Genomic DNA, 140,146 nt, shown 5'->3' with positions numbered 1-140,146 from the left:
TGCTGTGTCTTGAGGTCACGTGACCCCCTTTTGCGACTGTCTCAGAAGCAAAGACAATGGGGGACGGGGAGGAGAAGCCAGATTCACTTAATGACTGGGTTTCTAACTGATCCATGCCCAGGCATGAAAATGTGCTGCTCAGACATTATACTTTTATTTATTTATTTTTTATTTTTATTTTTTATTTTATTTATTTATTTATTTATTTTTTTGTTTGTTTGTTTGTTTGTTTGTTTGTTTGTTTGTTCAATTTTTATGCCGCCCTTCTCCTTAGACTCAGGGTGGCTTACAACATGTTAGCAATAGCACTTCTTAACAGAGCCAAGCTATTGCCCCCACAATCCGGGTCCTCATTTTACCCACCTCGGAAGGATGGAAGGCTGAGTCAACCTTGAGCCAGTGATGAGATTTGAACCGCTGACCTTCAGATCTACAGTCAGTTTCAGTGGCCTGCAGTACAGCACTCTACCTGCTGTGCCACCCTGGCTCTTCCACCCACACCAAAAAAAAAATTAGAGGGAACATTGCACCTAGCCTATTTGAAAATTACAGACCAATCTCTTTATGATTCAAAATCATAAAAAAATTCACCTGCAAAGTCATGGAGTCAATTATTAACCAATCGATTACCCTCCACCTAAAACCAAACAACCTCTCCAACAAATAATTTGGTTTCAGATAAAAATTATTCTGTAATCTGCAACTACTACACTGCAAAAACATTTGGACTCGACATCTCGATCACGGCAAACCAATAGATGAAATTTACATAGACTTCTATATAGTCTTTGATTCAGTGGTGCACAACGAACTACCTCTAAAACTAAAATCTTATGGCATTTCTGGACTCTTACATAAATGGATAGCTGCCTTCCTGTCACACAGGTAGCAAGTGGTCAAAATAGGAAGCGCTCTATCAAATCCTTACCTGTTAACAGTGGTGTTCCGCAATGCAGCATCTTAGGACTAACACTCTTTATACTTTACATAAATGACCTTTGCAACTGCTTTCTCCTTGCTGATTATGTAAAACTATTTAATACCACCAACAATGCTACTATCCTCCCAAAAGACCTTGACTATTTGTCAGATTGGTCAAACAATTGGCAACTTCTTATACATTGTCAAAAAAAAAAAATCAGGACATTGAAGAAAGCTAGATGGACATGATCTTGTTGATGACCCACACTTTGTCTAGGACTTGGAGTACTCATTTCTAAAGATCTAAGTGCCAGAGCCCACTGTAACAACATTGCCAAAAAGACATTAAGAGTTGTTAACTTAATCTTGCATAGCTTTTTCTCTGGTAATATTGTACTACTAACCAGAGCATACAAAACATTTGCTAGGCCAATTCTCAAATACAGCTCATCTGTCTGGAACATGCCCTACATATCAGACATTAATACAATTGAGAGAGTACAGAGATATTTTACAAGAGCAGTTGTCCATTCATCTACCTGCAATAAAATACATTATGCCATCAGACTTGAAATTTGGGGTTCAGACAACTTAGAACTTTGCCATCTTCAATCCAAGCTAAGTGTAGTACATAAAATTATCTGCTACAATGTCCTACCTGTCAATGAATACTTTAACACCCTGCTGTTCTGTTCGGGTCGTATGCGACCCGAAGCCAAGTTTGAGTCCCTGTAAAAAATTTTCCCTGCATATCTGAAACTTGAAATTTCATGCTGGTTCATCATTTCAGGGGTTCTCTCTATGAGAATTTTTTTGGGGGGGTGGGGGGCTTAGTTTTTGCTGGGCAAAAAAAGTTACAAATCTTATGTTCCTGGGTCACCCTGACCCGGACCGAAAACTCTTCATTTGCAGTGCTTATGTTTGGTCTTTTTGAAAGCTTTTTTCACTTGGAAAGTAGTCTGAACATTTCTGCACACAATGATATGAAAATTGAAATGAAAAAAGTAAATCTTATTGGTTTATTTTGCGGATATAATGCACGCCCCCCCTGTTTTTGTGAAAAAATTTTCAATTTATGGATAGTTTTGCTTGCAAAATGCATTCTATTTTACTGAAGTTGGTGTGGGATTGGTAGCTTGAACATTTCTGAATATAAGAAAAATATAAAGGAACTGAACAAAATGATTCTTACTGGTTTTTTAACATCAGAAATAAGGCCTCCCCTCCCCCCTCAGCTGCTTGCAACCATTTTCACTTTTTATTTTTTTATGCTCCAAATCCGAAATATTCTTTAAAATCTTAGGCATTCATTTACTCAATTTAACAATGCTGACCATCAAAAAAATATTTGTGGGGGTGGGGGAAAATTTTTTTTTCTGGGCAAAAAAAAAGTCACACTTAGTCTGTTCGGGTCATATAGACCCGGACCAAAATGATTTTTTTTAGGCACTTGAATTTGGTCTTTTTGAAAACCTTTTCAACTGGAAAACTAGTTTGAACATTTATGAACATAATGATATGAAAATTGAACTGGAAAAATTGAGACTTATATTTTTATTTTGATCAAAAAGCCCCTCCCCCCATCCTTTTTAAATTTTGTGTCAATTTCTATTTTTTAAGGCTACAAATCCCTAAGGAATTTTCCCCAAAAAGGTTTGATATACTAAATTGAACATTTCTGAATATAAGAAAAATATAAATGAACTGAACAAAATGGTTCTTATTGGTTTATTTTTGCCACAAAAGGGCCACCCCCCCCTCGGCCTTGCTGTGTGCCATTATTGTCACTGTTTATACATATTTGTCTAGAAATATTTGGAATATCCTTTTGAAAATCAACCACATTGTAGCCAGAGAACTAATTTTATGAAACAAATCCATTTTACTAAAAAAAAGTATGTAAGTTTGAAATTAACAGCATAATTTTTATATAAATTGAAATAATTGAGGCATACTTTATGTGCAAAATAAACCAATATGCATCAATTTTTCCAGTTCAATTTTCATATCATTATGTTCAGAAATGTTCAAGCTACCAATCCCACACCAACTTTAGTAAAATAGAATGTATTTTGCTAGCAAAACTATCCATAAAGTGAAGACTATTTAAAAAAAACGGGGGGGCGTGCATTTCATCAACAAAATAAACCAATATGCATCAACTTTTCCAGTTCAATTTTCATATCATTATGTTCAGAAATGTTCAAGCTACCAATCCCATACCAACTTTAGTAAAATAGAATGCATTTTGCAAGCAAAACTATCCATAAATTGAAAAAAATTTCACAAAAACAGGGGGGGCGTGCATTATATCCGCAAAATAAACCAATAAGATTTACTTTTTTCATTTCAATTTTCATATCATTGTGTGCAGAAATGTTCAGACTACTTTCCAAGTGAAAAAAGCTTTCAAAAAGACCAAACATAAGCACTGCAAATGAAGAGTTTTCGGTCCGGGTCAGGGTGACCCGGGAACATAAGATTTGTTACTTTTCTTAAACAGAACAGCAGGGTTAACTTCAATCACAATAATTCATGAACAAAGAACAGATACAAACTTAAGGTAAACCCTGTAAACTTGTTTGCAGAAAATATGACTACCAAAACGAGTGGTCAATGTCTGGAATGCACTACTTGACTCTGTGGTTTCTTCTCCTAACCCCAAAAACATTAACCTTAGACTGTCTAATGTTGACTCACCCCAATCCTAAGAGGCATTGAAAGAGCATGCATAAGCACACCAATGTGCCTACCGTCACTGTCTTAATGTCCATTTTTATTCATATCCTTTTCATATATTCAAAATCATGTTTATACTTTTATTTCTTATCTTATATATGCTTGACAAATACATACATACATACATACATACATACATACATACATACATACATACCAGAATTTATGGCATGTATTTTGATCACATGAGCATGGGGATCACACTTAGTCATAAGTGTGAAAAATGTTTATAATTTTTTTGAGTTCTGCTGTAACTTTGAAGGTCCCTAAATAAATGGTTGTATGTTGAGAATGGCCTGTAGTACATCTCTCTTTCATTTTCTCAAAAATATTACAAGTCAATCTGATTGCATAATCCTATTACAGGAATGTGAAATCATAATTATTTCAACATACCGGGTACTACTAAATCAAAGATGGCAAGCAGCTGGACTTTGATGTTGAACGGCTGTTTGTGCATGTTGATGCCATGAGGGATGAAGTGGTATTTCATAAGGAAATGCAGAATAGATATACACGCCATGAACTATGGGACAAAGAGAAAGTACTCTACATTAGTGATCTACTGACATCTAAGTGTTCTGGGAAGGCATACTGGTTGCCAGCCTTTGGCTATGACTAAGAACAACCTTCTACTGGTCTATGATCTCAGAAGCTGGATTTGGCTGCCATTTTAATAACCTACAATCCCCAAATGCTCCCCTCCCACACCAGCCTCTCTTCTGTTTAGTTTGAGTCAATCTGTCATAGATTTCTGTACCATTCATTTCCTGACCTGCTCTAAGTTCCATCAACTCTGCTCTCTTTCAACCCCCTTTTTCCTTTTCCTTTCTTGTGTGAAACATTTGAAAATATGTACATCAATCCAAAGTTTTAAATTGCACTTTTGTTAGGAAAGTGAACTTTTTGCACGAAAGATGACTCAGGACAAATGTTATAACTCGTTCACTCAAGGCTAGAGAACTTTAAATAGCCGCATTTAGTCACCCAGCGCTTCTTAAACAATTATTGCTATTTACTACCTTGGCCAACTAAGACCCCTTAGGGCAGTGATGGCGAACCTATGACACAGGTGCCACAGGTAGCACACTGAGCCATATCTGCTGGCACGAGAGCAGTTGTCCTAGTCAGCTCCAACGTGCATGTGTGTGCCAGCCAGCTGATTTTTGGCTCACACAGAGGTTCTGGGAGGGCATTTTTGGCTTCCAGAAAGCCTCCGGGGGATGGGGAGGGTGCTTTTACCCTTCCCTGCCTTGAGGGAAGCCTTTGGAGCCTGGGGAGGGCAAGACATGAGCCTACTAGGCCCACCAGAAGTTGGGAAACAGGCCATTTCCAGCCTCCAGGGGGCCTTGGAGGGCGGGGGCAGAGGAAGCTGTTTTTGCATTACCCAGGCATTGAATTATGGGTGTGGGCACTCGAGCATGCATGATAGCATGCACCCATGCTCTTTTGGCACCCAAAGAAAAAAAGGTTCACCATCACTGCCTTAGGGTTTCCAGATCAGCTCAATCTCAAGGGAAAATTCAATAATCCCCAAGCACATTTCTAATCCATAGAAAGACCAGATAAAACCAATTAGGCAGTGGAAACTTAATGTGTTTTTCTCACCTCAACCAGTTTTTGGATGGCGTAACTCCAGCGGATGTATGGATCTCTATAAGGAAAGGACCAGGGATAGGGTTGAGAAGTGATAACAGAGTAGTTTCCTTTTCTTTGGTTGCACCATTGCTCTGGGGGCATGGGCCGTAGATCCAAAAGCCTGATTTGCCCACCCTTTTTCTGATATAGCTAAGAAATGGAGGGGCACAACACAGAAACACAAGGACAATATGCAAGAAGTTACCTTGGATAGCTCTGTCTGTAGATCAAAATAGGGCAGAAGAGAAAATATAAGTAGGTTGAGAATTCAGGAGGGCTTATATTCCCTGGAGTGGGGAGAAAGAAACAAAAGAAAAGTTGGAAGTATACAGGGACCAGTACAGAGACAGCAATTTGTATTATACACTGAAGAAATAGTTGTCCTGGAGAACTTGTGGTACTCAAGTGTAAGCATCTTCTATCTGCACACTGTTCCAGCAGGAAGAATGCAGAACTTTATGTATGCATGATAATAGCAGCAGCAATAGTAGTCTTATATACCACTTAACAGTTCTTTACAGCTCTCCCTAAGTGGTTCACACTCACCATATCACCCTCAACAATTTGGTCCTCATTTTATTGACCTTGGAAGGATGGAAGGCCAAGCTTGAGCTGGTAAGAATAGAACTTTTAGCATTCAGCAGAATTAGCCTGCAATACTGTGTTCTAACCACTGAGCTACCATGTCTCATCTCATTAACATACGTCTTATGCACAAGATATAATTGTACTAATTCTACTAAAGGTGCAATCCAGGATGCAGAAATACATCTTTATTGGCATACAAAAGCAACAAACAAGGAACTCTTCTATTTCACATGTTCACATGGGTATTTATAAGAAAAAATGTAATCAATAAAATATAGCACTACAGGTCAGATATTTTTTTTAAGAAAAATTGAGCTGCATTGTATCCTGATAAAAAAGACAAATATAGAAATAAATCAATCACCTATGTTCTGCACCTCTTCATGCAAAATAAAGTCAGCCAAATAGGAGAAATTGTGATTTGGTGACAGATATGGAGAAATAATTCTTGATCCAGGCAGGAGGTTTCCTTGGCTTTTCATCCATGTAACTTCTCTTATTTTGCTATAATTAAAATCTACTTACAACATCTACCATACCCAATCACTGACAAGCAAATGGAAAATCTAATCCAACAGTTCTGTAGGTTGAGAAAGTCTGTGGTAGCAATTAGTATGCAGAGGCCAGTGGTTGCATGAGTATCTTATGCTAGAACTAAGATGCTGCAATCAGTGGAAAATCAGTTTGGGGATGATGAAGGTGACTTGTAGCCTTTGTAATCATCACTAAGATCCTTCAAGTCAAACTCACCAACTTGGTACCTGGCACGGAGAAGAGGCGGCATCGATTCTCGCAGAAATGAGTAGCTTTTCATCAGGAGCCGGATCTATGCCAGAAACGGAGATGAACAAGAAAACAGTATGAAGTTGAGTCATGTTGTAGATATTCTTGCAGAGGCCTTTAGTATTCTGCTATGTCACCTACCTGGCCTTTGGTACCATCCTTGTGGATATTCAAAGAAAAGAATTGCACCCCTTAGTTAAACAGAATGGGGTGATCTAAGAGGTCTCAAATGCTCCCATGGTGGATCCCATGGTGCTCCAGACCTTGTGCTAGGGCAAACACAGTGAGACCTGGGCTGCCTTCTGCCTATAAATATTGGGTTACCTCACTGACTCACCAGGAAGTTTCAAAACAGCTTGCAGCTGCTGAGCCAGCACTCCACACCACCCACCAATATTTATAGAGCAAAGGCAGTCCAGGTCTCGCTGTGTTCGCTCAAGCACAAGGACAAAAAAACAGCCTGAAGATGACGAGTGGGACCTCGTCAAAACGTCACCAGAAATCTCTGAAACGTACATGGGAAGAAACCCGAATATGCCAAGACCTTCATACCTGTACCCATGAAAATCTATGAAACAAATATATATATATGTAGATTGTTCTGAGTTCGGGTTTTGCCCCTTGTAATATTTTGAATGTCTATGCGACGTTTCGGTGAAATCACATTCACCATCATCAGGCTGAAGTTGTAAGCTTCATGCTGCTGTAAATATAGTTTGTTTGCAACTGCCATTTGTTCCTTATAAATAGTGGTGGGGGTGGAGATTTGGTTTGAATGTAGCAAATAGATTGGGTGGCTGTGTTTTAATGATTTGATTGGTTGGTGGAATCACATTTAGTTGAAGGATTAACATGGTGATGATTGTGATATGTTTTTTTGTTTAGGGCTGGTTTCCAAATTTCTGGTAGGCGGGACGTGTCATCACGTTTATTCATACTGAGGGGGTGTTTTTCTGTATGTATGTATGTATGTATGTATGTATGTATGTATGTATGTATATATATATGTTTTCATAGATTTTCACGGGTACAGGTATGATGAGTGGGACCTCATCGAAACATCGCCAGAAATTCCCAAATCCTACACGGGAAGAAACCCGAGTGTATCAAATGTTTTTAGCTGGAATTTTAAAATTAAGGGAGACTAGGATGGTCCCATTTCAGCCTTGTTCTTTATATTTATATTTATAAATTTATATTTGAATTGTATGCCGCCCTTCTCCAAGGACTCGTGGAGGCTCACAACATATCAAAACAATAAACAATATACATATCTAAATTAAGTTTTACATATCTATATTAGCTAAGGTTTTAGCTAATTAATACAGGTAAAAACTTTAAAAACTCTAATAACATTTAAAATCATGCATTCCCATTCACACAGCGAGCCTGGTGGCATAGATAATTTAAACTTTTATGGAAGGCGAGAATGGTGGGGGCAGTGCGAATCTCTAGGGGGAGCTAATTCCAGAGGGCCTGGGCCCCCACAGAGAAGGTTCTTCCCCTAGCTCCTGCCAAACTACATCGTCTAGTTGACGGGACCCGGAAAAGACCGACTCATGATGATGGCTGCTAAGGACCATACGTTCTGCCACAAGATTTTTAAAAAGGCACTGTATATTTTGTTCAGTGAAATATATATCTTTCACCTGTCCTACCTTTAATGACTCTATTTGGGGTTTGCCCAGACCATTCAGAGGACCCCTGACAGGAGAAAGGTGCCTTAAACCTGGAATGAGGTTGGTAAGTCTTCAATGGCAAATATATGGCCTGTGTATGGAAGAAAACATTTATGCTACAGGAGGTCTTTCTAGCGCTTGCTGCTATCTATACTTTCCATACTGGTTGATATTCTGGGTCAACCAGAATTCCTTCAAAAGTCCAACCTCACTTCAGAGTTCAACCTTAGTTTCTCCCATTTCTCTTTAAGAACACCTTTCCCCTATGCCCACTTTCTTTGTGCTGTCCCAGTGTCATACCTGCTCCATGAGGACAATGATACGGGAGGCAATTCCCAAATTACAGTAGACAACAATACAGATGGGGAAGATGAACAGCACTGCAATGTGGCAGATGAGCATCAGCAACACCAAGGTGGACGTCAAGAGGTTGGGGAACCTGGTCATCTTCAAGCAGTCTGACCATATCTGCAGGGCCTGGTAGGGCACAAATAAGGTGTAGAGGAACATGCAGAGCCAGGCAAAGAGTGCTGTGGGCAGCTGTCGAAATCCAACGATAAAGAGATCGAAATCCAAAACAAGACTGTGGAAGACAAAGAAGAAAAAGAGCTCTTAGGATCCTCCCCAAAAGATCAGGCTGTTTCAAACAAAATAAGCACTTTCTCTGGGTTATCCCCAATATTCTGTGACATAACTACTGACAAGTGAAAGGGATTGGCCCTGCTATTTTGAGGAAGTAAATTCATGAAAGTTCCCATGAACTCTTCAAAATAGTCAGAACAGAGTTAGAATGAAGGAAAAACCCACCTCCAACTGAAAAGATTATGACCAAACCCCTCATTTTGTTTGGCAGATCGAATCTCAGTAGGTTGAAGGTTGACTCAGCCTTCCATCCTTCCAAAGTCTGTAAAATGAGGACCCAGATTGTTGGCGGCAATATGCTTACTCTCTATAAATCGCTTAGAGAGAGCTGTAAAGCAGTGTGAAGCGGTATATAAGTCTAAATGCTATTGTTCATAATCTTGGGGTTTTTTTCATAATGTTTGTTTCATAACATTCAAAATTTCAATTATTGCTCATCCTTAAATATTGGTCCCACATAAAGGTCTACAGTATAGCAAAATTTAAATTGGTCAAGAATAGAGGACTGTAAGCTTTTTGAAGAATCTGTCATATTAGGAACATTACTCAACATTGCTGTCAGGATAATGTCTAACTCTAATCTGTTTTTGGCACGTCCCCCTGAGCTTTCTACTCAGCTGGTCTACAGCTCACGTGGAGCTTAGGTTATAGTTTAGACATTTGTTTATTCCCTGTAAATCTTTACTTTTGAAAATTCAAGGTGAAACACCTGGAATTCCCTCCTAATCTTATCCCCAGTGAAAGCTGGGAGATTGATCTACTAACCCAAAGTTAATTCCTTGATCTGCTTCCTTGATCTGCTTCCTTGATCTGCTTCCAAAGTTAATTCCTTGATCTGCACTTTCTCTGGGTTATCCCCAATATTCAGTGACATAACTACTGACAAGTGAAAGGGATTGGCCCTGCTATTTTGAGGAAGTAAATTCATGAAAGTTCCCATGAACTCTTCAAAATAGTCAGAACAGAGTTAGAATGAAGGAAAAACCCACCTCCAACTGAAAAGATTATGACCAAACCCCTCATTTTGTTTGGCAGATCGAATCTCAGTAGGTTGAAGGTTGACTCAGCCTTCCATCCTTCCAAAGTCTGTAAAATGAGGACCCAGATTGTTGGCGGCAATATGCTTACTCATCCTTTTTGGAATACTGTACATATTAGAATGTATTATTTATTTAATTAGCCAGTAGATGGCAGTTTTTAGTTAGCATCTATGGTTATAATTAGTGTTGGGCGAACCGAACCCCCACAATTCGGGTTTGTACCGAATTTTTTGGTGTTCGGCATGCCGGACCCGAACCCAATTTTTTTAAAAAAATTGTTCTTTACTTCGGCATTCGTCCTGAACACCGCAAAAGCCACCGCCCGGCTGTCATCTGCTAAGAAGAGGAGGAGGAGCCAGGTGCCGGTGGCGGCGGAGGAAGGCAAACACCGGGGAGCTGTCAGCCAGTCGGGAGGCTGGGAGGGAGGCACAAAAGGAGCTAGGGAATCCCACGAAGAGATTCCGGGGGCGGAGCTTTGACGCCACGAGCACCAGCAGGTTGCTAAGGACGCCAAAGTGATCACTTCCGGGATTCCATGGAATCCAGGAAGTGATCATCTTGACATCCTTAGCAACCTGCTGGTATATGTGACATCAAAGCTCCACCCCTGGAATCTCTTCCCCAGTTCCTTCAAAGGGAGGTCTTTTCATATAAAAATATATATTTTTATTTTTACAAAAAAGGACGCCGCTGCCGCGCTGCAAGCAAAGGGAGGTCTTTTCATGTAAAAATAAAAGTTTTTATTTTCACGTGAAAGGACCTCACTTTGCTTCCGGCGCCGCTGCGGTGTCCTTTTTCATAAAAATAAAAATAAATAAAAAATCTGTAAAAATAAAAAATTATGGGATTCCGTGCTATGGCACCACGAACTGTTTGGGTTCGGCCGAATTTTGCGCAAAGTTCATCTGAAGTTGCCGAACCATTTCTATAGAATAAAACAGCATTTCTAACAACTCTTGATTTCAAGGAATTGCCTATCACTGACATTTCCTTCTTTTCCTTTGATGAATTATTTCATTTGTAAGGGTCCCCAATTAAAAAATAGCTCATGGTAGCATACAACATACAATACGCTCAAACCAAACAGATAAACATTACAATGAGTAGAATGGGCAAAAGGATGGAATAATGCCAGCTCCAGATTTTTCATAGGCAGGTGGAGACTGGCTCAAAGACTTAATATTTCCCCATGTATGAAGGCAAAATTATTTATCCCAGGATAATGTTGGGGGATTCAAGCAGGGTCAATGACTGGATCAGAGGTTTAATCTTCAAAGTTTTAGACTTGTGCTGGAGCCCATCCACAGGGAGCTTCTCTCTCACCAGAATGTTTCTTTGTTTTTCAGATCTTTCAAGATGTGTTGCTCCATTGGTCTGCGCGTATTGTTTGGTTTGTGTGTGATCAGCACTGCCCATATTTTTTGCCTCATGGTATGTTTTTCTGGTTCTTCCATCTCTGATCTGTTGAATATAGAGTCTAATGCTGCTATAAATCCTCTTAGGGCGGCATCTCTTTCATGTTCTGGTAAGAGAGAAGTTCCTTGAGAATGGACACAGCACAAATAAAAAAACCTAAATCTCTGGTCCCGTTGACTATCCCTGATTGGATCCTTATGTTTTTCTTTTCCTGTGTCTACTTAGATCTGGATTACAAAAATCCATTTGAGATATAGATGACACATAAAATATTTGTACATTTATCTGCCACCATCACATGATCCCATCCTCTCTGAAAGCATTAGATTTCTTCACGTAATATCTTTCAGTGTTCCTGTTTTCTATATTTTCCATTCCTGTATTAATAGTAAATAAGCAAATTTTTTTTAAAGTCAATCAATCAATTAATCTATTTATTTATTTATTTATTTGACCACTGGTGGAAATAGAATGGAATATAGTGCAAATACAAATCATGACGACAAATGGCAGATGCATACTATGTGACACAATACATATGCTCAGCCATGAAAACATGCACAGAAAGATCCAAAAGATAACACGATTCATTCAGAAAGAGGGTAGAAGAAGTGGATCTGTGTAACCAGGTGAGTAGCATAGAGAAGAGTGTTTGGATACCTAGCAAAGGTTGAACCAAAGGAGGCATTCCGCACTAAGGCTAAATCTCTAGGTGGGCATAGAAGGGTCCCAAGTGCTACTGTTGAACAGGAGCACAAGACAAGGAGAAGAACATATTGCATTTTCCTTTTAGCTAGTAGATGAACAGTGACAAGTGGGAGGAGATTCAGCATGTTTATGCTCCCTATAGGGGCCCAAAGTTGTTAAACTTTGGATGGAATCTAAGTTTAAAGATTAGGTAAATATGCTCTTAGGATTACTACTGTGGCCATTAGCACAAAACAAATAGCATCATATTACCAGGGTTAGAATACATCAGAAGATTGACCTTGTACCCTGCCCCTCTGCTGAATCATACCATCCTTCATTGATGGAATCGACAATGATTTGTCTTAGGACAAAGATACAGAGCATGGTCACAAATATGTGATGGATTGTGCGGAAACAGATTTCCACACTGTAATAACTTCTTTTAACCAGCAGATTTGGAAGTCTGTGTTTATCCCAGAATTCTATTTATTATCATGTAAAGTAACATTAAAATTTGAACATGTATTTGATGGTTGCAATGTACTGAGCTCCCTAGATCCCCTCTGACAAGCAAAGTTTATGGGGAAGACAGATTCACTTAACTACAGTGTTACAGTCTTGTGATGAAAATTTCCAAATGTTTTCTTTGCAACTAATTAATTAAGATGTTCCTTGTTCCCTTTAACTCAGTGTTACTCAAATAGTGGGCCGAGGCCCCCTAGGGGGGGCGGAGAGTGATGCCGGGGGGCATGTGACCCTGGCAACATCCTTTTTTGCCACAGGAAGTAGGGTTTTTTTGGCACAGAACAATAGCATACAGCACAGAGCAGGACATATGAAGTGCATATAACAAACCCTTAAGAGACACCATGGAGAAATATTTAACAGGGATGAAAAGAAAGGAGGAGAGAGATGGAGATGTTGAGACATACTAAGTCTCCTGAAAGCTAGAATGAGGAAATATGACAAAACATATATCACGCTTGGCTTCATTGTGACTACGGTTGGGAAAGGAGGAAAGACTGGTATGTTTACTGTGTTTTAAAATGTTGGCAGCAAATGGCATGAAACCAAATAAATTAAGGCATCACTTAAACACATTATACCCTGATCACACTGATAAGCTGCTTTAGTTTTTTCAGTGAAAATGTGCTGAATATTGAAAACAATTGTCCTGGCAGAGAGTTTCGGGTGGAGGAACAAAATGTTTACTTCTTCCTAGGGTGGCATAACAGAAAATAATTGAGAAACACTGCTTTAACCAATGCTTGCATTGTTTTGTCTTTGAAAGATGCATTTCTGGACAAATATTAAAGGCACACCTGCTCTTTACACATAACTCTTGACTTTTTTGTCATAATTTTCCATATTATTTCTTACTGATGTGTGAATCAATCATTTTCAGATGTTTGCCTCTCTGCCCCACTTCATAGGCTGCTGTCTACCAAGAGTGATGTGCTGTGATTCTTCCCAGCTGAGTTCTTCATTATTTCAGATCTATAGACAAAATCCTGCCAAACCCTGGACTCTGCTATTTGCATCTATAATACTATTATTAGGGAATAATATTAGGGAAGGGATATCTTCAGCCTCTTTCTCTCACACATAATGTAAAATATGATCAATGAAGAGGCTGGCAGGCATGGGAACAATTAACACTTGCTTTATTACAGTAGTAAGGGACAACTCTAGGAACAGTATAACAACAACAACAACAATGGCTGCGCCTGGCAGCTATTTATATTTTCGGCTGCCTGGCTGAGCCAGCCAATCCTGACTCTGTATTTTCCCACCTAGGATAAGGGGACAGCCCATATTATCTGACTGTCCTTGGGACATAACACACAATGTCTGGACTGAACTGTCTCCTTACCCCTTTGTGAATGAACCCTTTCCCTCCTGGAAATTCAGTTCCTTACTGCATTCCATAGCATCTGGAAATGATTAATGCTGGATTCACACTACTTGCAATAAAGAGATGTTAGTTACATTTCTTCCTCCTGCCTCTTCAGATGAGAACTTAAGAGAATCTATATTAGGTGAAGAAGCTCAAAAGAAACAAATGCAGCAATGTAACAATGCAGAATTACTTATTGTACAATTGCAGTACTGTTTTTAAAGAAAAGAATGGAAAATTAATAAACTCTATTTTTAAAAAAGAGAATCTATATTTAAAGATTAGGTAAATATGCTGTGAGGATTACTACTGTGTCACTTAGCACAAAACAAATGGCATCATATTCCCAGAATTATCATACTTCAGAAGACAGACCTTCTATCCCACCCACTCTTTCGAAACATACCGTCCTTCATCGATGGAATCCACACTGATTTGTTTGAGGACAAAGATACAGAGCATGGCCACAAATATGTGATGGATTGTGCGGAAATGTTCCACCTCCAGCAACGTGCTGTAAAAGAGAGACAAGTTGCCAGCAAGTAAGTGATAGATGTTGGGAGTGATGGGCAGCTGGAGATCATTGGACAAGACCTGAGACCCAAAGATTTTCATTTAGTCTTCTGTGCAAAACCTTGTAGCTTCACTTGTACAAAAGAAATAACATTCAAGTGGCTGGGAGAAATGTTTCATCTCTTATGATGTAGAAGCAGTGAAGGGCTACCAATATTTTTACTATCACACTGTGGGCATGGCTTATGCAGAATGCCCTGCATTTTCTTTCAACTTTCAGTGCAAATTGGGTGCTCTGGGGTGGAACTCCATTTTTGCTACCACATTGCATTCCACACCATCTGGGCAGCAGCCCACCCCTATATACAGGTAGTCCTCAACATAATAATACAAACAGCCTTATTCTAATCTGCTAGTAATAACTCTTTGTAATATTGTGCTAATCAACTAACCCTTTCAAAAATACTTCATTTTGTTTCCCATCTGCAGTATCTATTCTTTTTATACTCTCCTGGCACCCACCAAAGAATCTTAGCATTGTGTGGCTATGGAGCTCAGTTCTTATTTGGCTGTTTCCAACTCTTGTTCTTCATCAACAGTGGAATACCAGTCATGTGCCCAAGGCCATCTTTGGAAATTGAGGTCTTAGAGATCCCGGCTACTTGGCACATTGTCCCTCTGACTAAGTCTTGTTCATATCATGGCCAGGCATACTTACTCAACCAAGGACCGTTGAGGGACAAAGACTTTCTTCTTCAGTAGCTCTTCCTTCTCTCTGCAAGATAAGATTTCAAAGCAGATATTAATTTAATATCTCTCCCTAAACCCTTCTCACCTCTGGGGGGGTGGGTGGGATAAAGCTAAAGAAGTCCCTGAAGATTTTACTCCAGTCAGTTTTGATTACACTCATCTTTGTTTCAAGGCCATTGAGCCACTACTGTCTGATGACTCTATTTTCCCCATCCCTGTTCTACAATCAATTGCGAGGTACCTCTTCCACCTGCTTTGCTTCTTTTCTGGGACCATATTCAATTGCTGGGGTCTGGAATGTGCTGCTTCTTCCAAGGTCTTGTCTAAGAGATCACTCAGTTGATTGTTTATCTGTTCCAGTACCTTCACCTTCATTACCTACCAACAAAACAGAGGGAATTTAATGATGTCCGGGCCTTTCATAGATTCCTAGAATGCATTTAGGTGATGGACACTGTCAGGGAATTGCACAGATTATGTCCAAATGGAGTCAGGGATGCTGACACGAAATTGGAGTTTTATAGAAATGAATATATTTACAGTAGGAACACCATGAGATAAATTGCAGAGAGCCCACAGCAACTAATCACAACTAAGGTTGCCTTGTGCAGTGGCCAGTTCTCCTCAACCAATTAGCTATAACTGTGTGTTCTTACTCATTGTCCAGTTGTTTCCCTTCTTTGATCTGTTACAGAAGCTTCCTTGCCCAGAAAGCTTAATAATCGTACAGGGCCTAATTCTATGACAACGATAGAGATCATGTGACCTTGGAGACATAGAACTGACCATTTTCATCGTTCCTGGTAATTCATCGTTTAGGGTGAATATTTGTTTCTCTAGTGTTAACATCCTCCTGCTTTTATTATTACCTATTATAATATCTATTATTACCTCCAAGTGTCCCTTCCATTCGATGTGGGCAGTGATTTTCTCCAGGTGTTCAGCTTCTCCTAGAGAATTAGAAACAGCTTCACTTTAAAAACATGATTTGACATGATGAGGCGAATGGAGGAAATCAGTTCAGTTCATTGCTTGGATTAGACAGAAATCTTCCCATTATACAGAGTTTTTGGTTCTAAATTACTATTCCAAATTTCAAGCATTTGTTTCCTCATTCTTTGCATTCTCTTTCCTTTGGGATGGATAAAGCAGATCCAAAACTACCGTGTTTCCCCGATAGTAAGACACCCCCGATTGTAAGACGTATCGGAGGTTTCAGGGGGGTCGGCTAATATAAGCCGTACCGCGAAAGTAAGACATATGTCTTACTTTCGGGGAAACACGGGGGTAAGCTTAGGCTCGTTAGAGGGAGCTGTCGGCCGGAGACGGCAGGGCTTGCTGCAGCGAGCGACCTGCTCCTGCCTTCGCTTTCGCCTCCTCGAGAGCCAGTGAAACTTGCCGGCGGACCCGAGTTAGCCGCAGGGAAAGCACCCGAGTTAGCTGCTTCCATGGGGCTTTTGAGGGAAATAACAGTCCCTCCTGGGGGAAGCGCTTCCTTCCCATTGACGCTCTCTTCAGATCCTCCTCCCCTCGCTCTGGGTGAGCAGTGCGGCGTGGCGGCGGTGATGGAGGAGGAGGAAGAGGAGGAGAACGAGGGCTAAAAAAGAGAAGTGCCAGAAGCTCAAATGCGGCCGGGGGGGCTCGCGGCCCCCCTTAAGAAATGGGAGTCTCTCGTCCATCCCCCGCCCACCTCCCTCCGATATTTTCGGGCTCACGGCAGCGGGAGAAGCTCGGACCGAGGAGAAGCCCCTGGTTCCCGTGCCCCGTTTGGCCACGCTGAACTGTACAAATAATACCAGGTGCAGGACAGGGTGGGAAAAAACAGAACCCATGGAGATCAAGAGGGGAGAAAGGTGCAGGACAGGATGGGAAAAAATGGGAGGGACCCATGGAGATCAAGAGGGGAGAAAGGTGCAGGACAGGGTGGGAAAAAACAGGAAGAACCCATGGAGATCAAGAGGGGAGAAAGGTGCAGGACAGGATGGGAAAAAATGGGAGGGACCCATGGAGATCAAGAGGGGAGAAAGGTGCAGGACAGGGTGGGAAAAAACAGGAAGAACCCATGGAGATCAAGAGGGGAGAAAGGTGCAGGACAGGGTGGGAAAAAACGGGAGGAACCCATGGAAATCAAACGGGGAGAAAGGTGCAGGACAGGATGGGAAAAATGGGAGGGACCCATGGAGATCAAGAGGGGAGAAAGGTTCAGGAAAGGGTGGAAAAAACTGGGAGGGACCCATGGAGATCAAGAGGGAAGAAAGGTGCAGGAAAGGGTGGAAAAAACCGGGAGGGACCCATTGAGATCAAGAGGGAAGAAAGGTGCAGGAAAGGGTGGAAAAAACCGGGAGGAACCCATGGAAATCAAGAGGGGAGAAAGGTGCAGGACAGGGTGGGAGAAAATGGGAGGAACCCATGGAGATCAAAAGGGGAGAAAGGTGCAGGACAGGGTGGGAAAAAATGGGAGGGACCCATGGAGATCAAGAGGGGAGAAAGGTGCAGGACAGGGTGGGAGAAAACGGGAGGAACCCATGGAGATCAAGAGGGGAGAAAGGTGTAGGACAGGGTGGGAAAAACGGGAGGAAACCATGGAAATCAAGAGGGGAGAAAGGTGCAGGACAGGGTGGGAAAAAACAGAACCCATGGAGATCAAGAGGGGAGAAAGGTGCAGGACAGGGTGGGAAAAAATGGGAAGAACCCATGGAAATCAAAAGGGGAGAAAGGTGCAGGACAGGGTGGGAGAAAACGGGAGGAACCCATGGAGATCAAGAGGGGAGAAAGGTGTAGGACAGGGTGGGGAAAAATGGGAGGGAACCATGGAGATCAAAAGGGGAGAAAGGTGCAGGACAGGGTGGGAAAAAACGGGAGGGAACCATGGAGATCAAAAGGGGAGAAAGGTGCAGGACAGGGTGGGAAAAAACGGGAGGAACCCATGGAGATCAAGAGGGGAGAAAGGTGCAGGACAGGGTGGGAAAAAATGGGAGGAACCCATGGAGATCAAGAGGGGAGAAAGATGCAGGACAGGGTGGGAAAAAACGGGAGGAACTCATGGAGATCAAGAGGGGAGAAAGGTGCAGGACAGGATGGGAAAAAACGGGAGGGACCCATGGAGATCAAGAGAGGAGAAAGGTGCAGGACAGGGTGGGAAAAAATGGGAGGGGCTCATGGAGATCAAGAGAGGCTCTTTTCGCCTTGCTTCATTGGGACTGCCACCTCTTGCCACCTCTCGCTGTCCCTCCCTCCACTCCGTTCTCCTCAGCTTCGTCTGCCGGCAGCTTTTTTTTTTTTAAAGCCTTAATGTTTTGGATTTTTTTAATCAGCTTGCACGCATTATTGGCTTTTCCATTGATTCCTATGGGAAATATTGTTTCATCTTACGAACTTTTCACCTTACGAACCTCGTCCTGGAACCAATTAAGTTCGTAAGATGAGGTATTACTGTACCTCTAACAAATATTAGAATGTAGTACAGGTAGTCCTCAACTTGCAACCATTCATTTAGTGACCATTTGAAGTTACAATGGGACTGAAAAAAGTGACCTGTGACCATTTTGCACACATACCCATTGCAGCATCCCCCTAGGCATGGGATCAAAATTTGAACTATTTGATGTTTGTAGTATATCAAGGTCATTAGATCCCCTTTGCAATCCTCTGACAAGCAAAGTCAATGGGAAGACAGATTCACTTAACAACAGTGTTACAGTGTTGTTATGAAAATTTCCAAATGTTTTCTTTGTTTTCTTTGTAACTGGTTAATTTTTGTCACAATTTTCTATATTATTTCTTACTGATGTATGAATCAATCATTATCAGATGCTTGCCTCCCTGCCCAATTTCATAGGCTGCTGTCAGGCTCAAAACCAAGCTGAGTTCTTTATTATTTCAGATATGTAATGGAATCATGCCAAACCCTGGACTCTACTATTTGCATCTACAATATACTATTAGGGAAGGGCTGTCTTCAGCCTCTTTCTCTCACACATAACGTCTGGATTGAACTGTCTCCTTACCCCTTTGTGAATGCAACTCTTCACTCCTCGAATCCAACTCCTTACCACATTCCATCACAAATGGAAATGATTAAAGATTGCATCTGCCATCCTTTCTGTAAAACCACATTGATGCAACTTCCCTCTATTTCCCTCTTCCTTTAATGTACATTTGATCAGCTCCTGTTCCAAAATCGCTTCCATCCCTACACTTACTTTATACATATCTATATCAAGGAGAACAACAATATCGCCAAAAAAGCCTCCAGAGTTGTTAACCTGATCCTACGCAGCTTTTGCTCCGGCAATCTCACACTACTCACAAGAGCCTACAAAACCTATGCCAGACCCATTCTCGAATACAGCTCATCTGCCTGGAACCCACACCGCATCTCAGACATCAACACTCTCAAAAACATCCAAAGATATTTCACCAGAAGAGCCCTTCACTCCTCCACTCGAAACAGAATACCCTAAGAAAATAGACTAACAATCCTGGGCCTAGAAAGCCTAGAACTACGGCGCCTAAAACACGATTTGAGTATTGCCCACAAGATCATATGCTGCAACGTCCTACCTGTCAATGACTACTTCAGCTTCAACCGCAACAATACAAGAGCACGCAACAGATTCAAACTTAATACGAACCGCTCCAAACCTAACTGTCAAAAATATGACTTTAACAATCGAGTTGTCGAAGCGTGGAACTCATTACCGGACTCAATAGTGTCAACCCCCAATCCCCTACACTTCTCCATTAAACTCTCCACGATTGACCTCTCCCAATTCCTCAGAGGCCAGTAAGGGGCGTATATAAGTGCACTGTTGTGCCTATCGTCCCCTGTCCAATTCTCTTTTCTTACCTCTTTGATCTTATATATTCTCTCCTCTATATATATTCTCTTCCTATCCACTTCCCTTCTTTTTACTTGCTATCTTTATATATATATTCCTAATGTATATTCTCTCTCATATGTATTGTATATTGGACAAAGAATAAATAAATAAATAAATGAATAAAATAAAAACATACACTATTCTTTTTACTACAGGTTCTGCAGCTTTTTAGCAGGAATTCAAAATGTCAGGAAATTCTTGAATTCTTCCTATCCTGACTCCTTCATCACACAAAGTAACTACCTGGTCTTCCGGTCTGACCGTGAATCCCACAGAGGGGGTGGTGTAGCCATATTCTACAAAAGCTCACTCAATCTAAAAAACATTCAAGTTGCACATGATCTTATCCTCCCTGAAACCCTAGTTTGTGACATTTCCCTCAACACTACACTACTGTGCTACAGAGCTCCAAATTACGACATTACCCATGCAACTAAACTAACCTCCCTCCTAACTTAGGCAACCTCCTGCCCCCATCCCATTATCTTCCTTGGTGACCTCAACCTACCACGCATCAACTGGTCACTAAATGAATACTCCACTGAACCTATACATACTGCCATCTATAATGCCGTCACTGGCCGAGGACTGGAACAATTAGTATCAAACAACACCAGACTCAACAACTGTCTCAACCTCATATTCTGCAACAGCAAAAGTGCTATCTATGGACTGCACACAAAAGAACCCTTCTCCAACAGCGACCACAGTATGATCAACTTCAACCTCAATCTACATCATCTAAACACTCACCAGAATAACATGGCTCCTAAGTACAATTTTAGGAAAGCCAACTATGGTCTCATAGATGCCAATCTCTCAATCCTTAACTGGCAATCCTTGTTCTCTAACTGCATCACCACTGATGATCTCTACAATATGTTCTTACTCCAAATCAAAAGGCTTATAGAACTACATGTACCACTCACTTCTTCCAGAGGTAAACAAAAAAATAACATACCTGTCTTGATAAAGAAACTACAAACCAAAAAAAGATCCCTCTGGCATAGAAACAAAAAAAGCCCAGTAACCAACTTTAAAGTCCGCTACAAAAGCATATGCCAATGAATAAAAGCAGAATGCCTCAACTATCACAGCAAACAAGTGGAAAGCCTCCGTCGCATCAAGTCTAACCGAGCTTTCTATAACTTCATGAACAACAAACTCAATGACTCCAGACCTATTCCACCACTCGTAGGACCCAATAACAAAGAATACCATGATGACCCATCCAAAGCCAACCTCTTCAACTCTGTTTTTGTTAGCAGCAATGGCTCTTCCCCCATCTTTGCAAATCGCACCTCAAACCCACTAAAAAACCTAACCCAAATCGTCTTCACTGTAGACCGCGTAGAAAAAGCAATCTGTGACCTCAAACCTTCCCTATCTGCCGGACCAGACGGTCTCTGTGCATACTTTCTAAGGAAACTTTCTTCTGCTCTTGCTGAACCCCTAAGCATTATCTTCCAAAAATCCTTCAGGACCAGCATGCTCCCCAAGCTGTGGTCAAAAACAGTATTCATCCCCATTTTCAAAAAAGGAGATCCTTCACTAGTGGACAACTACAGACCAATATCTCTCTGTTGCGTCCCTTGTAAAATCATGAAATCAATTCTAAATCGACCAATCACCCTCTACTTAGAATCTAATAGCCTACTCTCAAACAAACAATTAGGATTCAGAAAGAAATTATCCAGCAACCTACAACTACTTCACTTCAAAAACATTTGGACTACCCACCTCGATCAAGGAAAATCCATTGATGCAATTTATATAGACTTTTGCAAAGCCTTCGACTCAGTGGTCCACGACAAACTACTCCTAAAACTCAAATCCTATGGCATCTCAGGACTCCTCCACAACTGGATTACTGCATTCCTGTCAAACAAGCAACAAATTGTCAAAATTGGTAGCGCCATTTCTACCCCCGTCCCTGTCATAAGTGGCATTTCCCAGGGAAATGTACTAGGTCCTACTCTCTTCATTCTCTATATCAATGACCTCTGTGACCATATCGAAACGTACTAGGTCCTACTCTCTTCATTCTCTATATCAATGACCTCTGTGACCATATCGAAAGCAACTGTGTTCTTTTTGCCGATGATGTGAAAATTTTCAACACCACTGACAACACACTCACTCTCCAAAAAGATTGGGACTTTGTCTCAGACTGGTCTAACACCTGGCAACTTCAAATATCAACCAACAAATGCTCTACCCTCCACATCGGCAAAAAGAATCCAAACCGCACATACGAACTGAATAAACAATCTCTCACTGCCAACCCACACCCAGTAAAAGACCTTGGAATACTAATATCGAATGACCTAAGTGCTAAAGCCCACTGCAACAATATCGCCAAAAAAGCTTCTAGAGTTGTTAACCTGATCCTACGCAGCTTCTGCTCAAGCAATCTCACACTACTCACAAGAGCCTACAAAACTTTTGCCAGACCCATCCTAGACTACTGCTCATCTGTCTGGAACCCATACCACATCTCAGACATCAACACCCTTGAAAATGTCCAAAGATATTTCACCAGAAGAGCCCTTCACTCCTCCACTCGAAACAGAATATCCTACGAAAATAGACTAACAATCCTGGGCCTAGAAAGCCTAGAACTACGGCGCCTAAAACACGATTTGAGTATTGCCCACAAGATCATATGCTGCAATGTCCTACTGGTCAATGACTACTTCAGCTTCAACCACAACAACACAAGAGCACGCAACAGATTCAAACTTAATACGAACCGCTCCAAACTTGACTGTAAAAAATATGATTTCAACAATCAAGTTATCGAAGCGTGGAACTCATTACCGGACTCAATTGTGTCAACCCCTAACCTCCAACATTTCTCCCTCAGACTCTCCACGATTGACCTCTCCAGGTTCCTAAGAGGCCAGTAAGGGGTGTACATAAGTGCACTGGTGTGCCTTTCGTCCCCTGTCCAATTGTCTTTCCTTTCTCTCACTTATCACATATATTTTCTTTCTTTCATATATCCTCCCCTCTAAGATCACTTTTACCCTTATATATATTACTGCATGTCTATTTTTCTTCCTATGTATTTGTGTATTGGACAAATTAATAAATGAAAATGAAATGAAAATTGAACTCCAAACATTTGGGGGGCGGTGGGTGCATTACTTAACTCTCTAATAAATATAAGGCTTTTTGCTGCGACTCCCAAAATGTTAATACCTGCATTACCTACCTTATTCTAAAGCCTAATTGAAAATCCCCAGATAATTTATCCATGGCAAGGATATCCTCCATTTGTACAACAAAATATATCATCCATGCCCCTTAAATGCCTCCTTACCATTGAGTAATTGTGTTTCCTCTTCTCTCCTGGTCTGCTCCTGAGAGCTTCTTTGCCTACTGCCTCCATTGCTCATTTCTCTTCGGTCCATAATGGTTCTGAAAGTAAAGTTTCTTAGATTAATTCATACTCTAGCCCAGCAGTCAGATAACTAATTCACTAGGGGAGGAAATAAATCCTCTGGAGGCAGTTCCTAAATGTACCAGTGAGATAACTGACATCACGTAATGATAGCAAAGGTTCCTTACCCTGATTAGCAAGTTACACATTTTCAGCTCAACTTTACTTAGAGAAGAGTTGTAATGGAACCAGGGTTCCAAGATCTTCCAATATTTGCATTGTTTTGTTTTCTGAATCAAATTAGCAAATATTTATTTCTTAGAGCTGAAAAAGTTCCACCTGAGAGTCTGTGCAAAGGAGGTATTAATTTCCCAGGTCCTATGATTTGAGAAAATTCAAGAATAGACTTTCTTGGTCAAACATTGTAATTCAGCTGCATTTCCCCCAACACATGCAAAGCCAGAATTGAGAAGACATCAACAGAAAGCTGATGCAGTCTCTAAAAGGTAGCTGAAGAGAGTGGGCCACATACAAGCTCTCACAGATTGACAATAAACAATGGCATAACAAAGTAACAACAACAACACATTGGAATATCACAAGAAATATATGGCCTGCAAAGTACTGTTGGGGATACAAAATCCTCCTCCCAGAAGGAAACAATAGAAATGTGTGTGTGTGTGTGTGTGTGTGTGTGCATGTGTGTGTTGGTGTCTCTAAACAACATTTTGAGCTCTAAACACATAGCACTCATAAGCAGTGTCCTGAATAACAGGAAGTGAGCTTCCTATAATCGTATCAACTATTCTTATCACTCTCTATATCCGTGATGGTGAGCATGCATACCACAGGTGTAATGCAGAGCCATTTCTGAGGGCACATGAAGCATTGCCCCTATTTCAGCTCCAACACACATGTGAGCACTGGCCAGCTGACTTTTGGCCTTGGAGGGTGGGGGAGGTCATTTTTGCCCTCCCCAGACTTCAGAAAAGCCCCCAGAGCCTGTGGATGGAAAAAAATAGGTCTAATGGGCCTACCGGAAATTTGAAACAAACTTCCGGTAGGCCCATTGGGCCATTTTTCACTCTCCCATGGCTTCAGTTAAGAGTCTCTGTTCAGCTTTCATTGTAAAGCTTCTCTTCATAATAGAAAGATCAGCAACCTTTGGGAGGCTACTGCTCCTTTAATCACTCCTGATCCTGCATTTCATCCTGAGTCTGTGAAGAGAAGGGCGGCCTATAAATCTAATAAAAATTAAAGTAAAGTAAAGTAAAGTAAAGTAAAGTAAAGTAAAGTAAAGTAAAGTAAAGTAAAGTAAAGTACAGTAATACCTCGTCTTACGAACTTAATTGGTGCCGGGAGGAGGTTCGTAAGGTGAAAAGTTCGTAAGACGAAACATTTTTTTCCCATAGGAATCAATGGAAAAGCGATTAATGCATGCAAGCCCAAAACTCAGAAACCCGGAAGCCGGCCGCCACCACTGAAGGAGGCTTGAGCCTCCCAATCCTCCCCGCCCCTTTGCCATGCATATCATCCTGGGTGAAACGCTGGGGGGAGGGAGTCAGGAAGGTCCTCCTGCTCCACCCACCCCAGCTGAAAGCACAACGGAGGTCTGCGGCTGCCAGTGGCTTGAGCCTCCCTTTCCTCTATGCCACTTCGCCCTGCCTGTCATCCTGGGCAAAGCGTTGGGGGGAGGGAGTCAGGAAGGTCCTCCTGCTCCCCCCCCAGCCAAAAACACAAAGGCGGTCTGCAACCACCCACTTGAGCCAGGATGACAGGCAGGGCGAAGTGGTGTGGAGCAATGGGAAGCTGAAGTCGGCGGCGGTTTGAGCCTCCCTTTGCCCCATGCTGCTTCGCCCTGCCTGTTGTCCTGGGCGAAGTGCTGGGGGGAGACAGTTAGGAAGGTCTTCCTGCTCTCCCCCCAGCCAAAAATACAAAGGCGGTCTGCCACCGCCCGCGGAGCAATGGGAAGCTGAAGCCGCCAGCGGTTTCAGCCTCCCTTTGCTCCACGCTGCTTCGCCATTGCCTGTCATCATGGCTCAAGTGGGCGGCGGCAGACTGTCTTTGTGTTTTTGGCTGAGGGGGGGAGCAGGAGGACCTTCCTAACTCTCTCCCCCCAGCACTTCGCACAGGACAACAGGCAGGGCGAAGCAGCGTGGGGCAAAACCACCCGCGGAGCAATGGGAAGTTGAAGCCACTGGCGGTTTGAGCCTCCCTTTGCCCCATGCTGCTTCACCCTGCCTGTTGTCCTGGGCAAAGTTCTGGGGGGAGAGAGTGTTAGAAAGGTCTTCCTGCTCCCCCCCAGCCAAACAGTAGTAGATCCTTGGAACAAACTTCCAGCAGACGTGGTTGGTAAATCCACAGTAACTGAATTTAAACATGCCTGGGATAAACATATATCCATCCTAAGATAAAATACAGGAAATAGTATAAGGGTAGACTAGATGGATCATGAGGTCTTTTTCTGCCATCAGTCTTCTCTGTTTCTATGCTGTGTCTTGAGGTCACATGACCCACTTTTGCGAATGTCTCACAAGCAAAGACAATGGGGGACGGGGAGGAGAAGCCATATTCACTTAACGACTGGGTTTCTAACCAATCCATGCCCAGGCATGAAAATGTGCTGCTCAGACATTATACTTAAAAAAATATATATATATATTTATTTATTTATTTATTCATTCATTCATTCATTTAATTTTTATGCCGCCCTTCTCCTTAGACTCAGAGCGGGTTACAACATGTTAGCAATAGCACTTCTTAACAGAGGCAAGCTATTGCCCCCACAATCCGGGTCCTCATTTTACCCACCTCGGAAGGATGGAAGGCTGAGTCAACCTTGAGCCGGTGATGAGATTTGAACCGCTGACCTTCAGCTCTACAGTCAGCTTCAGTGGCCTGCAGTACAGCACTCTACCTGCTGCGCCACCCCGGCTCTTCCACCCACACCAAAAAAAAATTAGAGGGAACATTGCACCTAGCCTATTTGAAAATTACAGACCAATCTCTTTATGATTCAAAATCATAAAAAATTTCACCTGCAAAGTCATGGAATCAATTATTAACCAATCAATTACCCTCCACCTAAAACCAAACAACCTCTCCAACAAATAATTTGGTTTCAGATAAAAATTATCCTGTAATCTGCAAAATTATCCTGTAATCTACTATACTGCAAAAACATTTGGACTCTACATCTCGATCAGGGCAAAGCAATAGATGAAATTTACATAGACTTTTATAAAGCCTTTGATTCAGTGGTGCACAACAAATTACCTCTAAAACTAAAATCTTATGGCATTTCTGGACTCTTACATAAATGGATAGCTGCCTTCCTGTCAAACAGGCAGCAAGTGGTCAAAATAGGAAGCGCTCTATCAAATCCTTACCTGTTAACAGTGGTGTTCTCCAACGCAGCGTCTTAGGACTAACACTCTTTATACTTTACATAAATAACCTTTGCAACAGCTTTCTCCTTGCTGATGATGTAAAACTATTTAACACCACCAACAATGCTACCATCCTTCAAAAAGACCTTGACTATTTGTCAGATTGGTCAAACAAGTGGCAACTTCAAATCTCAACCAACAAAGTCTTATACACTGCCAAAAAAAAAATCAGGACATCGAAGAAAGCTAGATGGACATGATCTTGTTGATGACCCACACTTTGTCTAGGACTTGGAGTACTCATTTCTTTCTTTTTTTTATAAAATATTTTATTGATTTTCAAAAGAAAGACACACATAACAAACACCACATGTAACATTTAGGGGAGCTACAATCGCTCCGCTCAAAATAGAAGTCATCATTGTAATAAGAGGGGAAAAAAGAGAATATTAAAGTCATTTTGTTATACTATATCATCTATATCAGTGATTTTCAACGTTTTTTGAGCCGCGGCACATTTTTTACATTTACAAAACCATGGGGCACATCGGGGGGGGGGGGGGCGCTAAAAAAAGTTTGGACAAAAAAGTATCTCTCTCTTCCTCCCTTTTGCTCTATTTCTCTCTCCCTCCCTCTTTCTCTCCCTTCCTCTTTTTTTCTCTCTCTCCATCCCTCTTTCTTTCTTCCTTCTTTCCTCTTTTTTGCTCTCTTTCTCTCTCCCTCCCTACTTCCCTCTATGTCTTTCTCTCTCCCACCTTCCCTCCCTCCCTTTCTCTCTCTCTCTCTTTCTTTCTCTCTTGCTCTCTCATTCTCTTTCTTTTTCTCTCGCTTTCTCTCTCTTTCTTTCTTTCTTTCTCTCTTTCTTTCTCTCTTGTTTTCTTTCTCTCTCTCTTGCTTGCTTGCTTTCTCTCCCTCTTGCTCTTGCTTTCTCTCTCTCTCTCTTGTTTTCTTTCTCTCTCTGAGCTTCGCGGCACACCTGACCATGTCTAACGGCGCACTAGTGTGCCACGGCACACTGGTTGAAAAACACTGATCTATATCAATGATTTTCAACCTTTTTTGAGCCGCGGCACATTTTTTACATTTACAAAACCCTGGGCCACATTGAGCCCGGGGTGGGGTGGAGGCTAAAAAAAGTTTGGACAAAAAAATTCTCTCTCTCTTCCTCCCCTTCGCTCTATTTCTTTCTCCCTCCCTCTTTCTCTCCCTTCCTTCCTCTTTCTTTCTCTCTCCCTCTTTCTTTCTCTTCCTTCCTCTCTTTTTTGCTCTCTTTCTCTCTCCCTCCCTCCCTCCGTCCCTCCCTCTATGTCTTTCTCTCTCTCTCCTTCCCTCTCTCTCTCTTTCTTTCTCTTGTTCTCTTTCTCTTTCTCTTGCTTTCTTTCTCTCTTGTTCTCTTTCTCGCTCGCTCTTTCTCTCTCTTGCTTTCTTTCTCTCTTGCTTTCTCTCTCTCTTGCTTTCTTTCTCTCTTGTTCTCTTTCTCGCTCGCTCTTTCTCTCTCTTGCTTTCTTTCTCTCTTGCTTTCTCTCTCTCTTGCTTTCTTTGTCTCTGAGCTTCGCGGCACACCTGACCATGTCTCGTGGCACACTAGTGTGCCACGGCACACGTTGAAAAACACTGATCTATATGGTATGCATGAATATCAATTTTTATATAATGAATATAGAGATAAGTAAAAATTTGTAAACATCTATATAAAAGTTTTAAAGAGAATAGAGAGAAAATAAAATTAAAAAAAGGAATTTGATATTTATGTTATGTATAATATATATTGTAAATAGTCGCTAGCTATTTACGGATTGTCTACTAACTTCAAATATTCAAAATAATACTTTTATTTCTTTTTCTTTATTTCCCACCAAATATAAACCTTCTGCCAAACATCATAAAATTCTGATTCTTCTTGATTGTTTAACCTTCTCGTCATCATATCTAGCTCAGCACAATCTAAAATTTTCTTAAGAATATCTGTTTCTTTTGGAATCTCAGTGTCTTTCCATTTTTGCGCAAAGGCTATCCTAGCTGCTGCCAATATATGGACCATTAAGTAATATAAGTCTTTTTTATATTTATTATTGGATATACCCAATAAAAAAAACTCTGGGGTTTTCTTGATTTCCTGCTGTGTTATTTCTCTCATCCATTTTTCTATTAAGTTCCAGTATTCTTTTGCTTTTGGGCATGTCCACCATGTGTGATAATAAGTACCAATTTCTGTTTACACTTCCAACAATTAGGTGAATTGGTTGGAAACATTTTTGAGATTCTGCTTGGTGGCAAGTGCCATCTATAAAACATCTTAATCTGGTTTTCTTTGAAAGAAGTTGACTTTGTTATTTTCCAATTATATGTCCATACTTTTTCCCAAGTATTTAAATGTATCTCTTTATTTAAGTTTCTACACCAACTAATCATATTGTCCTTTAATATCCATTCTATATTTTTACAATTAATTAAATATTTATATGTTTTTCCAATCAGTTTTCTTTGGTTAGTTGTTAATAATTTGCCTAAAATATTATTGTCTTTTCTAAGAATGTATGTGTTTTTATCTTTATAGAACCTAGACGTAATTTGTGTATATTGCCACCAATCAATGACAATACCCGCATCTAGCAAGTCCTGCTTTGTTTTTAAATTCCATTGGTTATCTACTAAGTCTTTGTATTTCCAAATCTTGCCTTCTTGCAAAAAGCTTGGGAGGCTTATAGCTTCAATCGGGGATATCCATTCAGGCAATACTAAAAAGTGATCTTTCTTTATATCACTCCAAACTTCTATAAGTGCCTTCCTTATTATATGTGTTTTAAAATAAGAATGTGTTTTGTATTTTTCGTACCATATAAAGGCATGCCATCCCAACATTAAGTCATGTCCTTCTAAGTTCAATAATCTTCTATTTTTTAAAGTAAGCCATTCCTTAGTCCAAGTTAGGGTTGCAGCTTGATAATATACTTTCCAGTTTGGGCAGGCAAGCCCTCCTCTTTCTTTTATGTCTTCTAAGGCGCATTGTTTAATTCTAGGTTTTTTATTTTGCCATATAATTTTTTTTGTTATCTTTGTTAATTCTTTAAAAAAATCTTTTCCTGGGTTTATCGGAATTACTTGAAATAGAAACAAAACCTTGGGTAAAATATTCATTTTAATTGTGGATATCCTACCTAATAGTGATAATTTCAAATTATTCCAGGTTTCTAAGTCTTTTTAAATTTGCTTTAAAAGTTTGGTATAATTATCTTCTTTTAATGTTATGGATTTTGCTGATAGCCAAATCCCTAAGTACTTTACTTTTTTAGTTATTTTCATATTTGATTTTATTTCTAATTGTTTTGTCTGATAATCTGTCATATTTTTAATTAATATTTGTGTCTTATCTTTATTAATTTTTAAGCCAGCTATTCTTCCATATTCTTCTAATAGATCTATTAACCTTAAAATAGAAATTAATGGATCTTCTAGTATAAAAATGACGTCATCTGCAAAGGCCTGAAGTTTGTATATCTCCTTCTTAATTTGTAAGCCTTTTATATTTTTATCTTGTCTTACCCTTATCAGTAAGCATTCTAATGTTAGAATAAATAATAAAGGAGAAATAGGGCAGCCTTGTCTAACTCCTCTTTGTATCCTAAATTCTTCTGTTTGTTCATTATTTAAAATAATTTTTGCTGTTTGAGTAGAGTATATTGCATCAATTATGTTAAAAAATTTAGTTCCAAAATTCATTTTATTAAGTTGTAATTTCATGAAGGTCCAATCAACATTGTTCCGGTGGGGTTGCGAGGAGGTGGGTGGAAGCCGCAGCTCCGTCAGACTACGGTGTAACATCGTGAATATAGGCTTTTTTCAGTCAAGTTTCGAACTTTGCTCGGCCTGTTCAATGAAGTAAATTGTCCCTGCCTCCAAAGACCCCCATTTCAAGCATTTGCACATCGGGGGAGATCCATTGCTGACCTGTGGACATATCGGGGTTTGATCAGCTGAGACGCGGAACTGCGGAAATGGCGTCTGCGGATCTGACTCTGTTTTCTGCAAGATCATACTACGAGGAAAGACCGAGGGACTGAGAATCCGGCCGCAAACCGACCCTGAGAGGTGAGAGAGAGAGGGGCGTGAGGAATCGGAGGAATCGACGCCACAGTAGCCCTCCCCACCCGAACAGATTCAGGACGCTGTTTGATGCAATAACATGCTGCACGGAGCCCGAGAAATAAAGAGATCGAGAGGGGTGAGGGAGAGGCGAGAGAGGAAATAAACGAGCATTACCACCACGACAGTCCTGGCCCCCGAATAGACCTAAGACGCCGAGAGCTATATGGTGGGAGCACTTAGCATTGGAAAGTCTATCAGGTAGAGGGCCTACCCGGACCGGCGGCTGCCGTGAGGGAGAGGGCCGAGAGCAAGGCGGAGACTGTGGAAAAAATGTCGATGCAGCTGGAAGACTCTATTAAAGGCCATGGAGTCCGTATGTAGACTGCGTGACATCGTGGAGAGGCTCGTGAATTGGAAGTTCCCCTATAACTATAGAGGTATTGGATGGCGACCAGGGGGACCAGCGGAAATCGGGGAGTTCTGTAGAAATGGAGGAGCTGAAGACAGAGGAAAAGACCGGGAGGGCCAGACGGTGGCAGCGGTTGGCACAAGAGAGTCTGGGAAATAGAACTTGAATATCCCCAGAACTGACTTTTTTAGATCTTAGGTGCTATTGACTGAAAGATTAATGAACTGGACTATCTCCTGTATTCTTAACATTTTAAAAATATTCTAATTTAATTTTCTAATAATTAATTTTTTATATCTTTTGCACTCTACAACTTAGCACTTTATAACTTAACGATTTTTAAATAATTATATGTTATTCTATTAAGATCCTGAGAATAACTTAGTGTTAATTGGTATCCTATTTTAGTGCAAGTGATTTTTTATATTGTTTTTTAATTGAATTTATATGGAATTTTAATAATTAATTTTAGCTAATTTATTAGAAGGTTTTTTTTTAAACTAATGAATTATTGGGGTGGGTATGATGATATGTATGAAATGAATGATTGTTATGGGTGGGATGGGTGGGACTCTGGTATGGATGAAATAAATGGAAATGGTATGAATGATCTGATTAGCCTACCTGACACTGGAGAGGCAGGAGGGGAGGGGGCACTGATGTCTGGGGTGGGAGAGGGTCGGAATATCCTGGTCCTGCTGGGGAGAGGCAGATATGGCGGGGGTCACAGAGCTAGCCGTTCCAGGGGAACGAGAGATCGTTGCTTAATAACGATCCCTTGTTCTGGCTCTGTGAACCCAATCCTGGGTGCTGGTGATGAGTGTAATTCTGGCCCTGGGCTCAAGCTGCTGCTATTCAATGCCAGGTCGGTGGTAAATAAAGCTCTCCTCATCCGGGATCTGATCCTGGATGAGGAGGTCGACCTGGCATGTGTTACTGAAACCTGGCTGGGCCCAGAGGGAGGAGTTCCTCTCTCTGAAATTTGCCTAGCCGGGTTTCAGATATGGCATCAGCCTCGACCCCAGGGAAGGGGGGAGGAGTGGCTATTATAGCCAGGGAGAGCCTTGGCTTGCGTAGACTCGTTGCTCCAGAGATTGCGGGCTGCGAGTCCCTCCTGGTGAAGTTGGACTTAGGTGTCCAGGGGGCATGTTCCTCACGTACCTGCCTCCCAGCTGTGTGTCACAAGCCCTGCCTGTGCTACTCGAGGAGGTAGCCGGGTTGGCGGTGGGGTTCCCCAGACTTATTGTCTTGGGGGACTTTAACCTGCCGTCGCTCGGTGAAACCTCTGGACTGGCACAGGAGTTCATGGCCACCATGACAGCCATGGACCTGACCCAAGTAGTACAGGGTCCAACTCACGAGGGGGGGCATGCACCCGACATGGTATTCCTCTCTGAGCAACTGAGTAATGGTCTGAGACTAAGGGGCTTAGAAGTGTTGCCTTTGTCATGGTCGGACCATTTTCTACTGCGGCTTGACTTCCTGGCTCCAATCCTTCCCCGCAGGGAGGCGGAACCGATTAAGCTGTTCCGCCCCAGACGCCTGATGGACCCAGAGGGCTTTCAGAAGGCGCTTGGGGTTATTCCAGATACACTCGTACACAGTTCGGCAGAGTCTCTGGCTGAGGCCTGGAACAAGGCTGCAGCGGAGGCTCTTGACCGAATTGCGCCATTGCGACCTCTCCACGGCACTAGACCCCGTAGAGCTCCATGGTTCAACGAGGAGCTCCGGGAGTTGAAACGCCAGAAGAGACGTCTAGAGAAGTGATGGAGGAAGAGTAAGTCCGAATCTGATCGAACACTTGTAAGAGCACATATTAAGACTTACAAAGTGGCGCTCAAGGCGGCAAGATGCGCGTATCATTCCGCCTTGATTGCATCAGCGGAATCCCGCCCGGCCACTCTGTTTAGGGTGACCCGCTCCCTTCTTAATCAGGGGGGAGTTGGGGAACCCTTGCAGAGTAGTGCCGAGGATTTTAACACGTTTTTTGCTGATAAAATCGCTCGGATCCGAGCGGACCTCGACTCTAATTGGAATACAGAGTCGACTGACAACGAGTCAGTTGAGATGACTGGGGCACGTACTTGTCCACCTGTCTGGGAAGAGTTTGATCTGGTGACACCTGATGAAGTGGACAAGGCCATTGGAGCTGTGAGTTCCGCCACCTGTTTACTGGATCCGTGTCCCTCCTGGCTGGTTTCGGCCAGCAGGGAGGTGACACGGAGCGGGTCCAGGAGATTGTCAACGCTTCTTTGGGGAGGGGGTTTGGTCGCACTGATGGATGATCTCTGGCGGGCCCGGGACAGGGGTTTATCCTCTGTCCTGGTGCTTCTTGACCTCTCAGCGGCTTTTGATACCATCGACCATGGTATCCTTCTGCGCCAGCTGGAGGGGTTGGGAGTGGGAGGTACTGTCCTTCAGTGGTTCTCCTCCTACCTCTCTGGTCGGTCGCAGTCGGTGTTAGTGGGGGGTCAGAGGTCGACCTCTAGGTTACTCCCTTGTGGGGTGCCTCAGGGGTCGGTCCTCTCCCCCCTACTATTTAATATCTACATGAAACCGCTGGGTGAGATCATCCAAGGGCATGGGGTGAGGTATCATCAGTATGCAGATGATACCCAGCTTTACATCTCCACCCCTTGTCCAGTCAGCGAAGCAGTGGAAGTGATGTGCCGGTGCCTGGAGGCTGTTGGGGTCTGGATGGGTGTCAACAGACTCAAGCTCAACCCGGATAAGATGGAGTGGCTGTGGGTTTTGCCTCCCAAGGACAACTCCATCTGTCCATCCATCACCCTGGGGGGGGAGTCACTAACCCCCTCAGAGAGGGTTCGCAACTTGGGCATCCTCCTCGATCCACAGCTCACATTAGAGAAACATCTTTCAGCTGTGGCGAGGGAGGCATTTGCCCAGGTTCGCCTGGTGCACCAGTTGCGGCCCTATTTGGACCGGGAGTCACTGCTCACAGTCACTCATGCCCTCATCACCTCAAGGCTCGACTACTGTAATGCTCTCTACATGGGGCTACCTTTGAAAAGTGTTCGGAAACTTCAGATCGTGTAGAATGCAGCTGCGAGAGCTATCATGGGCTTTCCTAAATTTGCCCATGTCACACCAACACTCCGCAGTCTGCATTGGTTGCCGATCAGTTTCCGGTCACAATTCAAAGTGTTGGTTATGACCTATAAAGCCCTTCATGGCACTGGACCAGAATATCTCCGGGACCGCCTTCTGCCGCACGAATCCCAGCGACCAGTTATGTCCCACAGAGTTGGCCTTCTTCGGGTCCCATCAACTAAACAATGTCGTTTGGCGGGACCCAGGAGAAGAGCCTTCTCTGTGGCGGCCCTGACCCTTTGGAACCAACTCCCCCCAGATATCAGAGTTGCCCCCACCCTCCTAGCCTTTCGTAAGCTCCTTAAAACCCACTTCTGTCGTCAGGCATGGGGGAATTGACATGTTCCTTCCCCCTAGGCTTATAAAATTTATGCATGGTACGCTAGTGTGTATGATTGGTTTTAATTTGTGGTGTTTTTTAAAGTAATTTAAATATTGGATTTGTCTTACATTGTATTGCTATTGCTGTGAGCCGCCCCGAGTCTGCGGAGAGGGGCGGCATACAAATCTGATTAAACTTGAAACTTGAAACTTGTCAAAAGCTTTTTTAGCATCTAAAAATATTAATGCCATTTGTTTTTCTGGATGTTGTTCATAATATTCTAATGTATCTATAATTGTCCTCAAATTATTTTTAATCTGCCTGTCTGGTAAAAATCCATTTTGGTCTTCATGTATTATTTTCACCATAATATTTTTTAGTCTATGGGCATATATTGAAACAAAAATTTTGTAATCTACATTCAGTAATGAGATTGGTCTATAATTTTGTATTTTTTTCTTTTTCCGTATCGGGTTTGTGTATTAAAGTTATTAAGGCTTCTGACCAGGTTTTAGGTATTTTGCCATCTAAAATTATATTATTAAAAATCTCTAGCATATTAGTTGAAAGTGTATTGTTGTCTAATTTATAAAACTCTGCCGTAATAGCATCAGGTCCCGTAGCTTTGTTATTTTTTTGACTTTTAATTGCATACTATAGTTCTACCATAGTAAAAGGGCTATTAAGCTTTTGTTGTTGGTCTTCTGTTAAAATAGGTAGATCTGTTGAATTTAAAAAAATCAAAGGCTTTATCCTCATCTATATCTTCTTTTTGATATAAGTTTTTATAAAATTCTAATACTATATCCTTCTTTTCCTCAATCTTATGTCTAAGAATACCCTTATTATCTGCTAATTTTCTTATTGTTCTTGCCTCTTTTTGATTTCTTAATTTAAATGCTAACCAATGCCCTGGTTTATTAGCGTGTTCGAAATACTCTTGTTTGGCCCGTTTGATTTTTTCTGCTAACTGTTCTTGTTCAATTAAGTTTATTTTGTGTTTGATTAAATCAATTCAATTCAATTCAATTCAATTTATTGGATTTATATGCCGCCCCTCTCCGAAAACTCGGGGCGGCTAACAACAGTCATGAACAATATACATGAATAATATACAGTAAAAAATCCAATACTAAAAACTAACTTAAGACCCCTTAAGAGGGACCCCTTAAAATCCCTCTTCTTTTTATTCTTAGTCTCGTCCAGACTACTTTGTGACGGTGTTTCTAATGTTTTTAGTTCTGCCTCTAACTTTTGAAGTTGACATTTTTTCTCTTTATTCTTTCTTGCTGTATAGGATATTGTCAGACCCCGTATATATGCTTTAGTTGTATCCCATAAATTTTGTATTGAAGTGTCTGCGTTGTTGTTTAAATCAAAAAAAAAAATTAGTTCTTTTTCTATCCAGTCTTTGTATTGGGGATCTCGCAGAATATTTCTGTTCATTCTCCAATATCTCAGTTTTTTATTTCCCTTCCAAATAATTGTCAATGGATTGTGATCTGCCCAATTATTTGTTTCAATTTCAATATTGGAAACATAATCGGAAATCTGGGTTGAAGTCCATGCCATGTCTATTCTTGTCCAGACTTTGTGTGGATTTGAATAAAAAGTGTATTGTTTTTCTGGAGGGTGGCGTTCTCGCCATATATCCTGCAGTGTTAATTCTGAGGTCAGTTGCCAAAATGTTTTAGGTAAAATTGTTTTCTTTTTCTTATCTTTCTTCCTACCTGAATAATCCATTTGACTATTAGCTATCGCATTAAAATCTCCAATTATCATCATATTTTCAATAGATAACTCTAATATTTTCTCATGTAGTTCTTTATAGAATACTTTTTGATTTTCATTTGGAGCATAAATTGATATAATGACGAGAGGTCCTGTTTCTAAGTTTATTTTCAAAATTAAAATTCTACCTTCTTTATCACTATAAAGTTGTTTAACCGCAATTGTTTCATCAATATAAACAGCTATCCCTCTCCTTTTTTTTTTGCCAAACTAGTAAACAAATTACCTAATTTTGAATTACATAATAGCTCTCAGTTAGAGTTTTTAATGTGCACTTCTTGTAAAATCATAATTTGCGCTTTTTGTTTTTTAAGTTTGGAAAATATCTGTTTTCTTTTTCTTGGGTGATTCAATCCATTTACATTTATGAAAAAATCTTAACATGTGAGTTCATTTTTATTTATAGTATTTTTTCGTTTCTCTGGGTTGTCGAAATTTAGTACTTAGTATCAGTTGTTGTTGTGGTTGAGATTGTTGTTGTTGTTGCTGTGCTTTTGTTTCTTGAATTGCTTCCTCCCCCCTGGATGTCACCCCACGCTCCTCTCCTCCTCCTCCAATTGCTTTGTAGGATGGATCTTGTGTATACAGTCCAGATTGTTCGTAGAAATTTCTAGCTTCTTCAACTGACTCTAGTTTTATTCTGGCTCTTTGCCAAAAAAAGGAGACACCTTTTGGAACCAGCCAACGGAAGATTACTTTTTCTTTAATTAAATTTTTTGTTTAAAAGTAATTCTCTCTTCTACATTCTCATACTCTTCTCGGTACTTGTTTTAATATTATGACCTCTTTGACTTTGTGTTTTAAGCTTTTGACCACTTGCAGGCAGCAAGTGGTCAAAATAGGAAGCGCTCTATCAAATCCTTACCTGTTAACAGTGGTGTTCCCCAACGCAGCGTCTTAGGACTAACACTCTTTATACTTTACATAAATGACCTTTGCAACTGCTTTCTCCTTGCTGATGATGTAAAACTATTTAACACCAACAACAATGCTACCATCCTCCCAAAAGACCTTGACTATTTGTCAGATTGGTCAAACAAGTGGCAACTTCAAACCAACAAAGTCTTATACATTGCCAATAAAAAAATCAGGACATTGAAGAAAGCTAGATGGACGTGATCTTGTTGATGACTCACACTTTGTCTAGGACTTGGAGTACTCATTTCTAAAGATCTAAGTGCCAGAGCCCAATGTAACAACATTGCCAAAAAGACATTAAGAGTTGCTAACTTAAACTTGCATAGCTTTTTCTCTGGTAATATTGTACTACTAACCAGAGCATACAAAACATTTACTAGGCCGATTCTCAAATACAGCTCATCTGTCTGGAACATGCCCTACATATCAGACATTAATACAATTGAGAGAGTACAGAGATATTTTACAAGAGCAGTTGTCCATTCATCTATGTGCAATGAAATACATTATGCCATCAGACTTAAAATTTGGGGTTTAGACAACTTAGAACTTTGCCATCTTTAATCCAAGCTAAGTGTAGTACATAAAATTATCTGCTACAATGTCCTACCTGTCAATGAATACTTCAACTTCAATCACAATAATTCATGAACAAACAACAGATACAAACTTTAGGTAAGCCCTGTAAATTTGTTTGCAGAAAATATGACTACCAAAACAAGTGGTCAATTTCTGGAATGCACTACTTGACTGTGGTTTCTTCTCCTAACTCCCAAAACAATAACCTTAGACTGTCTAATGTCGACTCACCCCAATCCTAAGAGGCATTTAAAGAGCATGCATAAGCGCACCAATGTACCTACCGTCACTGTCTTAAAGTCCATTTTTATTCATATCCTTTTCATATATTCAAAATCATGTTTATACTTTTATTTCTTATCATATATATGCTTGACAAATACATACATACATACAAACATACATACATACATACATACATGCCAGAATTTATGGCATGTATTTTGATCACGTGAGCATGGGGATCACACTTAGTCATAAGTGTGAAAAATGTTTATAATTTTTTTCAGTTCTGCTATATCTTTGAAGGTCCCTAAATAAATGGTTGTATGTTGAGAATGGCCTGTAGTACATCTCTCTTTCATTTTCTCAAAAATATTACAAGTCAACCTGATTGCATAATCCTATTACAGGAATGTGAAATCATAATTATTTCAACATACCGGGTACTACTAAATCAAAGATGGCAAGCAGCTGGATTTTGATGTTGGACGGCTGTTTGTGCATGTTGATGCCGTGAGGGATGAAGTGGCATTTCATAAGAAAATGCAGAATAGATATACACGCCAGGAACTATGGGACAAAGAGAAAGTACTCTACATTAGTGATCTACTGACATCTCAGTGTTCTGGGAAGGCATACTGGTTGCCAGCCTCGGCTATGACTAAGAACAACCTTCTTCTGGTCTATGATCTCAGAAGCTGGATTTGGCTGCCATTTTAATAACCTACAATCCCCAAATGCTCTCCTCCCACACCAGCCTCTCTTCTGTTTAGTTTGAGTCAATCTGTCATAGATTTCTGTACCATTCATTTCCTGACCTGCTCTAAGTTCCATCAACTCTGCTTTCTTTCAACCCCCTTTTTCCTTTTCCTTTCTTGTGTGAAACATTTGAAAATATGTACATCAATGTAAATTTTTAAATTGCACTTTTCTTAGGGAACTGAACTTTTTGCACTAAAGATGACTCAGGACAAATGTTATAACTCGTTCCCTCAAGGCTAGAGAACTTTAAATAGTGGCATTTAGTCACCCAGTGCTTCTTAAACAATTATTGCTATTTACTACCTTGGCCAACTAAGACCCCTTAGGGCAGTGATGGCAAACCTATGACACAGGTGCCACAGGTAGCACACTGAGCCATATCTGCTGGCACATGAGCAGTTGTCCTAGTCAGCTCCAACATGCATGTGTGTGCCAGCCAGCTGATTTTTGGCTCACACAGAGGCTCTGGGAGGGCACTTTTGGCTTCCAGAAAGCCTCCGGGGGAATGGGGAGGGCGTTTTTACCCTTCCCTGCCTTCAGGGAATCCTTTGGAGCCTGGGGAGGGCAAGACATGAGCCTACTAGGCCCACCAGAAGTTGGGAAACAGGCCATTTCCAGCCTCCAGAGGGCTTTGGGGGGCGGGGGCAGAGGAAGCTGTTTTTGCACTACCCAGGCATTGAATTATGGGTGTGCAGGGCTGCCGATAGGCCAGTATTACTGTTACTGGCGTCAGGGGCCCGGCCAAATTGAAAAATGGGTGGGTGGGTTGATTGGCGAGGTTATGAAACCTTAAGCGGTGTGCTGGTGATACGATCGGGACCAGAAAAAGCCAGAAATAGATGGCAGCGGCTGCTCGTGAATGGTGGCATAGTCTAATTTTCTCTCTTCTGCCTGAAGAGCTTCGTAGCTGTTAAAGGTGAAGTTTGGATCAGAGCTAATTTGGTATACATTTTGATTATGGTGTTAGGTTTTTTTCGAAATTGTTCCCTTCTAAGTGTGAGGAAAAGATGTGTTGCTTTGGAGTTGACATGTTTTTTGGAGCCGTCTCGCCATTTTAGATTCGAGAAGCAAACCCCATCCTGGATTTGAGAAGCAAGCATTGTGGGAAGTGGGAAGATTTGAATATGCAAAGGAGAAGCTGTGTAGAGCTACTATCTAAGGACTTTTCAACAGAACAAACAATTACATCATATTTTGAGACTTGTGCGGAGAATATCTGAAGTGGGAGTTTGTTATTTTACATTTTACATTCTACATTATGTTAAATGCATACAGTACCATCTCACAGTATGTTTAATAGATATGATAACATTCTAGGAAAAGAAGAAAGAAGAAAAGAGAAAGAAAAGGTGTTGTTCTTAGAGCCACGGAAATGCTATTTGTTAAGAGACATTATACATTACACATTTAAAAGCTTAAATATATTAAGTTATCGGACTTAATAGTAGGTACATCTATGAGAAAAAATCTTGGATTTTTTGCACATTTGCTTCATAATATGGATTTAATGATACATGAGGGTATGTTCTTTTTTATAAAGCAATTTTAAAATTTTGCAAACTTTGGAAAATGCTATAAGGAGATAGGTGGAGAGGTTAATGAGAAGGAGAGGGAAGGGTTTTTTGCTCTTTCCTCCTCTTTCTCTTCTTTTTTCTTGCACTGTGCTTTTCTTTTTCTTTTTCTTGTTTTTTCTTTTCATCCTGTTGTGTCTTTACATTCATAGTTACCTTATCTACTTAGTGTACTTTTCTATTTTCTGTTTATATCTCTTTGTGTTCTTATTTTTTTATAGATTTAATTCTATTTTTTAAACTTTCTTATTTTTAATTTTTTATATAAAGGAATTAGTAATTAGGTTTGTAATTGGATTAATTGGGCAATATTTGGTGATCCTATTTGTTTTGTTTTTTCCCCCTTTGATTATGCTACCACAAGATGTTTTCAATTTTTTTTAGGGGTATTTTTTAATAGGCACTAATTATCTATAAAGGGTTGACTTTTTTTTACACCTATGGTGGAGTTTACGTATAGTTTTAAACATTATTGTGTATAATTTATCTTCTGGTTACCTGTTATTTATTGGTATTATTGTGAAAACAAATATTTTTCTAATGTGGTGCAGGAGTATTTTGTCTTTATCCTTTGTGCAATCTTATTGCTGCTCTTAATATTGTTGATGGCAAAATTAATAATGTTTTGTTAATTTGGTGTATTTGCACTGTTCTGGTTATTTATTTATATGTATAAAATATGTTGATGTGACTTGAATATATTTTCTGCATTATTAACACATTGGTCAAAAACTGAGAGGCCACCGAAGAGACATGCGGAATCAGTGCGGCTTTACTAAAGCTGAATATATGACAGAACTGGTGGCCCTAGCAGCTGCACTTTATAATGTTATATTTGTTATATGTTGTGTTGTCTAGTAAATATTTGTATATGTTTACAGTTCACTGTGCTTTCCTTCATGATGTCATATTTGTACTATAGTAATAAACATACTTGACCAAAAGATTTAGCAAAATGACTCATATTATTAATCTGTCAATCAAATGTACCTTGTTGTTGTAGTGGCAGGATTTAACTTTTTTTTGTGAAAGGTAAATTTAATACATAATTGGTATGTCGCAAAATAAAGTAGTTTTAAAATGAGAACTGTTAAGTGGTATATAAGACTACTATTGCTGCTGCTATTATCATGCATACATAAAGTTCTGCATTCCTCCTGCTGAAACAGTGTGCAGATAGAAGATGTTTACACTTGAGTACCACATGTTGTCCAGGACAACTATTTCTTCAGTGTATAATACAAATTGCTGTCTCTGTACTGGTCCCTGTATACTTCCAACTTTTCTTTTGTTTCTTTCTCCCCACTCCAGGGAATGTAAGCCCTCCTGAATTCTCAACCTACTTATATTTTCTCTTCTGCCCTACTTTGATCTACAGACAGAGCTATCCAAGGTAACTTCTTGCATATTGTCCTTGTGTTTCTATGTGTCCCCCTCCATTTCTTAGCTATATCAGAAAAAGGGTGGGCAAAACAATGTGCTTGGGGATTATTGTATTTTCCCTTGAGATTGAGCTGATCTGGAAACCCTAAGGCAGTGATGGTGAACCTTTTTTTCTTTGGGTGCCAAAAGAGCATGGGCGCATGCTATCATGCATGCTTGAGTGCCCACACCCACAGGGCCGCCATCAGGAATTTTGGGGCCCCATACAGCCTAAGTGTCTGCCCCCCCGCACCATTTTAAAATGTAATCAATAAAATATAGCACTACAGGTCAGATTTTTTTTTAAAAAAAAATTGAGCTGCATTGTATCCTGATAAGAAAGACAAATATAGAAATAAATCAATCACCTATGTTCTGCACCTCTTCATGCAAAATAAAGTCAGCCAAATAGGAGAAATTGTGATTTGGTGACAGATATGGAGAAATAATTCTTGATCCAGGCAGGAGGTTTCCTTGGCTTTTCATCCATGTAACTTCTCTTATAATTTTGCTATAATTAAAATCTACTTACAACATCTACCATACCCAATCACTGACAAGTAAATGGAAAATCTAATCTAACAGTTCTGTAGGTTGAGAAAGTCTGTGATAGCAATTAGTATGCAGAGGCCAGTGGTTGCAAGAGTATCTTATGCTAGAACTAAGATGCTGCAATCAGTGGAAAATCAGTTTGGGGATGATGAAGGTGACTTGTAGCCTTTGTAATCATCACTAAGATCCTTCAAGTCAAACTCACCAACGTGGTACCTGGCATGGGGAAGAGGCGGCATCGATTCTCGCAGAAATGAGTAGCTTTTCATCAGAAGCCGCATCTATGCCAGAGACGGAGATGAACAAGAAAACAGTATGGAGTTGAGTCATGTTGTAGATATTCTTGCAGAGGCCTTTAGTATTCTGCTATGTCACCTACCTGGCCTTTGGATATTGAATATCCTTGTGGATATTCAAAGAAAAGAATTGTACCCCTTAGTTAAACAGAATGGGGTGATCTAAGAGGTCTCAAATGCTCCCATGGTGGATCCCATAGTGCTCCAGACCTTGTGATAGGGCAAACACATTGAGACCTGGGCTGCCTTCTGCCTATAAATACTGGGTTACCTCACTGACTCACCAGGAAGTTTCAAAACAGCTTGCAGCTGCTGAGCCAGCACTCCACACCCACCCACCAATATTTATAGAGGGAAGGCAGCACAGGTCTCGCTGTGTACGCCCAAGCACAAGGACAAAAAAGCACAAGGACAAAAAAACAGCCTGAAGATGACGAGTGGGACCTCGACAAAACGTCACCAGAAATCTCTGAAACGTACATGGGAAGAAACCTGAATATGCCAAGACCTTCATACCTGTACCCATGAAAATCTATGAAACAAAAATATGTAACCCTTCCCTGGTGCAGAGCTGAAGGGGATTGGATACTGTAGCCTAGAGGATAATTCTCTGCCTTACAAGGCAAAAGTTGCAGGTTCAAGTCCCAGTGGGTATGGCTAGCTGATGAGGCCAAAATAAGGCCGAAATAGATCTATCCTAGTCTCCCTTAATTTTCAAATTCAGCAAAAAAAAAACCAGTGTGACACATACAGATAGAATTGTCAGCTATCAATAAAATTAACTGCCTTGGAAATGGCCCTGGGTTGGGCCGAGAGGCAAATAAGGAGCTGTTAGGTTCCTTCAATACACCAGGGTGATTCGACACAAAAATATGTAACCCTTCCCTGGTGCAGAGCTGAAGGGGATTGGATACTGTAGCCTAGAGGATAATTCTCTGCCTTTCAAGGCAAAGGTTGCAGGTTCAAGTCCCAGTGGGTATGGCTAGCTGATGAGGCCAAAATAAGGCCGAAATAGATCTATCCTAGTCTCCCTTAATTCTCAAATTCAGCAATAAAACATGTCACACACACATATATATATATGTAGATTGTTCTGAGTTCGGGTTTTGCCCGTGTAATATTTTGAATGTCTATGCGACGTTTCAGTGAAATCACATTCACCATTATCAGGCTGAAGTTGTAAGCTTCGTGCTGCTGTAAATATAGTTTGTTTGCAACTGCCATTTGTTCCTTATAAATAGTGGTGGGGGTGGATATTTGGTTTGAATGTAGCAAATAGATTGGGTGGCTGTGTTTTAATGATTTGATTGGTTGGTGGAATCACATTTAGTTGAAGGATTGACATGGTGATGATTGTAATATGTTTTTTTGTTTAGGGCTGGTTTCCAAATTTCTGGTAGGCGGGACGTGTCATCACGTTTATTCATATTGAGGGGCTGTTTTTCTATATATGTATATATATATATATTTGAATTGTATGCCGCCCTTCTCCAAGGACTCGTGGAGGCTCACAACATATCGAAACAATAAACAATATACATATCTAAATTAAGTTTTACATATCTAAATTAGCTAGGTTTTTAGCTAATTAATACAGCTAAAAACTTTAAAAACTCTAATAACATTTAAAATCATTCATTCCCATTCACACAGCAAGCCTGGCAGCACAGATAATTTAAACTTTTATGGAAGGCGAGAATGGTGGGGGCAGTGCGAATCTCTAGGTGGAGCTAATTCCAGAGGGCCTGGGCCCCCACAGAGAAGGTTCTTCCCCTAGCTCCTGCCAAACTACATCGTCTAGTTGACGGGACCCGGAAAAGACCGACTCATGATGATGGCTGCTAAGGACCATACGTTCTGCCACAAGATTTTTAAAAATGCACTGTATATTTTGTTCAGTGAAATATATATCTTTCACCTGTCCTACCTTTAATGACTCTATTTTGCCCAGACCATTCAGAGGACACCTGACAGGAGAAAGGTGCCTTAAACCTGGAATGAGGTTGGCAACTCTTCAATGGCAAATATATGGCCTGTGTATGGAAGAAAACATTTATGCTACAGGAGGTCTTCCTAGTGCTTGCTGTTATCTATACTTTCCATACTGGTTGATGTTCTGGGTCAACCAGAATTCCTTCAAAAGTCCAACCTCACTTCAAAGTTCAACCTTAGCTTCTCCCATTTCTGTTTAAGAACACCTTTCCCCTATGCCCACTTTCACTGTGCTGCCCCAGTGTCATACCTGCTCCATGAGGACAATGATACGGGAGGCAATTCCCAAATTACAGTAGACAACAATATAGATGGGGAAGATGAAAAGCACTGCAATGTGGCAGATGAGCATCAGCAACACCAAGGTGGACGTCAAGAGGTTGGGGAACCTGGTCATCTTCAAGCAGCCGGACCATATTTGCAGGGCCTGGTAGGGCACAAATAAGGTGTAGAGGAACATGCAGAGCCAGGCAAAGAGTGCTGTGGGCAGCTGTTGAAATCCAACGATAAAGAGCTCGAAATCCAAAACAAGACTGTGGAAGACAAAGAATAAAAAGAGCTCTAAGGATACTCCCCAAAAGATCAGGCTGTTTCAAACAAAATAAGCACTTTCTCTGGGTTATCCCCAATATTCTGTGACATAACTACTGACAAGTGAAAGGGATTGGCCCTGCTATTTTGAAGAAGTAAATTCATGAAAGTTCCCATGAACTCTTCAAAATAGTCAGAACAGAGTTAGAATGAAGGAGAAACCCACCTCCCACTGAAAAAATTATGACCAAACCCTCATTATGTTTGGCAGATCGAATCTCAGTAGGTTCAAGGTTGACTCAGCCTTCCATCCTTCCAAAGTCTGTAAAATGAGGACCCAGATTGTTGGCGGCAATATGCTTACTCTCTATAAATCGCTTAGAGAGAGCTGTAAAGCAGTGTGAAATGGTATATAAGTCTAAATGCTATTGTTCATAATCTTGGTTTTTTTTCATAATGTTTGTTTCATAACATTCAAAATTTAAGCTCAAGTATAGCAGAATTTAAATTGGTCAAGAATAGAGGACTGTAAGCTTTTTGAAGAATCTGTCATATTAGGAACATTACTCAACATTGCTGTCAGGATAATGTCTAACTCTAATCCTTTTTTTGGCACGTCCCCCTGAGCTTTCTACTCAGCTGGTCTACAGCTCACGTGGAGCTTAGGTTATAGTTTAGACATTTGTTTATTCCCTGTAAATCTTTACTTTTGAAAATTCAAGGTGAAACACCTGGAATTCCCTCCTAATCTTATCCCCAGGAAAAGCTGGGAGATTGATCTACTAACCCAAAGTTAATTCCTTGATCTGCTTCATCCTTTTTGGAATACTGTACATGTTAGAATGTATTATTTATTTAATTAGCATTATTAAATGTGGATTATAAAATTTTTACAGCAATAATTGCCTCTAGACTAAAAATAATATTAAAGAAATGGATACACTCAGATCAAAATGGGTTTTTACCTAATAGACACATTCAAAATTTATTCTGTTCCCTGAATGGAGACCGCCGGCCGCTCAATCGGGCCGGCAGGGAACAGAATGGAGCCTTCCGCGGCGGGGCTGGTAAGGGGGGGAGCCGAGGGGGGAGCCGAGCCCAGCCCCGTGGCATTCGCTTTCCTCCCGCCGGCAGCCGACTGATCGTGGGCTCCTTCGCAACCTCGGAGAGCTTCCTGGTTTTCGTGAGCTTTCATGCCCTGGAAGCTCTCCGAGGTTGCGAAGGAGCCCACAATCAGTCTCGGCTGCGGGTGGGAGGAAGGCGAATCCCCCGTGGGCTCCGTTACATTTTCCGCTGCCAGCCAGGCCATGCTGGCGGCAGCGGAACAATCGCTGGGTGGAAGGCGTGCTCGGCTCTGCCGCTCCAGCCGCTTTCGGCCGAGCCTCCCTGGCCAAGCAGCCAGGGAAGTCGAGCCAGGCATGGCGGCGGCAGCGCTGCTTCTCCGGTCGCCCGGTCCTCTCCTGCCTCCTGCGCCGATGTTCCCCGCTGCGACGGAAGGCAGTCGCTTGGCTAGGGAGGCTCGGCCGAAAGCGGCTGGAGCGGCAGAGCCGAGCACGCCTTCCACCCAGGGAGTCCTGCCCTTTCATCCCCGCCGACCACAGGGGCGAGGGGTGGGGATGAAGGGGCAGGACTTCCCGGGCGGAAGACGTGCTCGGCTCTGCCGCTCCAGCCGCTTTCGGCCGAGCCTCCCTAGCCAAGCGACTGCCTTCCGTCGCAGCGGGGAACATCGGCGCAGGAGGCAGGAGAGGACCGGGCGACCGGAGAAGCAGCGCTGCCGCCGCCACGCCTGGCTCGACTTCCCTGGCTGCTCGGCCGAAAGGGGCTGGAGTGGCAGAGCCGAGCATGCCTTCCGCCCGGGAAGTCCTGCCCCTTCATACCCAACCCTCGCCCCTGTGGCCGGCTCATCCAGGGGGGCGTGTGTGGACTGGCAAGCGGCAAGCGGGAAGACCAAGGGAAGGTTCCTTCAGCCGCCCAACACCTGATCCGCCCCGCAGCGCGGCAGCAGCGAGGAGCCGAAGATGGGGTTTCCCCTTTGCCTTTACCCCATCTTCGGCTCCTCGCTGCTTCCGCGCTGCGGAGCAGATCAGCTGTTGGGCGGTTGAAGGAATCTTCCCTTGGTCTTCCCCGCCGCCCACACGCAAACTCCACCATCTGCGCATGTGCGGCCATGAAAAAAATGGCGCACATGCGCAGATGGTGGTTTTACTTCCGCATCCAATATAACGTGGAAATCGGTTAGCGCGGGAGGTCTTGGAACGTAACCCCCGCGCTAACCGAGAGATCACTGTATTACGAATCTCATTTGGAAAAATCAGCTGCAATAATATTCATGGATGCCCAAAAAGCGTTCAACAATTTAAACTGGGAATTCTTATTCGAGGGCATGGGGTAAGGTATCATCAGTACGCTGATGATACCCAGCTTTACATCTCCACCCCATGTCCAGTCAATGAAGCAGTGGAAGTGATGTGCCAGTGTCTGGAGGCTGTTGGGGCCTGGATGGGTGTCAACAGACTCAAACTCAACCCGGATAAGACGGAGTGGCTGTGGGTTTTGCCTCCCAAGGACAATTCCATCTGTCCTTCCATTACCCTGGGGGGGGGAATTATTGACCCCCTCGGAGAGGGTCCGCAACTTGGGTGTCCTCCTCGATCCACACCTTACATTAGAGCATCATCTTTCAGCTGTGGCGAGGGGGGGTGTTTGCCAGGTTCATCTGGTGCACCAGTTGCGGCCCTATCTGGACCGGGACTCACTGCTCACAGTCACTCATGCCTTCATCACCTCGAGGTTTGACTACTATATTGCTCTCTACATGGGGCTACCTTTGAAAAGTGTTCGGAAACTTCAGATCGTGCAGAATGCAGCTGCGAGAGCAGTCATGGGCTTACCTAGGTATGCCCATGTTTCACCAACACTCCGCAGTCTGCATTGGTTGCCGATCAACTTTCGGTCACAATTCAAAGTGTTGGTTATGACCTTTAAAGCCCTTCATGGCACTGGACCAGAATATCTCCGAGACCGCCTGCTGCCGCACGAATCCCAGCGACCGATTAGGTCCCACAGAGTGGGCCTTCTCCGGGTCCCGTCAACTAAACAATGTCGGTTGGCGGGCCCCAGGGGAAGAGCCTTCTCTGTGGCGGCCCTGACTCTCTGGAACCAACTCCCCCCGGAGATTAGAACTGCCCCTACCCTCCTTGCCTTTCGTAAGCTGCTTAAGACTCACCTTTGTCATCAGGCATGGGGGAACTGAGACATCTCCCCCGGGCATATACAATTTATGAATGGTATGTTTGTATGTATGTGTGTTTAGAAAATGGGGTCTTTTAAATATTTTTAAATAGTAATTTAGATTTGTTGTAAATTGTTTTCACTTTGTTGTGAGCCGCCCCGAGTCTGCGGAGAGGGGTGGCATACAAATCTAAATAATAAATAAATAAATAATAAATACTGAGAAAAATGAATTTTGGACAAAAATTTACCAGAATAATTCAAACTGTATACTCAAAGCAGTCAGTTAAAATCATAATTAATGGAGAGACAACTGATACACTTCAAATAAATAAGGGAGTGCGACAAGGATGTCCACTATCCCCACTTCCCTTTATATTATGCACTGAAATTTTGCTAAACCAAATACGAAAAAATGAAGAAATAACAGGTTTAAAAATCAAAGGTCATGAGTTTAAGCTACAAGCATTTGCGGACGATATAGCCTTTATTATCGAAAATCCAATACAAATGGGCAAAAAATTAATGGAAGAAATAAACAACTATGGACAAGTGGCAGGACTGAAAATCAACAAAACTAAAACCAAAATTATAGCTAAGAATATTGGAGATTACAGAAAGAATTAAATACCTAGGAATAAACTTATCATCTAGATGCATAACACTAAAAAAAGATAATTATGATATACTACTAAAGAAAACAGAATCACAATTAGATACATGGACTAGATTACAAATCTCACTACTAGGAAGAATCGTGACAATAAAAATGACCATACTACCTAAATTTTTATACTTCTTCCAAACAATCCCAATTAAATTAGAAGGAACCTTTTTTAAAAAATTAGACAAATTAATATCCAAATTTATATGGCAGAAGAAAAGGCCAAGAATTAGACTCAAATGGACACAAGACAATCCCAAGCAAGGTGGACTTGGCCTGCCTGACTTCAAACTCTATTACCGAGCAGCAGTTCTAACTTGGGTTAGAGAGTGGATACTACTTCAAAACACGAGACTACTAGCTTTGGAAGGACATAACATTCAGTCTGGATGGTATAGCTTCATCTGGGACAATAAATCCACCACACACTCATACTTTAAACATCATCTGATAAGGAAGTCATTATTAGACAATTGGAATCTAATTAGGAAGCAACATTATTTTAAAATACCATTATGGTTCTCAAGTATTGAAGCAATAATCTATCCGAACACTCTAAGTCGGCAAAAATTATTAAACTATTCACAGTTATTAGATAAAGATTGCAAATTAAAAACACGAACACAGTTAAATGAAGACGGAATTAAAATAGACTGTTGGTCTTATTATGAAATAACATCTAGATTTCATGTGGACATAGGGAAATATGGAATACAGAGAAACTACACCCCATTAGATAAAATCTTATTAGTACCAAATAAAAAATCAATTACGAACATTTACAAAATACTTCGAGAACATCAAAATGTGGAGGAAATTGTAAAAGGGAATATGATTGCTTGGGCAAAGAATGTAGGCCACACAATACAATTGGATCAATGGGAAAAAAATGTGGCATACAAATTACAAAATTACGAAATCCACCGCATACAAAGAAAATGCAATAAAAATGTTTTACAGGTGGCACATGCCCCCTGCAAGGCTATCCAAAATGTACACTAATCTCAAACCCAACTGTTGGAAATGTAGGGAGAAACAAGGTTCATATTTCCATATGTGGTGGACCTGCAGACAAGTTAAAGCAATTTGGCTCAAACTTCAAAAGTGGATAAAAGAAATAATTAAGATAGAATTGGAAATGAAACCTGAAATATTTTTGCTTGGTATTATTGAAAATCAGATGAATAAGGAACATTACTACTTGATACAACATTTAATAACATCAACGAGAATCACTATAGCACAATTTTGGAAAAATGAAAATATGCCAAACGAATGGAATTTAATTTAAAAAATGTGCTGAAGCAGATAAATTAACAATGGAACTAAAAGAAAAAGAAAAAACAAAATACTACCAAATATGGGAAGAATTTTACATCTGGTTAAATAAAAGAACATCTCTTGATAGTGCTGCGAGATAAAGAAATAACTTAAAGAACAATATTATTAAACAACCAATATAATTTTAGTTTTGTTTATTTGATAAGAATCTATAACATAAGAACTAAACTACAACAATATACAACTTAAACCACTGATCTTAACACCGCCAATTTTTTTTTTAAAAGAGAGGACGTTGTCAACAGTCCCTACTACAGGAAGAGAGAAGAATATATCTCTTGCTTGTTTTTTCATTTTTTATGTAAATGTATTGTTTGTAGTTTTTGTCTCATTGTATATATGTAAATAAAAATTATTTTTTTAAAAAAAATAGAATGTATTATTTATTTAATTAGCCAGTAGATGGCAATTTTTAGTTAGCATCTATGGTTATAATTAGTGTTGGGCGAACCGAACCCGCACAATTCGGGTTCGTACAGAATTTTGTGGTGTTCGGCATGCCGGACCCAAAACCAATTTTTTTAAAAAAATTGTGCTTTAGTTCGGCATTTGTGCCGAACACCGCGAAAGCCACCGCGCGGCTGTCATCTGCTGAGAAGAGGAGGAGGAGCCGGGCGCCGGTGGCAGCGGAGGAAGGCGAACACCGGGAGGCACAAAGGAGCTGGGGAATCCCACGAAGAGATTCCGGGGGCGGAGCTTTGACGTCACGTGCACCGGCAGATTGCTAAGGAATCCATGGAATCCAGGAAGTGATCACCTTGGCATCCTTAGCAACCTACCGGTATACGTGACATCAAAGCTCCACCCCCAGAATCTCTTCCCCAGCTCCTTCAAAGGGTGGTCTTTTCATGTAAAAATAAAAGTTTTAATTTTCACGTGAAAGGACCTCACTTTGCTTGCGGCGCCACTGCGGCGTCCTTTTTCGTAAAAATAAAAATAAATAAAAATAAAAAATCCGTAAAAATAAAAAATGATGGGATTCCGGGGGCGGAGCTATGGCATCACGAACCGTTTGGGTTCAGCCAAATTTTGCGCAAAGTTCATCCCAAGTTGCCGAACCCAAGCATCGTTGGGTTCGCCCATCACTAGTTATAATCTATGGTTCCTTTATGTTCTGAGGAGAATTTCCTGCAACAGTTGTGACAGTTGAAAACATTAACCAGCAAGGCCCATCGTGACTGTACGTTGTATAATTTATTTGATCTTTATGGTTACATACAGTAACCATCCTCTGCTAAAAATCTTTATGGCTATATAATAATCCTCTACAATTTCTATAGAATAAAACAGCATTTCTAACAACTCTTGATTTCAAGGAATTGCCTATCACTGACATTTCCTTCTTTTCCTTTGATGAATTATTTCATTTGTAAGGGTCCCCAATTAAAAAATAGCTCACGGCAGCATACAACATACAATACGCTCAAACCAAACAGATAAACATTACAATGAGTAGAATGGGCAAAAGGATGGAATAATGCCAGCTCCAGATTTTTCATAGGCAGGTGGAGACTGGCTCAAAGACTTAATATTTCCCCATGTATGAAGGCAAAATTATTTATCCCAGGATAATGTTGGGGGATTCAAGCAGGGTCAATGACTGGATCAGAGGTTTAATCTTCAAAGTTTTAGACTTGTGCTGGAGCCCATCCACAGGGTGATTCTCTCTCACCAGAATGTTTCTTTGTTTTTCAGATCTTTCAAGATGTGTTGCTCCATTGGTCTGAGCGTATTGTTTTGGTTTGTGTGTATTTTTTGCCTCATGGTATGTTTTTCTGTTTCTTCCATCTCTGATCTGTTGAATATAGAGTCTAATGCTGCTATAAATCCTCTTAGGGCGGCATCTTTCATGTTCTGGTAAGAGAGAAGTTCCATGAGAATGGACACAGCACAAATAAAAAAACCTAAATCTCTGGTCCCGTTGACTATCCCTGATTGGATCCTTATGTTTTTCTTTTCCTATGGTTTCTTAGATCTGGATTATAAAAATCCATTTGAGATATAGGTGACACATGAAATATCTGTACATTTATCTGCCGCCATCACATGATCCCATCCTCTCTGAAAGCATTAGATTTCTTCACGTAATATCTTTCAGTGTTCCTGTTTTCTATATTTTCCATTCCTGTATTAATGGTAAATAAGCTAATTTTCTTTAAAATCAATCAATCAATTAATCAATTTTTTTTTTGACCACTGGTCAAATGGACTGGAATATAGTGTAAATACAAATCATGACGACAAATGGCAGATGCATACTATGTGACACAATACATATGCTCAGCCATGAAAACATGCACAGAAAGATCCAAAAGGTAACAAGATTCATTCAGAAGGAGGGTAGAAGAAGTGGATCTGTGTAACCAGGTGAGTAGCATAGAGAAGAGTGTTTGGATACCTAGCAAAGGTTGCACCAAAGGAGGCATTCCGCACTAAGGCTAAATCTCTAGGGGGGCATAGAAGGGTCACAAGCGCTACTGTTCAACAGGAGCACAAGACAAGGAGAAGAACATATTGCATTTTCCTTTTAGCTAGTAGATGAACAGTGACAAGTGGGAGGAGATGCAGCATGTTTATGCTCCCTATAGGGGCCCAAAGTTGTTAAACTTTGGATGGAATCTAAGTTTAAAGATTAGGTAAATATGCTCTTAGGATTACTACTGTGTCCATTAGCACAAAACAAATAGCATCATATTGCCAGGGTTAGCATACATCAGAAGAGAGACCTTGTACCCTGCCCCCTCTGCTGAATCATACCATCCTTCATTGATGGAATTGACAATGATTTGTCTTAGGACAAAGATACAGAGCATGGCCACAAATATGTGACGGATTGTGCGGAAACAGATTTCCACACTGTAATAACCAATCCTGACTCTGTATTTTCCCACCTAGGATAAGGGGACAGCCCATATTTCCTGGCTGTCCTTGGGACATAACACATCATGTCTGGACTGAACTGTCTCCTTACCCCTTTGTGAATGAACCCTTTCCCCCCTGGAAATTCAGTTCCTTACTGCATTCCATAGCATCTGGAAATAATTAATGCTGGATTCACACTACTTGCAATAAAGAGATGTTAGTTACATTTCTTCCTCCTGCCTCTTCAGATGAGAACTTAAGAGAATCTATATTAGGTGAAGAAGCGCAAAAGAAACAAATGCACCAATGTAACAATGCAGAATTACTTATTGTACAATTGCAATACTATTTTAAAGAAAAGAATGGAAAATTAATAAACTCTATTTTAAAAAAAGAGAATCTATATTTAAAGATTAGGTGAATATGCTGTGAGGATTACTACTGTGTCACTTAGCACAAAACAAATGGCATCATATTCCCAGAATTAGCATACATTGGAGGACAGAGCTTCTACCCCACCCACTCTTTTGAAACATACCGTCCTACATCAATGGAATCCACACTGATTTGTTTGAGGACAAAGATACAGAGCATGGCCACAAATACGTGAAGGAGTGTGCGGAAATGTTTCACCTCCAGCAACGTGCTGTAAAAGAGAGACAAGTTGCCAGCAAGTAAGTGATAGATGTTGGGAGTGATGGGCAGCTGGAGATCATTGGACAAGACTTGAGACCCAAATATTTTCATTTAGTCTTCTGTGCAAAACCATGTAGCTTCACTTGTACAAAAGAAATAACATTCAGGTGACTGGGAGAAATGTTTCATCTCTTATGATATACAGGTAGTCCTCAACATATGACTGCAATTGAACCCTTGGACCAAGCAGGAAACTCATGTCTGTTGAGAATGCAAATAGCCTTATTCAAATATGCTAGTAATAACTATTTGTACTATCATGCTAATTAATTAATCCTTTCAAAAATACTTCATTTTGTTTCCTATCCATAGTATCCTTATTATACTCTCACTCTACCTACCAGAGTGTCTCAGCATTGTGTGGCTATGGAGCATGCTCAGTCTTAATGGGCTGTTTCCAATCTTGGTGTTTGTCGACAGTAGAGTTCATCAATTGGAACCTGGGGCCTTAGAGATCTAACAACTTTGCATAATATTGTCCCTCTGACTAAGTCTTGTTCATATCATGGCCAGGCATACTTACTCAATCAAGGACCGTTGATGGACAAAGATTTTGTTCTTCAGTAGCTCTCCTTTCTCTGTGTAAGATAAAATTTCAAAGCAGCTAATATTTAATATTGCTCCCTAAACCAGTGATGGCGAACCTATGGCATGGGTGCCATATCGCCTGTCACCCGAGCCATTGCCTAGCACAGCTTCAACATTTATTTATTATTTATTTATTACTTAGATTTGTATGCCGCCCCTCTCCGAAGACTCAGGGCGGCTCACAACATGTAGAAACAAATCATAAGCAATCAGACAAATTTAAAATATTTAAATATTTAAAAACCCCATATGCTAACAGACACACACACAGACATACCATGCATAAATTAAACGTGCCCAGGGGGAGATGTTTCAGTTCCCCCATGCCTGACGGCAAAAGTGGGTTTTAAGGAGTTTACGGAAGGCAGGAAGAGTAGGGGCAGTTCTAATCTCCGGGGGGAGTTGGTTCCAGAGGGCCGGTGCCGCCACAGAGAAGGCTCTTCCCCTGGGGCCCACCAACCGACATTGTTTAGTTGACGGGACCCGGAGAAGGCCCACTCTGTGGGACCTAATCGGTCGCTGGGATTCGTGCGGCAGGAGGCGGTCTCGGAGATATTCTGGTCCGATGCCATGAAGGGCTTTAAAGGTCATAACCAACACTTTGAATTGTGACCGGAAATTGATCGGCAGCCAATGCAGACTGCGGAGTGATGGTGAAACATGGGCATACCTAGGTAGGCCCATGACTGCTCTCGCAGCTGCATTTTGCACGATCTGAAGTTTCCGAACACTTTTCAAAGGTAGCCCCATGTAGAGAGCATTACAGTAGTCGAACCTCGAGGTGATGAGGGCATGAGTGACTGTGAGCAATGAGTCCCGGTCCAGATAGGGCCACAACTGGTGCACCAGGCGAACCTGGGCAAACGCCCCCCTCGCCACAGCTGAAAGATGTTGTTCTAATGTGAGCTGTGGATCGAGGAGGACGCCCAAGTTGCGGACCCTCTCTGGGGGGGTCAATAATTCCCCCCCAGGGTAATGGACGGACAGATGGAATTGTCCTTGGGAGGCAAAACCCACAGCCACTCCGTCTTATCCGGGTTGAGCTTGAGTCTGTTGACACCCATCCAGGCCCCAACAGCCTCCAGGCACCGGCACATCACTTCCACCGCTTCATTGACTGGGCATGGGGTGGAGATGTAAAGCTGGGTATCATCCGCATATTGATGATACCTCACCCCATGTCCTTGGATGATCTCGCCCAGTGGTTTCAGCGGTTTCATGTAGATGTTAAATAGCAGGGGAGAGAGGACCGACCCCTGAGGCACCCCACAAGGGAGAGACCTAGGAGTCGACCTCTGTCCCCCCACTAACACCGACTGCGACCGGCCAGAGAGGTAGGAGGAGAACCACTGAAGAACAGTGCCTCCCACCCCCAGCCCCTCCAGCCGGTGCAGAAGGATACCATGGTTGATGGTATCAAAAGCATGCTGGCCAGCTGATTTTTGGCTCACACAGAGGCTCTGGGAGGGCATTTTTGGCTTCCAGAGAGCCTCCAGGTGGATGGAGGGAGGGCATTTTCACTCTCCCCGGCAGTGTTCCCCGTAAGCTGTGCGCGTGCACATGCGCGCACCCCAAAGTACCCCCCATGCAACCTTTTTCATGGGCGCGCGCTCCCCATCCCCCTGCCAGCCTGCGGGGGGGGGGGGGAGATGGGGAGGTGCCGGCAGTAGAAGGGAAGGGAACCGCAGCCACCCCTGCCTCCCCACAGTGCCTCCGGCCCCTTCGCGCTCTTGGCCTTTCAGCACTGCCCCCCGCCCGCCCGATCCGCCTCCTCTGCTCCTCCGCTGTCTCCTGCCTTGGGGCGCGACTTCTCCCGTGGCAGGGGCTGTGGCTTCTCCTTCTCCACTTCTGCGTTCCCAGCCAGGGAGCTGCAAGAGAGGGTTTTCTCCACACGCTTCAGGAATGCCCGCCCCACCTCTCTCGCAGCCCCTTTGCTGGGAGCGCTTTTGTCCAGAGCTTTCAGCAAGGGGGCTGCAGTAGAGGCAGGGCAGGTGTTCCCGAAGAGCTCAGAGAAAGCGCTCTCACAGCCCCCTCGCTGACAGAGAGAAGGAGAGAGAAAGTAAGTGAGAAAGAGAGAGAGAGAGAGAAAGGGGGAGAGATAGAAAGAGAGGGAGAAAGTGAGAAAAAGAGAGAAAGAGCAAGAGGGGGGAGAGAGAAAGAGAGAGAAATGACTCTTAATTTAAAGCATATGGTAAAAAGCACCCAAATAATAACAGAGAAAAAAAACCCAGCCATTTGTGTATGTGTGTGTGTGTGAACTCTTGAACCATTTCCAATAGCTCACCTATTATTGGAAATGGTTCAAGAGTTCACACACACACACACACACATACACACACACACACACACACACAAGGGCGGAGAAGACAGGAATGGAAAAAGAGGAGAAGATAGTAATAATAGCAATAGATTTTGGTTTTGTTTTCTTATTAATTTCTTTTAATAAAAAAGAAGGGATTTTTTTCTTATTTATTTACTTACTTACTTACTTACTTACTTATTTACTTAGTTATTTATTTATTTATTTATTTATCTATTTATTTATACTTCTATGACGCCCAGTCCCAAAGGGACTGTCGCTCAGACACTATACTTTTTCGCCCACACCGAAAAAAAATTAGAGGGAACATTGGTGGGAGGGACAAAAATGGGAGGCAAAAACTCATGGAGCTCAAGAAAGGAGAAAGGTGCAGGGGAGATGAGCACAGTGGGGGGGGGACAAAAATGGGAGAGAAAAACTCATGGAGCTCAAGAGCGGAGAAAGGTGTGGGGGAGATAAGCACAGTGGGGGGGACAAAAATGGGAGGCAAAAACTCATGGAGCTCAAGAGAGGAGAAAGGTGTGGGGTAGATGAGCACAATGGGGGAGACAAAAATGGGAGGCAAAAACTCATGGAGCTCAAGAAAGGAGAAAGGTGTGGGGTAGATGAGCACAATGGCGGAGACAAAAATGGGAGGCAAAAACTCATGGAGCTCAAGAAAGGAGAAAGGTGTGGGGTAGATGAGCACAGTGGGGGAGACAAAAATGGGAGGCAAAAACTCATGGAGCTCAAGAAAGGAGAAAGGTGTGGGGTAGATGAGCACAATGGGGGAGACAAAAATGGGAGGCAAAAACTCATGGAGCTCAAGAAAGGAGAAAGGTGTGGGGTAGATGAGCACAATGGGGGAGACAAAAATGGGAGGCAAAAACTCATGGAGCTCAAGATAGGAGAAAGGTGTGGGGGAGATGAGCACAGTGGGGCAGTGGATAAAAATGGGAGGCAAAACTCATTGAGCTCAAGAAAGGAGAAAGGTGTGGGGGGAGATGAGCACAGTGGGGGGACAAAAATGGAAGGCAAAAACTCATGGAACTCAAGAAAGGAGAAAGGTGTGGGGGAGATGAGCACAGTGGGGGGGACAAAAATGGGAGGCAAAACTCATGGAACTCAAGAGAGGAGAAAGGTGTGGGGGAGATGAGCACAGTGGGGGGGGACAAAAATGGGAGACAAAAACTCATGGAGCTCAAGAGAGGAGAAAGGTGTGGGGAGATGAGCACAGTGGGGGGGGACAAAAATGGGAGGCAAAACTCATGGAGCTCAAGAGCGGAGAAAGGTGTGGGGGAGATGAGCACAGTGGGGGGGACAAAAATGGGAGGCAAAAACTCATGGAGCTCAAGAAAGGAGAAAGGTGTGGGGTAGATGAGCACAATGGGGGAGACAAAAATGGGAGGCAAAAACTCATGGAGCTCAAGGTAGGAGAAAGGTGTGGGGGAGATGAGCACAGTGGGGGAGTGGATAAAAATGGGAGGCAAAACTCATTGAGCTCAAAAAAGGAGAAAGGTGTGGGGGAGATGAGCACAGTGGGGGTGACAAAAATGGAAGGCAAAAACTCATGGAACTCAAGAAAGGAGAAAGGTGTGGGGGAGATGAGCACAGTGGGGGGGGGGGACAAAAATGGTAGGCAAAAACTCATGGAGCTCAAGAGAGGAGAAAGTTGTGGGGGAGATAAGCACAGTGGGGTGAAAAATGGTAGGCAAAAACTCATGGAGCTCAAGAGAGGAGAAAGTTGTGGGGGAGATAAGCACAGTGGGGTGAAAAATGGAAGGCAAAAACTCATTGAGCTCAAAAAAGGAGAAAGGTGTGGGGGAGATGAGCACAGTGGGGGGGACAAAAATGGAAGGCAAAAACTCATGGAGCTCAAGAGAGGAGAAAGGTGTGGGGAGATGAGCACAGTGTGGGGGACAAAAATGCGAGGCAAAACTCATGGAGCTCAAGAAAGGAGAAAGGTGCAGGGGAGATGAGTACAGTGGGGGGGACAAAAATGGGAGGCAAAAACTCATGGAGCTCAAGAGAGGAGAAAGGTGTGGGGGAGATGAGCACAGTGGGGGGACAAAATGGGAGGCAAAAGTCATGGAGCTAAAGAGAGGAGAAAGGTGTGGGGTAGATGAGCACAATGGGGGAGACAAAAATGGGAGGGAAAAACTCATGGAGCTCAAGAAAGGAGAAAGGTGTGGGGGAGATGAGCACAGTGGGGGGACAAAAATGGGAGGCAAAACTCATGGAGCTCAAGCGAGGAGAAAGGTGCGGGGGGGGGGGGGTGAGCACAGATGGAGGGAAAAAATGGGAGGAAAAAACTCATGGAGCTCAAGAAAGGAGAAAGGTGCAGGGGAGATGAGCACAGTGGTGGGGACAAAAATGGGAGGCAAAACTCATGGAGCTCAAGAGAGGAGAAAGATGCAGGGGAGATGAGCACAGTGGGGGGACAAAAATGGGAGGCAAAAACTCATGGAGCTCAAGAAAGGAGAAAGATGCAGGGGAGATGAGCACTGTGGGGGGACAAAAATGGGAGGCAAAACTCATGAAGCTCAAGAGAGGAGAAAGGTGTGGGGGAGATGAGCACATTGGTGGGGACAAAAATGGGAGGCAAAACCCATGGAGCTCAAGAGAGGAGAAAGATGCAGGGGAGATGAGCACAGTGGGGGGACAAAAATGGGAGGCAAAACCCATGGAGCTCAAGAGAGGAGAAAGGTGTGGGGGAGATGAGCGCAGTGGGGGGGGACAAAAATGGGAGGCAAAAACTCATGGAGGTCAAGAAAGGAGAAAGATGCAGGGGAGATGTGTCGCGCTGGAAATTGCCAGCCCCCAAAGACATTGAGAAACATCCAGTAGTTAGATAGTTAACTCTGTCTAGTAATGTAGCTCCTCCTGTGTGATGTAACCTGTTTGCTCACATCCTCTCTTCTTGATGAAGAAGGGCGGTCTCTAAGTTAGAGATCCATCTTTCGGTTCATCTTCTCTAGCTATAAGATGTGCCATCTTGTGTCTGTTCAGACATTTCTTATTTTTATACTTTTCTAATAAAAGTAATTTGTTCATTCGAACATGCTTTGTCTGTACTTCAATAACCATCACCTCCGGAAGGTCCTGGCTCACTCCTCACGGGCTGAGCGCCTTGCTTAAGGTAAAGGTCTTTCTAATCCCGACATGGTAGACAGAGCGACGGTTATTGTTGAAGGAACAGACCCCGCTTACACCCCGTAAGCTCACTAGAAATTTCTCCAAATGCCAGCGAAGAAGAAGCGCAACCCTCTTATGCAATCATACATAGATTCTCTCTCGAGCCAGCAGCTCGCCGAGCTCAAGGAGACTATTCGTGCTACGGATAGTAAAAGGAATCCTATCATGTCTTTGCATTCTGAGAAGGAAGCCTCTCCAGCTGACGACGGCATTCAGCAAACTGTAAGTCACTCTTACATGATTGATGATGTTGGGATTCGGGAGGAAGAATGTAAATCTGCCCAAGGGGGCCCCTCCGGCAGTATTTCCATTAACCCTAGTGATGAGGAAGAAGACGAAACGCTAACTCTATTCCCATCTCAATCATCTGTTATGCATGTAAAGGCGTCAGCCAAAATGAAGCATCTAGATGATTTCAGCTCTCTCACTTCTGCTAAAATAAAGGGGACATCCCTAAACCTGCAGAAAATTGAGGAGCTCATTGAAAAGGATGAGAAAGAAATTCACGCGTTAGAATCAGTCTGTCTTCACCTTGATAACTTACCTACTATGAAAAATAGTGAGCAGCAAGAAATCTATTTCAGTTATTTAAAAAAGGCTGATGATGCCAGGACTGAATTAAGATCTTTGAAGAAACTCCAGCTTAAACTTATTACAGAAAAGATGGAGGTAATGTCCCTGAGAGGTGCCACGTATGCTCATTCTCCAAAGGGAGAGACAGAAGGAATCCATTCCTCCTACGAACCCGAAGATAAGCATGCGCACATTAGCCATTCTCCAGTGATCACCCATTTCTTCCCCCCTGCTTCAACTAACATAGAGGACATTCCAATTGAGGAAGGGAGGGCTACTCAGCCCAGAGTAAAAAAGCCGGAACTCTTGCATTTTGAATCTGCTGACTATAGAAGGGGGGCGAATTCCCCCACTGCTACAAGTTACGCAGCAGCGGCCACTAGTGGATGGAATGCCCGAAAGGAAAAGGCATTACCTGAAACCAGACAGAGCTTTTCCCAAGCTGATATGGCAGCGCAAATGCAGAAACACCAAGTTCCATTTATTTCAGGTACTTCTGTTTCACCGCAGAGACCTCCAGTCTTTATTCCACAGATGCAAGCGCAACTTCCCCAGATGGGACAGCCACAAGGTTTGCCAGGAGGGGTTGGAGCTCAACTCCAGCCGCTCCAAGCAGTTCAGATGACTGCACCAACGAGGCAGACTATCACCTCTTCTGCTCTGAAAGGTGAGTTTGTGCTGTTACCTAATGGACACAATTACCGTAAGTGGCTTCACAGAATAAATTTGCACCTACTGGCTCATGACATAGATGGGATCGCTCATAATCCCCCAGTAAGGCGCTGGACTGCAGAAGAAAGGGAAGCTGACATAAAAGCCAAGCTACTCATTCTTATGAGCATGGACTCACAATTGTCAATAAGATATGACACACGTGACATTACTTCAATAGACGGCATGTTTAGGCCAGTATCAGATGAAGGCAACTACATACTGATAGCCAAGTTTAACAACACTAAACTTCCAACTGGGGGTGAACTTGCACCACACTTATCTAAGCTTTTAACTATGCATAAAGACTTAGAAGAAAGAGGATACCGCTATGATGACAATCAAGTAAATGCGGCTATTATAACTTCCCTTGGTCCTGAATGGAAGGAAGTTATTTACAAGTTCAGTATACTCCCACTGGCCCAGAAGACTACTCAAAGACTCTGTAACATGCTAACTGAAGAAGCAGAGTTGCTGAACACTGGCCTTAGACCTATGTCAGCAGCATTTAAACCTAACTTGGCCAAGGGCGGTCAGCAGAAAACAAGTACTCCAAAGTACTCACGCCAGAAACCTTTTAAGAAGGATGACACTCGCAAGTCTCCTGATGTGCAAAGTGTGAAATCTGGTGAAAGTGATCATCCACCTTATCCAACCCAGCCTAAAGGCGCACAGAAGAAAGGATCCAGAGGAAAGAGTTCTGGAGCTGCAAAGTCAACTCCCAAAGACTCAAAAGATGAGAAACCTACTTATGTTGGTACCATCCACCTCAGCATTGTTCCTGAAAAGAGTCCACTCTACGACATTCGTGAGTTATGGACCCTAGACAGCGGAGCAGCGGCACACATCGCATACCGGAAGGAATCCTTCACTGAGCTACACCAGACAGACGTCAAGGAAGTATTCGGAGTTGGTGATCTACGTTCCAACGTGGAAGGAAAAGGAAAAGTCTTCGTCAAAGAACTGGACTCCCTTATCTCAAATGTTTTCTACGTTCCAACTGCCAAGAACAACATCCTTAGTGGATATTGCCTGAGAGGAGAATTGAAGGTTGTAATAAACTTTGAACTTACAGATACTAACATTATCAAGGATGGCAAACTTCTTGCTACTGCCATTCCCATCAAAGGTGTTTTTTATTTGCAACCCAAACCTCCGAGCAAAGGTGGTATAAGTATAAGCGTTCCAAAGGGCGTTAGCACAGGTCCAGAGAGAAACCCTGGTGCCACCGCTAGTTCAAAGGCTCCTAAAGCCAATGAAACCCCTGAGGTTCCTAATGCTGTTACAAATGTTAAACATGTGTTAACAAATAAATCTTTTCATTCCAGGTGCATTCACAGATGGCATCGTCGCTTGGGGCATGCTTCTTACCCTGTCTTAGCAAAGATGTCTGAATATGTTGATGGTTTCAAAATTGATGGGGCTTGCAAGGTTTACTTAGATTGTAAAATTTGTAACTCAGCCAAGTCCAAGCATTCTCCAGTACCGAAGGTTGCTGTCCGATTGTGTACACGCATTTTTGAATTGGTCCATACCGACGTTGTCAGTCCATTTCGGCCTACTGTTGGTAAATGTAAGTATTTCTTAACTGTAGTTGACAGTTACTCACGATTTGGCTATGTTTTTCTTTTAAAACAAAAATCAGAGGCGTTTGAGGCTTTTAAAGGCTTTGCTGCAGAGATACTCACCCAACACGACGTCTGGATCAAGCGGATTCAAAGTGATCGTGGAGGCGAATTTATGTCACAAGAGTTCCAAGGATGGATGGCCAGAAATGGAATTCGCCAACAAACCTCATCACCCAGGACACCACAACACAATGGTGTGTGCGAACGCAGGAACGGGATTTTGCAGACAATGTTTCGTTGTCTCATTGAGGATGCAAACGTGGACTTTTCGTACTGGGGCGAAGCATTAAGGTATGCTAATTACATTGTTAACAGAACATGGAGTAGCGTCATACAAGACACTCCTTATTACTTGCTTCATGGCAAGAAGCCTGGTATTCAAAATATCTACATTTTTGGTTGTTATGCCACTGTTAACATTCCAGTTGAACAGAGAAGAAAAGGAGGTCCTGTGTCGGAAAGAATGAGATTCATCAGCTTTGATGAAGTCTCCAAGTACCACAAATTTACTGACTCTCATCACAGAGTTTACATTTCTAATTCAGCCAAATTTGAGGAAGACACAAATTGGTCCAGTATACATAGTAATGATACTTCAGTTTATTTTCCTAAGGAAGGTGTGGCGATACCTGATGACCAGGGAGCTGTGCCAGATATTCCTGATGTTCCAGATGATGAACAGCCTTCGACAGTCACAGAGGAAACCTCTGGTGATGAACTTGAAGGCGGAGATGATGATGAAGGATGGACCAGCGTTCCAAGACGTTCAAAGGGGACTACTAAAGGAACTCCTCCAAAGAGATTTGCACAGCAAGTATCTGAATCTCCTTATCTTTTCATGTGTAACAATCTTACACTTCCACCTGATCATTTTCACCAGATCAAACTTTTGCCTGACTCTGAACAAGAAAAATGGCATGAGGCTATGGAACGCGAACTGGACTGTTTAAAGAAACTTAAAGTGTTCCAAAAGGTGGAGCCTCCTAACAAGAAGAAAGTCATTGGCACACGCTGGGTGTATAAGGTCAAACAAAAACCTAATGAGGAAAAGCTGTACAAAGCTAGATTTGTAGCTCAAGGATTCTCTCAAGTTTATCCAGATGACTACACTGACACATATTCACCCACAGTCAGAAATGAGAGTGTCAAGATTGCCCTAATCACTGCTGTTGCTTTGGGCTTAGAGGTTTTTCAGTTCGATGTAGAGACTGCCTATTTGAACGCTGATCTGAATGAAGAGATCTACGTCAAGGGTGCTCCCGGATTCCAGGACCGAGAAGGTGAGGTCTGGTCTCTCAGCAAGTCTTTATACGGCCTCAAGCAGAGTGCCCTTATGTGGTACAAGTTATTATCCCAAAAGCTAAATTCAATGGGATTTATTAAGTCCGAATCTGATGAATGCGTGTTCACAAAAGGGCAAGGTAAGACTTATGAAATTGTTCTTGTTTATGTTGATGATATTGTTTATGTGGGTCTAAATGAAAGCACTAGTCAAACTTTTGCTAAGGGCCTTGAAAAACATTTCACCTTAAAAAGCCTAGGGCATATCAATGATTATCTAGGTGTTCAGTTTGAGAAAACTGAGAAGGGGTTCTCTCTTTCACAAGAAAGTAAGGTTGACCAACTTTTGCAAAATTGTAACATGTCTGATGCGCATACTTGTCGTTCTCCTATGCAAACTGACTTTTACAGGTTAACCCGAGAAGAGTATCCTGATTTTGAGAACAAAACATTGTACCGGTCAGTGATTGGATCGCTATTGTACATCAGCAGCTGGACAAGACCTGACATTTCACTGAGTGTGAATCTACTGTCCAGATACGTTGGCAAAGCAACCACGTTTCACTGGACTTGCATAAAGAAGCTGCTCAAATACATGAAGCTCACGAAGGGCAAGAAGCTGTACCTCGAGCCGGATCATGTTGAGTACCCTGAAGTGATTTGTTATGCAGGTGCTGACTGGGCAAGTGACACAGAAACACGAAAAAGTACTTCTGGTTATATCATGTTTTTAAATGGTTGTCCTTTCTTTTGGAAAGTTAGGCAGCAGAAGTTTATTTCTTGCTCTTCAACTGAATCTGAATATGCATGTGTTTCTGATTGCTGTAATGCATTAATGTCTCTTTTTCCTCTCATTGATAGTATTTGGGAAAGTCCTATGACACCAGTTGTTATTATGGAGGATAATATTTCAGTTGCATTCATTGCTGAAGCTGAATTTGTTGGAGCTCGCTCACGGCACATTCACATCCGGTATCAAAATACCAGAGAGAAGGTGAAGGAAGGATTCGTGAAAATTCAGTATGTATCCACTACTGACCAGATCGCTGACTTGCTGAATAAGCCATTGCCAGCTGATCAACATGAATATCTCACCAACAAAATGTGCCTCAAGTGAATTGATGTCTTGATGTCCTGATGTCCCTTATGTCTCTGATGACTGACAAAGAAGGGGTGTCGCGCTGGAAATTGCCAGCCCCCAAAGACATTGAGAAACATCCAGTAGTTAGATAGTTAACTCTGTCTAGTAATGTAGCTCCTCCTGTGTGATGTAACCTGTTTGCTCACATCCTCTCTTCTTGATGAAGAAGGGCGGTCTCTAAGTTAGAGATCCATCTTTCGGTTCATCTTCTCTAGCTATAAGATGTGCCATCTTATGTCTCTTCAGACATTTCTTATTTTTATACTTTTCTAATAAAAGTAATTTGTTCATTCGAACATGCTTTGTCTGTACTTCAATAACCATCACCTCCGGAAGGTCCTGGCTCACTCCTCACGGGCTAAGCGCCTTGCTTAAGGTAAAGGTCTTTCTAATCCCGACAAGATGAGCACAGTGGGGGGGACAAAAATGGGAGGCAAAACTCATGAAGCTCAAGAGAGGAGAAAGGTGTGGGGGAGATGAGCACAGTGGGGGGGGGGGACAAAAATGGGAGGCAAAAACTCATGGAGCTCAAGAGAGGAGAAAGGTTTGGGGGAGATGAGAACAATGGGGGGACAAAAATGGGAGGCAAAACTCATGGAGCTCAAGAGAGGAGAAAGGTGTGGGGGAGATGAGCACAGTGGGGGGGACAAAAATGGGAGGCAAAACTCATGGAGCTCAAGAAAGGAGAAAGGTGTGGGGTAGATGAGCACAATGGGGGAGACAAAAATGGTAGGCAAAAACTCATGGAGCTCAAGAAAGGAGAAATGTGCAGGGGAGATGAGCACAGTGGGGGGGGTGGACAAAAATGGGAGGCAAAACTCATGGAGCTCAAGAAAGGAGAAAGGTGTGGGGGAGATGAGCACAATGGGGGGGACAAAAATGGAAGGCAAAACTCATGGAGCTCAAGCGAGGAGAAAGGTGCGGGGGGGATGAGCACAGATGGAGGGAAAAAAATGGGAGGAAAAAACTCATGGAGCTCAAGAAAGGAGAAAGGTGCAGGGGAGATGAGCACAGTGGTGGGGACAAAAATGGGAGGCAAAACTCATGGAGTTCAAGAGAGGAGACAGATGCAGGGGAGATGAGCACAGTGGGGGGACAAAAATGGGAGGCAAAACTCATGGAGCTCAAGAAAGGAGAAAGATGCAGGGGAGATGAGCACTGTGGGGGGACAAAAATGGGAGGCAAAACTCATGAAGCTCAAGAGAGGAGAAAGGTGTGTGGGAGATGAGCACAGTGGGGGGGACAAAAATGGGAAACAAAACTCATGGAACTCAAGAAAGGAGAAAGGTGTGGGGTAGATGAGCACAATAAGGGAGACAAAAATGGGAGGCAAAAACGCATGGAGCTCAAGAAAGGAGAAAGGTGCAGGGGAGATGAGCACAGGGGGGGGACAAAAATGGGAGGCAAAACTCATGGAGCTCAAGAAAGGAGAAAGGTGTGGGGGAGATGAGCACAGTGGGGGGGAAATGGGAGGCAAAACTCATGGAGCTCAAGAGAGGAGAAAGGTGTGGGGGAGATGAGCACAGTGGGGGGGACAAAAATGGGAGGCAAAACTCATGGGGCTCAAGAAAGGAGAAAAGTGTGGGGGATATGAGCACAGTGGGGGGGACAAAAATGGGAGGCAAGACTCATGGAGCTCAAGAGAGGAGAAAGGTATGGGGGAGATGAGCACAGTGGGGGGGGACAAAAATGGAAGGCAAAAATTCATGGAGCTCAAGAGAGGAGAAAGGTGCAGGGGAGATGAGCACAGTGGGGGGGACAAAAATGGGAGGCAAAAACTCATGGAGCTCAAGAGAGGAGAAAGGTGTGCGGTAGATGAGCACAATGGGGGAGACAAAAATGGGAGGCAAAAACTCATGGAGCTCAAGAAAGGAGAAAGGTGTGGGGGAGATGAGCACAGTGGGGGGGGGACAAAAATGGGAGGCAAAACTCATGGAGCTCAAGAGAGGAGAAAGGTGCGGGGGGTGAGCACAGATGGGGGGACAAAAATGGGAGGCAAAAACTCATGGAGCTCAAGAAAGGAGAAAGGTGCAGGGGAGATGAGCACAGTGGTGGGGACAAAAATGGGAGGCAAAACTCATGGAGTTCAAGAGAGGAGAAAGATGCAGGGGAGATGAGCACAGCGGGGGGACAAAAATGGGAGGCAAAACTCATGGAGCTCAAGAAAGGAGAAAGATGCAGGGGAGATGAGCACTGTGGGGGGACAAAAATGGGAGGCAAAACTCATGAAGCTCAAGAGAGGAGAAAGGTGTGTGGGAGATGAGCACAGTGGGGGGGACAAAAATGGGAAACAAAACTCATGGAGCTCAAGAAAGGAGAAAGGTGTGGGGTAGATGAGCACAATGGGGGAGACAAAAATGGGAGGCAAAAACGCATGGAGCTCAAGAAAGGAGAAAGGTGCAGGGGAGATGAGCACAGGGGGGGACAAAAATGGGAGGCAAAACTCATGGAGCTCAAGAAAGGAGAAAGGTGTGGGGGAGATGAGCATAGTGGGGGGGAAAATGGGAGGCAAAACTCATGGAGCTCAAGAGAGGAGAAAGGTGTGGGGGAGATGAGCACAGTGGGGGGACAAAAATGGGAGGCAAAACTCATGGGGCTCAAGAAAGGAGAAAAGTGTGGGGGAGATGAGCACAGTGGGGGGGACAAAAATGGGAGGCAAGACTCATGGAGCTCAAGAGAGGAGAAAGGTGTGGGGGAGATGAGCACAGTGGGGGGGGGACAAAAATGGGAGGCAAAAACTCATGGAGCTCAAGAGAGGAGAAAGGTGTGGGGTAGATGAGCACAATGGGGGAGACAAAAATGGGAGGCAAAAACTCATGGAGCTCAAGAAAGGAGAAAGGTGTGGGGGAGATGAGCACAGTGGGGGGGACAAAAATGGGAGGCAAAACTCATGGAGCTCAAGAGAGGAGAAAGGTGCGGGGGGTGAGCACAGATGGGGGGACAAAAATGGGAGGCAAAAACTCATGGAGCTCAAGAAAGGAGAAAGGTGCAGAGGAGATGAGCACAGTGGGGGGGACAAAAATGGGAGGCAAAACTCATGGAGCTCAAGAGAGGAGAAAGATGCAGGGGAGATGAGCACAGTGGGGGACAAAAATGGGAGGCAAAAACTCAAGGAGCTCAAGAGAGGAGAAAGATGCAGGGGAGATGAGCACAGTGGGTGACAAAAATGGGAGGCAAAAACTCATGGAGCTCAAGAAAGGAGAAAAATGCAGGGGAGATGAACACAGTGGGGGGGACAAAAATGGGAGGCAAAAACTCATGGAGCTCAAGAAAGGAGAAAGATGCAGGGGAGATGAGCACAGTGGGGGGGACAAAAATGGGTGGCAAAACTCATGGAGCTCAAGAGAGGAGAAAGGTGTGGGGAGATGAGCACAGTGGGGGGGACAAAAATGGGAGGCAAAAACTCATGGAGCTCAAGAAAGGAGAAAGATGCAGGGGAGATGAGCACAGTGTGGGGGACAAAAATGCGAGGCAAAACTCATGGAGCTCAAGAAAGGAGAAAGATGCAGGGGAGATGAGCACAGTGGGGGGGACAAAAATGGGTGGCAAAACTCATGGAGCTCAAGAGAGGAGAAAGGTGTGGGGAGATGAGCACAGTGTGGGGGACAAAAATGCGAGGCAAAACTCATGGAGCTCAAGAAAGGAGAAAGATGCAGGGGAGATGAGCACAGTGGGGGGGACAAAAATGGGTGGCAAAACTCATGGAGCTCAAGAGAGGAGAAAGGTGTGGGGAGATGAGCACAGTGGGGGGGACAAAAATGGGAGGCAAAACTCATGGAGCTCAAGAGAGGAGAAAGGTGCGGGGGAGATGAGCACAGTGGGGGGGGGACAAAAATGGGAGGCAAAACTCATGGAGCTCAAGAGAGGAGAAAGGTGCAGGGGAGATGAGCACAGTGGGGGGACAAAAATGGGAGGCAAAACTCATGGAGCTCAAGAGTGGCCCTTGCTACCTCTCACTGTCCCTCCCCCCACTCCGTTCGCCTCAGCTTCATCTGCCCGACAAGCTCAGATTTAACCCATACAAGACCGAATGACTCTGGGTACTGCATCCGAAAGACTGTATCGACTGTCTATCCTTGACTCTAGTGTGGGGGAGAAATTGTCCCCCTCAGAACAGGCCTGCTATTTGGCTGTCCTCCTAGACCCACAGCTAAGATTAGACCAACATCTAAGAGCTGTAGCTAGGGGGACCTTTGCACTGGTTCATCTGATGCATCAATTTCGATCCTTCTTGGGTCAAGAGGCTCTCCACACAGTCACTCATGCCCTTGTCATCTCACAGTTGGATTATTGCAACACATTCTACATTTGGCTACCCCTGAAGAATGTTCGGAGATGACAATTGGTCCAGAATGCAGCCACACAAGTGGTTGCGGGTGCATCTAGCTACACCCACATTACACCAATCCTCTGCAAACTGTACTGGCTTCGTATTGGTCCCTGGGCTCAATTCAAGGTGTTGGTTATTACCTTTAAAGCCCTACATGACTCAGGGCCAGGTTATTTTCAAGACCACCTTCTACCTCATAGTTCCCAGAGACTGGTAAGATCCAACAGAGTTGGTCTTCTCCAGGTCCCATCAGCTAAACGGCTGGCGGGCCTGTAGAGAAGGGCCTTTTGTGTGGTGGGCCCAGCTCTCTGGAGCTCAAGAGAGGAGAAAGGTGCAGGGGAGATGAGCACAGTGGGGGGGGACAAAAATGGGAGGCAAAAACTCATGGAGCTCAAGAGAGGAGAAAGGTGTGCGGTAGATGAGCACAATGGGGGAGACAAAAATGGGAGGCAAAAACTCATGGAGCTCAAGAAAGGAGAAAGGTGTGGGGGAGATGAGCACAGTGGGGGGGGGGACAAAAATGGGAGGCAAAACTCATGGAGCTCAAGAGAGGAGAAAGGTGCGGGGGGTGAGCACAGATGGGGGGACAAAAATGGGAGGCAAAAACTCATGGAGCTCAAGAAAGGAGAAAGGTGCAGGGGAGATGAGCACAGTGGTGGGGACAAAAATGGGAGGCAAAACTCATGGAGTTCAAGAGAGGAGAAAGATGCAGGGGAGATGAGCACAGCGGGGGGACAAAAATGGGAGGCAAAACTCATGGAGCTCAAGAAAGGAGAAAGATGCAGGGGAGATGAGCACTGTGGGGGGACAAAAATGGGAGGCAAAACTCATGAAGCTCAAGAGAGGAGAAAGGTGTGTGGGAGATGAGCACAGTGGGGGGGACAAAAATGGGAAACAAAACTCATGGAGCTCAAGAAAGGAGAAAGGTGTGGGGTAGATGAGCACAATGGGGGAGACAAAAATGGGAGGCAAAAACGCATGGAGCTCAAGAAAGGAGAAAGGTGCAGGGGAGATGAGCACAGGGGGGGACAAAAATGGGAGGCAAAACTCATGGAGCTCAAGAAAGGAGAAAGGTGTGGGGGAGATGAGCATAGTGGGGGGGAAAATGGGAGGCAAAACTCATGGAGCTCAAGAGAGGAGAAAGGTGTGGGGGAGATGAGCACAGTGGGGGGACAAAAATGGGAGGCAAAACTCATGGGGCTCAAGAAAGGAGAAAAGTGTGGGGGAGATGAGCACAGTGGGGGGGACAAAAATGGGAGGCAAGACTCATGGAGCTCAAGAGAGGAGAAAGGTGTGGGGGAGATGAGCACAGTGGGGGGGGACAAAAATGGGAGGCAAAAACTCATGGAGCTCAAGAGAGGAGAAAGGTGTGGGGTAGATGAGCACAATGGGGGAGACAAAAATGGGAGGCAAAAACTCATGGAGCTCAAGAAAGGAGAAAGGTGTGGGGGAGATGAGCACAGTGGGGGGGACAAAAATGGGAGGCAAAACTCATGGAGCTCAAGAGAGGAGAAAGGTGCGGGGGGTGAGCACAGATGGGGGGACAAAAATGGGAGGCAAAAACTCATGGAGCTCAAGAAAGGAGAAAGGTGCAGAGGAGATGAGCACAGTGGGGGGGACAAAAATGGGAGGCAAAACTCATGGAGCTCAAGAGAGGAGAAAGATGCAGGGGAGATGAGCACAGTGGGGGACAAAAATGGGAGGCAAAAACTCAAGGAGCTCAAGAGAGGAGAAAGATGCAGGGGAGATGAGCACAGTGGGTGACAAAAATGGGAGGCAAAAACTCATGGAGCTCAAGAGAGGAGAAAGATGCAGGGGAGATGAACACAGTGGGGGGGACAAAAATGGGAGGCAAAAACTCATGGAGCTCAAGAAAGGAGAAAGATGCAGGGGAGATGAGCACAGTGGGGGGGACAAAAATGGGTGGCAAAACTCATGGAGCTCAAGAGAGGAGAAAGGTGTGGGGAGATGAGCACAGTGGGGGGGACAAAAATGGGAGGCAAAAACTCATGGAGCTCAAGAAAGGAGAAAGATGCAGGGGAGATGAGCACAGTGTGGGGGACAAAAATGCGAGGCAAAACTCATGGAGCTCAAGAAAGGAGAAAGATGCAGGGGAGATGAGCACAGTGGGGGGGACAAAAATGGGTGGCAAAACTCATGGAGCTCAAGAGAGGAGAAAGGTGTGGGGAGATGAGCACAGTGTGGGGGACAAAAATGCGAGGCAAAACTCATGGAGCTCAAGAAAGGAGAAAGATGCAGGGGAGATGAGCACAGTGGGGGGGGACAAAAATGGGAGGCAAAACTCATGGAGCTCAAGAGAGGAGAAAGGTGCAGGGGAGATGAGCACAGTGGGGGGGGACAAAAATGGGAGGCAAAACTCATGGAGCTCAAGAGAGGAGAAAGGTGCAGGGGAGATGAGCACAGTGGGGGGGGACAAAAATGGGAGGCAAAACTCATGGAGCTCAAGAGAGGAGAAAGGTGCAGGGGAGATGAGCACAGTGGGGGGGGACAAAAATGCGAGGCAAAACTCATGGAGCTCAAGAAAGGAGAAAGATGCAGGGGAGATGAGCACAGTGGGGGGGGACAAAAATGGGAGGCAAAACTCATGGAGCTCAAGAGAGGAGAAAGGTGCAGGGGAGATGAGCACAGTGGGGGGGGACAAAAATGGGAGGCAAAACTCATGGAGCTCAAGAGAGGAGAAAGGTGCGGGGGAGATGAGCACAGTGGGGGGGGACAAAAATGGGAGGCAAAACTCATGGAGCTCAAGAGAGGAGAAAGGTGCAGGGGAGATGAGCACAGTGGGGGGACAAAAATGGGAGGCAAAACTCATGGAGCTCAAGAGTGGCCCTTGCTACCTCTCACTGTCCCTCCCCCCACTCCGTTCGCCTCAGCTTCATCTGCCCGACAAGCTCAGATTTAACCCATACAAGACCGAATGACTCTGGGTACTGCATCCGAAAGACTGTATCGACTGTCTATCCTTGACTCTAGTGTGGGGGAGAAATTGTCCCCCTCAGAACAGGCCTGCTATTTGGCTGTCCTCCTAGACCCACAGCTAAGATTAGACCAACATCTAAGAGCTGTAGCTAGGGGGACCTTTGCACTGGTTCATCTGATGCATCAATTTCGATCCTTCTTGGGTCAAGAGGCTCTCCACACAGTCACTCATGCCCTTGTCATCTCACAGTTGGATTATTGCAACACATTCTACATTTGGCTACCCCTGAAGAATGTTCGGAGATGACAATTGGTCCAGAATGCAGCCACACAAGTGGTTGCGGGTGCATCTAGCTACACCCACATTACACCAATCCTCTGCAAACTGTACTGGCTTCGTATTGGTCCCTGGGCTCAATTCAAGGTGTTGGTTATTACCTTTAAAGCCCTACATGACTCAGGGCCAGGTTATTTTCAAGACCACCTTCTACCTCATAGTTCCCAGAGACTGGTAAGATCCAACAGAGTTGGTCTTCTCCAGGTCCCATCAGCTAAACGGCTGGCGGGCCTGTAGAGAAGGGCCTTTTGTGTGGTGGGCCCAGCTCTCTGGAACTAACTACCCCCTGAGATCCAGACTGCTCCCACTCTATTGGCCTTCCAGAAAGCATTAAAGACCTGGCTTTTCTGGCAGGCTGGGGCCGTTGATCTTGCAATTTGCAAGATCAAGCCTGAATGATATGCGTGTAGGTGATTTTTAAACTGTTTTTAAAAATCTTTTATGATGTTTTTAAATGTCATAAAAGTCTCCAGAGAAGAGCGGCATAGAAATCCAACCAACCAACCAACCAATCAACCAACCAAATAAATAAATATTCTATATCCTGTTGTAAGCCACCCAGAGTCCATCGGGAGTTGGGCAGCATAGAAATACATTAAATTAAATTAAAATTAAAGTGACATTAACAGAATGCTAATATTTGGGGGCTAGGATGCAGAATTTGAATAATTCCAGTGACATTTCTGAAACAGATTGTATAATATGTTTTTTATTTGAAATAGGATCCAAAACAACAATTCATTCCATTTACAGAAAATGCTTTTTTCTTTCATGCAGTCATAGTTACAACATGCACTATATGTTGCTAGTGACGCCTACATAAATATATCAAATATATGTTCATTCTATAAACATTTTTCTTACACATTATATAGAGAGTCAGTTTATTTCAATTCAGTCTATGTTTAAGTATAAGCTCTTTTTTTTCTTTAAGATTAGGAATTACATGGAAACCCATGCAGGCAAGTGAGTGGATTGGCAGAATAAAAATGCTCAGCTCCTCTCTACATAAGAGAGTTGGTGAGAAGAGTGCTTCCAAGATAAACCTGATGTTTTTTTATTACTGTTGTTAGCCGCCCCGAGTCTATGGAGAGGGGCGGCATACAAATCCAATAAATAGATAGATAGATAGATAGATAGATAGATAGATAGATAGAGATAGATACATACATACATACATACATACATACATACATACATACATAAATACATAAATACATAAATAAATAAATAAAAAATATAGCTCTCTTCTCCTGTGAATGCAATTCCCCAATAGTCTAGGACAGTGTTGGCGAACCTATGGCTCAGGTGCTACAGGTGGCATCGGAGCCATATCTGCTGGCACTTGAGCCATTGCCCTAGCTCAGCTCCAACATGAATGTGTGTGCCATCCAACTGGTTTTTGACTTGCACAGAGGCTCTGGGAGGGCATTTTCTTGCTTTCAGAGAGCCTCGGGGGGGGGGAGGTGTTTTTACCCTCCCGCAGCTCCAGGGAAGCAAGCTTTTCCCAGCCTCCAGGGAGCCTCCGGGGGCCGGGGGAAGCTGTTTTCTCCCTCCCTAGGCATTGAATTATGGATGTGGGCACTCACGCATCTGTGATATTATACGTCCACCCTCTTTTGGCACCCGAGGAAAAAAAGGTTCACCATCACTGGTCTAGGAAAACAATATAAAAATGTACAGGATTTAATTCTGTAGGCCAAGAAATTGAGAAACAACAAAATGGAAAGTGTTGGTTTATGCTCTCAAGCAGTATATTTAGTAACTAAGCAAAATCCTAAACGTGGATTAATAAGACACATGAAAACCAAAACAACGGAGATGAAATTATAAAAGTTTTTTCCAGGAAAAGTGACCTTGGAATGATATATTATTTTAAAGAAGGAAAAACCTTGATATTTGAACTGGAGATTGCCTCTGCCTTACTATAAATTGTCTGTTATATTCATTGGATCGATAGATTTAAAAGAATGAATTGAACAAGAATAATGAAGAGAAATTTCTGATTTGAAGCCTGAGCACCATTTTGGGGGAAAAGAAAGGGTGTAACTTCCAGAACTTTTCCCCTTTGTTTGCACATATAATGTTGTTTGCATCCTAGGATTTTTATTAATATTGATTGTTTCTTCATTGCTTATTTGACCCCTATGACAATCATTAAGTGTTGTACCACATGATTCTTGACAAATGTATCTTTTTCTTTTATGTACACTGAGAGCATATGCACCAAGACAAATTCCTTGTGTGTCCAATCACACTTGGCCAATAAAAAATTCTATTCTATTCTATTCTATTGTTAAAATGACATCATTTGGAAACAAAGAAATGGAAAGCACACACCAGGATATTAAAACAGCATATGGGAATGAAAACAATACTTCAAATTATCGATCGTATAGATCTAAAACTGGAAAATATAATGGGAAAACAAATGCCATACAGAAAATGTAAGAAAGTATGGAGAACTTTGGAAGACCAAAAGAAACAGGAACCAAGAAACAAGCAACCAGAAAGAAAATGCAACAAAGGGACTATTGAAACACAGAAGGAGAAAAAGGTAGCAAAGCAGAATGGGACAATCTTTGGTAAGAGAAAGCTGAACAAAGAAAAGAAAGCTAAAAGGGAAAAGAAAGACAAAGCTAGAAAAGAGGACATAAGAAAATAAGAAGAGCCATGCTGAATCAGACCAAGGCCCATCGAATCCAGCATTCTGAGTCACACAGTGGCCCACCAATTGCAAAAAGAGAAGGCAAAACCCTCCCTTTCCCTTTACCCCCAACAAATGGCACCCAAGGGAATCAATATTAGACAACAAAAAAGGAAAAAGAGAGGAAAGATACAGTATTTTAATTAAAAAAGATAGTTAAAGACAGAGATGAGAGAGCTAAAAGAAATATGGGGGAGGTAACAAAAAAAATGAAAAGAGGATTAAAATATTGCACTAGGGTAAAAGAGAAATAATAAAATAAAAAGGGCTACATATAATTAGTAGCAAGATGTTTGAATATAAGTTTGATAATAGAAAATATGAAGATTGAATTTTAAATATGTTTTATATGTGGGGGGAAAAGGAAAAGTAATATCTGAGAATGTAAGCTTGATGATAGAAAATATATAGAAATGAATGGCATATGAATACTTTGTGTTATGCTGGGCTCTTCACTAATGGCTCCCAACCAACCACAAAAACTTTGTTCACTGTAATAATAATAAAATATATGTATGAATATTATGTAGAACCAAAGTTATAAAATAACACATGAAAAGATAAGATAGAAAAATATAAGAAAATAAAAAGATTGAAACAAGTAATAATAAACTTTGGAATACAAGTTTATTGATAGAAACGTTGTGATGTGAACCAGTGGCAAAGGTAAGTTAATTCCAACCCTGCTATTCAGTATTACATAATCACATCCTGGAAATGATTGAACGCCTGAGTGGTGTAGGAGAAGAAATAAAATATTTTCAAGTCACAACACCATTACTTAGTGATTTATCATAAAGTTATAAAATCCTTTTCACAGCAATTCATGCAGGTCCAGATGTCAAACTAATTTTGGAATATGTTAAGACAGTGATGGCGAACCTATGGCACATATGCCACAGGTGGCATGCGGAGCCATATCTGCGGGTACGGGAGCTGTTGCCCTAGCTTAGCTCCAATATGCACATGCATACCAGTCAGCTGATTTTTGGCTCACACGGAGGCTCTGGGACGACAATTTCAGCTTCCAGAGGGCCTCCTCAGGGGGGCTGGGGGGTATTTTTGGCACTCATATGGGTGCAATAGCATGTTCACACATGCTTTCGGCACCTGAGAAAAAAAAGGTTCACCATCACTGTGTTAAGGGAAAGCTTGTGGATGCAGAGTCTGCTTTAAAGATGAAAAAAGGAATAAAAATAGTTACATGAAGCAAGAAACATGTGAATGTTTTGTGTGCAAGAAAAAGGGCCATTTAAAAGCAGATTGCAGAGTCTGGAAAGCTGGAATGGAAAAATTAAAAAAATAAACTGATTGTTCTTCAGATAATTAGCATGCTTTTCAATCCAAAACTTGCACCTCATAATTGCAGGCATAGTGTGTTGATTCAGAAGCTACAAGTCACATGACAGATAACAGAAATTTCTTTATTCAACTCGAGCAGAGGAAAACAGAAAAAAATCATTGCAGTTAATGGGCAAAAAATGGAATCAGAATGAATAAAATATGGTTTTCTTTCCTGTCCTGCTTCCCAGAGTTTCTCCAGAAAGATGCTTGTGAAAAATATCATGTATGTCCCTATTGTTGAAACTAATCTTTTGTTGGTGAAGAAGTTCACAAAACAAGCCAATGTAGTAATCTTCTGAAGGGACAGTTTGGCCATCAAAAAAGGGAGATACCTTACTTGCAAAGGCTAAAATTACTGATGAACTGTATCAGCTGAAGTGCAATCAGGTGTTTAATACTGTCAAGGAGGAAAAACATTCAAACTGCATTCATACATGGTATAGATGACTTGGACATAAAAGTCCTAATAAAGAAATTAACCGAGAATGACTATGCAAGTGGAATAAAAATTAGACCATATGATTAAATAATGAAATGCATTCATTATATTAAAAGGGAAAGATAATAAGAGAAGCCTTTCCAAAGCAGAGTAACAGCAGGGTTTAAAAAACCTATGGACTTACTGTAATTCATTCCTATCTTTGTGGTTCAATGAAAACATTGACTCCAGAAAAGAAGAGGTGTTTTCTCACTTTTATAGATGATTACTCCAGGTATATTACACAATATATATTACATAATCAAAGTGAAGTACCAGAGAAAGTAAGTAACAAATTTGGCAAAATGCCAAGTGTCTTGCACACAGACAATGGAACTGAATTTATAGGTAAAAACACACAGGCGATTCTCAAAAAACATGGCATAATAATTCAAGTTTGTCCTGTACCATTCAACCCAGAATAAAACAGGATTTCAGAAAGAATGAATCATCCTTTGTGAGAGTGGAAGAACTTTGCTGTTTGATGGAGATATACCATCCACTTATGGGGAGAGGCAAATATGATCACATGCTACCTCTAAATTCAACTACCAGGAAAATCCATTGAGAAAACTCCATATGAACTGTGGAATGGAAAAGCCCTAAATTTAAGCCATTAATTGTTTTTGGAAACATGTTCTTGTGGACACCTCAAAAGAAAAGTTAAACCTCTCGCCAACAAAAATCTCCTGCTAGCAGATGGCACTAGCAAACAGTCCCAGAATGTTTTTTTCTTTTATTTAGTAATTTGCATATTTCTTCCAAAAAAGCAATAAAAATCAATATTAATTAAAATCAATAGCTCTTAATTCACAGTTTATTTAAGTCCAAATTTTTCCCATAGTGGATTTTAGTTATAACTTTCCAAGATATTCAATGCATTAAGTAGAACACTTCCACTGTTTAGTTAGCCACTTCCTCCAACTTTCCCTGTATGTTGTCTCCTTTAATCTTGAAAAGAAAAAAGAAAATCTCAAATTCTTTTTTGGCAAAAAATAGCTCACCAGATCAATCAGCTACTTTTCTCTTCAACCTCTGGCACTTCGCTTAAACTACCTTCCTTCCCAGATAATTTCCAACTTTTAAAATTGATCAAATCCTTGTGTTACGTAGCCGTCACGATTTATACAGCTTTAATAAGATGATTCCTGCTGCTGCCAGTCAAGGCCCCAGATTGGCTCTCTGTGGGGAATGCCAACCCCAAAACAGATCGCTGACAATGTCTCCTTCTTCATAACTCCTACAGGAAAATTCTGGCAACAGGCATTTGAGATCCCCCTGCGGAACTCTGTGTCACCGCGGCACTTGGCCATGCCCCTCTCCTGGGCCCATAACCAATATGCGGAACTGTTGAGTTTTCAAGGACATGCAATGAGGAAAATGTGGGATTCCAGCTGATATCGAGGAGATATGAGTAACATACCACTCCAGTCTTTCTTTTCTCTAGACTTGCCATACCTGTTTCCTGCAACTGTTTTTCCTGTTTTTGCTCCCAGGCTCTTAATCATCTTAGTTACTCTTTGCACCTTTTCCAAAATCTCAACCTATTTTTTATATTGTGGTGCTGAAAACTGGATGCAGTATTCCTGATGTGGTCTTACCAAAGATTTATAAAGCAGTACTAATATTTCATGTGATTTTGATTTTATGTCTCTGTTTATACAACCAAGGATTGTATTAGTTTTTGGCTGCTGCTGTAAACTGCTGGATCATATTTAAGTGATCATCCACACTAGGCTCTAAGGATCTTCTCAAAGTTACTGTTTATGAGATAGGTTTCACCAGTTTGCACTTGTATGTTTGGTTTTCCTGCCCAGGTTGAGATCCCCTTCTATTCTCTCATCTAAGTCATTTATGAATATATTGAATAATACTGGGCCTAAGATGTAACCTAGTGGTACTGCTTACTTTCCTTCATGTGCCTTTAAGGATTACTCATTGAGCACAGTTGAAAATCCAACAGGTAGTGATGCAGTCAATCCCACATTTTTCTAGTTTACCAAGAATATCATGGTCTACTTTGTCAAATGCCTTGCTGAAGTCCAAGTATACTATGTCCACATAATTTTCCTGGTCGGCTAATTTAGTAATGTGTCAAAGAATGAAATAAGATTGATTTGGCACAATCAGTTTTTATTTCCAAATATAGTTGCAAAAATCATTCACCCTATATGGTAGGCATTGAAATTCGATGATTGAATGGATATTGTTGGTTCCCTTCCTCCACTGCTGCGGATAAAATGAATAAAAGCCTAAAGGTAGGAAATATAAGCAGTATATATCTGCTTATAAATAAATATATCTACTTATATCTAAGAAGATATAAATTGTGTGTGTGTGTGTGTATCTGTGTGTAGTACATTTCAAGGTGGAGCTTTGTAAGACTTGGAGGCAACCGAAGGTTGTCATTTATAAATTTATTAGAGCCCTTTTTCCTGGAATTTGAGCACCAAGAAGACCCATGAACTTCACACAGCAGGGATCTTTTTAGATGTTCTGTCTCTACCAGATGAGATTCTTTGAACTTATAAACCAGCTTTTACATTCCAACTTTTTACCCAAGTGGCTTCAGACAAAGGGAACCCTTCCAATGGAATAGATATTGCAATTGATCCCTGAGCAGTCTGGGATCTAATATTGTTTTCACTTCATAATGTGGCTCCCCTTGTATTACTACAGGGGGAGGTGGTGTTTGGGTTTGTGGTCTTATATTTGACCGAATCACTGGCTTTCTTTCTTTCTTTCTTTCTTTCTTTCTTTCTTTCTCTCTCTCTCTCTCTTCCTCCCTTCCTTTATTTAAATTAGATTTATATGCCACCCCTCTCTGAAGACTTACTTTAGTAAGCTGCAATGAAATTTTCCCCAATATTATAGGTAATGCAAGCTGCAGTGACTGGGTTTTATAATTTTTACTATTGGGAATGAATCCAAGAATTTTGGCCCTAGCTTTTTGTTGGGCATTCTCAATTGGATGTATTTAGTGGACAAGAAAACTTTATCTCCCACTTGGAAAAGGAGCTAGTGTGATCAGTGCTTGTCTGCTTGCTTCTTATAGGCTTCCACCACTTCAGTTAGTGCTTTTTTTGGTATTCTTCCATCCTTTTCTCAGCGTCTCCAGCACTTCGAGCAAGCCGTGTCTATCATGGCATCTACATCTCCTTCTGTCCCCATTTCTAGCACCATAATCTTCACTTTGAGGAGAAAGGGATGGGTTGTCTTCATCCTTTCCCCCTTGTCCTCTCTTGGGGGTGATTCCTCTGCTGACAATGTCTTGGTGTTGCCAGAGGGGGCATGGAGCTCCTCTGCTTGCAGGGCCCAATGTCCCAGCTCAGTTGGCTTCGCTCCCTTTAAAAGACCAGGCCTGGCCAGCCCTTGGTAGCACAATGGGGACCAGTGCCAGGCACTTGGAAGCTCGATGGCTGGATTGGGCACAACAATAGCATTTCACACCCCTTGTTGGTTTGGGACATGGGGCCGCAGCTTGCACATACATGGTTGGCAGAGTGATGATATGCCAGGGGCTCCATCCAATTCCCCCCCCCCCCCTTGCTGGCTGTAGTGGCTGGCCTGTCCCTTGTGCGGCACCATTCGGGGGGAGGGTTCCTGGCCCCGACAGCTGACTCTGTGTGGTCAGACCCAGCATCATAGGGGTTTTGCTGGGCTGCACCATTCATGGAGGCAAGCCTAGGCTGCAGGGGACCCCCTGACATCCATTGGCATTGCACCCATCCTACTCCGGGGAGGAAAGCCCACCCAGTTGGGGTCTGCTACTTCTGCTGATCATCAGCTGTCAACAGTTTGGCAGATTGAATCTCACGGGAGAAAGAGGAAGTAGTTGGAGAAAGGAAGCGGTGGAGTGGAGAGAGGAAGTAAGGAGAGAAGGAAAGGAAAGTAGATGGAAGAGTTGGACAGAGTGAGAGGGGAATGAGAAAGAAAAGAATAGAGATTGACAAACGTATTAATATGATAGAGGCACAAATAAGGAAATATAAGAGATTAGATAGATTTATGTAACTATGTATGTTATTGATATTTTATTAAAGGTATATGCATTGATATATGTATGGATGTAGAGTTAAAAAATAAAAAATACTGGAAACAACAATGAATACTGCTGGTGGTAATTCAGATTCCCTTCCTTCACTGCTGGAGGTAAAATGTTGAATGAAAGTCTAAAGGTATAAAATATAAGAAGTATTTCTGATATTGTTGAACTCTAACTCCCATCACTCCTCATCAATGGACTGGATTTCACCTGTATCTGGAAAGCTGCCTGTCACTAAAAGTAACACAGTTTGGATTATAGCCGGGATGTGGGATAACCTACTTTTTAGGATGATGCTCTCACATTTTCTTTTAAGTAGGTTAGGAAAGAAAGATAGTTTTGTAAATTTTGGAGGCAATCAAAGATTGTCATTTATAATTTTTCCTTTGCCCCCTTTGCCTGGAATTTGAGCACCATGTACTTGACACACCATGAATATTTGTAGATGTTTTGTCTGCACTAGATGAGAGCCTTTAAACCTACAAACTCAATTTTAGCACCCTCATGATGATGAATTTCCAAATACAGCTTTGAAAGTCCTTGTTGAGAGACCTCGTTCTTGCAGCAGCAGAGTAATGTGCTGTACTTGTCAGATGCAATTTTTGAAGCAAAGTAGGGTAGGGCAGGTTGGAAATAGTTTCTTATGGGTGGCAATACCAGGAACGTGGAATCAGTTTGCCCCAGAAGGTCTTCTGAAAAAAAGAAAACAATGACTATGTCAAGAGAGAAAGAACAGCTAGAGAAAACATCCTTAAATACCTATAGTAAATGGTCAACAATTCCCAAGAGTTAACAAACGTTACTTCCTTTTTCCATACAAGTATTCTTGTCTTTATCTTAATCTTATAAAGTGGGAATCTAACATAGGCTCATGGTCTTCCTCCTCCTCTAAGTCAGACTCTACTGTCATTGGCATATCTGTCACCTCTGTTGCTACTTCAGGTTCAACCAGGTCTATTTCTCCCTCACTCTCACTCTCTGTATCAGCTGGCAACACCACTGGTCCAAGGTACCAAGATAGGCCTGGCTCATCCTCCTCAGAATCTCTCATTACCAGGATTGGTCGAGGACCACTCACAACACCTTCCAACCCTTTTTCTTAACTTTTTCTTTCTTTTATTTTTTTATATTTTTTTTGAAAATAAATTTATTAAATATATACAATAAAAACCAAATACAGAATGACAAAAGAGATATACATATTGTACATTTTAACATTTACACTCTACTTATGTAGTAATTGGGGAGTGGGAGAAGGGGGTTGTGAAGGGAGGGAAGTAGATATAGAAGGAAGGGGGATAGGGAAAAGAAGGAGGGGGGGATAGAGAAGCGAAAACCAGCGTTAGAGCTGGGTCTTTCATGATTTGCGGCCTGTAGTTTGAGCTCGTAGTTGGTGTGTTTTACCCTAAGGCTTTATCGATATGTTTTGTATGTAGTTTTTAGTGCCAATATGTATAATTGATTTAGGGGTTTATTTTCTTTGTAAAGTTGGAGTTCGTGTCGATCGATGTTTACAGTTTGTTGTTTCAATTTGATGTTATGATTTGTGATGTAAATTGCTATTTTTTCAAGTTGTTTTTGTTGGATATTTTTCTTGATGAATAATTTTTAGATAATTCCTTTTTTTTAACCAGAGGTACCATTTATCCCACGCTTTGTAGAAATCTGTCTCATCCTTGTTTTGCAGTTCCATTGTTAGTTTGGACATTTCTGCGCATTCCATTATTTTAATCAAGAGTGATAGGGTAGTTGGGTTTTTTTCTTGCTTCCAAAATTGTGCATATAAAATCCGTGCGGCTGTAATAATATGGATTATAATATATCTGTTTTCTTTACTAAAATTTTGTCTTGTGATTCCTAGTAGAAATAGTTCAGGTTTCGCATGGATAGTCTGAGAAGTAATTTGTTCTAGTATAGTTTTAATTTTTCCCCAATATTTTTGGGTGGTTTCACATGTCCACCAGATGTGGTAATATGTACCTGGTTTTTCCCTGCATTTCCAACATAATGGTGATAGATTTGGATACATTTTTGCAAGTCTAGCAGGTAGCAAGTGCCATCTGTAGAACATTTTATAATGGTTTTCCTTATATGAGGTTGCCATAGTTAGTTTATAGTTAGCAGTCCAAATTTTTTCCCATTCGTTTAAATAAATTGTGTACCCAAAGTTTTGTGACCACGCTATCATAGTTCCTTTAACTATTTCTTCAACAGTATCGTGTTGAAGGAGGATATTGTATATATTTGATATTTGCTTTTTTTGTGGACCAAAAATTATTTTATTGAGGGGGTTATTTTTTTGGAAGTCTGATTTGTTCTTATCTTCATTATATTTTGATTTTATTTGTAGGTAGTGTAACCAATCTACTTTAATACCTTTTTCCATGAGTTTTTGCTTAGGGATTAGTTCATTATTTTCGTTTAGTAGTTGGTCGTATGTTATAATTTTATCAGGGGTTAATGCATTCGGGTATATAATGGCTTCTGTTGGTGAAATCCATTTTGGGATGCAGAGGTAGTGGTTTTTTTTAATGAAGTGCCAGGTGTTAATTAAGGTTTTTCGGATGTAGTGTGATCTGAAATATGTTGGATTGAAGGTCATAGCCTTCAAGTGTTAATATTCTAGAATTTTTAAGTATTATCCATTCTTTCAGTAGGTTTACAATTGAGGCATGGTAGTATAGTTCCATGTTTGGTAACCCAAATCCACCCCTTGACCTATGGTCTTGTAGGTCCTTAAGTTTTATCCTGGCCTTTTTTTTTGTCCATATAAATTTACGAATTTTTTTGTGTAAGTTTTTGAAAAAGGTCCTGTTTAGTTTAATGGGTGCAGTTTGGAAAAGGTATAGAAATCTAGGAAGTATATTGCTTTTAATTACAGCAATTTTCCCCATTATAGAGAGTGGGAGTTTCGACCATCTGCAAAAATCTTTGTCCATTTCATTGATTAGTTTATCATAATTGTCTTTCTTGATAGTGCTGCAATTTGCGGTAATCCATAATCCTAAGTATTTAACTTTTTTGGCGGTTTTTATTTTAGTGGATTCTTCTAATTTTGATATCTGCTGTTTTGTCATATTTTTTGTTATCATTTTTGTTTTTTCTCTATTGATTTTTAGTCCAGCAATCTCTCCAAATTTATTTATTTCATTAATTAGGATAGGTGCAGATTTTAAGGGGTCTTGTACAATGAACACCATGTCATCAGCAAAAGCTTGAAGTTTGTAGTGTTCATTTTTAATTTTTATTCCTTGGATTTCCTTGTTGTGTCTTATTTTATTTAGTAGAACTTCTAGTGCAAAGATAAAGATCAGGGGGGCTAAGGGACAGCCCTGCCTCACTCCTTTTTTAATATTTATTGTTTCTGTCATATCATTGTTTATCAGTATTTTGGCTGTTTGTATTGAGTATATAGTTTTAATGAGTTCTGTAAATTTATTACCAAATTGCATTGACGCTATTTGTGTTGTAAAGAATTGCCAGTATAAACTATTAAAAGCTTTCTGTAGATCTACGAATAGGAATGCTACTGGTTTATCTATGTTTTTATCGTAGTATTTTCTTAACTTTTTCTTTCTTTTATTTTTATACTGATAACTTCCTTTTTTCAAATTCCTTTTCTTCCTTTTAAAAATATTATTTGTCTAGATCTACTCCTGACTCATTTGTCTGCGACTCGGGTGAGTCCCTGGTGACTGGCTGGAATATGGCCGCATCAGGGGCTCTCCACTAGATTGTGCCTTTGCGGCCTCTCCAAAGCAGTGGATCCTGGAGATCTCCTTGGTTCAATGAGGAACTCTGGGAGATAAAACGCCAAAAGAGATGCCTGGAGCGACGATGGAGGTCCAGTAACTCTGAAGCAGACTGAACACAGGTAGGAGTCTTTATCAAGACGTACTTTGTGGTGATAGAGGTGGCAAAATTTGCACATTTTACTGCTCTTATTGCATCTTATTATTGCATCTACAGATTCTTGCATAGCTGCCCTGTTTAGGGTGACCGGTTCCCTTCTGAATGGGGAGAGAGTGGTGGAGCCCTTACAGGGTAGAGCTGAGGAATTGGTTCAGTTTCTCACAGATAAAGTCAGGTCCAGATTGACCTGGATTCCAATTTGGCAATACAGACTGAGGTAACAGGGACAGTCCTGTTGTGTGGGATGAAAGAAGCAGCTGTGCAACCCCTCCACAAGAAACCACTATTGGATCCAACTGAGATGAAGAACTTTAGGTCAGTCTCCAACCTGCCCTTCTTGGGTAAGGTTGTAGAGAAAATGGTGGCACTCCAACTCCTGTGGTCCTTGGATGAAGCCGATTATCTTGACCTTTTTCAGTCTGGTTTCAGGCCCAGTCACAGCACATGTTTGGTCATGCAGATGGATGATCTCTGGTGGGCCTGGAATAGTGGTTATTCATCTATCCTGGTGCTTCCTGACCTCTCAATGACCTTCAATACCATTGACCATGATATCTTTCTGCAATGGCTAGAGGGGCTAGGAGTGGGAGGCACCGTTTTATGGTGGTTCTCCTCCTATTTTTCCAGTTGTTCACAGTCGGTGTTAGTGGGGGGGACAGAGGTCCACCCCTAGGCCCTTACTATATGTGGGGTGCCACAGGGGTCCATCCTCTCCCCCCAACTATTTAACATTTACATTAAGCAACTGGGTGATATCAGCGTGGGTTGAGGTATAATAAGTAGCAGATGAAATACATGCCAGTTAGTAGACTTGACTCTCTTGGAAGTATTTTCATTGATGAAAAATGGTATGAAGAAGGAACTCAAGACTTATTCTAACTCCACAAGATAAACTGTCTACTCACCTCCTTGAGTGGACAATGAATTTGCGCAAACAATTCCTGGGAATATAATGAGGAAATAACTGTCATGCCCAAAGAGAGGCATATCCATATGATGATGTTCCAGAAAGGGCCTTTTCTCTTATCATTGAGAACAAAGTTAAAGATCACTATGAAGAAAAACAGAAAAGGGTTAATTATGTATATTCTAGCCATTCTGAGCCAAGGAGATCTCTCAGTTATTGATTTCTAATAACTGTTACTTACAATAGTAGCATTTCTCATTATCAAATCTAAAATAACAGCAATTCCCATGTTAACTGGGCTTTTGAAAAAGCAAGATTTTGTTTTCCAGTTATTAATTTTGTTTCTGGCCTTGCTTTTAAATCAGTAAAATTGTTCATGTTTGAGATTATTTTTCTCTCCAATTAGAATAAAGAATCCTAATTTTCTCAGGGAAAAAAACCTCTGTTTACTCAGTCATCGACCCGCAGGATTTTGGGGGGCGGGGCGGTGGTGGTGGGTACACCACCAAAATAACTGTCTCAAGGATGAAAAAACAGCTTTCGACCTAACCATAGAATTCACCATCTCAGGCAGGAATACAATGCACATGGCTGCCTGGGGATTATGGAAAATGAAGTCCACTTATCTTAAAGTCACCAAGATTGAGAAACACTCATTGGGGGAGGAGGACAAGATAATGCCTTAAATCTTTCCCTAGCTAGTCTTTCTCAATTTGGGAAGTTCCACTTATTTATGCAAGCAATTCTTAGGATTGTCCAAAAAGTGCTTTTTCAAGAGGCAACTGGACTTTCTCATTTTTCTTCCAAGAAGTTTCTTCGGCTCTGATTTGAGGTTGGCCTTCTATTCCCATGGATGTTGACCTTCCATTCTCCACCATCCAGTCAAACCTGAATAAGCTTCTTGGATGAGAAGTGAAACTTTTTCAAAGAAAATCCAGAAAGTCCAGTTGCCTCTGGAAAATGCATCTTTGGGACAATTACCAGGACACTGTAGCCAAGATGCCTGAAGGCTAAGATGACTGAGCATACTGGAAATCATAATAATAGTAACTTGGGAGTACATGAGGTGGAGGTGGACATTCATTCTCCAAGCTTGTGGGTTGCTTTCCCAATGTTCCCCTACCAGGCTAGGTAACATTTTCAGTGGAATTTAGGGGATGTCAGTGTCAGTATTCTGCTAATAAGGTCTCTGTGATGGTGAGGTCACATAAGGTCAGGTTCTTGTGAAGGGTCCTGTGATAGATCAGGTGGTGGATCAGGTGTAAATCACTTAAGTTAATTGGGCTTTTGAAATTGAAGTTGGCGCTCTTGTAATGGGTTAAGGTTTAAGGTTAGATGGATCACAAGACCCAACACAAGACCCTGACCACTGGCGTGATATATTTTGAATAAATTTGGAGCAATTCCACCTACCAGTGGTAAAAATAATGTACCAGAAAAGGATATAAATATGTGCCAATTGGGAAGTTTGGAAATTCCAAATCAAACAAGGGTAGCACAGAATGAAAGAAAGTTCACCAGAAGCAATCCATGCCACATTATTATTATTATTATTATTATTATTATTATTATTATTATTATTATTATTATTATTATTATTATTATTATTACAGGTCTTGCTTGAATCTTCTAAGGAAAGGTTCAGTCCATTTCTTGAGGCAGTACTTACCTCCAGTTATGGCAAATAGCACAAACAGGACAGGATAGAAGAAGCCAAAAGTCAAGGTGGTTATGTATTCATGGAAAAACGCTGACAAAAGGAAGACCATGAGCATAGCTCCAGCTCGGGTTCTCCTTCCAATCAGCTGGAAGAGAAGGAGCACAGCTGAATTATATACCTCATCTTGGTGTTCTCCAATAAACAATGAAGACATAGGCATAAAAGAATTACACACAGTAGGTTGGATTTATGGGGTAATATAGGGTGGGTTTGGCAAGCTTATCAGTCTTTTCAGGTAGTCCAGACAGTAAAACAGAGGTGACTTTCAGCAGGTACTGACCAGTTCTGGAGAACTGGTTGGGGAAATCTTGAGTAGTTTGAAGAACCAGTAAATACCACCTCTGATTGGCTCTGCCCCCATTTATGCCTTCCAAGTCTCAACTGATTGGGAGGAAATGAGGATTTTGCAGTAACCTTCCCCTGGAGTGGGGTGGGAATATAGATTTTTACAGTATCCTTTCCAGGGCTGAAGTTCTAACGGTTCGGTCTGGTCCAAGCATACCAGTAGTGGTAGCTATGGGTGGTTCAGAGAACAAATAATGGTGGCAGTGTGAGGCTCTGCCCACCCACCTGGTCTTCACCATTTTCATGTTGTTAACCCTCCGCACATGCGCAAAACCTTCTGCGCATGCACAAAGGGTGAAAAAGCACAAGCGACGGGGGCACCTGTGTGAGCAAAGTGGGTGCTTCTAAACTGGTGGGAAAGATATGTAGATTTCACTACCGATCCTTCCCCTGCCATGCCCACCAAGCCAAGCCATGTCCACAGAACCAGTAGTAAAAAATGTTTGAATCCCACCACTGCAGCAAACCAATATTAGTACATTTATTATAAGGATACAGAAATAGAATCTTGCAAGTCGGAAAGCACTTCCCCGATTCCCAGCCTTTATTTTCTGAACTGGAGAATAACTGCTGAGATGTTATTCTACCCCGTCCCTGCTCTGAGTTGAGACATCTCCCCTTGACCATTGCCCAGACTGCAGTTCTCCTGCCACCAAAGATTATTCTCATAGTCCATTACAGCCTTACCTACCCATAGAACATCTTGATAAATATAGATGTACAGCCAATCGTGTACAATCGCATTCCATGACCGAAAGAATGTAGAGAATGATGTGGAATTCCACCAATCCTAGGCAGGGAGAATGAAATGAAGAGCATGAAAATCACAGAAATTCTAGACTTGAAACTGGAACATCCTGTATTTTGGGAAGCAAAGAGACAATCCTCTCTAGATTATCTGTGTAGAGGCAGTCCTTGAGTTACAAAAACAATTGGGATTAGAATTTCCATCATTAAATCGGTGGGGAAACCAATGGGAAATTGCAACTGCCAATCAGGCAGGTAAGTGGCTCAAAGAAGAAACCTACTTAGTTGTACATGCAGTGGCAGCTGCCCAGATAGCATATGCTCAAAAAATGGAAATTAAATGTGATACTGATGGAAGAAGAAGTTCTGAATAAAATATTGTACTGTGCAGAAATGAATAGACTGACAATGAGAAAGATAAAGAAGATTCTGAATATTATAAAATATGGGTGAAATTTTATGGTTGGTTAGAGAAGAAATTTTGTTAGAAAAGGAAATAAGAATAAAGGAAAAGGGTGGTATTGGAAGTAACACTGATAATCCAGATGACAAAAATGAACAAGGAGGTATTACCTAAAATAAATCTGGAGAGGAAGGTGGAGGGAAAGAGTAAGAAATTAGATGGGAGAGGAAGTGAGAAGGGGTGAGTGAGTGGGAACGTAATCAGTAGAAGTGCCTCATGACTGGACAAGGGTTTTTCTTGTCCTTTCCCTTCTTGATGAGGGGAGCACAGGGGAGGCACTTAGGGGGGAAAGGGGTTATTCTTGTTTATTATGAGTGAGTGTACTATAATGGTTTTAAATGTGAATGGTTTGGGATCAGATTTGAAATGTTACAGGATATTGAGGATGGCTAAGCAAAACAAGGTGGATATTATGATTTTGACAGAAACACATAAAAGACGGGGAGGAAGGGATAAATTAGTTAATGATAGAAATTGGAAATGGGTATATGAATCTCGAGGAACGCAAAATAGTAGAGGTACGGTGATTCTTATTCATTAGAGCAGTGGTCCCCAAACTTTTTACACAGGGGGCCAGTTCACTGTCCCTCAGACTGTTGGAGGGCCGGACTATAAAAAAACCCTGCGGTTTTCTTAATGCCGTCGCCTTGAGGGAGCAGGAGGAGGTGAAGTGGAGCAAGTCCCCAACTCCTTGCCGAGTTTTCTCTTTCTTTCTCTCTCTCTTCCTTCCTCTCCTTTTTTTCTCTCTCTCTCTCTCTCTTTCTTTCTCTCTCTCACTCACTTTCTTTGTATCTCTCCCTCTTCCTTTCTCTCTCCCTCTCTATTCCTTTCTTTCTCTCTCTTTCTCTCTGTCCCTCTTTCTTTCTCTTACTTTCTTTCTCTCTCACTCATTCTCTTTCTATCTCTCCCTCTTTCTTTCTCTCTCTCTCCCTCCCTCCCTCTCTCTTGCTTTCTTTCTCTGTCCCTCTTTCTCTCTCTTTCTTTCTCTCTCACTCATTCTCTTTCTATCTCTCCCTCTTTCTTTCTCTCTATCTCTCTATCTCCCTCTTTCTTTCTCTCCCTCTTTCTTGCTTTCTTTCTCTGTCCCTCTTTCTCTCTCTTTCTTTCTTTCTTTCTTTCTATCTCTTTCTTTCTCTCTCTCTCTTGATTTCTTTCTTTCTCTCTCTCACTCACTCACTCACTCTATCTATCCCTCTCTCCCTCTTTATCTGTCCCTTTCTTTTTCTCTCTCTGTCCCTCTCTCTCTTTCTTTCTCTATCTCTCTTTCTGTCTTTCTCTCTGTCCCTCTCACTTGATTTTCTCTCTCTCTCACTCTTTCTTTCTTTGCTTTCCTTCTCTTTCTTGTTCTCTCTCTTGCTATCTCTATTTCTCTACCCTCTCTCTTGCTCTCTCTTTTTCTCACTTTCTCTCTCCTTTCTTTCTATCTCGCTCTCTGTCTGTTGATCTCTCTCTCTCACACACTCTCTTTCTCTCTCTCTCTTGTTCTCTCTTTCTTCCTTACCTCTCTGCTGAGGTCGGGGGCAGGGAGGCATGGCACCGGCACATCCGCAATGGGCATGGGCAGGGGCCGCCACGTCTCCCTTCTCCCACTGCCTATGTCTACCGCCGGCGCCTCCAGCCAAGCTGGCAGCAGTTGCTACGGGTTCCTCAGGTGGGATCTGTCACTTCCCTCCGGGCAGCTCAGCCAGGCGCCCGTAGAAAGTGCAATAATCTCTGCACTTTCTACAGCCGCCTGGCTGGGCTGCCCAGAGGGGAGTGGCAGCTCCCACCCGAGGAACCTGCAGTGACAGCCAATGGCACTAGATATAGGTGGGAGAAGGAAAGGGAACCATGGCTGCAGCCGCCCCCCCCCCGCCGTGGATGGGCAGGTGCTGAGCATCTCAGTTGTGGCATCCCCGCCCCATCCACCAACCAGCCCGCCTGGCGTGGAGCAGTGAGGCTCAACACCAGCACATTCGCAGCGTGCGGGACAGCCGCGGCTCTTTCTTTCACCCACCTCTGTCGTCTCCAGCCAAGCCAGCAGCAGTCGCCGCAAGTTCATCGGGTGGGTTCTGCCACTTTCTAATAATCTCTGCACTTTCTAAGGCCCCTTGGCTGGGCTGCCCAGAGGGAGTGGCAGCTCCCACCCAAGGAACCTGCAGCAATGGCTGCGGGTGGGAGAAGGAAAGGGAGCTGCAGCTGCCCCCGCCCGCCGTGGATGGGCGGGTGCTGAGCCTCTCGGTTGTGGCCTCTCCGCCCCCATCCCCCTGCCAGCCCACAAGGGGATGGGGAGTCCACACGCACACGCAACATTCAGAATAAGAAAAACCTTCGCCATTCAAAAAAAGAAAAACTTTAGCCGGCCTCACAGTTTCGTCGCTCCCCACCCCCAATTCCAACACCCGGCTCCATGTAAAATCTCGTGTGCTGCCGTGGGCTGGATAAATTGCCTCAGCGGGCCGCATCCAGCCCCCGGGCCGTAGTTTGGGGACCACTGCATTAGAGGGTTCTATTTAACCCTGCTGTGCTGTTCAGAAAAACTCCCTATTTGACCCGGACCACAAATTGATCATTTTAGGTACTTATATTTGGTCTTTTTGAAAGCTTTTTTCACTTGGAAACAAGTTTGAACATTTCTGCGCACATTGAAAGGAAAATTGAAATGAAAAAATTAATGCTTATTAGTTTATTTTGCTGATAAAATGCGTGCACCCCCGATTTTGTGAATTTCTTTTCAATTTATAGATAGTTTTGCTTGCAAAATGCATTCTATTTTACTAAAGCTAGTGTGGGATTGGTAGCCTGAACATTTCTGAACATAATTATATGATGCTTATTGGTTTATTTTGCTCATAAATGGGCCCCCATGCTTATACTCAAATAGGCTTATACTTGAGTAGGCTTATACTCGAGTATAAGACAATATGGTCTTATATTCGAAAATAAACCCATAAGCATCCATTTTTTTCATATCATTTCTATTTTTCTTATGATCAGGAATTTCAATTTAGTATATCAAAAGTTTTTGGGGGAAATTCCTTAGAGATTTGTAGCCTAAAAAAATAAACTGACACAAAATACTGAAAAAATGGGGGAGGGGCCTTTTGTGACCAAAATAAACAAATAATAATCATTTTTTTCTGTTCATTTCTATTTTTCTTATGATCAGGAATGGTCATTTTAGTATATCAAAACTTTTGGGGGGAAATTCCGTAGAGATTTGTAGCCTAAGAAAATATAAATTGACAAGAATTTCAGAAAAAAGTGAAAATGTTTGCAAGCAGCCAGGGAGGGGGGGGGGCGGCTTATTTCTGATTTAAAAAAACCAATAAGAATCGTTTCTTTCAGTTCATTTATATTTTTCTTATATTTAGAAGTGTTCAAACTACCAATCCCACACCAACTTTAGTAAAATTGAACACATTTTGCAAGCTAAACTATCTATAAATTGAAGAAAAATTCACAAAACTGGGGGGCTCCTGCCATTTATAATCAAAATAAAGCAATATGCATAATTATTTTCAGTTCAATTTTCATATCATTGTATGCAGAAATGTTCAGACTACTTTCCAAGTCAAAAAAGCTTTCAAATTGACCAAACATAAGCACTTCAAATGAAGAGTTTTCGATCCGGGTCAGGGTGACCCGGGAACAGTACAAGTGTGACTTTTTTTTCAGCAAGAAAGAAAACCCCCACCCCCCAAAAAAAATTCTCATAGAGAGAACTCCTGAAATGATGAAAAGTCATGAAATTTCAAGTTTCAGATATGCAGGGAAATTTTTTTACAGGATCTCAAACTTTGATTTTGGGTCTCACAGACCCTAACAGAACAGCAGGGTTAAAGAGGTTGGAGTGCAGAAAGATAGAGAAGGGAGGTGGTTGTTTGTTAAAGGGAAAATTAATCAAAAGAAATTGACACTGGTGGCACTTATGTCTCGAATGCAAAAACAAAACAATTTATAATAAATACAAAGAGGAAGTTGGATAACTTTATGGAGGGCACAACGTTTTTGGCAGGAGATTTCAATATTCAATTAACAAATGGGATCGGAAATAGTTGGATGTTACATTTAAATAGACTTAATATGGTGGATCTCCATGCAGATATACCAAATAGAGGCACTTAGTATTCAGCAAGATATCATACATTTAGTTGCATTGACTATATATTAATGAACAGGGTGGGCAATATACAAGTTTAAAAAGTAGATATAAAAAGTATTTGGTTGTCAGATCATGCCCCACTACTAGCAGAATTGGAAATAGGTCAGGAATGTAATCAAAGAATTTGGAGATATAATGCAGTTGTAACTTCTAGTGAACAAGATAAAGATAAATTGCAGACAGAGTTATGTGAATATTTTAGAATTAATGATGTAGGTGATATTAAACAATCAATTGTTTGGGATGCATGTAAGGCTTATATGAGGAGACAATGTATATGTATGGAAGTAGATATCAGAAAGAGGTGGGGTAGAGAAAGGGAAAGGAAGATAAGGGAAATAGATTTGAAACAGGAGCAGCTGAGATTAACTAAGAGTAGGGATTGGAATATTCTATTGAAGTTGAAAAGGAAACAATTGATGGTGTATGATGAGATCCAATGGAATAAGATGAGAATGACGATGTGACAAAAAATATTGAGCTGGGGGACAAAATCAATGCAACAAATGGCAAGATATTTGAAGAAGAGGAAAGAAAAATCATGTATATTAGCACGGAAAGACCTTAGTGGAGAGATTAGATATAATAAAGAGCAGCTAGAGAAGATAATGAGAAAATATTATGAGGATTTGTATAAAGAGGAGCAGGTAAATATAGGAGTCCTTAACAGTGGGAAAATAGTAAGTGAAGAAGATAAACAAATATTGAATGCAGAAATTACACAAGATGAAATTGTTAGAGTAATTAAAGGGTTAAAACAATGCAAAGCACCGGGCCCTGATGGGTTTACAGGAGAATTTTATAAAACTTATATATCCTGCAGACATGGAAGACTTCAGATATTGTTACCATCCCGAAGATTGATCGAGATTTAAGAGAGCCTGCATCCTACCATCCTATTAGTTTGGCAAATCAAGATGATAAAATATTTATGAAGATCTTGGCAAACAGACTCAAAAATATTCTACCAAAAATAATTGAAGAGGATCAATATGGATTTGTGAAGGGTAGGAAGATAAGTGAACCAATTAGAAATGTAATAAATGTGATGCACCATGCTACCGTTACTAAGAGGAAATTGGGAATTTTGAAATTAGATGTGCATAAAGCTTTTGATAAAGTTAACCATAGCTATTTATACAAACTATATAATTAAATATGGGGGACAAATTTTGTGGAATTATAAAAGTGATTTATAACGGGAATGAAGCGTATATAAGGGTGAATGGACAAAGAACACAGAGAATTAAAATTCAAAATGGCACCAAGCAGGGATGCCCTTTATCTCCAATGTTATTTGTAATAGCAATAGAGACACTAGCTAATAAGATAAGACAAGATAATATTTGGGTAGGATATAAAATAGGGGAATTAGAAATGAAACTAAACCTATTTGCAGATGATGCAATTATATTGACCCAGACCCCGATGGAGATGATTAAAGGCATAAGAAATATTTTGCAAGAGTTTAAACAGGAATCGGGATTGTCGGTCAATATGGAAAAATCAGAGATTATGTGTTCAAATACAGATCTGAGAGAACAGATAGAAATTAGGAAAGAATCAGGGTTGAAGATAAGATTAAAGAAAATTAAATATTTGGGAATTTGGTTATTGAGAAACCCAGCAAAAATCGAGGAGGTGATTTATAGGCTAACATGGAGAAACATTATTGGGTTGAAGAAGATAAGAGACCAAGAATAAGGAAAAAGTGGTTAAAAGTGAATGAAAAAAAGGGTGCATGAGGAATTCCTTGTTTGGAGTTGTTTAGAGAAGCATTTCAAATTTAAAGATTAATGGAGCTGCAATTATTCAAAAATAAATGGGTGAAATTGGAAAAACAGATAAGTGGGATGAAGAATAGAGAATTAATTTTTATAAGGTGGAATAGGACCTATTAGATAAATTAATAGGTCCCATGAAAGGGACTATGGAAATTTGGAAAAATGGCAGGGGAAAATAGGATTACAGTAGTCCCTCACCTATCGCTGGTGTTACGTTCCAGACCTGGCCGCGATAGGTGAAATCCGCGATAGGGAATTTATCGACTGATAGTACTTATTTAAGTATTTATATTGTAATTGTTTGGTAAGTTTTCATTGTTTTAAGTGTTTATAAACCCTTCCCACACAGTATTTATTTTAGATACAGTATTTAAATACAGTATTTACAATTTTAGATATATTTGTTTTTAAAAAAACCTGCCGATCGAGTTCGGTGGGCTGTTTAAATCTGCCGATCGACTTCCTCAGAAACCCGCGATGAAGTGAAGCCGCAGTAGGTGAAGTGCGGTATAGCGAGGGACTACTGTATATAAATCAAAACTGTCATCACTATATGTAATAAATAGAGATAACGAAATAAATCTAAATAGGATTATAGGAGAGTTGAAGGGAAGAGGGATAATTAAGATAGAACAGTTATATGATAAGGATTTTATTTATTTATTTTATTACTTAGATTTGTATGCCGCCCCTCTCCGAAGACTCGGGGCGGCTCACAACATGTAGAAACAAATCATAAGCAATCAGACAAATTTAAAATATTTAAATATTTAAAAACCCCATATGCTAACAGACATACACACAGACATACCATGCATAAATTAAATGTGCCCAGGGGGAGATGTTTCAGTTCCCCCATGCCTGACGGCAAAGGTGGGTTTTAAGGAGTTTACGGAAGGCAGGAAGAGTAGGGGCAGTTCTAATCTCCGGGGGGAGTTGGTTCCAGAGGGCCGGTGCCGCCACAGAGAAGGCTCTTCCCCTGGGGCCCGCCAACCGACATTGTTTAGTTGACGGGACCCGGAGAAGGCCCACTCTGTGGGACCTAATCGGTCGCTGGGATTCGTGCGGCAGGAGGCGGTCTCGGAGATATTCTGGTCCGATGCCATGAAGGGCTTTAAAGGTCATAACCAACACTTTGAATTGTGACCGGAAATTGATCGGCAGCCAATGCAGACTGCGGAGTGATGGTGAAACATGGGCATACCTAGATAGGCCAATGACTGCTCTCGCAGCTGCATTTTGCACGATCTGAAGTTTCCGAACACTTTTCAAAGGTAGCCCCATGTAGAGAGCATTACAGTAGTCGAACCTCGAGGTGATGAGGGCATGAGTGACTGTGAGCAATGAGTCCCGGTCCAGGTAGGGCCGCAACTGGTGCACCAGGCGAACCTGGGCAAACGCCCCCCTCGCCACAGCTGAAAGATGTTGTTCTAATGTGAGCTGTGGATCGAGGAGGACGCCCAAGTTGCGGACCCTCTCTGAGGGGGTCAATAATTCCCCCCCCAGGGTAATGGACGGACAGATGGAATTGTCCTTGGGAGGCAAAACCCACAGCCACTCCGTCTTATCCGGGTTGAGCTTGAGTCTGTTGACACCCATCCAGGCCCCAACAGCCTCCAGGCACCGGCACATCACTTCCACCGCTTCATTGACTGGGCATGGGGTGGAGATGTAAAGCTGGGTATCATCCGCATATTGATGATACCTCACCCCATGTCCTTGGATGATCTCACCCAGCGGTTTCATGTGGATGTTAAATAGCAGGGGGGAGAGGACCGACCCCTGAGGCACCCCACAAGGGAGAGACCTAGGAGTCGACCTCTGTCACCCCACTAACACCGACTGCGTCCGGCCAGAGAGGTAGGAGGAGAACCACTGAAGAACAGTGCCTCCCACCCCCAGCCCCTCCAGCCGGTGCAGAAGGATACCATGGTCGATGGTATCGAAAGCCGCTGAGAGGTCAAGGAGCACCAGGACAGAGGATAAACCCCTGTCCCGGGCCCGCCAGAGATCATCCATCAACGCGACCAAAGCGGTTTCCGTGCTGTAACCGGGCCTGAAACCCGACTGCCGGGGACCTAGATAATCAGCTTCTTCCAAGGACCGCTGGAGCTGGAGTGCCACCACCTTCTCAACAACCTTCCCCATAAAGGGAAGGTTGGAGACTGGACGATAGTTATTAAGCACAGCTGGGTCCAGGGAGGGCTTCTTGAGGAGGGGGCGCACAAGCGCTTCTTTATAGAGTGATGGAAAAACTCCCCTCCCCAAGGAAGCGTTGGTAATCTCCTGGGCCCAGCTCCGTGTCACCTCTCTGCTGGCCGAAACCAACCAGGAGGGACACGGATCCAGTAAACAGGTGGCGGAACTCACAGCTCCAATGGCCTTGTCCACTTCATCAGGTGTCACCAGATCAAACTCTTCCCAGACAGGTGGACAAGTACGTGCCCCAGTCACCTCGACTGACTCGTTGTCAGTCGACTCTGTTTTACAATTGGAGTCGAGGTCGGCCCGAATCCGAGCGACTTTATCAGCGAAAAACGTGTTAAAATCCTCGGCACTACTCTGCAAGGGCTCCCCAACTCCCCCCTGATTAAGAAGGGAGCAGGTCACCCTAAACAGAGCGGCCGGGCAGGATTCCGCTGATGCAATCAAGGCGGCATGGTACGCGCATCTTGCCGCCTTGAGCACCACTTTGTAAGTCTTAATAAAAGCTCTTACAAGTGTTCGATCGGATTCAGACCTACTCTTCCTCCATCGCTTCTCTAGACGTCTCTTTTGGCGTTTCAACTCCCGGAGCTCCTCGTTGAACCATGGGGCTCTACGGGGTCTAACGCCTCGGAGAGGTCGCAAAGGCGCAATCCGGTCGAGAGCCTCTGCAGCAGCCGTGTTCCAGGCCTCCGCAAGAGACTCCGCCAAACTGTGTACGAGTGCCTCTGGGATAACCCCAAGCGCCGTCTGAAAGCCCTCTGGGTCCATCAGGCGTCTGGGGTGGAACATCTTCATTGGTTCCGCCTCCCTGCGGGGGAGGATTGGAGCCAGGAAGTCAAGCCGTAGTAGAAAATGGTCTGACCATGACAAAGGCAATGCTTCTAAGCCCCTTAGTCTCAGACCATTACTCAGTTGCTCGGAAAGGAATACCATGTCAGGTGCGTGCCCTCCCTCGTGAGTTGGACCCTGTACTACTTGAGTCAGGTCCACGGCTGTCATGGTGGCCATGAACTCCTGTGCCAACCCAGAGGTTTCGCCGAGTGACGGCAGGTTGAAGTCCCCCAAGACAATGAGTCCGGGGAACTCCACCGCCAACCCGGCTACCTCCTCGAGTAGCACAGGCAGGGCTTTTGACACGCAGCTGGGAGGCAGGTACATGAGAAATAAGCCCACCTGAACCCCTAAGTCCAACTTCATCAAGAGAGATTCGCAACCCGCAATTTCCGGAGCAATGAGTCTACGCAGGCAAATGCTCTCCCTGGCTACAATGGCCACTCCTCCCCCCCTTCCCTGGGGTCGAGGTTGATGCCATATCTGAAACCCGGCTGGGCAAATTTCAGAGAGAGGAACACCTCCCTCTGGGCCCAGCCAGGTTTCAGTAATGCATGCCAGGTCGGCCTCCTCATCCAGGATCAAATCCCGGATGAGGAGAGCTTTATTTACCACTGACCTGGCATTCAGCAGCAGCAACCTGAGCCCAGGGCCAGAGTTACACTCACCACCAGTACCCAAGATTGGGCTCACAGAGCCAGAACAAGGGACCGTTATTAAGCAACGATCCCTCGTTCCCCTGGAACGGCTAACTCTGTGGCCCCCGCCATATCTGCCTCTCCCCAGCAACACAGGAATATTCCGACCCCCTGTCCCCCCAGAGATCGGCGCCCCTTCCTCTCCCGCCTCCCGAGCGTCAGGTGGGCCAAACCCATCATTCACACTACTATCAATAAATTCATCCATACCATAACCCCCCCACCCCCACCCATCCAATCATACCAATCATTCCATTCATAACCCCAATTTTGATTATCCCAGTCATCCATTACTTTAGACCCCAATTACGTTAAAAATCAATTAAATTAATAACAATATAAAATAGTAGTTAATAACAGTCTAAAAACACTAAAACATTAAAATATAAATATAAAATATAGGCTAAAATTATATAGGCTAAAATTATAAATTGATATAAATTGATTTTGTTGATGGAATAGACAAAATGGAATAAATCAGATCTTAAAATATTCTTCAATCATCAGTAATCAGTCAATCCGGGAATAATGTTCTTCTGGTCTTCAGAGGTCTTAGATCTTAGTCTAATTTAAAAAGTCTTGATCTTAATTTCTCTCTTCTAAGTGTCTTTTTAAATCAGTCCACAAGGGGGCATAGCTCTTCAATTCATCGACAGCCCGCAAGGGGCACAGTCCTTCAGCGATGATACATACAGATCACAGATTAAGGTTAAGAGGGAAAGGAGGGGAAGGGAAGGAAGGGGGGGAGGGGGGAAGGGAGTTGATAATAATGCTCAGTTTTTGTTTTTTGACTCCCCTTGGCCCCCAGTAGCTCTCACCCACTGGTGCCATACGGGAGGGGGCTAAATAAATTGCCCCTACATGTCCTCGTTCCTCTGTTGGTGTTACGGCTGACTTCCACCATCTCGACACCGGACCTCTCACCTCCGGAGTCGGGTTGGGGATCCATCTCAACGAGGACTCGACTCCCTGTGCTCCCCACGATTCCTCACATCACCTCATCACCTCCCCGCCGGCGCCGCGAGCCTCCGACTTCTGTTCGGTCCCGCCGCCATTCTCCGCGCTGGCCAGATGTTCCTCTGGTGCCGCACTCTCTGTCAGCTCTTCCTTGGCACCTCAACACCCCTCCAGTAGTGACTCGGTGTTCCTCCATCCTCTCCTCTCTCGAGCAGGGCTGCATCTCGCAGAAGGCTGCATCTCGCAGAAGGCTGTATCCTCTGCGAGGCTCCGCCAAACGCCAGACGCCGCTGCTGCTGCCGCCATCTCCGCATCTCAGCTGGCCACCTTTCTTGCCGTGGTCTCTCTCGGCGACCCCCCCCAACAGGCGGGAACATTCCCAACCCTCGGGATCAAAAAAGGAGGGGGACAAAGTGGCCAGTGGACTCTGGCCCATCTCCGACCATCTCGAGCCCGGTTTGACCCATTTTCTGACGATTCCCCATCGTTTCAGAGGAGCAGCGGACCCACCATGCTCCTCACTGCTCACCCGGAACCGGAACTTAATGTTGAACAGTTGCAGAATTCCAAGACGCCAAAGATCACAGCCAGGTCCCAGGACACCCAAAGATAATACTCTTTGGGAGGCCAAGTAGAAATCGTATAGAATGGTGGTTGGGTAAGGGAAGGTGGCTACAAACAAATACAATATGTAAATATCTGAATGAAGGGGAGAATAAAGAAGCACTATTTAGGGAGGCGATAGAGTTAGAGAAAATAATAAGAGAAAAAAGTGAGGGTACCAAGGTGCAAGCAAGTAATATATATAAGATGTTAGTGCAGTCAGACGGGGATGTGATCCAAGGATTGACTAAATGGTGGCAAAATGAGATACAAGTAGAGGCGCAAGAGATGAAAAATATAGTAGAGAATATAAGGAAAACTAAGAATACAAGAGTTAGGGAAATGAGAAGGAAAATATTACATGTGGTATTATACACTCATTCAACTTGCATACTTTCAGCAGAATATTAAGGGTATTTGTTGGCATGGGTGCCAAGATAAAGGAGTGTTTATGCATATGTTTTGGGAATGCCCAGTAGTGCAGAATTTTTGGCAAAAAGTGCAAGAGGATATTAATAGGATGTTAAATATACAATGGATAATTTCTAAGGAAATGGCAGTATTAGTCAAAAGTAATGAGATGGGAGAATTTAGGGAAATAAAACAAGCAGCGATAGAAAGTACTCATAGTCTTGGGTTGGAAGGGTGCGACAAAAGAACCGTTGTACATACCTGAACGGTCTTCTCGATGCACTGGAAGGAGAGTCCAACATGGGTAATTCACCAATCTTATTGGTAGAGACTGAGTTAATTTAAATATTTAAATATGAGGTAGTCACCGCCCCTTAGCAGCCCCCAATACCTCAGTTTTAAAAACGAAGCCAGTTTAAGGATAACCTGTTTATTGAACAATAACCATATAACCTCATAACTGTGTAACTTGAACCTCCAAACTCCGGCGACCTAGCGAAACAACCATGCCGGGTGGGTTTGGACTCTCCTTCCAGTGCATCGAGAAGACCGTTCAGATATGTACAACAGTTCTTCTCCACTGCAACTGGAAGGAGAGTCCAACATGGGATATGCCAAAGATTACTGCCCATGGGAGGGAAAAGGCTGAGCTACGGTCGCAGGAGTTGAACACCCTTGCTGCAAAACCCGTCTCCCAAACGAAGCTTCCGCCGAAGCTACTGAGTCCAGTTTGTAATGGCGTATAAAGGTGGTAGGATACGCCCACGTAGCCGCCCTGCAAATGTCCTCTATGGACGCCTGAGTCCTCCAAGCCACCGAAGTGGCTGCACTTCTAGTGGAATGCGCTGTTACCCCGGTCGGTGGTACTTGAGACCGAGCTTTGTAAGCTTCCTCAATACAATCCCTCAGCCAGCGACTGATGGATCTAGCTGATACTGCTGACCAAAGGACACAAACAGCCGCTCAGATTTCCTGAAATGTCCAGTCCATCTGATGTAGATTTTCAAGGCCCTCCGAACATCTACCTTGTGCCATCTCAGCTCAAGAGGGTGCTGTCCATGTGTGCAAAAGTCTGGCAACACTAATTCCTGAGCCCTGTGAAACCCAGAGTTAACCTTGGGAATAAATGTGGGGTCTAACCTCAAAACCACCCGATCAGGATGGAATACACACAAATCTGCACGCGTAGACAGGGCCGACAGCTCCGACACTCGGCGTGCCGACGTAATTGCCACTAAAAAGGCAGTTTTTAAGGAGAGCAATCGTACTGGAATCGTCCTCATCGGCTCGAAAGGAGGGGCTGTCAACGCCTTGAGTACCAGGGAAAGGTCCCACGTCGGGAATTTGTGTACTGGAGGCGCGTGGGTGTTAATCGAGCCCTTAATAAAATCCCTAATCCAAGGATCGTGTGCCAGGGATCGAGCGTGGGGTACTCGGATGATGGTCGCCAAGGCAGCTAAATGTCTTTTTAATGTATTTGGGGCTAACCCTTTCTCTACCCCTGACTGTAGGAATCGTAAGATTGACACAACCGAAGCCTCCCCCGGATTAAGGTGGTGGTTCGAACAAAACCTACAGAAGGCCGCCCATGTGGCCTGGTAGAGTCTTACCGTTGATGGGCGACGTGCTGCCTGTATGGTGGATATAACCTCGTCTGGCAAGGCTTGCTGTCTCAGACCCGCCCTTTCAAGTGCCAGGCGGTCAGTTTGAACCACTGAGGTTCCGGATGGCAAACTGACCCCTGAATTAACACTACCTCGGGATCTGGAATCCTCCACAGGGGAGACACTGACAGGGCTACTAGGTCTGCAAACCAAGGCCATCTCGGCCAATAGGGAGCTACCATTATTATCTCCGCCCCCTCCCGAATTATCTTGTCTAATATCCTTTGAATGAGACACGTCGGGGGGAAGGCATACAGTAACCCATGGTGACCATAGGGCATTGACCTTTTCTGCCCCTGGCGTCGGAAACCGGGAGAAAAACCTCTGCAATTGGGCGTTTGCTGGGGTTGCGAAGAGGTCCACCAATGGAAGGCCAAATCGTAGCACTATCTGTTTCAAGAGTGCCGGGTCCAGTTGCCACTCTGAAGGATCCAGAGTGGACCTGCTCATCCAGTCCGCCTGCACATTGCTGGTCCCGGCAATATGCTCCGCCGTCAGAGAGGCTAGATGAGATTCGGCCCAATCGAAGAGGTCCGTGGCTTGAGCCATGAGTCGATGAGATCTCGTACCTCCTTGATGGTTCAGGTGGGCTTTTGTGGCCACGTTGTCCGTCAGAACCAGGACATGCCTGTCCTGAACCCAGGGAGCGAAAGCCTGAAGGGCTAAGAAAACCGCTCTGAGTTCGAGAACGTTGATATTGACCTGGGTTAAGTCCTCCTGAGACCACAGTCCCTGAGCTATATGAGGCCCCATATGGGCGCCCCAGCCCGACAAGCTCGCGTCTGTTGTGATAATCACACGCTCGTGGCTGTGAAGAGGAGAACCCTGGATCAAAGCTGGGGACAACCACCATGCCAGCGACTGTTTAACTGAAGCTGGGAGCCTCACCTTTCGGTGCGAGTGACTCACCTTGTCCCTCTGGGCCGGAAGGAGAAACCATTGGAGGCCCCTCATGTGATGGCGAGCCCATGGCACAATCCCTATGGATGAGACCATAGTCCCTAGTACCTTGGACAACGTTGCCAACAGTGTCTGCCTTTGTCTTCGAAGGCCGGATACCAATCTCCGGATATTGAGTACCCTCTCTGGTGTTAGGGAAACCGTGTCTTTTGTGGTGTCTATGATGGAGCCCAGATGTTGGATTGATGTGGTAGGATGAAGATGGCTCTTCTCCACGTTGACCGTGTACCCATGCCTCTCCAGAGTTTCCCGTGTGAGCGCCAGATGGTGTTGCGCTTGGCTCATAGACTTGGACATAACGATTATGTCGTCCAAGTACGCCATAACCCTTATGGACTGGGCCCTTAGATGTGCTGTCAGAATGTCCATCAGCTTCATAAATGTACGGGGTGCCGAAGACAGGCCGAACGGCATGGCACGGTACTGGTAGTGGACCCCATTGAGACAAAACCTGAGGTAACGACGATGTGCTGGCCAAACCGGAACATGCAGGTAAGCCTCTTTGAGGTCGATAGAGGCGAGAAAATCGTTGTGCCGAACAGAGGCCAAAATCGATTGTAGGGAGTGCATGCGAAATCTGCGATACAGAATGAAGGTGTTCAGGAGTTTCAGGTTTAAGATCATCCTGAACCACCCCCCCCCCCCCGAAGACTTCGGCACTAGGAACACAACGGAATAGAATCCCGTGCCCTTGGCATGTTCGGGCACCTTCTCTATCGCTTGTATTTTGAGAAGGTGTGTTATCTCCAGTTGTAGATGACGCCTTTTGAGTGGGTCTCGCGTTAGCGGACAGGTGACAAACCGGTTTGGCGGGGGCTGCAAGAACTCCAGGCGCAGTCCTCGTGATATTGTGGCCCTTGCCCATTTGTCGGTGGAGGTAATCCTCCAGGAGGCACTGAAGCGTTGAAGTTTGCCTCCTATGGGCTGTAATGGAGCCAAGTCATTTTGTGCGCCTGAAGCCCCGTTGGTTCCCTCTAAAAGGACGCCGAGACTGCTGGTATCCTCTGGGCCTATCCTGAAAGGCCGCTCGGTCCCCTCTAAAAGCGGGTTGGCCATACTGATTTTGAGTGTATGACCTATTGCTCTGTCCAGCCGAGGAAGAAGGGTCCCAACGAAATGGCTGACGGCGAGCGTAAGGATTGGGCCTACGCTCTTGGCGTCGGTATGCTCTGGGGAGGGTCTTACGTTTGTCCTTATCCTCAATGAGGACAGGGTCCAAGGCTTCTCCAAAAAGTTTCTCCCCTTGGTATGGAGATGATGCCAGGTTCCATTTGGACTTCAGGTCCGCTGGCCAGCTCCTCAGCCAAAGGAGGTGTCTGGATGCAAGTGACGCCGCCATCCCTCTAGCTGAAAACTTTGCGGCATGGAGAGTTGCATCTGCTGAAAACTCCGCAGCTGCCAATAATTTACTGAGGTCCTGACGTAAGCGACCTTCTTCTGGACCTAGGCGGGCCTGTACCTCCTGTAACCACATTATGGAGGCCCTATTGAAAAATGAAGCTGCGGTCGCTGCCCTAAACGCCCAGCTTGCCATATGATGGGATTTTCTTAATAAAATTTCCGCCTTTCTATCCTCCGGTTTCAAGCTATCGCCGGTTTCAGATGGTACTAAGGCCTTAGAGATCAAGGTCATTACAGGCTGATCGATGGGCGGAAATTCTAGCAGCTTCTCCATGTCATCATCCAAGGTATAAAACTTCCTTTCGATGACTGAAGGACCTTGAGCTGCTGCAGGCTGTTGCCATGGGCGTTTGATGCTCTGTCTAAATATATCCGAGGATGGCACATGTTCAGTCTCGGGTTGGGGCTCTTTGAAAAGCACTGCTGAAGGCTTAGGGTGCTCTGAGGCCTCGGAAGCCTTGGTGGGACCCGGTAAATCTGCCACCTGTTTAGCTTTGTGTAGCAGAATTTTGAAAAGAGGAGCCTTAAAGAGTCCAGCTGTCACAGGAGGATCTGGAGCTGATTCATCATCTGAAAAGTCGTATTCTTTTTCAGTGTCCTCCAGGGGGGACGGCTCCTCCATCCAGGACCCCATACCTGAGGGGGGCGGTGCAGCCCACAGGTTCTTGGGCTGTGCAGAGCGGGGGTGTTGGACCATTTGTTGCACCCCCACAGCCATCCCTTGTGAGTAAGCATCAGAGATGAGGCCTTGCAAGGCAGGGGACATCTGCTGCCAGGTATCAGGTAGCACACGCAACCCAGCCGCAGTGGGTGTAAAGGTGGCAGATGGTGCACTCCTTACTGAGTGGCTGGCAGACCCTGGTCTCTGTTGCTGAGGCCCAGTTGGAGGAACCACCTGAGGCATGAAGTACTGCCTCTCTGGAGACCACTCTCTCTCTGATACAGTCTCTGATGGTCTCAAATTACATTGGGCTGGTGGATCCCTTGCCTGCAATAAGGGAGAGGTGGTTCTAGGAGTTAAGAGGGCTGCCTCCAGTCTCTGCTCCAATGCTTTAATGCGCCTCTCTGCCTCCTTAAATGAAGAAGAGGCTGGGGCCTTAGATTTCTCTTTTGACTTCCCCTTGCCTTTATCCTGAGGCAACCCACTGGGGGAAGATGCCTTCTCCAAGGTTTTATCCTCCATTACTCACGGTTAACAGTTGTTCTATTATTAACAGAAGCTGAAACACGCTGACAGATATAGCTGTCACTGAGCAAATGCACTCAAAATGGCGTTTTGGCACCTCAGAGCCTACGCCTGTGTTTGACAGGTTGGTCGCGCCCAGTGATTGGGCGGAGAGCAACCTTATACCCGCCTAAACAGGGCGGGCGCGGGCATCCGTTGCCCCAAAATGGCGTTCCCGCTCTTTTTTGCCGCCCTCGCCAACTCAGGGCGCTTCCAGTAAGTGATGCCCCCCCCACACAATTCGCTTTCTAGAGCCAGCCGATCCAAGTGGCTTCCCGGCTCTGCGAACGGCTTTTCGGCAACGGCGGCGGCGGCGGCTTCAATCAGTAGCCACCGAACAGCTGAGAGGCGCTGGCCCAGCGCCAAATCAAGCCGCCTTCATTTCTCCGCGGAAATCCTGCAGTCCTCCGTGGAAATTCTGCAGTCCAAGCTTCCCAGTGAGGGGGGCGGACCCCCTCACCTTCAGCTGACAGCCGGGTATGACCACTGAGGTCGGGGACCCTAGGCTGAGGTGCTCCTCGTTAGGCATGGTACCCTCTGAGGGAAGGGAAGCCCGAGGAGAGTAACGGTGGGGGTGATTCTGCCCGCGGAGGGCAGAGACCCCTTGAAACCCTCTTCCTGATTCACAGCACCTGTAAATAGAAAAGGAAGAAATAACAGAAAAATTAATAAATATTATTATTATTATTATTATTATTATTATTATTATTATTATTTAACGCTTCATCAGAGAAGCAAACTCAACAGTGTCTACAGTAAGACTGAGTTTTTAAAAACTGAGGTATTGGGGGCTGCTAAGGGGCGGTGACTACCTCATATTTAAATATTTAAATTAACTCAGTCTCTACCAATAAGATTGGTGAATTACCCATGTTGGACTCTCCTTCCAGTTGCAGTGGAGAATGGACAATGCAAAATTGGTACCAGTACATGGTGGACCACATTCAATTTGAGATTATGGATAAAAAGATGAATTTGGTTAATGAAACTGAATTGCGGCAACTGATGGGACGATGGGAGAAGGTAAGACGATACATATCGAGTAGAATCCGAGACCAAGCTACAAGAAACAAATTGGAATCACTTTATAATATGTAAATAGATATTTTGCTCTTGGGTTAAAATGGTTTATACAATAAACACCCCCGATTGGTGGTGAGGTATGAATGTTTGTCTGGTGGTAGGCACAATTCACAAAACACTTGTTTTATGTTGTGTGAGTCTTATATTGTAATTAAAACTAATAATAAATTAATAATAAAAAAAGAAGGGGTGAGTGAGGAGATAATGAAAGTTCAGACTGGCAGATATGAATATTAATAGTATATATCAAATCCAAAGCAATGAATATGTGTTGAAATATATTATTATGTTTTAGGTATGGTGATATAATATTGGATGTGTGTAGAAAATTTTTTTAAAAACTTTTTTTTAAAAAATAAGTGGCTGCTGTCAGGTGTGGGAGAGCAAGGAGATATAGAGGGTGTTAGGGAACAGGTGAGATCAACGGTTGTAGGGTTAAGGGGGGCATGAAAACTTTTATTTCAATCATTGAGAGGGCATGAATGAAATATCATATGGTCGGGGAGGGTCAAGGGGGGTCTGAAAAGGTTGAGTTCAGACATTGAGTCTTTCAGAACATTATTATTATTATTATTATTATTATTATTATTATTATTATTATTATTATTATTAATTAATTAATTAATTAAATTTGTATGCCACCCCTCTCCGTAGACCCTTTAACATATTTAAATGTTTCAATCATGTCCCCCCTTTTCCTTCTGTCCTCAAGACTATGCAGATTGAGTTCATTAAGTCTTTCCTGATACGTTTTATGCTTAATACCTTCCACCATTCTTGTAGCCCGTCTTTGGACCCGATCAGTTTTGTCAATATCTTTTTGTAGGTGAAGTCTACAGAACTGAACACAGTATTCCCAATGTGGTCTCACCAGCACTCTATATAGCGGGATCATAATCTCCCTCTTCCTGCTTGTTATACCTCTAGCTATGCAGCCAAGCATCCTACTTGCTTTCCCTACCGCTGTTGTTTTAGCAACTTGAAATTTACTTTTCTTTCAGAGCCATAACCTCTCAGAACTCTTTCCCAATTTTTTCAAACTGTTCTTCATGGCTAATGGACCAACAATCAAGTATATCCATGAGGAATGACTCCCCATATCTTTCTTGCAACCTTCCCCAGCCCTTGTCATCACCTTGTAGAAACAACGGTCTGCAAAGCGCAGGATCTCTGCAAACATGTTTTGCCAGCAGTCCAGAAGGAAATAGAAGATCATGAGTAGAATAGTTATCCCTGAATGAGAGAGGTAAAGAAATACATCAGTTCTTCCCAATTTTAAAAACTCAATTATTGTTACAAATTTAAGACAGACAACTGCAAATCAAGTTAGAGTTTTAGGTTAGTATCCTAGTGGAATATCTGTTGAGATTCCTAATCATCAGGTCATGGTTGGTCCAAGCAAAGCTGCCTTTTGCAATTGATTGACAGAGGTTTTGTCAATGCTGATGGTGCTGAAATGGTGCTCCAGATGTTTTGGGATTGCACCTGAGTCCCAAGGTATTGGGGGTCATAGGATGAAATTATAAATTAAATTAAATTAAATTAAATTAAATTAAATTAAATTAAATTAAATTAAATTAAATTAAATTAAATTAAATTAAATTAAATTAAATTAAATTAAATTAAATTAAATTAAATTAAATTAAATTAAATTAAATTAAATTAAATTAAATTAAATTAAATTAAATTAAATTAAATTAAATTAAATTAAATTAAATTAAATTAAATTAAATTAAATTAAATTAAATTAAATTAAATTAAATTAAATTAAATTAAATTAAATTAAATTAAATTAAATTAAATTAAATTAAATTAAATTAAATTAAATTAAATTAAATTAAATTAAATTAAATTAAATTAAATTAAATTAAATTAAATTAAATTAAATTAAATTAAATTAAATTAAATTAAATTAAATTAAATTAAATTAAATTAAATTAAATTAAATTAAATTAAATTAAATTAAATTAAATTAAATTAAACTAAACTAAACTAAACTAAACTAAACTAAACTAAATTAAACTAAACTAAATTAAATTAAATTTTAAGTTAGTAACACAGTGGTTGAGTGAAGCTGGATTCCCCATTGATTTTGCTGGTAGAAGGATGCAAAAGGTAATCACATGACCCCAGAACACTGCAACCACAATAACAACATACAACCTGATAAAAGTCATCATAATGATGGGATGCCCAGTTATAACTTTAAAAAAGCCAACTATGATCTCATAGACAACGAACTGTCATCTCTTGATTGGCAAAGTCTATTTATTGGCAATAATACTACTGAAGACCATCATAACATTATTTTTACTCAAAGTTAAAAGAATCATCAAACGATATGTACCACTAATAACCAAAAAACAAAAAACAAATTACCCATATCAATTAAGAAGCTCCAATTAAAAAAATCACTTTAGCAAAAAAAACCCAAACTAACTATGTACCTAACTTTAAAAGCCACAGCAAAAACTTATGCTACCAAATAAAGATTTAATGTACCAATTATCACATCAAAAACTGTAATAATAAAACCATTAAAGCCAATCTCTTTAACATATTATTTGGCTTAATCTTTGTAAACAGCAACAACTCATACTCAATATTTCCCAGTCATATCACAAATAATTACAAGAATTACAATGATCTAATACATATTGATTTTACAAAAGACAATGTTGAAAAGGCACTACGCAATCTAAAATTATCTCTATTGGACCTAATGGACTATGTGCCTATTTCTTAAAAAAGCTTTCCAAGGCATTAGCAGAACTTCTAAGCATTATTTGTGAAACATTTTTCAGAATCAGTTCTTGCCCAACCAATGGTCACTAGCCATGGTCATCCCAATCTTCAAAAAGGATGACCCCAGCCTAATTGAAAATTACAGACCAATCTCTTTATGATGCAAAATGATGGAAAAAAAACCCTCACCCTCAAAATCATGGAATCAACTAGTAACCAATTGATTACCCTCCACCTAAAACCAAACAACCTGTCCAAAAAACAATTGGGTTTCAGTTAAAAATTATCCTGTAATCTGCAACTACTACACTGCAAAAATATTTGGACTCTCCAATTCAATCAGGGCAAAACAATAGATGAAATTTACATAGACTTCTATAAAGCCTTTGATTCAGTAGTACACAACCAACTATCTCTAAAACTTAAAATGTTATGGCATTTCTGGACTCCTACCTAAATGGATAGCTGCCTTCCTGTCAAACAGGCAACAAGTGGTCAAAATAGGAAATCCTATCAAAATAGGAAGCACTCTATCTTACCTATTAACAGTGGAGTTCCCCAAGACAGCATCTTAGGACTAACATTCTTCATACTTTACATAAATGACCTTTGCAATCATATTAAAAGCAACTGCTTTCTCTTTGCTGACAATGTAAAACTATTTAACACCACCAACAATGCTACCATCCTCCAAAAAGACCTTGACTATTTGTCAGATTGGTCAAACAAGTGGCAACTTCAATTCTCAACCTACAAATGCTCTCTCTTACACACTGGCAAAAAAACAATCAGAACATAAAATACAAGCTAGATGGACATGATCTTATTGATGACCCACACTTTAACTAGGACTTGGAGTACTCATTTTTAAAGATCGAAGTGCCAGAGCCCACTGTAACAACATTGCCCAAAAGACTAAGAGTTGTTAACTTAAACTTGCATGGCTTTTTCTCTGGTAATATTGTACTACTAACTAGAGCATACAAAACATTTGCTAGACCAATTCTTGAATACAGCTCATCTGTCTGAAACCTGCCCTACATATAAGACATTAATACAATTGAGAGAGTACAGAGATATTTTACAAGAGCAGTTGTCCATTCATCTACGCACTATAAAATACATTATGCCATCAGACTTGAAATTTTGTGCTTAGAAAACTTAGAACTTTGCTTTCTTTAATCCCACCTAAGTGTAGTATACAAAATTATCTGCTACAATGTCCTACCTGTCAATGACTACTTCAACTTCAACCACAACAATTTATGAACAAACAACAGATACAAACTTAAGGTAAACCCTGTAAACTTGTTTGCAGAAAAAATGGCTACAAAAATGAGTAGTCAATGCCTGGGATGCACTACTTGACTCTGGTTTCTTCCCCTAACCCCAAAACATTAACCTGTCTACTGACAACCTCACCCCAATCCTAAGAGACATTTAAAGAGCATGCATAAGCGCACCAATGTGCCTATCGTCGCTGTCCTAATGTCTGTTTTATTCATATCCTTTTCATATATTTAAAATCATGTTTATACTTTTATTTATTAGCATATATATGCTTGATAAATAAATAAATAAATAAATAAATAAATACATACATACATACATACATACATACATACATGTTTATAATTTTTTTTCACTTCTGCTGTAACTTTGAAGGTCCCTAAATAAATGGTTCTACATTGAGAATTACCTGTAGTACATCTCTCTTCATTTTCTCTAAAATGTTACAAATCAGCCTGATCGCATAATCCTATTACAGCAATATGAAATCATAATTGTTTTGACATACCGGGTAGAACTAAATCAAAGATGGCAAGCAGCTGGATTTTGATGTTGAACGGCTGTTTGTGCATGTTGCCGAAGCGAGGGATGAAGTAGTATTTCAAAAGCAAATTCAAAATATATATACACGCCAGGAACTATGGAACAAAGAGAAAGTACTCTACATTAGTGATCTACTGACATCTCAGTGTTCTGGGAAGGCATACTGGTTGCCAGCCACACCAGCCTCTCTTCTGTTTAGTTTTAGCCAATCTGTCATAGATTTATGCGCCACTCACTTCCTGACCGGCTCTAACTTCCATCAACTCTGCTCTCTTTCAAACCCATTTTTCCTTTTTTTTTTCCCTGTGTGAGATATTTGAAAATATGTACACATTGATCTAAAGTTTTAAATTGAACATCTGTTAGGGAAATGAATTTTTTGCATAAAAGATGACTCAGGACAAATGTTGTAGCTCATTCACTCAAGACTAGAGAACTCAGGGAAATTTAAATGGTGGCATTTAGTCGCCCAGCGCTTCTTAAATAATTATTGCTATTTACTACTGTGGCCAACTAAGGGTTTCCAGATTAGCTCAATCTCAGGGGGAAATTCAATAGTCCCCAAGCACATTTCTAACCCATAGAAAGACCAGATAAAACCAATTGGGCAATGGAAACTTAATGTGTTTTTCTCACCTCAATCAGTTTTCGGATGACATAACTCCAGCGGATGTATGGATCTCTATAAGGAAAGGATCAGGGATAGGGTTGAGAAGCGATAACAGAGTGGTTTCCTTTTCTTTGGTTACACCATTGCTCTGGGGGCATGGGCCATAGATCTAAAAGCTTGTTTTGCCCACCCTTTTTCTGATATAGCTAAGAAATGGAGGGGGGCACACAGAAACACAAGGATGATATGCAAGGAGTTACCTTGGATAGCTCTTTCTGTAGATCAAAGTAGGGCAGAAGAGAAAATATAAGTAGGTTGAGAATTCAGGAGGGCTTACATTCCCTGGAGAGGGGAGAAAGAAACAAAGGAAAAGTTGGAAGTATACAAGTACCAATACAGAGACAGTAATTTGTGTTGTACACTGAAGAAATAGTTGTCCTGGAGGACATGTGGTACTCAAGTGCAAGCACACTGTTTCAGCAGAACTTTATGTATACATGATAATAGCAGCAGCAATATTACTCATATATCACTTAACAGTTCTTTACAGCTCTCTTTAAGTGGTTTACAGTCACCATATTGTCCTCAACAATCTTGGTCCCCATTTTATTGACCTTGGAAGGATGGAAAGTCAAGCTTGAGCTGGTAAGAATAGAACTTTTAGCATTCAGCAGAATTAACCTGCAATACTGCATTCTAACCACTGCGCTACCATGGGTCCTCTCATTAAGATATGTCTTATGTACAAGATATAGCTGCAAAACCCACTATAGTTAAGGTGTGATACACGATGCAGAATTCAGCTTTCTGACAATCTGTCTCTATTGGTATACAAAAGCAACAAACAAAGAACTCTTTTATTCCACATGTTCAATAAAATATAGCACTACAGGTCAGGTTTTTTTTTAATTGAGCTGCATTGTATCCTGATAAGAAAGATATAAATCAATCAATCACCTATGTTCTGCACCTCTTCATGCAAAATAAAGTCAGCCAAAAGGGAGAAATTGTGATTTGGTGACAGATCTGGAGAAATAATTCTTGATCCAGGCAAGAGGTTTCCTTTTAACTTTGCATCCATATAACTTCTCTTATTATTTTTCTATAATTAAAATCTACTTGCAACATCTACCATACCCAATCACTGACAAGCAAATGGAAAATCTAATCCAACAGTTCTGTAGGTTGAGAAAGTTTGTGATAGCAATTAATATGCAGAGGCCAGTAGTTGCATGAGTATCTTATGCTACAACTAAGATGCTGCAATCAGTGGAAAAATAGTTTGGGGACGATGAGGGTGGCTTGTAGCCATTGTACTTTCAGATCACAGAGGAGAGAGGAAGGTAGCACATTCAGATCACATTCAGATCACAGAGAAGGAGAGAGGAAGGTAGTGCTTTTTACATTTGTATCTTTTGAATTCAAGGGGGAGGGGCAGATACTACTGGCTGTAAGAGACAATTATATTAGCAGTTTGTGTTCAAGCACAGACCAATCAGATTAAGCTGGGGCAGGATTAGACTGGGAAGGATAAAAGGCAGGAAAAAGCCATTTTAATTTGCACTTTCAGATCACAGAGAAGGAGAGAGGAAGGTAGCACTTTCAGATCACAGAGAAGGAGAGAGGAAGGTAGTGCTTTTTACATTTGTATCTTTTGAATTCAAGGGGGAGGGGCAGATACTACTGGCTGTAAGAGACAATTATATTAGCAGTTTCTGTTCAAGCACAGACCAATCAGATTAAGCTGGGGCAGGATTAGACTGGGAAGGATAAAAGGCAGGAAAAAGCCATTTTAATTTGCACTTTCAGATCACAGAGAAGGAGAGAGGAAGGTAGCACTTTCAGATCACAGAGAAGGAGAGAGGAAGGTAGTGCTTTTTACATTTGTATCTTTTGAATTCAAGGGGGAGGGGCAGATACTACTGGCTGTAAGAGACAATTATATTAGCAGTTTGTGTTCAAGCACAGACCAATCAGATTAAGCTGGGGCAGGATTAGACTGGGAAGGATAAAAGGCAGGAAAAAGCCATTTTAATTTGCACTTTCAGATCACAGAGAAGGAGAGAGGAAGGTAGCACTTTCAGATCACAGAGAAGGAGAGAGGAAGGTAGTGCTTTTTACATTTGTATCTTTTGAATTCAAGGGGGAGGGGCAGATACTACTGGCTGTAAGAGACAATTATATTAGCAGTTTCTGTTCAAGCACAGACCAATCAGATTAAGCTGGGGCAGGATTAGACTGGGAAGGATAAAAGGCAGGAAAAAGCCATTTTAATTTGCACTTTCAGATCACAGAGAAGGAGAGAGGAAGGTAGCACTTTCAGATCACAGAGAAGGAGAGAGGAAGGTAGTGCTTTTTACATTTGTATCTTTTGAATTCAAGGGGGAGGGGCAGATACTACTGGCTGTAAGAGACAATTATATTAGCAGTTTGTGTTCAAGCACAGACCAATCAGATTAAGCTGGGGCAGGATTAGACTGGGAAGGATAAAAGGCAGGAAAAAGCCATTTTAATTTGCACTTTCAGATCACAGAGAAGGAGAGAGGAAGGTAGTGGCCCGCGCGCCTAACGGCGCGTGAATCATATAACTATAAACCAAAATCAGCAAAGTTTGGTAGCAATAGGAGTTGTGGATTTTCTTGCTAAGGACTTGTATTTCAATACACTGTTAAGATGACTGGCTTGGTGCAGTGTAACACTTGTTTGGCTGTTGTCTTCCGTATTACCGTGTGGAACTTGGGGTACTGCCCTCTTTTCATAAGGACATCTAGATTAGATGGCGAGATCTCTAGATTGCAGTCCTTAGTTTGTAGCTTGCAGTCTGAAGTGGAAAGATTGTCCCAGCCACGTGCTGTAATGCAGCCATGTGTGCAGCTTCCACTTCCACAGCGCCCCCCGAGGAGGAGGGCTGTGTGGACAACTGTCGGTTCAGGAAGATTGCATGCAGTTGAGCAAAAACATAGCAATTTTGGTCTCTCTGTATCAAATTCCTATAATGTTCTTGCGAATTTAAATAGTAAGGATGTTGGAGATATTAGCAAGGTCCCTCAGGCAGAGAATGAGGGGATGTTCAAAGGGGAAGTTGTTCTAAGTGAGGTACATAGTGTCACCAAACCATCAAGTGCAGTTAGTAGAAATAAAAAGAGGACACATTTTCTTGTGGGTGATTCGACTGTTAGAGGTGTTGATTTGGGACAGAGTAAGGATGTGGTGAAGGAGATGAGGTGTCTCCCAGGGGCCACTGCCAGCAGGGACAGGAGGCGGATTACAAACATTGTCAAGGCTGTGAGTAAAGGTAATAACGTTGATGTGGTGGTGCATCTTGGCACAAATGATTTGTCCCAGAGAAATGTTAATGTAGTAAAAAGAGATTTTCAATGTCTAAGTGTGGAGCTGGGTAAAATAACTGATTCAGTGACTTTCTCGGAGGTGTTACCGGTTTGTGGCCAAGAGGATAAAACAACATGTATCAGAGAGTTTAATGTGTGGTTAAGGCAGTAGTGTAAAGCTGAAGGTTTTGGCTATGTAAGTCATGATGTCAGTAGGTGGTCTAATAGGGAGTTGTTTAAGAGGGATGGTTTGCATCCATCATACAGAGGTACCCAGGTGCTCGGTGAGGAATTCAGAACTTTTTTGGACAGGCATTTAAACTAGGTAAAGGGGACAGAGATGTAACTGATGTGGGTGATTTCTGTCCCCGACCAATGAGGATAAATCAGTTTTTGGAAGCTTATGAAAAGGGAGCTGCAAATAAAATAGATGTAGTTGTTGATGATAAGGCGCAAACTAATAATGAAAATAATGTTCTTCGGGTAATGTGCATGAATGCTCGAAGCTTGAGCAACAAGCTCTGTGAGTTAATGGCCATAATATCTAGAGATAATTTGGATCTGGTTGCCATAACTGAGACATGGTTTAAGTATTCTAATGAATGGGAAATATCCATACCAGGATATACACTGTATAGGAAGGATAGAATAGAGAGAAGGGGAGGTGGAGTAGCCATTTATGTTAAAGAAAGTCTAAAAACAACACTAATTCAAAATAAATGTCAAGATCTGGAGACTCTCTGGATTTGCATGCAAAATAAAGAAGGTTCTGTCATTAGAAGTGGGGTGATCTATAGGCCTCCAGGGCAATCTGAGGAATATGACAACAAGATGGTGGATGAAATTACCCAAATGGAAGTAAAGGGAGATATTGTGGTTATGGGTGATTTCAACATGCCTGATATTGACTGGAATATCCCCAGTGCCCTTACATGCAAAAGTAAGAATATAGTAGAGGCCTTTACAGGATCAGCTCTGGCACAGCTGGTTAAGACACCAACTAGAGGGGAGAATATTCTAGATTTAGTTTTTACGAATGGGAATTGGGTTTCAGAGGTCAAGGTGGGAGAAAATTTAGGTTGCAGTGACCATCTATGTTTGTGGTTCGATGTAAAAACTCATTGTGAGCAATCCTATAATGCAACCAAAGTATTGGATTTCAGAAAAACAAATTTTAATGCAATGGGGGAATATTTAGATAATGAATTAAAGGGGAGGGATAAAATGGCAGGAGCGAGAACCCAGTGGACTGTATTAAAAAAGGCCATCTTAAAAGCCACTGGACTGTATGTAAGACAAATAACTAAAGGTAAAAGGAAGAAGAAACCGCTATGGTTTAGCAATGATGTAAGGGCTATAGTCAATGAAAAAAAGGCTGCCTATAGGAGGTATAAAGAGTCTGGAAGTATAGCTGATAGGGAGGTGTATAAAATGAGACAGAAGGAGGCGAAACAGATAATATATGCTGCTAAAGCCTCAAAAGAGGAAGAAATTGCAAAATCTGTAAAGAAGGGGGATAAAACCTTATTCAGATATATTAGTGATAAGAAGAAGAAAAACTGCGGCATCACGAAGCTTAGTACCGGGAATAATACATGCATTAATGGGAATAAGGAGATCGCTGACCATTTCAATAGCTACTTCTGTTCAGTTTTCTCAAAAGACACCTTACAAAATAATACTATAGAGGGATATAGCATTGCTTCCAGCTGTACGGATTCAGCCCCAGTGATCTTAGAAGCTGATGTCTTAGAAGAACTTGAACGATTAAAGATAAATAAGGCAATGGGTCCAGATGGCATCCACCCCAGAGTTCTTAAAGAACTCAGATCTGTCATTGCTACCCCCCTGACTGATTTGTTTAACCAATCCTTGTTAACAGGAGAAGTTCCTGAGGATTGGAGAATGGCCAGTGTTGTGCCTATCCACAAGAAGGGCAGTAGAGAAGAAGCTGGTAACTACAGGCCAGTTAGCTTGACATCAGTGGTAGTTAAAATGATGGAGACTCTACTCAAAAAGAGGATAAATCAGCACCTAAAAAACAATAACTTATTGGACCCAAATCAGCATGGCTTTACTGAAGGCAAATCATGTCAGACTAATCTCATTGATTTCTTTGACTATGTCACAAAGGTGTTGGATGAAGGTGGTGCCGTGGATATTGCCTACCTGGACTTCAGCAAAGCCTTTGATATGGTTCCACATAAAGAGCTGATAGATAAATTAGTGAAGATTGGACTTAATCCCTGGATAGTTCAATGCATTTGCAGCTGGCTGAAGCGTAGACATCAGAGAGTTATTGTTAACGGCGAGTATTCTGAGCAGAGTCAGGTTACAAGCGGTGTGCCACAAGGGTCTGTTCTGGGTCCTATTCTTTTTAATATGTTTGTGAGTGACATAGGGGAAGGTTTGGTACGGAAGGTTTGCCTATTTGCCGATGACTCTAAAGTGTGCAATAGGGTTGATATTCCTGGAGGGGTCTGTAATATGGTAAATGATTTAGCTTTACTAGATAAATGGTCAAAGCAATGGAAACTGCAGTTTAATGTTTCCAAATGTAAAATAATGCACTTGGGGAAAAGGAATCCTCAATCTGAGTATTGTATCGGCAGTTCTGTGTTAGCAAATACTTCAGAAGAAAAGGATTTAGGGGTAGTGATTTCTGACAGTCTCAAAATGGGTGAACAGTGCAGTCAGGCGGTAGGGAAAGCAAGTAGGATGCTTGGCTGCATAGCTAGAGCTATAACAAGCAGGAAGAGGGAGATTATGATCCCGCTATATAGAATGCTGGTGAGACCACATTTGGAATACTGTGTTCAGTTCTGGAGACCTCACCTACAAAAAGATATTGACAAAATTGAACGGGTCCAAAGACGGGCTACAAGAATGGTGGAAGGTCTTAAGCATAAAACGTATCAGGAAAGACTTCATGAACTCAATCTGTATAGTCTGGAGGAGAGAAGGAAAAGGGGGGACATGATCGAAACATTTAAATATGTTAAAGGGTTAAATAAGGTCCAGGAGGGAAGTGTTTTTAATAGGAAAGTGAACACAAGAACAAGGGGACACAATCTGAAGTTAGTTGGGGGAAAGATCAAAAGCAACATGAGAAAATATTATTTTACTGAAAGAGTAGTAGATCCTTGGAACAAACTTCCAGCAGACGTGGTAGATAAATCCACAGTAACTGAATTTAAACATGCCTGGGATAAACATATATCCATCCTAAGATAAAATACAGAAAATAGTATAAGGGCAGACTAGATGGACCATGAGGTCTTTTTCTGCCGTCAGACTTCTATGTTTCTATGTAATCACCACTATGATCCTCCAAGTCAAAATCACCAACTTGGTTCCTGGCATGGAGAAGAGGCGGCATTGATTCTCGCAGAAATGAGTAGCTTTTCATCAGGAGCCGGATCTATGACAGAGAGGGAAATGAGCAAGGAAACAGCCTGAAGTCATGTTGTAGATATTCTTGCAGAGGACTTTAATATTCTGCTATGTCACTTACCTGGCCTGTGGTACCATCCTTGTGGATATTCAAAGAAGAGAGTTATACACATTAGTTAAACAGAATGGGGTGATCTAAGAGGTCTAATTGATCTAAGAGGTCTAATGATTCCATGGTGCTCCAGACTCTTTCTGTCCAGACTTTTCAGACAGAAATGGCCCCTGCTTATTCACCTGGCTAACTGTCAGCTATAGTGCATGCTGTTCTTTCTGCTCAACTTCTTGCTTGGATGAAATCTGCTTATCTTCTAGCTTGCAAGAACAACATATATTTGAGGCCATGGCAAATGCTACTGTAAGTGTTTATATGACACATATATGATGATGGCTGCTAAGAACCATACGTTCTGCCACAAGATTTTAAAAATGCACTGTATATTTTCTTCAGTGAAGTCTATATCTTTAACCTGTCCTAGCTTTAATTACTCTATTTGGGGTTTGTCCAGACCATTCAGAGGACCCCTGACAGGAGAAAGGTGCCTTAAACCTGGAATGAAGTAGGCAAACCTTCAATGGCAAATATATGGCCTGTGTATGGAAGAAAACATTTCTGCTACAGGGGGTCTTTCTAGCACTTGCTGCTATCTATATTTTCCACATTGAGATGTCCTGGGGCAACCAGAATTCCTTCACAAGTCCAACCTCCCTTCAAAGTTCAACCTTAGCTTCTCCCATTTCTCTTTAAGAACACCTTTCCCCTACACCCATTTTCATTGTGCTGCCCCAGCGCCATACCTGCTCAAATGGGACAATGGTGCGGGAGGCAATTCCCACATTAGAGTAAACAACAATATAGATGGGTAAGAAGAACAGCACTGCAATGTGGCAGATGAGCATCAGCAACACCAAGGTGATCGTTAAGAGGTTGGGGAACCTGGTCATCTTCAAACAACTTGACCATATTTGCAGGGCCTGGTAGGGCACAAATAAGGTGTAGAGGAACATGCAGAGCCAGGCAAAGAGTGCTGTGGGCAGCTCTCGAAAGCCAATGATAAAGAGCTCGAAATCCAAAACTAGACTGTGGAAGATAAAGAAGAAAAAAAGCTCTAAGGATGTTGCCCAAAAGATCAGGATGTTTTAAATAAGCACTTTCTCTGGGTTATTCCCAAAATTCCCCAGTAGTATACCTACAAGTGAAGGGGATTGGCCCTGCTATTTTGAAGAAGTAAACTCATGAAAGTTCCCATGAACTCTTCAAAATAGTCAGAATAGAGTTAGAATGAAGGAAAAACCCATCTCCAATCAATAAAATTATGATCAACCCTCCTCATTTTGTTTGGCAGATAGAATCTCAGTAGGCTCAAGACTGATTCAACCTTCCATCCTTCCAAAGTTGGTAAAATGAAGACCCAGATTGTTGGGAGAAATATTTAGTTATTTAGTTATTTTATTTATTCGTTTTTTTATGCCGGCCTTCTCCTTAGACTCAGGGTGGCTTACAACATGTTAGCAATAGCACTTTTTAACAGAGCCAGCATATTGCCTCCACAATCCGGGTCTTCATTTTACCCACCTCGGAAGGATGGAAGGCTGAGTCATCCTTGAGCCGGTGATGAGATTTCAACCGCTGACCTACAGATCTAGCAGTCAGCTTTAGTCACCTGCAGTACTGCACTCTACTCACTGCGCCACCTCGGCTCTTTAATATCTTTAATATGCTTACTCTCTGTAAACCGCTTAGAGAGGGCTGTAAAGCACTGTGAAAGGGTATATAAGTCTAAATGCTATTGTTCATCATCTTGTTTTGTTTCATAATCTTTGTTTCATAACATTCAAAATTTCAATTATCGCTCATCCTTAAATATTGGACCCACAAAAAGGTCCCTAGCAGAATTTAAATTGATCAAGAATAAAGAACTGTATGGTTTTTGAAAAGTCTGTCATATTAGGAACATTACTCAACATTCCTGTCAGAATAATATCTCTCTAATCCTTTTTTTTTTTGTATCTCCCCTTGAGCATTCTATTCAGCTGGTCTAAAGCTCATGTGGAGCTTAGGTTATTGTTTAGACCAGGGGTGGGCAATTAATTTTGCCATAGGGCTGCATGAGAAATTGGGATGGTTTTAGAGGGCTGGACTAATATAATTAACTTAGTTCTACCCAATAATGTATATTATTGGGTAGAACTGAGTTAATTATATTATAATTATAAATTATAATTATATATTACATTATATATTATACAGTATATTATATATTATACATAGAATTATAGATTATAGATTAAATCTTGAACACCCAGTTCTTATCTAGAAAACGTGGACCGACCTCCGCGGACTGGTCACAGGCAGCGGGCAGGCTGCATCCAGTCCTCAGGCCACATATTGCCCAGGTCTGGTTTAGACATTTATTTATTCAATGTAAACCTTCTCATTTGAAAATTCAAGATGAAACACCTGGATTTTCCTGCTAATCCTATTCCCAGTGAAAGCTGAGAGATTGATCAACTGATCCAAAGTGACCCAATTATCTCCCTGACTGTGAATGTGAATTTAGTCCTCTATCTTCTATTGGACCCCTTCCTTGATCTGCTTCATGCTTGTTGGAATATATGTCAGAATGTATTATTTATAGTACAGTACTTATTTATTTAATTAGCCAGTAGATGGCAGTGTTTAGTTAGCATCTATGGTTATAATCTATGGTTCCTTTAAGTTCTGAGGAGAATTTCCTGCAACAGTTGTGACAGTTGAAGCCATTAACCAGCAAGGCCCATAGTGACTGTACACTGTGTACTTTATTTGATCTGTATGGTTACATACAGTAACCATCCTCTGCTAAAAATCTTTATGGTTATATAATAATCTTTACCATTTCTATAGAATAAAGCAGAATTTCTAACAATGGGTCAGCTTCAAAAGAACTGCTGATGATTTCAAGGATTTTCCTATCCCGGACATTTCCTTCTCCTTCTTTTCCTTTGATGAATTATTTTATTTGTAAAGCTTCCCAATTAAAAAATAGCTCATGGCAGCATATAACATACAATACACTCAAATCAAACAGATGAACATTCAAATTAGCAGAATGGGCAAAAGGCTGGAATAATGCCAGTTCCAACTTTTTCATAGGCAATTGGAGACTGGCTAAAAGACTTCAAGTTTGCCCATGTATGAAGGCAAAAATATTTATCCCAGGATAATGTTGGGGGATTCAATCAGGGTCAATGGCCCGGACAGAGGTTTAATCTTTGAAGTTTCAGACTCAGGCTGGAGCCTATCCACAGGGAGCTTCTCTCACACCAGAATATTTCTTAGTTTGTTTTTCAGGTCTTTTAAGATATGTCACTCCATTGGTCTGAGTGTATTGTTTGGTTTGTGTGTGATCAGCATTGCCGATACTTTTTGCCTCATGGCATGTTTTTCGGGCTCTTCTATCTCTGATCTGTTGAACATAGAGTCTAATGCTGCTATAAATTTTCTTAGGGCGGCATCTCTCATGTTCTGGTAAGAGAGAAGTTCCCTGAGGATGGACTCAGCACAAATAAAAAATCTAAATCTCTGGTCCTGTTGACTATCCCTGATTGGATCATTATGTCTTTCTTTTCCTATGGCTACTTACACCTGGATTACAAAAATCCACCTGAGATATAGGTGACACAGCAAATACAGTGGTACCTCTACTTAAGAATGCCTCTACTTAAGAACTTTTCTAAATAAGACCCGGGTGTTCAAGATTTTTTTTGCCTCTCCTTAAGAACCATTTTCTACTTAAGAACCCGAGACCAGAAAAATTTCCCAGGAAATTTGAGAGCGGCACAAAGGCCCGGCCAGTTTCCTGCCATTTCCCCTTTAATCCTGGCCATCTCAGGCTTTTCTGGGCTGCCAGAGGAGCCTTTTGGCTTCAGCCAAACCGAGGAGTCAACACAGTGAAGGAAAGATGCTGGCTACAAAGCAAGCAAGCGAGAGAAGAGGGGAGCCCTTCAGCATAGGAAGGAAGAGGAAGCAGGTAGCAGCAGCCGCCTTTCGATCAAAGGAGCAGGAGGATCCCCCTCGAGCTTGCCTGGGTTTCTCTCTCTGGCGCAGGGTATGGAAGGCAGCCTCGTGCCGGGTGTATGGGAGGCATGTGCTCCTCCTCGCCGCCTCAGAGTCCCTCTTAAACTTTTGGATTTTTTTGATTCCCCTCACCTCACCTTCTTCCTTTGGCAGCGACTGTCCTCCTCCTTTTCCTCCTCCTCCCACCAAAATTCCAAACTTTTATTTCTTTCCTAATGGGTTTGCATGCATTATTTGCTTTTACATTGATTCCTATGGAAAAAATTGCTTCTATTCTCAAACTTTTCTACTTAAGAACCTGGTCACGGAACGAATTAAGTTCTTAAGTAGAGGTACCACTGTATTTGTATATCTCTCTCACATGATCCCATCCTCTCTAAAAGGATTAGTTTCCTTTATGTAATATCTTTCACTGTTCCTGTTTTCTATATTTTCCATTCCTGTAAATAAGCCTGGTTTTCTCTAAAGTCAGTCAGTCGATTAATCAATTTATTTATTGTTTTGACCACTGGTGAAATGGAATGGAATATAGTATAAATACAAATCATGACAACAAATGGCAGATGCATAGTATGTGACACAACGCATATGCTTAGCATGAACACTTGCACAGAAAGATCCAAAAAGTAACAAGATTCTTTCAGAAGGAGGGTAGAAGAAGTGGATCTGTCTAACTAGGTGAGTAGCATAGAGAAGTGTGTTTGGATACCTAGCAAAGGTTACCAAAGGAGGCATTCCACATTCAGACTAAATCTCTAGGTGGGCATAGGAGGGTCCCAAGTGTTACTGCTCAACAGGAGCACAAGACAAGGAGAAAAACATATTGCATTTTCTTTTTAACTAGTAGATGAACAGTGACAAGTGGGAGGAAATGCAGCAGGTTTAAGCTCCCTGCGGGGGCCTAAGGTTGTTAAACTTTGGATGGAATCTACCTGTAAGTTTAAAGATTAGGTAAATATTCTTTTAGGATTACTACTGTGTCCCTTAGCAAACAATAAATAGCATCATATTGCCAGAATTAGCATACACCACAAGACAGACTTTCTATCCTGCCCCCTCTGCTGAATCACACCAAAGATTCATAAAAGAGTCCTAAAATTACATGTATCCCTAATATACACAAAAACCAAGAGAAATAAATTACCCATAAAAATAAGAAAGCTACAATCCAAAAAAAGATTACTTTGGCATAAAAACAAAACAGGCTATGTTGCAAACTTTAAAAACTGCTATAAAAATTTATGTCATCAAATAAAGACTGAATATACCAACTATCATATCAAACAAGAAGAAAACCTGCTACGCACGAAATCCACTCGTCTCTTTTATAACTTTGTAAACAACAAACTTAAAGATTCTAGATCCATCCCACCACTTATGGGACCAAATGACAAAGAGTATATTGATGAAAGAATTAAAGCCAACCTCTTTAACAACTTCTTCAAATCTGTCTTTGTGAACAGTAATGGTTAATGCCCAGCATTTCCTAATCGCACCCCAACTAACTTCAATGATCTAACACAAGTCAACTTTACCAAAGAAAACGTTAAAAAATCACTACACAACCCAGGGCCACCATCAGGAATTTTGGGGCCCCATACAGCCTAAGTGTCTGGGCCCCCCCTGGCCATTTTAAAACTACTGTCCCCCAAATCCCGTGCCATGCCCACCATGGCCACACAACCTGGGCAAGCCCTCCCCCGGCCCTCTGAGGTCAAACACAGCCCTGATGTGGCCCTCAATGAAATTGATTTTGACACCCCTGGCCTAGAGGCTAAATCCTATGAACAAGGGCTTAGAGAATGAGTATGTTTAGCTCAATAAATAGAAAACTGAGGGGGAATATAATAGTAGTTTCCCAATCCTGAAAGGGCTGCCACAGAGCAGATGGCATCTATTTATTCTCCATGCCACCTGAAGGTAGTACAAGAAGCAATGGGCGGAAACTCACCAAGAAGAAATGCAATCTGGAAATAAGGAAAAACTTGGGACTGGGCGGCATATAAATAAATAAATAAATAAATAAATAAATAAATAAATAAATAAACAAATAAATAAACAAACAAACAAACAAACAAACAAACAAACAAACAAACAAATAAATAAATCCCTTCTTTTTTATTAAAAGAAATTAATAGAAACATAGAAACATAGAAGACTGATGGCAGAAAAAGACCTCATGGTCCATCTAGTCTGCCCTTATACTATTTTCTGTATTTTATCTTAGGATGGATATATGTTTATCCCAGGCATGTTTAAATTCAGTTACTGTGGATTTACCAACCAGGTCTGCTGGAAGTTTGTTCCAAGCATCTACTACTCTTTCAGTGAAATAATGTTTTCTCAGGTTGCTTTTGATCTTTCCCCCAACTAACTTCAGATTGTGTCCCCTTGTCCCTGTGTTCACTTTCCTATTAAAAACACTTCTCTCCTGGCCCTTATTTAACCCTTTAACATATTTAAATGTTTCGATCATGTCCCCCCTTTTCCTTCTGTCCTCCAGACTATACAGATTGAGTTCATGAAGTCTTTCCTGATACGTTTTATGCTTAAGACCTTCCACCATTCTTGCAGCCCGTCTTTGGACCCGTTCAATTTTGTCAATAATAATTTTAAAAAACCAAAATCCATTACTATTAAAACTAAAACAACCAGCAAAACTATTAATAAAAACAGGTGAGGGCTGGGTTGTTTTCTCTGTTATTATTTAAGTGCTTTTACCATGTGCTTTAAATCAAGAATCACTTCTCTCTCTGTTTCTCTCTCTTTTCTGTCATTCTCTGCCTCAATCATTTTCTCATTTCTCTTTTTTTCTCCCCTTTTTCTATCATTTCTCTCTCTCTTCCTTTCCACTCTTCTCTCTCTCTCTTCCTCTCATCTCTTGCTTTCTTTCTCTTTCTCTCACTCTCTTCCTTCCTCTCTCATCTCTTTCTTTCTCTATCTTGCTTTCTTCCTCTCTCTCACTCTCTTCCTTCCTCTCTCATTTCTCTCTCTCTCTTTCTTCCCCTCTCTCTCTTTCTCTATCTTGCTTTCTTCCTCTCTCTGACTCTCTTCCTTCCTCTCTCATCTCTCTCTCTTTCTCTCTCTCTCTCTTTCTCTCTCTTGCTTTCTTCCTCTCTCTCTCTTCCTTCCTCTCTCATCTCTTACTTTCTTTCTCTCTCTCTTTCTCTATCTTGCTTTCTCCCTCTCTCTCCCTCTTCCTTCCTCTCTCATCTCTCTCTTTTCTTTTTCTCTCTTTCTCTATCTCTCCCCCTCTTTCTCTCTCTCTTTTTCTCACTTTCCATCTCTTGTTTTCTTTCTCTCTCTCTCTTGCTTTCTCTCTCACACTCTTTCTCTCTCTCATTCTCTTTCTCTTGCTATCTCTTTCTCTCCACCTATTTCTCTCTCTCTCTCTCTCTCTCACTTTCTCTCTATCTTGTTCTGTCATTGCTCTCACTCTCTCTCGTTCTCCGGAGGCTGGCGAAAGTAATTTTCAATTACTTTCAATTGTAATTTTCAATTACAATCAGCCTATCTCTCCTTCCTTCCTTTCCCCCCTCCCTCTTTTCCTTTCCTTCCTTCCTTCCCTTCCCCTTTCTCCTTCTTTCCCTTCTCCCTTCATTCCAACCAACCTATCTCTTCTTCCTGTTTCCTTCTCCTCCCTCTTCCCCTTCCTTCCCCTACGTCTTTCCCTTCCTTCCCTCCCTATTTTTCCTTCCTTCCTTCCCTTCTGTGTCCTCCCTGCCCTCTCTTCCCCTCCCCTCCCCTCCCTTTCCTCGACGAGGGCAGCCCGTAGAGTCACACCCATCCCGGGCCGAGTTACAAGAGCAGCAGCCGGGCAGGGAGCGCCCCACTCGCTTTGTTCCCACAGCAGGGCTCGGTCGGGAGCCCACTGGTCAGGGCTCGGTCGCCGCCACCAGGAATCCAGGAAACCGGGGTCAGGGGTCTCTGGGGCGTCGCACCGGGATGGCGCCTGGAATGTCGGGCGCGTGGGCTGACGCGCACTCTCCCCATCCCCTGCTGCCAGCCAACCCGGAAAATTCAAAGTAAGAAAAACCTTCGCTCTTACTTTGAATGCTCCGGGCAGGCTAGCAGGGAGATGGAGAGAGCGCGGTGGCCCCCGCTGTGAGAATGCCTGCAGGGAAGAGAGGCGGAGCGGACAGGCGGGCGAGGGCAGCGGCGAGTAGCCACGGGGGAGCGAGGGGGCTAGAGGCGCGGGGGGGGCAGCCGCGGCTTCGTGCACGCCCTTGGAAAAGGGTGCATGGGGGGGCCTTTTGGGGGACGCTGGCGCACGCGTGTGAAGCCTACAACTTGCACTTGTGTTAAATTTTGTTTCTTTCCTAAGCAGCCTTCTGTGTAAAAAAATCCATTTGGGAACGAGTCGTTCCCAAATGGATTTTTTTACACAGAAGGCTGCTTAGGAAAGAAACAAAATTTAACACAAGCGCAACCGCCACCCCGAAGGGGCTCCTACCTTCGTCGCATGCTTTATTCTGGGACTGGAGGACCGCGCTGCCAAAGGCTCCGTCGGGGCTTCGAGTCCTGCCTCGCGAGGGCCAGAGGGCCCGCCTTTTTCGTTGGTGAGGCAGGCAGCCGGCAAGAGAGGGCCGGTACTGCGCATGTGCGACGGTGGGCAAAACCGGGCCCCCCTCATGGCCGGGCCCGGTACACCACTCCCAGTAGTACCGCCCTATCAGCGGCCCTGACACAACCTAAAACCATCTCTATTTATCGGACCTGATTAACTATGTGCATACTTCCTAAAAAAAACCCCTCTCCTCAATTCTGGCTGAACCCCTAAGTATAATTTTCAAAATATCTTCTACAACTAGCTCCCTACCTAAACTCTGGTCACTAGCCACAGTCATTCCTATCTTCTAAAAAGGTGATCCTAGCAATGTTGAAAATTATAGACCAATCTCCTTGATCTGTGTCACTTGCAAAGTCATGGAATCCATCATTAACCAATCCATGAAACAAATGACCTACTTTCTAACAAACGATTTGGTTTCAGAAAAAAATTATCCTGCAACTCTTACACTGCAAATACATATGGACTACCCAAATTGACCAGGGTAAATCGATGCAATCTACATAGACTTTTGCAAAGCCTTTGATTCAGTAGTTCACGACAAACTTCTTATGAAACTAAAATCTTATGGCATCTCAGGACCACTGCATGATTGGATATCAGCATTCCTGTCAAACAGACAACAGGTGGTCAAAATAGGTAATGCCATGTCTAATCCTGCTCCAGTTAACAGTGGTGTTCCCCAAGGCAGTGTCCTAGGACAGTGATGGCAAACCTTTTTTCCCTTGGGTGCCAAAAGAGCATGGGCATGCACTATTGGCCATCTATAAGTGCCCACGCCAGTGTTCCCTCTAATTTTTTTCGGTGTGGGTGGAAAAGTAAAGTGTCTGAGCAACAGTCCCTTCGGGACTGGGTGGCATAGAAGTATAAACAAACAAACAAACAAACAAATAAACAAACAAATAAATAAATAGGAAAAAAAATTTCCCTCTTTTTTATTAAAAGAAATTAATAATAAAACAAAACCAAAATTACAATTAAAACTAAAACAACCAGCAAAACCAAAAACACAACTATTAATAAATCCATGCTTTAAAATCTTCATTTCTTAAATATTTATCATAGTATTATAATAATTTAGTAATACTTTGAAAATCTATCTGAACACCAATGCATCAATTAATATATTTCCATAAATTATACTTTTCTATAAATTCATTCACTATTTCCAAGCTCAATTAATTTTCAGGCACTTAGCATTTACTATTATTAACTTTCATCAATCTTCTACATTTCCAATTATATTTTAAATTCATAATGCAAACTCATAAAATCATACAGTACATATCATAAATCCCTTATTTATCATATGTATCTACCATTAATTTTACCTGTGTAATTCTATATAGTTCTAAAATTCTCATCCAATTTTATGAATTAATATATCCTAATAGTAAACAACATCTAAATATATCTTTTACCAATATTCCATAGTCAATCCATATTTAATAAACAATCATCCCTCAAATTTCTACCACTGTTCTCATTTCTGGGTACCTCTCCTATCTCTCCCCCTTTTCTCTCTCATTTGTTTCTCATTTCTCCCTCTTCCTCCCTTTTTCTCTCATTCCTGCCTCTCTCACTTCTCCTCTCTTTTTCCATCCCTGTCTCTTCCCCCCTTGTCTCTCTCTCTCTCTGTGTGTGTGTGTGTATGTGAACTCTTGCACCATTTCCAAAAACTGGTGAGGGCTGGGTTTTTTTATCTGTTATTATTTTACCATATGCTTTAAATCAAGTCACTTCTTTCTCTCTTTTGTTTCTCTCTTTCCTCTCATTCTCTGCCTCAATCATTTTCTCATTTCTCTTTTTTTCCTTCCCTTTTTGCTCCCATTTCTCTCTCTCCCTTCCTCTATTCTCTCTCTCTCTTGCTTTCTTTCTCTCTCCCTCTTTCTCTCTCCATCTTCATTCTCTATACAAACGACCTTTGTGACCAAATTACAGGCAAATGGGTTCTTTTTGCTGACCATGTAAAACTCTTCAACACCACCGACAACATAGCCACCCACCAAAAAGACCTTGACTTTGTGTCAGAATGGTTAAAAATTTGGCAACCCCAAATCTTAACCAAAAAATGCTCTGTCCTACACATTGGCAAAAAGAATCCAAGGATCAGATACAAGCGGGACAAACAAGACCTTACAGTCAACCCTCACTCCATAAAAGACCTTGGAATACTCATATCCGGGGCAAAAATGCCCTCCCCCATCCCCCTGGAGACTCTCTGGAAGCCAAAAATGCCCTCCCAGAGTCTCCAGGTGAGCCAAAAATCAGCTGGCCGACACACACATGCACATTGAAGCTAAGCTAATGCAATGGCTCGCATGCCAGCAGATATGGCTGCACGTGCCACCTCTGGCACCCATGCCATAGGTTCACCATCACTGCCTTAGACTATCCACTGTTGACCTCTCCCGATTCCTAACAAGTCAGTAAGGGGTGTGCATAAGTGCACGAGCGTATCTACCGTCCCTCTCCTAGGTTTCTCTTGGTACCAATATCATGTATACAAACAATGTTGTTTCCTTGTACCAATACGTACTTGACAAAATAAATAAATAAATAAAAATAAAATATTCCCAGAATTAACATACATTGAAGGACAGACCTTCTACCCCACCCGCTCTTTTGAAACATACCATCCTTCATTGATGGAATCCAGAATTATTTGTTTGAGGACAAAGATACAGAGCATGGCCACAAATATGTGATGGATTGTGCGGAAATGTTCCACCTCCAGCAACGTGCTGTAAAAGAGAGACAGATTGCCAGCAAGTAAGTAATAGATGTTGGGAGAGATGGGCAGCTGCAGATTACTGGACAAGACCTGAGATCCAAAGATTTTCATTTGATCTTCTGTGCAAAACCTTGTACTTTCATTTGTACAAAAGAAACAACATTCAAGTGACTCATAAATGTTTCTTATGATATACAGGTAGTCCTCAACATGTGACTGCAATTGAATCCTTGGACCAAGCAGGAAACTTACTTCTGCTGAGAATACCAACAGCCTTACTCTAATATGCTAGTAATAACTCCTTGTATTATTGTGCTAATCAACCTACAGTAATCCTTTCAAAAATACTTTGTTTCCCATCCATAGTATCTTTTCTTTTTATACTCTCCTGCATTGTGTGGGTAGGGAGCATGCTCAGATAATTTATTGGGCTGTTTCCAACTCTTGTTCTTCATCAACAGTGGAATACTGTTGCTCAAGGCCACCTTTGGAACCTGAAGCCTTAGAGATCAGACTACTTTGCACATTGTCCCTCTGACTAAATCTTGGTTATAACATTGCCAGGCATACTTACTCAACCAAGGATCGTTGAGGAACAAAGACTTTCTTCTTCAGTAGCTGACCCTTCTCTCTGCAAGATAAGATTTCAAAGCAGGTAATATTTAATATCTGTCTCTAAACCTTTCTCACCTCTGAGAAGTAGGATAAATGTCAAGAAGTCCCTGAGGATTTAACAGTGCACAGTGCATGTGCCCATCACCTAACAACAACACACACCCCATCACCCCCACCACCCATACAGGAGGATTCAAAAAAATTTTTAATTGTTTATCTATTATTCCTTGGCTCTATCTTGTTCTAGTATTACTAAAAGAGTGATTGCAATTTATTTTTCATATTTACATCACAGATTCTACTTAACATATAGTCTTTTACCTTGTTCCATCGCACCATCATCTTCTCCAATTTATTCTTATCAAAATTATTTAATCTTATTTCCATAATTTCAAAATGTATGTGATCCACCATATACCAGTACCAATTTTGTAATGTCCATTTTGTAGAATCTTTCCATCCTATTACCATCACCGCTTGAGCACTTTCCAGTGCTGCGGTTTTTATTTCCTTAAATTCTCCTAATTCTCTATATTTGATTAAAATTGCTATTTCTTTTGTAATAATCCAGTTAATGTTTAACATTTTATTAATTTCATTCTGGATTACATTCCAGAATTTCTGAATTTCTGCACACTCCCAGATCATATGCATAAAAATTCCTTTTTTCTGGCATCCATGCCAACATATGCCCTTCTCTTTCCCCTGGAAGTGTGCAATTTGTGCAGGTGTATAGTACCATTTATGTAAGATTTTTCTTCTCATCTCTCTAACTCTTGTATTTTTTAATCTTGTATATATTTACTATTATTTCTTTCATTTCTCTTTCATCTATTTGTAAATCATCCTGCCAACATCTTGTTAAACTTTTTGTTACTTCTTCTTCCATTTGTAATAGCATTCTATATATACTACCAGCTTGTGCTTTACTTTCGTTTATCTTCTCGCTTATTATTTTTTCTACACTATTTTCTTCCCGTAAGAAGGCTTCTTTATTCTCCCTTTTGTTTAAGTATGTACATATTGCATTAATCTGCAACCATTTCTGTTTACCAATCCACCATTCCAATCTAGTTCTACTAACTCTTCCATCTTTCTCATATAATTGCTCAATTCTCGTTATTCCTTTACTATTTAATATTTTAATAATTCTACTTAGATTAACGTCATCCCCTATATTCAATACATGTAACGTTGATAGCCTGGATACCTTTATTCCACTTGTCCTCTGCCATTTAAGCCATATTTCTAAACCTGCTTTAAAAGGATCACTTAAGGTACTGGTTTCAATTCTACTCCATTATATGTCTGTTGTATGTAAACTATTAAAAAACCAATAAAAATTTATTTATTTTTTTTTAAAAAACGAGTCCCTGAGGATTTTACTCCACAGTCAGTTTTGACTATGCTCATCTTTGTTTCAAGGCCATTGAACCAACACTGTCTGATGACTGCACTTTCCCCATCCCTGTTCTAATATCAATTGCGAGGAACCTCTTCCACCTGCTTTGCTTCTTTGCTGGGACCACGCTCAATTGCTGGGGTCTGGAATGAGCGGCTTCTTCCATGGTCTTGTCTAAGAGATCACTCAGCTGATTGTGTATCAGTTCTAGTACCTTCGCCTTCATTACCTACCAACAAAACAGAGGAAATTTAATGATGTCCGGGCCTTTCATAGATTCCTAGAATGCATTTAGGTGATGGACACTGTCAGGGGATTGCACAGATTATGTCCAAATGGAATCAGACATGCTGACACAAACGTGCAGTTTTATATAAATAAATATACACTGATTAAAAAAATAAAGGGAACACTTAAACAACATAATATATCTCCAAGTAAATCAAATGTCTGTGAAATCAAACTGTCCACTTAGGAAATAACACTGGCTGACAATCAATTTCACATGCTGTTGTGCACATTCAACTTTGTACAGAACAAAGTATTCCATGAGAATATTTCATTCATTCTGATCTAGGATGTGTTCTTTGAGTGTTCCCTTTATGTTTTTGAGCAGTATATTTACAGTAGGAACATCATGAGGTAAATTGCAGAGAGCACACAGCAACTAATCACAACTAAGATTGCTTTTTTTACCATGGCCAGCTCTCCTCAATCAATTAGCTGTAACTGTGTGTTCTTACTCATTGTCCAGTTGTTTCCCTTCTTTGATCATTTACAGAAGCTTCCTTGCCCAGAAAGCTTAATAATCGTACAGGGCCTAATTTTCTATGACAACGATAGAGACCATGTGATCGTGGAGACAGAACATATTTGTTTCTCTAATGATAATATCCTCCTGCTTTTATTATTATCTATTATAATATCTATTATTACCTCCAGGTCTCTCTTCCACTGGATGTGGGCAGTGATTTTCTCCAGGTGTTCAGTTTCTCCTAGAGAATTAGAAACAGTTTCACTTTAAAACCATGATTTGACATGGGGCAAATGGAGGAAGTCAGTTCATTGCTTGGATTAGACAGAAATCTTCCCATTATACAGAGTTTTTGGTTCTAAATTACGATTCCAAATTTCAAGCATTTTCCCCCCCCCCCCATTCTTTGCATTCTCTTTCCTTTGGGATGGATAAAGCAGGTCCAAATCTATCTCTACTAGGCTTCTGAAATACAATATTTTAAATTATATGGCATGTTTTTATTCAGTTTTGTAGCTTGTTTAGAAAAACAGATTTCCACATTATAATCATTTTTTTAAACCATCAGATCTGGAAGTCTGTGTTTATCCCACAAATGTATTTTGCAGCATTAAAATTTAGACGTGTATTGCAGGGTATCAAGGTCATTAGATCTTCAATGGGGGAAGACATATTCACTTAACAACAGTGTTACGATCTTGTGATGAAAAGTTCCAAATGTTTTCTTTGTAACTAGTTAATTAAGATGTTCTTTGTTCCCTTCAACTAAATACTTGCATTGTTTTGTCTTTGAAAGATGAACTTTAGCATTTTTGGACAAATTTTAAATGCACACCTGCTCTTCGTGCATAATTCTTGACTTTTTTGTCATAATTTTCCATATTATTTCTTACTGCTGTGTGAATCAATCATTATCAGATGCTTGCCTCTCTGGCCCACCTCATAGGCTGCTGTCAGGCCCAAAACTAAGAATGTCATGCAGTGATTCTTCCCAGCTGAGTTCTTTATCTTTTCAGACCTATAGAGGGAATCATGCCAAACCCTGGACTCTACTATTTGCATCTACAATATACTATTAGGGAAGGGCTGTCTTCAGCTTCTTTCTCTCACACATAATGTCTGGACTGAACTGTCTCCTTACCCCTTTATGAATGAACCCCTACCCTCCTGAGAATCCAACTCCTTACTACATTCCATCACATCTGGAAATGATTAAAGATTGCATTTGCTATCCTTTCTGTAGAACCACATTGATGCAACTTCTCTCTCTTTCCCTATTCCTTTAATGTACATTAATGTACTTTATGAATATCTGTATCATGGAGAATATATGCAACATACACTATTCCTTTTACTACAGGTTCTGCAGCTTTTTAGCAGGAATTCAGAATGGCAGAAGATTTTTCGCACTGAACTCTAAGCGTTGGGGGAGGGCATTACTTTAATAAAATAATGTAAGTCTTTTTTGCTGTGGCTCTCAAAATGCTAATCTCTGCATTATACTTCCAAGACCTAATTGAAAATCCCCAGATAGTTTATCCATGGCAAGGATATTCCCCAGAGCTCCTCCCAACTGACCACCAAGCCACACCCACAGAATAAGCCACTCCCACAGAACCAGTAGGAAAAAAATTACAACCCACCCCTGATCATGTCCCTTAAACATATCCTTACCATTGAATAATTGTGTTTCCTCTTCTCCCCTGGTCTGCTCCTGAGAACTTCTTTGCCTTATGCCTTGAGTGCTCATTTCTCTTCGGTCCATAATGGTTCTGAAAGTAGAGTTTCTTAGATTAATTTCACACTCTAGCCCAGAAGGCAGGTAACTAATTCACCAAGGAAGGGAATAAATCCTCTGGAATTAGAACTTTGCAATTCCTTTAATGCACCAATGAGGTAACTGGTATCACGTAGTGATAGCAAAGTTAGAAGGTTGACCTCTCTACCCTGTTTAGTTACACATTAGTTACATATTTTCAGCTCAACCTTGCTTAGACAAGAGTTGTAATGGAGCCAGGATTACAAGATCTTCCAATATTCATACTGTTTTATTTTCTGAATCAAATGAGCAAATAATTATTACTTAGAGCTGAAACAATTCCATCTGAGAGTCTGTGCAAATGAGGTATTTATTTTACAGGTCCTATGATTTGAGAATATATCAAGAATATATTTTCTTAGTCAAACAGCGTAATTCAGCTGCATTTCCCCCAACACAAACAAAGCCAGAATTGAAAAGACACCAACAGAAAGCTGATGCAATCACTAAAAAAGAGCTGAAGAGAGTGGACAACATTGTGAGCTAAAAGAAACTCTCATAGATTGACAACAAACAATGCCCTAATAAAGTAGCAACAATAAAACATTGGAATATCACAAGAAATATATTGCCTACAAAGAACTGTTGGGTACACAAAATAGACAAAGTAATAGAAAAAGAAAAGGCTAAAGTGCTCTGGCACTTTCAAATTCAAACAAACAAGCACCTGTCACTTAACATTCCAGATAACTGTCGATTAGAAAGACAAAAAAGTTTGGATAACAGACATTACAGTACCTGGAGACAGTAAAACAGGAGAGAAAGAATCACAAAATATAAAAGCCTATACAGTGATCCCCCGATCATTGCGAGGGTTCCGTTCCAGGACCCCTAGCAATGATCGGGTTTTTGCGAAGTAGCGCTGCGGAAGTAAAAACACCATCTGCGCATGCGCAGATGGTGTTTTTACTTCCGCAGCGCTAGCGAGGAGCCGAAGATTGGGGTTCCTGGGAAGGGGACTCAGCTTGTCCGCCGCCCGCTTGCGCATCGCCCGCCCACGCCGTTCATTCTTGCCGCTTCCCAGCTGAGTCCTGAAGCGATTTCGCTTCAGGACTCAGCTGGGAAGCGGCGAGAATGAACGGCGTGGGCGGGCGATGCGCGAGCGGGCGGCGGACAAGCCGTTTGCTCGCGCGCGCTCGCACCGGTTCCCAGCTGAGTCCTGAAGCGATTTCGCTTCAGGACTCAGCTGGGAAGCGGCGAGAATGAACGGCGTGGGCGGGCGATGCGCGAGCGGGCGGCGGACAAGCCGTTCGCTCGCGCTCGCTCGCGCCGGTTCCCAGATGAGTCCTGAAGCGAATTCGCTTCAGGACTCAGCTGGGAAGTGGCGAGAATGAACGGCATGGGCGGGCGATGTGCGAGCGGGCGGCGGACAAGCCGTTCGCTTGCGCTCGCTCGTGCCGGTTCCCAGCTGAGTCCTGAAGCGAATTCGCTTTAGGACTCAGCTGGGAAGTGGCGAGAATGAACGGCGTGGGCGGGCGAAGGGCGGGCGGGCGGCAGCGAGGAGTTTGCGTGGGCGGAGGGGAAACTCCTCGCTGATGCCCGCCGCTCGCTCTCCCACCAGCAAGAGGGGGAAGACCTAGGGAAGCCGCCCAGCATCTGATCTGCCCGGCGCCATCTACGCATGCGTGCCCATAGAAATAAAAGGGCGCGCATGCGCAGATGGTGTTTTTACTTCCGGGTTGCAAAATCGCCATATAGCCATTTCGCAATGATCGGGGTCGCAATACCCGGGGGATCACTGTATATAGAAGGAGAACAATTATAGCAACTGTTTAGTTTCAAGAAATTGAGGAGACCACATTGTAGCCTGATTCTTATTTATTAAAGACGGGCTGGAACGGGTAACAAGCTATCAACAATGTACAAGCAAAGCGATGTTACAAAAAGCAAAGCGGCACGCCCACGCTGTCCTTTTAAAAAGTTTTTCCTTGGTGGCCTTGACAGCCGCTTGAATTTCCTGGCTGCAGCTTGGCCAAACCGCGGCCGGTATGTAGATCTGTCCTGGGAAAGCGATGGCGAACCTATGGCACGGGTGCCACAGGTGGCACGCGGAGCCACATCTGCTAGCATGAAAGCTGTTGCCCTAGCTCAGTTCCAAAATGCATGTGTGTGCCAGCCAGCTTATTTTTTGGCTCGCACAGAGGTTCTTGGAGGGTGTTTTTGGCTTCCAGAGAGCCTCCAGGAGGGGTGGGGAAGGGTGTTTTTACCCTTTGGGGATGGGGAAAGCCTTTAGAACCTGGGGAGAGCAAAGCCCGAGCATATTGGGCCCAGAAGTTGGGAAACAGGTCATTTCTGGCCTCCAGAGGGCCTTTGGGGGTGGGGGGAAGCTGTTTTCATGCACCCCAGGCATTGAATTATGGGCGTGGGCCAGTGTTCCCTCTAAGGTGTGCAGTGGGCTATAGCGCACAGGTTTTTAGCGCTCAGCACAGTCCCCCCATTGGCCTCCTCCCCCGCTGCTGTGCTGGGGGCTGCCCCTTTGAGCCGGGGGCAATGGGCCCAGCTTCGGCCTACTAGGCCCCGGTGCGGATGAAGTGCGGGGCAGAGTAGGCGTCAGCAGCTGTTGTTCTGGGCCCATCGACAAGTTTCACCTCCTCTCCCGCCGCTGCACTGGGGCTGCCCCCTGTAGCCGGGGGTAACAGGCCCAGGCTCGACCTACTTGGCCCCGGTGCAGCCGAAGCGTGGGGCATAGTAGGTGGCGATGGCGATGGCTGCTCCGGACCCATCCATGAGCTTTGCTTCCTCTCCCACCGCTGTGCTGGGGGCTGCACCCCGCCACTGGGTCCCCTCCGCCGCCCAATCCTGGTATTGGAGCCAGGAGCAACGGGCCCGGCCTCGGTCTACTTGGCCCTGAACTTTGCCTCCTCTGCTGCCGCCACGCTGGGGGCTGCCCTCAGTCGACGCCAGGTCCCCTCCACCGCCCAATCCTGATACAAGATGAGTACGAGACAGTGGCAACCCACATCAAGAGCATGGACCCGGCTACTATTAAACAGGTAGGAAGAGGGGGCAAGAGGGGGAAGTGAGAAAGAGGGGGGAGAGGGAAGGAGGGGCAAGGAGGGAGAGAGAAAGGAGGAAGAGAGAGAAAGGGGGGCAAGAGGGGGGAGAGAGAAAGGGGGAAGGAGAAAGAGGGGGCAAGATGGGGAAGAGAGAAAGAGGGAGAGAGAGAAAGAAAGCAAGAGAGAGAGAGAATAGAGGAAGGAACAGAGAGAAATGGGAGCAAGATGGGGAAGAGAGAAAGAAAGCAAGAGAGAGAGAGAATAGAGGAAGGGACAGAGGGAAATGGGAGCAAAAAGGGAAGGAAAAAAAGAGAAATGAGAAAATGATTGAGGCAGAGAATGAGAGGAAAGAGAGAAACAAAAGAGAGAAAGAAGTGACTTGATTTAAAGCATATGGTAAAATAATAACAGATAAAAAAAACCAGCCCTCACCTGTTTTTGGAAATGGTGCAAGAGTTCACATACACAGAGAGAGAGAGAGAGAGAGACACAGGGGGGGGGAAGAGACAGGGATGGAAAAAGAGAGGAGAAGAACTATATAAGAAAGAAGATTTTAAAGAAGATGAGATCTTTAGGTATTTAAACTCATTAGATTTACCACAACTAACGGAAGAACAACAAGCGAGGTTAGATAGTTTAATTACAATACAAGAACTGCAGATAATTATTAAAAAACAAAAGAATAATAAAGCTACAGGGCTGGACGCTATCCCGGCGGAATGGTATAAAATAGAAAGTGATGTAATTATAAATAACATGTTGGAAATTTTTAATGCGATTGTTATGGATGGTAAAACACCAAAATCTTGGTCCGATTCGTCAATAACGTTAATTCATAAGGCTGGGACAGATAAAGATAAAATACAAAATTACAGACCTATATCATTATTAAATGTAGATTATAAAATATTTACTTCAATTTATGCAGAAAGTTAAAAAAAAATCTTAGAAGAGATAATACATCAGGACCAAAATGGATTCTTACCGGATAGGCAATGTTGCAGATAGACTCAAAATAGGATCAGCCCACGTGAGCTGAAATGAGACTAACCACGGAGGTCAACAGAAATAAGCTGTGAGGAGATCTTCAAAATGAAGTTATTTTTATTTAGAAAAAGTATAAAAAGTAATAATGCCTGAGAGCAGGCAAGAGACACGTCTTTATATCGTAAGACTTCTCAAGATAAGATGGAGTCAAAAGATTCACACTCAGTGAAATGTTTGGTCTTGTCCAGCTGCTGATGTACAATAATGATCCAAT

General features: G+C 42.3%; 2 protein-coding genes across 4 annotated transcripts in view; both read right to left on the bottom strand.

The window, feature by feature from the left end:
• Positions 1-23,595, bottom strand: part of LOC139159471 (sterol O-acyltransferase 2-like) — a 34,873-nt gene extending 11,278 nt beyond the window's left edge. The window contains exons 1-10 of the mRNA XM_070736790.1: positions 23,505-23,595; positions 16,188-16,246; positions 15,547-15,674; positions 15,265-15,321; positions 14,440-14,547; positions 8,649-8,931; positions 6,637-6,712; positions 5,504-5,585; positions 5,269-5,314; positions 4,057-4,186 (exon numbers count right to left, since the gene is read on the bottom strand). Coding sequence (XP_070592891.1) covers positions 4,057-4,186; positions 5,269-5,314; positions 5,504-5,585; positions 6,637-6,712; positions 8,649-8,931; positions 14,440-14,547; positions 15,265-15,321; positions 15,547-15,674; positions 16,188-16,246; positions 23,505-23,595 — 1,060 coding nt within the window. The remainder of the gene's footprint in view (positions 1-4,056; positions 4,187-5,268; positions 5,315-5,503; positions 5,586-6,636; positions 6,713-8,648; positions 8,932-14,439; positions 14,548-15,264; positions 15,322-15,546; positions 15,675-16,187; positions 16,247-23,504) is intronic.
• Positions 23,596-81,865: 58,270 nt separating this feature from the next.
• Positions 81,866-135,961, bottom strand: LOC139161563 (sterol O-acyltransferase 2-like). 3 transcript variants are annotated; one of them, XM_070740863.1, is made up of 15 exons: positions 135,745-135,961; positions 134,253-134,311; positions 133,418-133,545; positions 131,874-131,930; positions 131,202-131,309; positions 120,734-121,016; positions 119,804-119,906; positions 113,417-113,498; positions 113,183-113,228; positions 112,512-112,641; positions 109,104-109,201; positions 89,481-89,579; positions 88,394-88,529; positions 86,723-86,868; positions 81,866-82,597 (listed from the first exon to the last, which is right to left on the bottom strand). In XM_070740863.1, exons 1-15 carry the CDS (start codon positions 135,833-135,835, stop codon positions 82,547-82,549), a joined length of 1,617 nt encoding a protein of 538 aa, XP_070596964.1. In that variant the 5' UTR covers positions 135,836-135,961; the 3' UTR covers positions 81,866-82,546. The 3 variants fall into 3 exon arrangements, with proteins under 3 accessions (XP_070596964.1, XP_070596965.1, XP_070596966.1); XM_070740864.1 differs by lacking the exon at positions 131,202-131,309 and having other exon boundaries at positions 135,745-135,944; XM_070740865.1 differs by lacking the exons at positions 81,866-82,597; positions 86,723-86,868; positions 88,394-88,529; positions 89,481-89,579 and adding an exon at positions 101,110-101,293.
• Between the last annotated feature and the right edge of the window lie 4,185 nt (positions 135,962-140,146).

This window comes from Erythrolamprus reginae, chromosome 2 (genome assembly GCF_031021105.1).
Source record: "Erythrolamprus reginae isolate rEryReg1 chromosome 2, rEryReg1.hap1, whole genome shotgun sequence".
Lineage (NCBI taxonomy): Eukaryota > Metazoa > Chordata > Lepidosauria > Squamata > Dipsadidae > Erythrolamprus > Erythrolamprus reginae.
This window is presented reverse-complemented; position numbering and strand designations above follow the sequence as displayed.

Excerpts from the sequence above, each read along its gene's own strand:
- LOC139161563 (XM_070740863.1), bottom strand. The coding sequence starts at position 135,835 with ATGGACCGAAGAGAAATGAGCACTCAAGGCATAAGGCAAAGAAGTTCT. Across the intron at positions 133,546-134,252 it reads AGTGGAAGAGAGACCTGGAG|GTAATGAAGGCGAAGGTACT; the intron begins GTAATAATAGAT and ends TTTTGTTGGTAG. Across the intron at positions 119,907-120,733 it reads CCATTGTCCCATTTGAGCAG|ATCCGGCTCCTGATGAAAAG; the intron begins GTATGGCGCTGG and ends TCTCTGTCATAG.